Source organism: Acomys minous (assembly GCF_964271855.1).
Source record: "Acomys minous genome assembly, chromosome: 8".
In the NCBI taxonomy this organism is placed as follows: Eukaryota; Metazoa; Chordata; class Mammalia; order Rodentia; family Muridae; genus Acomys; species Acomys minous.
In genome coordinates, this window is record NC_140489.1 from 120,077,105 (window position 1) to 120,221,283 (window position 144,179).

Below are 144,179 nucleotides of genomic sequence, written 5' to 3' on the forward strand. Positions count from 1 at the left end.
GAAGGAAAAAAAAAGGTTAAAGGGACAGAAGAGTAAACCTTCTGGAATCCGTTTTTCAGGACGGGTCCTTAGGTGTCTCTGTCCCGTGAGCTGGTCCGGTCCCTTCCTCTCTCCGCACGCCCTGCTCGCCTTCACCTGTTGTTTTTTTCTTTTCCCCACCTTCCCAGTCCCAAGCAAAGGGCGGTCTCCTTCTCCCTTCGAGGGCCAATTAGGAAAACAATAGCCACGGTGTGGTACCCAGGTCGGCTTCCTGAATTCCAAGCCCAGGAAGGCTCCAAACAAGGTCACAAGGTATTCATGGCTTGCCCCAAGGGTAAAGCCTGCTAAGACTGCTTCCACCTGTGACAAAGCTTAATCTTTCCCACAGCGTAGACTCAGCAAGAACTGCCCAAACTGACAGGCACAACTCAAGGATTTGGAGGCAATAAGCTTGAAATTGTAGGGTATAAACATTGTTCCTTTGCTCTTAATTTATTGTAGCTGGGCATGGTAGCACACATCTTTATTTCTAGCCCTTGGGAGGCAGAGGCAGACAGATCTCTCTGAGATTAAGGTCAGCCTGGTCTGCAGAATGAGTTCCAGGTCAGCCAAGGGTACATAGAACAACACTTCTTCAAACAAACAACCTCAATAAATGTGTTTTATTTATTTTGTGTGCATGTATGTGTGTGTGTGACTGAAAGACAGACACAAAAAGAGTGGGGAGGGGAGGGGCGGAAGAGAAGATAGAGAATTCAAATTTAACTGTGTCTCTGAGGGTCATGCCACAAGCCTGCTTCCTTACCCCGACTTTGACCTCACATGTTTGCCTCTGGGACTAGCGAGATATAGGTGTGGGGCCCACTTCAGTAGGATGAAGTCCCAGGAGCCCAAGCTAAAAGCGGAACTGCAGAACGAGCTGTCTCTGGGTTCACAGCCTGGCGAAGGCTGACCCCTGGTGGCCACACTGTGCCTTGCAGCTGCAGCCAGCTTGACCCAACTTGGTTCGCGCAGACCCATCCGGGTGCTTAGGTCTGGTGTGACTTGGAACTGTCTGTTGGTTTGTTTGTCTGCTTGTTTCTTGAGACTAGGTTTCTCTGTGTAGTCGTGGAAACCTCCGACTTGAAACTCAGATGAAGATGATCTTGAACTAATCCTCTTCCTGCCTCTGCCTCCCAGTGCTGGGACTACACTCCTCCGTGCCCTGCAGCAGTCTTCACAAAGCGCACACAGACCTGGGGAAGAATGAAGGGATGACAGGTGTGAACCGGTGGCAGGAGACTGAGGGATCCAGCATGCCTGTGTATTCTTCCGTGTTTATATGACAGCCTTGCTCTTTAGGCATGGGGCGTGGGGCCTGTCACACGAGGCGGGGGGGGGGGGGGGGGGGGGTAGATAGGGGCGTGGTGCGGAGGACTCTAGAAGCAACCTTCCTGGGTGTATGGCTCGGTTGGGAGAGGGGAACTCTATTTTCTTTTGCCTGAATCAGGAGAGGAAAGAGGGAGAAAATGTGCTCCCAGACTGCTTCAGCTGAAGCAAAGCCACGTGCAACTAGACACACACGATGCTCCCATCAGAGTGCCTCACCTGGGCATGGTATGGCCATCTTCATGTGTGAAAGTAACCTATACATGTCACACAGCCTGACAGTACACTTCTCAGGACGCATTCACTGAGCATGCTCAGAAATACCCACCGATGCTATAAAGTAGTATACTTCATTCTGAGCCCCAACAGTGGCAATCATGACGCCCCTTCCAAGTCCTGTTTTGGGGGGCTGTTGAGGAGACACCTGGACATGAAAGGTGCTACAGAGCCACAGCTTATCTGTCACCACAGGCCTGAAGAGACTTACCTGCTGGCTCTTTCCTCAGAACTACGGAGGCCAGTCAATTGGGAGATGTGGGTGACTTTACAGGTCTCCCCACCATTCTCTGGTCCAGGTAACTGTTAGATCACAGAGCCACAGGCCAAGGCAGTGTGCGTCTGTGGTGGGAGTGTCACCTGAACCAACGAGTTCAAGACCAGACTAGGCACCATAACAGAATTCCATCTTTAAAATGGGCACAGGACTCAGCAAAGAGAGTTTGTTGGCAGAAGATCTTTGTCAGAGAACTCTGGCGGATCTTCAGCAGACTATAACATGAGCTGCCTGTAATCCAGTTCCGGGGACAGACCTCGCTCCCCTCTGATGCGCCAGGAGCCTGGCGCTCACATCTCTGTCAGCATCCTGGTCCTCTGTGATCCTAGAGTTGTCCATTCAGCTCTTCCTGAGACACTGCAGTGACTCGCTACTGACAGATCCAAACTCTTTCAAATGCCTCCTGCAAACCATTTCCAGAAGTCCACAAACCACATGCTAGGCCAGACTCAGTGGCACACACCTTTAATCCCAGTACTCAGGAGGCAGAGGCAGGTGGACCTCTGTGAGTTTGAGGACAGCCTGGTCTACACAGTAAGTTCCTGAACAGCCAGGGCTCCCCAGGAGGAAAAAAACCTGTCTCAAGTAAAAATAAATATAATAATAGTAATAAATAATAATAATAATAATAATAAATAATTTTATAGTTGGAGGGTCACTACAACATGAGGAACTGCATGAAAAGACCATGGTGTTAGGAAGGTTGAGAACCACTGCTTTAGAGGAACAGAACTGAAAAAAATAAATCTATATATAGAGAAAGGGGATTTATTAGAATGACTTACAGGCTGAGGTCTAGCTACCAACAGAAGGTCCAAGAATAATCTTGTAGTTGTTCAGTCTATGAAGCTGGATGTCTCAGCTGGTCTCAGCACACACTGGAATTCTGAGTAAGTGGGCTTTAACATCTCATAGCAAGAGCAAGCAAACAGAGGCAGCCAGCTCCTTTCTTCCATGTCCTGTATAGGCTGCCAGCCTAGATTAAAGGTGGATCTTCCCACCTTAAAATTCCAGGTCAGAAGTGGGTCTTCCCACTTCAGATGATTTCTTAGGAAAACAAATCCCAGGCTGGGCATGGTGGTGCACACTTATAATCCCAACACTCAGGAGGCAGAGGCAGGCAGATCACTGTGAGTTCAAGGCCAGCCTGGTCTACAAAGTGAGTCCAGGACAGCCAAGGCAACACAGAAAAAGCCCTGTCTCAAAAAACAAAAATTAAAACAAAACAAACAAGCAAACAAAACAGAAAGAAGGAAAAGAAAACAAATCCCAGGCTGGAGAGATGGTTCAGAAGTTAAGGGACCGCTCCTACAGAGGTCCTGAATTCACTTCCCAGCAACCATATGGAGGCTCACAACCAACGATAATGTGATCTGATGCCCTCTTCTGGCCTGCAGGTGTACATGCAGCCACAGCACTGTCTACATAATAAATAAATAAATCTTAAAAAAAAAAAATGAAAATGAAAACGAAAACAAATCCCTCTCAGGTGCGCCCAACTACAACTCCAGATGCAGTTATATTGACAATCAAGAACGGCCACCATGGTGGATGTGCTCAGCTGGTAGTCCTGGGTGAGGGAACCTCTGGAGAGGTTTAAGAAGAGGCAGGGCTTAGCCTAGTGACTGCTTTGGTTTGGTTTTTTTGAGACACACAGAGTGGATCCCCTGCTTCCGGTTCCTGACTGACCCTAGGTCTGTTGATGTCGAAGCGTCTCTGAACCAGGTCTGGACTCTCACCCCACAGGGATCGCTGTCTGGAAGATCCATATTAGAGAGGTAGACAGGAGATGAGAACAGAGGTGAGAGTCCTTTGCGCACACATCAGAGTCTGACTCTAGGGGATTCAGGGTCACGGAGCCAGGGCAGGAACAGTAAAGGAGAACGGTCAGAGGAGAACTGTTTGTGTCTTTTCAGAGAATAGATAGATATTTTCCAGAAACACGTTGCTGCCTCTCGGTAGAGGTCTGAAGGAAAATGGCCCCCATAGACTCATAGGGCGTGGCATCATGGGAGGTGTGGCCTTGTTGGAGGAAGTGTGTCACTGAGGGGTGGGCTTTGAGATTTCAGATGCTCTAGCCATGCCTAGTGGTTCACTGTCCCTGTAGACTCAGCCACCTTCTCCAGCACTGTGTCTGCCCATATACCACCGTGCTTCCTGCCATGATGATAACAGGCTAAATTTGTGAATTGTAAACCACCTCCAATTAAATGTCTTCCCTCGTAAGAGTTGCCATGGTCATGGTGTCTCTTCCTCTCCTGGTGTTCCTGACCACCAAGGCTTTAGGTTTGAAGGAAAGAGAGACTAGACACAGCGGGGCCAAGTTAAACCTGAGCAACACTTCTGGACCAAGTGTTCCCCAAATGTTCTGCATTTGTGCTTAGGAGAAGCTGACCCAAGGGTGAAGGCGATGAAGAGGATGGGCAGGGCTAGAACTCAGATCGCCAGGCTTAGCAGCAGGCACCTTAGCCCAAGGAGCCATCTGATTGACCCCAGGAGAAACAGATTGTTATTGACATGTACTCAAGGATTGACTGTGTTGGGTGGGGTGTCTAGAAGGCAAGCTGTTAGAATTTGGGGTTTGTGTTTGTTTGTTTTTGTCTTTTTGAGACAAAGAGACAAAGTCTTTCTAGGTAGCCCTGGCTGTCCTGGAACTCACTGTGAGACCAAGCTGCCCTCAAGCAAAGAGGTCTGCTTGCCTCTGACTCTCAAGTGCCGGGATTAAAGATGTGCACCACCATGCCTAACTAAAATGTGGGGTTTAGGCCAGGCGTGGTGCACAAAATAGCATCTTAATAGGAGAAAAAGAGAGGGAGAAAAGGCTCCCGGGAAGAACACACATGAAAGGTTGTGCAGGTGGAGTGGTCTATGGTTTTATTTGTCTGTCTGTCTGCCTGTCTGTTTGATTCTCAAGACAGGGCTTATCTGTGTAGCCCTGGCTGTCCTGGACTCACTTTGTAGACCAGGTTGGACTCGAACTCACAGCGATCTGCCTGCCTCTGCCTCCTGAGTGCTGGGATTAAAGGTGGAAAGGGCATGGAGAAGAACCCCAGTGGGAAGTGGGACAAGAAGGGGCTGGGGGCTGCCCTTAGCCTCCGCATGCAAAGCAGGTACACGTCACCTGCCAGGGGAAGGGGAGTTAGGGAAGTGGCTCGCGGCATACAGAAACCACGTCCAGGTTCCTGAGGAATGCTGAAAGCATCTCCCAGCACTCCTGTAGTCCAGTGTGGCCTGAGCCAAGACTGCCGTTTCTGGACATACACACTGCCTTTTGGAATTTGGGGAACGGGAGATTCCCTTGGGCCTGACTGTCAGTACTGACTCTTTTCTCTCCTCTCCTCTTTCTTTCCTCTTTTTTTTTTTTTTTTAAATTTTTGAGACAGGTTCCCACTGTGTACCCTGGCTGGCCTAGAGCTCAGAGATCCATCTGCCTCTGCCTGTGCCTCCCAAGAGCTAGAGTTAAAACGTGTGTCACCCCACCTCACTGTCAAGCTACCGTACAGATCTTTTCATTTTCTTTCTTTTTACACACACACACACACACACACACACACACACACAGAGAGAGAGAGAGAGAGAGAGAGAGAGAGAGAGAGAGAGAGAGAGGGAAGTACAACACGCATGCGGGTATAGGAAGACAATCTTTAGAAGTCGGTTCTCTCTGCTTCCACCAGGATTTGAACTCTGAATGTCAGGCTTGGCAGCAGGCACCCTTACATGCTGAGCTATCTTGCTGGCCCCCATCATCCCATTTTATCTGACGGGTCCTAACTGTAGGGCCGAGTTACAAGCTTGGGAAACAACTTAAAATCTGATTAATGTTAAAGCTCTGAAAAAAATTTTTTTTCTTTTTCTTTTTTTTTTTTTTTTTTTTTTTTGGTTTTTTGAGACAAGGTTTCTCTGTGTAGCCTTGGCTGTCCTGGACTCACTTTGTAGACCAGGCTGGCCTCGAACTTACAGCGATCCGCCTGCCTCTGCCTTGCAAGTGCTGGGATTAAAGGTGTGCGCCACCACCGCCCAGCTGAAAAGTCTTTTTTTTTAAATATTTTTTATGTGCATTGGTGTTTTGCCTGCATGTATGTCTGTATCAAAGTGTCAGATATTAGAGTTACAGACAATTGTGAGCTGCCATGTGGGTGCTGGGGATTGAGCCCAGGTTCTCTGGAAGAGCAGCCAACGAATGCTCTTAACCACTGGGTCATCTCTCCAGCCCCCATGAACAGTCTTAATATAATAGTACCTTAAATGATTTATCATCATTGGAGTTTCACATCCTCTAACCTTTATAATCTGTATCTATCAATATCAAAATACTTTTCCAGACTACCAAATGTGTGTGTGTGTGTGTGTGTGTGTGTGTGCACGTGCAGGCATACGCATGCCTCAGATCTTACATGAATTGTATTATTTACCATGAGACAGGTGGTTGATTGCTGGGAGCGGTTAAGGAAGTTTTTTTTTAAAGGAATAGTAAATAAAAAGTTACTTCTTTTATTAGTCTAGTCCTCAAATACATCAGAGACCAGAGAAGGATAAATTACAGTAGGACATATTATCCAAATGGCCTACGTATCAAATAAAATGACAGAGGCTTACTGATTACCCAGACAGCCATGCATTAGGCTCCAGAGGTGTCTATAGCTTTGTTGGGGGCACAGATCCCAGAGCAGTATCAGTCTTCAGCTGTCAGGACAGGTATCTGAGAGACCTTTCTGTGAAGGAGGAATATGGGAGAGATACATCTCACCTTGTTTTAGGCATCATGGAATAATTAACTCTCCCAGTGTCCTCTTTGTCCATAACTCATGCTGGGCCCTAGCAGCAGGCGAAACATTAGGCCAGTGTGCCCAGTGGTTAGCATACCATATTGCAGGTGGAGTCATCAGGGGCCTTGCTGCTGCTGGAGGCCTTGGGGTCACTGCCAGGGTCTCTGACATAGTAAGCTTTTTTCTTTTTCTTTTTTTTTTTTTAAATATTTATTTATTTATTTATTTATTATGTATACAGTGCTCTGGCTGCATGTATACCTGCAGGCCAGAAGAGGGCATCAGATTGCATTGTAGATGGTTGTGAGCCACCATATGGTTGCTGGGAATTGAACTCAGGACCTCTGGAAGAGCAGGCAGTGCTCTTAACCTCTGGGCCATCTCTCCAGCCCCAGCTTTTTTCATTAAACATTTACATGCCACATTCTACAGATTCTCTGACAGCTTTGAGGACCATAATCTATCAAATATAGCTGAGCTAACCCAACTGCGTTTGTATTTAGTCACCTATCCTAGGCTTAACCATGAAACCACAAAATAATAGACTAGGTAAAGCGTAATCTTGTAATTAGCTGCATCAGTTCCTAGCATGACTTTATCATCAATCAGCTCCCAAGTAAGCACAATAAAGGACCTGATCATCTATAAGGTGGCTGGCCATCAGCTTGTATTTCCTCAGCAGTCTGTAATAATTTAGTTATTTACTTTTACTTAACTTTGAAAACAAATATAGGAAGCCAAGTAAATCCCATCCTGGCAATCAATCATGATCATGCGTGCAGTCATGAATATTCCAAAGAATACAGTCATTCACAAGGCAGTAGACAGTCAACCTGCACACCCCAGTCAGATTAACAGCTCATAAGATGACAGCTGTTGACCGGAAGCTCCTTCAGCATCAAGATCCCTAAATACAGAGACTATGAACCTCCTTGACCCCCACATGGCACGTCACCATAGAACATAACAGTTCCCTGTATGACCTGGTTTATATAAAAAATTAAAAAAAAACTCTTCTAATAAATGTTAGTAAAAACAAGGAGGCCAAATATATACATCCTTAAATCTGTCTCCTTTAGCCTGAATAGACCCATGAGCCAGTAGTTTTTAATATACACATCTCTGTTGTAGTTGTAGTGACATTTGCAAGCTATACAGGGTACACAAGGTTAATGTCTAAGACTGTTGTCCTGTCAAGCTTCTGTATGCTTCATTGACTTCGAGGGAACACAAAGCAGCCAGAAGGCCGCAATGCCCTAGGAAGTGCCTTGGTTTTACGGGAACTGAATGGCACATAGCTCCCCAGGAGACATGGACTCTAATCTGAAAAATCTACAACACATTTCTCAAGACAAAGACCAGACCAATTCCATGACTCCCTTTTTATTTTTAATTTCAGGGTATGCAAGTCATCTTCAAAACACACATGGAAGCTGGGCATGGTGGCACACGCCTTTAATCCCAGCACTAGGAGGCAGACGCAGGCGCATCCTTGTGAATTTGATGCCAGCCTGGTTTACAAAATGTGTCCAGGACAACCTGGGCTCTATTACACAGAGAAATTTGTTTTCAAAAACCAAACACAACAACAACAACAACAACAACAACAACAACAACAACAACAAAACAAAAACAAAAAGCAAGAGCACTGTCTGGTCTTCCAGAGGTCCTGACTTCAATTGCTAGCAATCACATGGTGGCTCACAACCATCTATAATGTTGTAGCCTAATGTCCTCTTCTCCATGCAGGTGTATATGCAGGCAGGATACTGTATACATAATAAATAAATAAACCTTAAAAAAAAAGACAAAACACACACGGAGTAGCAAATTATTCTTAAGGCTGTTATGCTTATCAGTATAGACAATAACATTTCTTTTTTTTTTTTTTTTTTTTTTTTTTTAGTTTTTCGAGACAGGGTTTCTCTGTGTATCCTTGGCTGTCCTAGACTCCCTTTGTAGACCAGGCTGGCCTTGAACTCACAGTGATCTGCCTGCCTCTGCCTCCCAAGTGCTGGGATTAATTTCTTTTCTTTTCTTCTTTCTTTCTTTCTTTCTTTCTTTCTTTTTTTTTTGTTTTTTGTTTTTTTTTGTTTGTTTTTTGATTTTTGTTTTTCTTTTTTGAGACAGGGTTTCTCTGTGTAGTCCTGGCTGTCCTAGGGTTCAGCCTATTGTCACACCTCTGCCTCTAAGGGTTGGCAATAAAGGCAAGTGCCGCCACCACCTGCCTACCTTTCGCTTTTAATTAGTTTAATTTTATTATTTATTTATTTTGCCATAGAGTCTCACCACATAACCCTGGCTGGTTTCAAGATCAGGTTGGCCTCTGTCATGTCCAAAGCACCCATGGGCAACAAGCCCTTTGGGTAAACAGGACTGTCATTGGGTGAACTGTTGGGTCTGGGGTCATGCAAATGAAACACTAAAGACACTCGTAAGGGGACAAAAGAGAGAAAAAAAAACCTTAATTTTAAGGCAGAAGAAAAACTGATACTAACATCCAGGACACAGTTCAATATAAGAACCCTCAAACTATGAAGACCAGCCTCTGCCAGAGTTAGTTTATACAGGCAAAAACCACAGTTAGCACATGCAAATGGTTGCCAAGGGAACAGGGTGGTCAGCTGGGTGGGTGGCTATGACTCTAACTTTTTTTTTTACTTTTTAGACAAAACAAGTTTTGCTGACCCCCATCTATTTTGATTGGTCCTGGCCAGCTTGGTGGTGGACAGCTACTTGTGTGGCTGGGGATTTTTTTGCTGACCATCAAAGCCATAAGATATGCTACTCTTAGCCGGGCGTGGTGGCGCACACCTTTAATCCCAGCACTCGGGAGGCAGAGGCAGGCGGATCGCTGTGAGTTCGAGGCCAGCCTGGTCTACAAAGGGAGTCCAGGACAGCCAAGACTACACAGAGAAACCCTGTCTCAAAAAAAAAATATGCTACTCTTAAGCATGACTTGTGGTTGAAGTGACCTGGTACAGGGACTTTTACCCAGAGCTCTATGCATAAACATTTTTCCTTAGAATGTAAACATTAGTCATTTGGGTCTTAGCTTGACTTCATCCTGGGAGTTCTTTCTGGAGCAGATTGGTGATCTGTGGTGATCACAAAGGGGTCTAGTCACTCATTTTTAACAAATGGAATTTGACTGCTGCTCATGTGGTCCTGTTAACAAGGGCCCTTCATGAACAAATCTAAGGCTTTTATTTATTAGAAATGCGGAAATGTGCCAGGAGTAGTGGCACATGCCTTTAATCCCAGCACTCGGGAGGCAGAGGCAGGCAGATCTCTGTGAGTTCGAGGCCAGCCTGGTCTACAAAGTGAGTCCAGGACAGCCTAGGCTACACAGAGAAATGTTGTCTCAAAAAACCAAAAAAGAAAAAAAAGAAAAAAAGAAAGAAATGTGGATCTTTTAAGGTGGTTTCTCTTCACCAAGAACCTCCTCCCTTAACCTTCCTCCAATCATCAGCTACCTCAAGCAATGGCAGCTAGCTTGATCACTCGGAACTGCCTGTGTCTGCTCAGATTCCCTGTTGAAGGGTGCTGCTGCTGAAAGGTTGCAGCCTCCTTGACTGGAAAGGTCTCTGAGTTTAGAGCAAGATGGAGGATCCAGTCCCCCAGCGAGGCTTCTACTCTCTGCCTGTCCTTATTTGGAGGACATCCCTGAGTAGCTGCCTGGCCTACCATAGGTGGAAATAGTTTCTGACACAGCTTGCTGCAGAATGCTCCCCCTGCCCATGTGATAACCAGGTAGTATGCTCCTGGGCAGATAAATAGGACTGTGCTACTTAAAAATGAAGTACACTGTGAGCTCCTATCCTGGCTGCTTCCCTTTTCCTACATATTCCCCTTGTTAGGATTCTGCTTCAGTCGGCCTACCTGTGACGTCACTGCTTACCTGCCATGGGGGCGTGGCTCTGCCCTGGGCCATATAAAAGACACACTCCACATGGGGCTCTATTTCTTTACTTCTCTACCTCTCTACCCGCCTCTTACTTTATCTCTCTCTTTTCTCTCTCTCTCTGGGGTACCCCTTCTTCCTTTCCTTCTTCCCCCACGTTCATTTAATAACATCTGCCTAGTACCTTGTATCCTAACGTCCGCCTTAATCTTTAATTTTTATATATAACACCCCTCACGTCTGGAATAAGGTTGCTCTGCCTTTCTGCAGCGGGTCCCAGGGCTCGCACTCACCTTTGCTCCTCCTGCTTTTGCGGTAGCCAACAGCTCCCCCAATCCCAGGGGAGCAGAGACCCTCAATTCCCCACCTTGCTGTCACAGCAAATCTGCTTACTCTTCTCTCTGCCCCAAGAGAATGGCCTTGGCAGTTTGATTACAAGAAAATTGTTTTCTCCCTGCAGAGTAGCCTGGTTTGGTAGTTTCTCTGCACCACTGATTAGAGTCTTGAACTCACAGAGATCCATTTGCCTCCCACGTGCTGGCATCAAGGGTGTGGCCTACCATACTAAGTTTCTTTAGTTTTGTTGTAATCAGCTTAAACCTTCCTTTCTTTCTTTCTTTTTCTTTTCTTTTCTTTTTTTTTTTTTTTTTTGAGACAAGGTCTCTCTGTGTAGCCTTGGCTGTCCTGGAGTCACTTTGTAGACCAGGCTGGCCTCGAACTCACAGCGATCCACCTGCCTCTGCCTCCCAAGTGCTGGGATTACAGGCGTGCGCCACCACACCCGGCTTCTTTCTTTTTTATTTATTTATTTTTAATTTTATGTCCATTTGTGTTTTGCCTGCATGTACGTCGTCTCGAAGTTACGGACAGTTGTGAGCTGCCACGTGGTTGCTGGGACTTGAACTCAGTACCTCTGGAAGAGCTGTCAGTGCTCTTATCCACTGAGCCATCTCTCCAGGCCCCAGCTTAAACTTTTCACAGAACAACGGCCCCTCCACTAAGACCTACTTTAGTTTCTAGCATTGCTGTGGCTCCTCTAACGCCAGCTATCCCTCGTAGCATACCAGAAGCCATTTTGCCTCTAAGTCTCCATTTTGATCATAAGGTAACATTAAGTTCAGGTTCTTGGGCTCCACCGGCCTGGGAGCTTGAATAGCCTTTTACTTAAAATTCAATATTGCTGACTGTTCTGCTTGAATTAATGATTTATGTTCTACTTAAACCAAACCACAATTCCTGGCTATGTTCCTTTCTCCCAGAATGGTGGGAGACTGGAAAGTCTCCAAGCCTGTATCCCAGCCAATCAGCTTAAAATGCTTTGTCTAGCCACCTGGGTACTCAGAACAATATCAAAATGATGTAAAGCTGGCCTCCCCCTTGCTTCCCACCTGCTTCCCTGGGTATGATTTTTCTTACAAAAACCCTGCCTTAGAAGCAGACCAATGACATGGGTTAAGACTGTAGCCCTGACTGGTCAGTTCTTGTTTGGCATTCAAATAAACTGAGTCTGGCGTTATGCCCAAATGTAATCGCAAGGAAGTCTATTACAAACTCAAGCTTGGGCCACACCTCCCATGCACTGACACGGCAGATGCATGGAAGTGGCCCTGAGAGGGGTTTTAATTGGTTTTAGACAAAGAAATGGGTTTCACAGTATATGATCAGACAGAAAAACTGCAGGGAATTACAAGCCTTGGCATTTCATGCTTGGGGAATAGTTGCAGGGGCAAGTTGACCTATAGAAAAGGTTGAAGCAGTCATGCCAGACCTCAAGCGGCTAAGAATGTATCTGGGGGGAGGGGGTCGTTAGGAATTTTGGCCTGGCTTCTCCTAATTGGGTCAACTTGACCAGCAGAGAGTATATTTGGCCTCCTGGGTGCCTTCTCAAGGTGAGCTGATTGTGTTGCTAAGGGAATTTTTTCTGTTTAGACTACTTCGTGGTTTTTCCTGGAATCTGGGTTCAACCCTTGGCCAGGTTTAACACAAAACGGAGTTTGTCTGGTCCTTACAGTGTTTGAGTGGTCTGTGTGTGGTTACTCCTGAACTAGTCTAAGAATCTTCATTTTATTTTTTTCACACACACACACACACACACACACACACACACAGAGAGAGAGAGAGAGAGAGAGAGAGACAGAGAGAGAGACAGAGAGAGAGACAGAGAGAGAGACAGAGAGAGAGACAGAGAAGGGAGGGGAGGGGAGGGGAAGGGAGGGGAGGAGGCCAGAGAGTAACTTGCAGGAATCCTTCACAGTGTGGATTCCAGGGCTAGAATTCTGGTCAACATGCTTGGCTCCAAGCACCGTTACACGCTTAGCTATCTTTCTAGACTAACAGAGCAAATCTTACTACTCTTTTACCACAGTGAAGGAAGGTATTGCCAGTTGGGGTCTGGTTCCATACTTAGAGCTGGATTAAGGGACCACAAGATCATTAGTGGTGGTCTTTAATCCCAACACTTTGGAGGCAGAGGTAGGTAGGTGAGTTCAAGGCCAGCCTGGTCTACAAAAGGAGTTCCAGGACAGTCAGGGCTACACAGAGAGACCCTGTGTGTGGAACACAGATCATTAGTCTCCCAATTTCTTTTCTTTTCTTTTTCTTTCTTTCTTTCTTATTTTTTTTCTTTTTTGGCAGTTCCTCTGTGTAAGAACTCTGGCAGTATTGGAACTTATTTTGTAGATTAGGCTGGCCTTGAACTCAGAGACCCACCAGTCTCTGCTTCTTGAGTGCAGAGACTAAAGGCATTTTCTTTCTTGAATTTGAATTGCTTTAATTTCCTAAAAGTCTTGTAACCAACCTGGCAGGAAGATATTCTGAGGAGGGGACATTTAAATCCCTTCCCATTGGTTATCTGGCAATTGAAACAATGGACCCCAAGGAATTGAGGTTTCTCCAGGAATTTCTTGGTGGGGAGGGGGAAAGCAAAGCCCAGAGTTAGCCATAGGAAGAGCTTGTTCCCTGGAAAGAGATTGCACACATTTCTGAAACTTGTGGAATCATCTTGCAGGACAGACTGGAGCAGAGACAATGAAATGCTCAAGTCACCAAATCTCTCCAGATTACCAGAGACCAACCAGATGCAATGTACGCAGGGTTTTTTAGTGATCTTGCTCTGGAGCGAGGACTGTCCGTTCCCCAGAGGCTGAGGAAGGTGGGCGGCCTTGATTCCTTCTAATACAAGGTTTTATTTTTTTGTTTTTTTGAGACAAGGGTTTCTCTGTGTAGGCTTGGCTGTCCTAGACTTGCTTTGTAGATCACGCCGGCCTCGAACTCACAGTGATTTGCCTGCCTCTGCCTCCGGAGTGCTGGGATTAAAGGTGTGTGCCACCATGCCCGGCTTAATACAAGGTTTTTAAAGGCAGGATCCGCAAGCAGGACTTTCTCAGCCTTACACATAACTGGGTAAGGGGCATAGAGGAAGCTGGCTTTAACTGATAAGGTACAGGATAGAGGCGCTTTGAGTCATGCTGCAGGGGGACTCTAAATTTTTCATCTGCTGTAGCTGTTACACTGCGGGTCTCCCACACAATTGAGTAAGGGGAAGCTGGCCCTAATCTGATAAGGTGAGCCCTCATCTAGCTCCTAGGGAAGTTGACTTCCAGCTGATTAAGCATAGAGCAGGAAGCCAGGCGTGGTGGCGCACGCCTTTAATCCCCGCATTTGGGAGGCAGAGGCAGGGCAGATCACTGTGAGTTCGAGGCCAGCCTGATCTACAAAGTGAGCCTAGGACAGCCAAGGCTACACAGAGAAACCCTGTCTCTAAAAACCAAAAATAGGGCAGGGAGGGGCTTCTACTCAGGGAAGCTAGCCCTTGTCCAGTTCCCACAACAATAGTGGGCCAAACTACTCTTTGCCAAAAGGGGAGGCTCTCTGAACGTCTTTTTCTTCCTAATGTGGCCAATTGAATACATCTTTCTCTTTTATCCAGTTATTGCGGATGGGTGGGAAGAGTCTAACTTGTTAGGGTTGCTAGGGGCCGGGTTTAGGCGCTAAAGATTACTTTAACAATCTGTTTCTAAAACCCAAAAAATTTATGCACACCTGTGCCAAAGGACTGTGGACCTCAACTGTCTACTTCATAGATTATGAGGTGTAAACTAGTTGAGGCAATGATGAGTCAGGGATGTTTTGGGGCTAGGTGGTTTGAAATACAAACTAGCAAGGGTTTCGCAGCTGGCATTCACAAGTGCCACTCTGCACACCGCTCGGCGAAAACACCGTGCCAGTGAACCGGTAACAGTCAATTTCTCAGCTCTTTTCGGTCCAACCGCAGGACCGACCGCAGCGCAGGTGTTTCCGGGGCAGGCTCCATGCGGCCTCCCGAAGGGTGCGCCGAGCCGCTCCAGCGACCGCGCAACCCTAGACGACCGCGCTTGCCACTTCCGCCCCAGACCCGGGAACTTCCCAAGGGAGCCACCGCAAAATCAACTGCTTTCCGGCCCGAGCGCTTCTAGGCCGGCAGCCCAGGCTGGGGGCGGGGCCTGCTCCGCCCCGCCCACCGACGCCAGGGCACGTCGGAGGCGGGGCTCCGCCCACCGCGCAGGCTGAGACGCCTGTCGATTGGCCACCGGGCCACGGGTTGGACGCGCCTCCCCCCGACTTTCCCGCCAGCTGCGGCCGCGCGGCGGATGCGGTGCCTGTAGGTGCTCGGAGCGACTGAGCGGTCAGGCCCTACTCCCTTCATCATGTCGCGACAAAGCACCCTGTACAGCTTCTTCTCCAAGTCCCCGGTGGTCGGTGACACCAACAAGGCCGCGGCCGGGGCCTCACGCGAAGGCGCCGCCGCTGCCTCCGGAGCCTCCGCTTCCCGCGGCGGGGCCGCGGCCTGGAGCGAGGCTGATGAGCCCGAGTCCCGGCCCGCGGCGGTGTCCGCCCCGTCACCGGAGGCGAAGAATCTCAACGGAGAGTCGCGGAAGTCGGCTCCGCCGGCCGAACCCGCCAGGTAGCCGTCCGGGGGCTGAGGCGGCGCGCCGGGTGGCCGGAGGGAGGGGAGGCCGATTAGAGTCAGGCCGGCGGCGGGAGGAGGGGCGGCCTGCCCGGGACTTTCGCGGGAACATTCCCGCCTTGGCGGTAGAGTGGGTCGGGAGGCTCTGGCGCCAAGACGCCCTCCCCCTCATTGGCCGGGGCGGGGAGCTCCGCGGGCGGGGGTGTGTCCCTGGATGGCTGGGGCCGGAGGGGGCGGGGCGGGGGAGCGGAGCTCATCCGGGTAGCGAGCCTACTGGGGGAGACTCCAGGAAACTATAGCGTTGCAGGTGGAAGTTTGTTTTTCTGCTGAAAAGGTGTTCCGGTTTGGAAGGATGCGGTTTTTTTTTAATACACTAAGAGGGAAGGGTGCGGAAGGTTTTTCGGAGTTCGTGGATCTTCGAATTGTTGGCAGGAAAGTTTGCTGGGGAAGCCAGCCTGAGTTGTTCTCGCGCTTTCTGAATTGTCCTTTGTAAGGGGCAAGTAGAGACATTTTGAAAAGCTCGCTTTTACCGTTTTAAACACGTAATGTGATGGTGGCCGTTTAAGCCAGTGAGGACCTAATAGAGACTTAAAAAATAAAATAAAATTCAGATCAAATCGCTAGCTAAGGTTTCTTCGCAGCGATTTCTGATGATGCTCTGTGTTAAGGTGTCCTGCAGGAAATGTTGGGTGTTTCAAAATCTAACTACAGTTGTAGAGGCAGCGTGTGTGGTGGTGGTAGGGCGGGTTTTTGTGGTGCTGGGCTTATAGAGCCTAGGCCCTTACATGCTCTGTGCCTCTGAGCTTTCACGTCCAGCCCGCAATTGTATATTTAAATATCAGACAGGGCCACTTAAGTACTCTAGGGTTGGAGGTTATAACTGAGAGTGCTTGCTTGGTGTGTTCAAGGCCTGCTAGAGAATTATTAGTAGGCACTGCTTGTAGGGAAATAAAGCTAGCATGTGGTGAGAAATGCACTCACTTGGATGTGAGTTGATTTTGTGGTATCCAAAATAAAGGCATGCACTTCCTCTACTGTAAGGTACTTTATGTCTTTTAATGTATCCTGAGTAAAAACTAACCCAAAGACAGTTCAAGAGAGTGCAAGTAGAACACGTGGGTGAGTTTGTGTGCATTAAAGTCAGGAGAAGGTGTGGCTCAAGGTAGGCGGTTTTGTTTTTGTTTTTTGTTTTCAGTTCTGTAAACCAACTAACAGAGCAGAGTGGGGCTAGCCAAGTTTGAATGCGGTCTGGTTCAGGAAGAGACTCTGCAAACTGGATAGATGAAGGGTGGGGGCAGAGGACAACTTCCAGGAAAGGGGCCAGTCACTAGACTGATGGGTCCAAATGTCTCTTGGGGGTGTGGGATGGAAGTTTAAGACACTGAGAGCATGCAGGGCGCGGTGGCTCACGCCTTTAATCCCAGCACTCTGATCGCTGTGAGTTTGAGGCCAGCCTGGTCTACAAAGCAAGTCCAGAACAGCCAAGACTAACAGAGAGACCTTGTCTCAAGACAACAACAAAACAAACAAAAACCCCTGAGCATTATAATGCTTGCTGTTAAGATTTACTTTTGTGCTGAAATGTTAGTAGTTTGCTTGTTTACTGGTTCTTTTTCACTTAATGTGCAATGCAAATGGGCTATTCCATTCTGTGTTTCCCTTTTACTCAGCCCAGGGCAGCTATTTTGTCTTGAGACAGAAACTCATTGTGTAGCCCTGACTGTCCCAGAACTCCCTATATAGACTAGGCTGATTTTGTTTTTCGTTTGAGCAGTTGGTTTTGAAGACAGGGTTTTCCTGTGTAACAGCCCTGGCTGTCCTGGACTCACTTTGTAGACTGGTCTGGTTTCTACACAGGGGCCAGAACTCACAAGATCCACCTGCCTCTGTCTCCCTGGTCCTGGTACTAAAGGCATGTACCACCACACCCCACTTACCAGGCTGATTTTTAGTTTTAGTTTTTAGAGACAGTTTCTCTATATAGCCTTGGGTGTCCTGGACTCACTTTGTAGACCAGGCTGGCCTTGGTGTCTGCCTCTGCCTCCTGAGTCCTGGGATTAAAGGTGTGCACCACCACACCCAGCCAGGCTGATTGTGAACTTGAGATGAGGTCCAGTTGCCGTGCCTAGCTCAGGGTATCTTCCCCCCCCCCAGGTTTGTTTGTTTTTGTCAGGGTTTCTCTGTGTAGCCTTGGCTGTCCTTGAACTCACTCTGCAGACCAGGCTGGCCTGGAACTTACAGAGGTCCACGTGCCTCTGCCGTGCTGGGATTAAAGGCATGTACTGTCTGGACCTGCCAGACACTCAATGGGTGACCCTAGAAATGGAGGGGAAGGGGGCCAAGGGGGGCATGAGAAATGTAGACAAGACAGGTTTCTGATCAAGTCTCATTTATTGAAAATCCTCACAGCTTTTATGGGGTTACTGGGTTAGGGGTATGTGTGTAAGCGAGGTCGCTATGGATACCCAATTGTAAAATGCTCCAGCAGTTGCCTACTTTTACAGCTGTTCTAATCACAGAAAGGTGAAAAGTTCCAGAAAGAGGTAAGTTGTAAAAGGTCTGTTTACTCTCGGAGCTGCTGATCCTGGAACAGGGTGGCCTGGGGGCAGCTGGCCTTTATCTGATCTTACCAGTAGTTTTACTGGAAAAGGTAGTTTATAGCCAGAATGGGGCAGCTCTTACTATGAGCTCTGGTGTCTTAGAATGACACAATGTACCACCCCCCTTGGCTTCAGGGTATCTTTTAATGAACAGAAGTTAAAATAGTGTCAACTTTGTTTATCTTTTTTCCTCATTTCTCTTAAATTTTTAAAAAATTATCTTACTAAAATATATCATTTCCGGCTGGAGAGATAGCTCAGTGCTTTTCCAAAGGACTTGGGTTCAATTCCCAGCACCCACATGGCAACTCAGAACTATCTGTATCTCCAGTTCCAGGGGATATGATACCCTCACACAGAAAAATATGCAAGCAAATACCAGTGCATATAAAATAAATAAAATCAAACCCCAATGGACACTTGTAGGCAGGCACAGTTAATTTGCAGGTGTCAAAAAATCTTACCTCCAATCACAATTTCTAGATTATAACTTTTAATTTAAAACATTTAAAATTCATGCTTTATGTGTGTTTGGGTATGTGCACATAAGTGTAGGTGCCAGTGGAGGCCAGAGGCATTAGATACTCTGAAACTGGAGTTGACAGGTCGTTGTGACTGCCCAGTGTGGATGCTGTGAATAGCCATGTGCTCTAAACTGTGGAGCCATCTCCAGCTCCCTCTTTTTCCTTCTTTAGGCTAAAAAAATAAATAAAAACACAGAAAAGAATTGAAATCATTGTGGACTCTTGCATTTGCAGACCTCCTAACGTGTGCATGTTTTTGGTATATTTCTTGGTTTTTGACACAGGGTCACCATATGTAGAACAGGCTATCCTTGAACTTGGCTAACCTTCTCCATTAGCCTCCTGAGTGCTGCCTCTGCCTCCCAAGTGCTGGGATTAAAGGTGTGTGCCACCATGCCAGGCTTATCAGATTCTTTTAAAAAAGTAAGTGTCATTTCTCCTCCTCCTCCTCCTCCTCCTCCTCCTCCTCCTCCTCCTCCTCCTCCTCCTCCTTTCCCCCCTCTTCTCCCCCCCTTCATTTGAGACAAGGTTTTCTGTGTAACAGCTCTAGTTGTCTCGGACTACTTTGTAGACCAGGCTGGCCTTGAACTCACAGCGATCTGCCTGCCTCTGCCTTCCAGAATCCTGGGACTACAGGTGTGTGCCACTATGCCTGGCTGTGGTGTCTCTCCTGAGTGGATCATTCACTTGTTTATTATTTATACAGTGGTCTGCTTGCATGTATGCCTACATACCAGAAGAGGGCATCAGATGGTTGTGAGCCATCATGTGGCTGCCGGGACTGGAACGCAGAACCTCTGGAAAAGTAGTCAGTGCTCTTAACCTCTGAACCATCTCTCCAGCCCGATCATTTCACTTTTTAAAAACTTCTTGTTTGTTTTGAAACGAGGTTTCTCTGTGTAGCCTTGATTGTCCTGGACACTTTGTAGACCAGGCTGGCCTCAAACTCACAATCCGCTTACCTCTTCCTCCTTGAGTGCTGGATCATTTAATGTTTACATTATCTTGAGCATGGTGACACACGTACTTGGGCAGGTGGATCTCTGAGGTGGAGGCTCGTTTATCTAGGATAGCTAGTACTTCATATTGAGATTATCAAAAAAGTCAAGTTTGTGTTTGTGGTGGTTGTGTCGGCATGTATACCTGAGCACAGCAGGTGTGCCTGGTACCTCTGGAGGGTAGAAGGGTCACAGATGGTCATGAGCTGCTATGGGTGTTGAGATTTGAAGCTGGATCTTCTGGAAGAATATTAGAAAACTTGTGTAATGGATGACAATCTTGAGCCTCTGATTCCACTCTTCTGGATATTAGGGTTTCAAGTGTTTGTCATGGTGCTTGATGTGTGTGCATCCTTCTGCCTACCTACCTACCTACCTATTTGGAATTTTTGAGACAGGGTTTCTCTTTGTAGCCCTGGCTGTCCTGGAATTAGCTCTGTAGACCAGGCTGGCCTTGAACTCACAGAAACCCACCTGCCTCTGGCTTCCCAGTGTTGAGATTAAAGTTGTATATCAGTGCCTGGCAATTTATTTAAAAATTAAAAAGTAGAGTGGGGCGTGGTGGCACATACCTTTAATCCCAGCAGTAGGGAGGCAGCGACTGGCAGATCTCTGCAAGTTCTAGGTGAGCCTGGTCTACAAGGTGAGGCCAGGACTACAAAAGAAACCCTGTTAAAACAAACAAACAAACAAAAGTAATGGAGTCCAGTATTCCAGCATTCAGTGTTGGCATCAGGAAGAGCCAGGGTCTGTTACTGAGAGAGGGCATAGGATCATTTTGGGTCACTTATTTCCCCCTTTCCTTCTGTTTGGTTATTAAGGACACAATTCAGGAACAAGTAAATACAGAGACATGTGTTTTGCTTACATATATGCATATGTACCCACGGGTATACCAGTGCCTGAGGGAGGCTGGAGGAGGGCCTCAGAGCCTCTGGGACTAGAGTTTCAGACATTGTTAGCTTCCACGTGGGTGCAGGGAATCGGGCCTGGCTCCTGTGGAAGATCTGCCAGTGCACTTAACTTCCGAGTCCTTTCTCTAGCCTCATTATTTCTGTATTTTAAAAAATTACCTGTTAGAGTGTGTTGGTGTGTATGCATGCCATAGTGGGTTGTGGAAGTCAGAGGACAACTCAGGGAGGTTGGTTCTTCCACTGACTGTCCTTGAGATAGAACTCAGGCCATCAAAGCTTGGTGGCAAGTGAGTCGGAGCCATCTCCTAGGCCCTATTGTGACTCTTTTTTGTTTTTGTTTGTTTGTTTGTTTTGTTTTTGAGATAGGGTTTCTATGTGTAGCCCTGGATGTCCTAGAACTCATTTTGTAGGCCACCATCTCTGGCTCCCAAGCACTGGGATTAAAAACATGTACCACCATACCTGGATGTCTTGACTCTTCTTATAAAAGAAATTACACTATTTATGTGGGGCATGGGAGATCAGTATGGCTGTGTAAATGGCACAGGGTGTTCAGGACAGCTTGTGAGAGGCACCTTTACTTTAACTTCCTTCTTTTGTTCTTTTTTTTCTTGATCAAGTCTCTATGTGGCCCAGGCTGGCCTTGAACTCACAGATGTACCTCTGTCTCCTAAGTGCTGGAATTGAAGGTGTGCACCATCAGCATATAGAGGGACTAGCGAGATTGCGTGTTAAAGTGCTTGCCTTGCAGATATGAGGAAGCCACCTACCTAAAAAATAAGCTGGATGTGTCAGTAGATATCCTTGTCATGGTGCAGTCAGATCCCCGGGACTGTGAGGCTAGCCAGCAAGCCAGCAGGCCTAACCCATTTGGCAAGCTCTAGGCCAGGGAGCGATTCTGTCTCAAGACAAAGACGGCTGGTCACTATATCCTTGTTCATGTATAACTTGCACACCTGCACTCACACACAAAGCTAAGTTTTAGTATTGTTAGAAAAATCTGAGACTGGCAAGATGGCTCATCAGGTAAAGTGGCTGCTGTCGAATTTGATAACCTGATTTTGAACCCTGAGACCTATATGGTAGATTTGTCCTCTGCTTTTATATGCATACCATACCTCTTATGTATGTGTACACACACACACACACACACACACACACACACACACACACACACACACACACACACACACACACACCCTGACACTTGGATGTCTGTTTATTGTTCCAATTTTGGAAAATGCACAGTTATAAATACCAGCTAGGTTTAACCTTATTGGCATCTTTCTCCCCTACTGCAGAAAAAACCCAAAACAAAACAAAAACTGTCTTGGACATTCTCCACAGTAGAGTGGAGAGTGGGATATGACTTTCTCACATACTCTGGTGCCTCACATTTGACCATGTCACCTGGAGAGGGAGACCTGGTGGCACTCAGAGGAAGGACAGCAGGTTACCAAGAAGAGACTTGATACCCTATGAGCATATACAGGGGGAGGTAATCCCCCTCAGGAACAGTCATAGGGGAGGGGAATAAGGGTAAAATGGGAGGGAGGGAAGAATGGGAGGATACAAGGGATGGGATAACCATGGAGATGTAACAAGAATAAATTAATAAAAAAAACTGTCTTGGCTGATACACAAATTAAACCCTGAAAATTGTGCTCCACATGGGGAAATACATCTATTGAAATTTAATAGTAGAAATAAAGGAGTGTGGCTTAGAAAGTTTGTGTCCTCTTCTCCCTTAAAGATTTAGAAACTTATGTGGTGGTACACACCTTTAATCCCAGCCTTGAGGGACAGAGGCAGGCAGCTCTCCTATTTATGCCATCTATGTGTCCTGAATGGGTTCTAGGACAGCCAGGACTACACAGAGAACCCCTTTCTCTAAAAAACAAAGCAAAAATGGATTTAGAGAACTTAGAACTCTCTTTCCAGATGTGATATAGGCTTTGTGGTTAAGTGACTAACTTGCCTAAGTGAACAGAAGGCCTGATATGATTGAAGGTCAGCCTCTACTTGACCCTTGACCCGGTCTGTTAGAGTTGAGGGCTAGGCCTATGCCTGAGGCCCTGATGTATGGGGAAGGAACTTAAAGTTCCTTGTCTAAAACCAGATACATGCTTGGGGAGCCTGTAATGCCTGGGCACAGAGCTTTGGGGGAAGCTTCAGGACCCTGGGCACACCCTACCTGTTATCCCCATCTCAGATGCCTAGGGCTCTGGTGTTCAGTCTCAAAGCAAAGTGGGTGCACTTAAGATAAGCTGTATTCCCTTTGTACAACATTGCTAGATTAGATTCCTGATGACTTTGTCCCATTTTTCCCCTTCCAAACTATATATTAGATCGTTTGTGCAGTACCTCCTGACCCCATTTTTTTTATCCCCCCCCCCCCATTACCACAGGGTTTCTCTGTGTAGCCTTGATTGTCCTGGACTCCCTTTGTAGACCAGGCTGGCCTCAAACTCACAGTGATCTGCCTGCCTCTGCCTCTGCTGGGATTAAAGGTGTGTGTGCACCACCACAGCCTGGCTATCTTTATTTTTTTTAATTCCCCTGGTTTTTCTTCTCAGGAATGTGTCACTGAAGAAAGACTTGTCAGCCCAGCCCAACCCAGGTCAGGTTAGGAAAAAATGATCTGGCTGTTAAATTGTGCAGGCACACCTTCTTAATGCTGACCTTTGTAGTGGGCCTGAGGTGATCACCATAAACTTGTACGGGTCACTGTAGACAGAAGTTGAGAGCTGGTCCTTAGGAAGATAAGGAGACAGTGACTGATGACACTCATGGTCTCTTACCATTGTAGTCTAAAAGTGTGGTCATTCCCCCCTTTGAGTACCCATGGCAGGCAAGTGCTGTACCATTGGAACTATGACCCCAAGCCAGTGTGTGCTTGCGCTAGAGACAGGTCTTGCAGTGTGGTCCAGGATGGCCTTAGAGTCACTGAATTCAGCCAGGTGGTGATGGCACACACCTTTAGTCCCAGAAATACCAGCCCTACTTGGGAGGCAGAGCAAGTGGATCTCTGAATTCAAGGCCAGCTTGGTCTACAGAGTGAGTTCCAGGATAGCCAAGGCTACACAGAGAAACCCTGTCAAAACAAAAACAAAATAAAACAAATCATTGAGTTCCTCCTCCTGCTTTTGTGCTGGGGTCACAGGCGTGTGTTATCATGCTGGATGCTGACACTATAGTGCTTTGTGAGTAGGTCCAAGTCTGAGTCAACTGAAAACTCCAGAAATGTCTAAAGTACTCTTGGTACAGTAATGTGCTTACTTTAGTATTTTAAGGTGCTGGGGAAACTTCTGAGTGGGCTAGAGAGTATTGCTCTTGTTGTTTAATGTACTTGGGCAGGAGTGGTTTGGCCTTCCTATCATGGATGGGGGCTGCTGTACAGTCTGTTGGTTGTGAGTTCTTCTTATTTTCTCTGTCTCTTCCTTTCCTTGGAGACAACCCACAAGAGCCAAATCAAGTTTCTGAAGAATGAACCTTTGGGGCAAAATTCCATAGGCATGTGTATATATAGGCAACTGTTTCTCAAGCGTTAGACACTTGTTGACAAAACTAAGGGGAGACAGCTTTTGAAATGCCGAGAGAACATAGAGCTTAGCGGGAACAATTCCAGGCTAAACTTAGTGAATTATTAAATATTATAATTAGCAAGATAATAATCCTCATGACTTCGGGTCTTGTGGATTACTTCTTTCTGATACGCACTGAGTTACAGTATAGGTATGATTGTGAGTCTGTTTTGTGACTGACAGGATACTGTCTGAATTTGCCATGATTGTAAGACTGAGAAACAGTTCTTCATCAAATACCAGTTTATTGTTTGTCTTAATTGTTAAGTAAGCATTGTATTAGCTTGCTTATGTTATAAAAATTCCTTGAGCCTCCGAAGGAGTGTTAAAACTTGTCTGTGGGGAATTGCCTTTGAAGTAAGGTAGCCAAATAGTAACCAAAGTATTTCTTTCTTTTTGCAACAGTTCTTGTGACTTCTCACCAGGTGATTTGGTTTGGGCTAAGATGGAAGGTTACCCCTGGTGGCCTTGTCTGGTTTATAACCATCCTTTTGAGGGAACATTCATCCGGAAGAAAGGGAAATCAGCTCGTGTTCATGTGCAGTTTTTTGATGACAGTCCAACAAGGGGCTGGGTTAACAAAAGGATGTTAAAGCCATATACAGGTAAGAGGTGATGGTAGGGGCTGCTGATTCTTCATTATACTGTGAAAGTGTGTGTGTGTGTGTGTGTGTGTGTGTGTGTGTGTGTGTGTGTGTGTGCGCGCGCGCGCGCGCACAAGCGAGTTTCCTTAGCATATTGCAGGAATAGCAGTTGTAAGATTTCTGACATGATAAAGAGACAGGATGCAGCTGGTATTAGCTACCCTGTTTCGTATGGAACTTTGATTTTTGTCCTTTGAGTTATAGCAACTAAGCCCTTCAAAGAAAATTTGTCTCTTGATTGAGAGTTAGCTAAATAAACTGTGAAAATGAGACATGAGAAGTGTAACAGTTACGTTAGCTCTGTTCTGAAGGGACTGTGTGGATAGTGTAAGCAGGACAAGTAGCGTGAGTCAGAGACAGTCTCTGTGACAGATGAGAATACTCTGGTACTTTAGCTCTGTTTTGGTTTTTTGAGACAGCGTTTCTCTGTAGCCTCAGCTGTCCTGGAACTAACTCACTTTGTGGACCACGCTGGCCTTGAACTCCTCAATCCCCCTTCCTCTGCCTCCCGAGTGCCTGTGCCACCACTGCCCAGCTGACTGTCAGTTCTCTTTTAGCTGGAATTACAGTCCTGATAGCAGGTTAGGCCCCAACCACAACTCTTCCTTAAAAAAAGAAAAGAAGAAAAGAAATAATGCATGTTTTAATACATTATCCAAGAGAAGGGAGGGGAGAGGGAGGGGTCTCTTGTTCACATGCTGCCTTATGTAAGTGCTTATGGGGAGTGTGGGGTGTGGGGTGTAATAAAGCTACACTGGTCACATTGGGAAGCCACCTTCCAATTGATAATGCCTGTTGCAGGCTGTAGCTTTTGCTCTTTAGAGAAATGGTAAGTTGTACCTTCGGTTTGTCTTAGATGTTCCACAAAAGTGTCAGTTCCACTGAGGAAGTTTAGTAGTCCTGTTACTGTGTATGTACAGAAAGAAGGCGATACAGTACTTTGGGCCTGTTCAGTTTAGACATTTGGCTTCCTTGTCCAGACATGGTTAGATTGGGGCAGAAGAACAGATCAGAGACACTTGCATTTCTAGTTAATGTCTCTTAGGAAAGGTGCCCGCCCCCCTGTCCCCCTAGTGGTGGCGCACACCTGTAATCCCAGCACTCTGGAGGCAGAGGCAGGTGTATCGTGTGAGATCAAGGCCAACCTGGTCTACAAAGCAAGTCCAGGACAGCCAAGGCTATACAGAGAAACCCTGTCCAAAAGGAAAAAAAGAAAATGATTAAAAACAAGTATTAGGGATTGAACCCAAGGCCATATACGTGATAGGTATAATTTTAAAAGTAAAAGGAAGAGTTTTATTTTAAATCAGGGGGCTTTGAATGTTGCATTTTGGTGTTATTCAGAGGGGAAATATTTGTAATGGTAGGCCCTGTTAACGAAGCTCTGGTTTGGTTTTGTTTTCTGAGCTAGGGTTTCATGTAGCCCAGGGCAGGCTCCGTCTCCTTGTAGTTGAGTATGCTTTGAGCTTCTGACTCTTTCTCTGTCTCCCAAGTGTTCCCATCCCTGCTGTACAGTGTGGGGGCTGAAGCCCAGGGCCGTGTACACTCAGCAAGCATGCTCACAAGTTGAGTTACAGTCTCAGCCTGGTTGGTTGGTTGATTATTTATTTATTTAAATAAATAAATCTGGTGTATCTTTCAGACAAATTTAGAAAGAGTCCCTAAACCACACTTGTATCTGCTTTACTTTGAGGCTTTTTATATCTTGGCCCATGAGTCCGAGACATTACAAGAGAGACTAAAGTAAATGGTCTTGGGTGACTAAACAGGGCAAATTCAAACAAGTAAAATTGGTGATTACTCCCAGCACTGGGAGGCAGAGGCAGGCAGATCTCTTGAGTTTGGGACCAGCCTGGTCCTCAGACTGAGTCCAGGGCATCCAGAGATATCTTGGGGGGAAATTGGTGATTCCAGTTTCATTGCTAGCTTTTCCCCTGAAAAATTCTTTCTATAAGCCTTTTGTCTATGTATATGAAAAAGTGGGACATTAAAAATTATTTATAACTGATTGTAACTTCTTGTTCATGTTGTACATTGGCGAACTACCCAGCCACCATGTTCTTAATTATAAGTATGTTTCTAGGTTCAAAGTCAAAGGAAGCCCAAAAGGGAGGTCATTTCTACAGCTCAAAGTCTGAAATACACAGAGCAATGCAACGTGCAGATGAAGCCTTAAATAAAGACAAGGTTAAGAGGCTTGAGTTGGCAGTGTGTGATGAGCCTTCAGAGCCTGAAGAGGAGGACGAGACAGAGGTCAGGCATTCAGTTCTCTTAAAGGGCGGGAAATGTGTATGTGATAAAAGATAATAAAAAACTCTGTGTAGGGAGGATATCTATCTCCTAAGTGTTGGATGTACAGGTGTATGTCAGCATTCCTGGCTTAGGAATTGCTGAGCATCAAACCCAGGGCGTTGTCCATGTCAGTCAGCTGAGCCACACCTCTGCCCATAGCACTCTAGTAGTCTTTATGCCTCAGCTGCCCACGTGCTGCGGTTCAAGGGCCAAGCATTTCTGGGTTATAATTTCTGGGTTTGACAGACTTGGTGTCAGAGGTTGAATTTAGGGCTGTTTTCCTTTTTCTTTTCTTTTTGGTTTGTTTTTCAAGACAGGGTTTCTCTGTGTAGCCTTGGCTGTCCTGGACTTCTTTTGTAGAGCAGGTTGGCCTCGAACTCACAGTGACCTGCCTGCCTCTGCCTCCCGAGTGCTGTGGGATTACAGATGTGATCTGCTTGCTGCCTGCCCCACTGTTTTCTTTTCACAAAAACCTTTCTTTGTCTGGCAGGTACACCAGGTTTATGTATCAGATAAGAGTGAAGAGGATGATCAAAATGCCAGTGAAGAAGCACAGCCTGAGATGCAGAGGGCTAGGCGAAGCAGCCGGCAGATAAAAAAGCGCAGGGTCATCTCAGATTCTGAGAGTGACATTGGTGGCTCTGATGTGGAATTCAAGCCAGACACTAAGCAAGAAGGAAGCAGTGATGAAGTGAGCAGTGGAGCAGGAGACAGTGATAGTGAAGGCCTGGGCGCCTTTGCCAAAGGCGCTCCCAAACGGAAGAGAGCGATGGCTGCTCACGCTGCACTTAAAAGGAAAAGTTCAAAGAAGGAAACAGCCACAGCCAAACGAACAACTCGTATTTTGTCAGAAACCAAGAGTACCTTGAGTGCATTCTCAGCCCCTCAGAGTTCTGAATCCCAAACCCATGTCAGTGGAGGAGGTGATGACAATAGTGGGCCCACTACTTGGTATCATGAAACATTAGAATGGCTTAAGCCAGAAAAGAGAAGAGATGAGCACAGGAGACGGCCTGATCACCCTGATTTTAATCCCTCCACCCTGTACGTGCCTGAAGATTTCCTTAATTCTTGTACTCCAGGGATGAGAAAGTGGTGGCAGATCAAGTCTCAGAACTTTGACCTTGTCATCTTTTATAAGGTGGGGAAGTTTTATGAATTGTATCATATGGATGCTATCATTGGAGTAAATGAGCTGGGGCTGATATTCATGAAGGGCAACTGGGCCCATTCTGGTTTTCCAGAAATTGCATTTGGCCGGTTTTCAGACTCCTTGGTGCAGAAGGGCTATAAAGTAGCACGAGTGGAACAGACTGAGACTCCAGAAATGATGGAGGCACGATGCCGAAAGATGGCACACGTATCTAAGTTTGACAGAGTGGTGAGAAGAGAAATTTGTAGGATCATTACCAAGGGCACACAGACCTATGGTGTGCTGGATGGTGACCCTTCTGAAAACTACAGTAGGTATCTTCTTAGCCTCAAAGAGAAAGAGGAAGACTCTTCTGGTCACACTCGGGTATATGGTGTGTGCTTTGTTGACACTTCACTGGGCAAGTTTTTCATGGGCCAGTTTTCAGATGACCGCCATTGTTCCAGATTTAGGACTCTAGTGGCACACTATCCTCCCGTACAGATTTTGTTTGAGAAAGGAAATCTCTCAACAGAAACCAAAACAGTTCTGAAGAGCTCATTGTCTTCTTGTCTTCAGGAAGGTCTGATACCAGGCTCCCAGTTTTGGGATGCCACTAAGACTTTAAGAACACTCCTCGAAGGAGGGTATTTTGCTGGAAAGCTCAATGAAGACAGTGGTGTAGTGCTGCCCCAGGTGCTCAAAGGTATGACCTCGGAGTCAGATTCTCTTGGGCTAACCCCAGGGGAGGAGAGTGAGTTGGCTCTCTCGGCTCTAGGTGCTTGTGTCTTTTACCTCAAAAAATGCCTGATTGATCAGGAGCTTCTGTCGATGGCTAATTTTGAAGAATATTTTCCTTTGGATTCTGACATGATCAGTACAGTAAGACCTGGTGCTGTCTTTACTAAAGCCAATCAGCGAATGGTGCTAGATGCAGTGACGTTAAACAACCTGGAGATTTTCCTGAATGGGACAAATGGTTCTACTGAAGGGACTCTGATAGAGAGACTGGATACCTGCCATACCCCCTTTGGCAAGCGGCTCCTCAAACAGTGGCTGTGTGCCCCGCTCTGTAGCCCTTCTGCCATCAGTGATCGTTTGGATGCTGTAGAAGACCTGATGGCTGTGCCTGACAAAATCACTGAAGTTGCAGACCTCCTAAAGAAGCTCCCTGATCTTGAGAGGCTGCTGAGCAAGATTCATAATGTTGGGTCTCCCCTCAAGAGCCAGAACCACCCAGATAGCAGGGCTATCATGTATGAAGAAACCACATATAGTAAAAAAAAGATCATCGATTTTCTGTCTGCTCTAGAAGGATTCAAAGTAATATGTAAAATTATAGAGCTTATGGAGGATGTCGCCGGTGATTTTAAGTCTAAAGCCCTTAAGCAGGTTGTTACTCTACAGACTAAAAGTCCTGAGGGCCGATTTCCTGATCTGACCTCAGAGCTGAATCGATGGGATACAGCCTTTGACCATGAGAGGGCTCGAAGGACTGGACTCATTACTCCAAAAGCCGGCTTTGACTCAGACTATGACCAAGCACTTGCTGACATAAGAGAGAACGAGCAGAGCCTCTTGGAGTACTTAGAGAAACAGCGCAGTCGGATTGGCTGTAGGACCATAGTCTACTGGGGAATTGGTAGGAACCGTTACCAGTTGGAGATTCCAGAGAATTTTGCTACCCGTAATCTACCTGAAGAATATGAGTTGAAATCTACTAAAAAGGGCTGTAAACGATACTGGACCAAAACAATTGAGAAGAAATTGTCAGATCTTATAAATGCTGAAGAACGAAGGGACATGTCTCTGAAGGACTGCATGCGGCGGCTGTTCTATAACTTTGATAAAAATTACAAGGACTGGCAGTCTGCTGTAGAGTGCATTGCAGTGTTAGGTAAGGCTTTAACAACCCTGTTCCCCAGGCTTTGATTGATACAAGTTTGTGTCCTAGCTAAATATCTCTAAACCTAAGCATGTTTAACATGGGCATGTGTGTTGACATGTATGCAAGCATGCTTGTTTTGCATCAAACTGACTACAAACGACTTAAGTAGTTGAAACTTGGATTTTAGCTATTAATAGCGTCATGACATAATTTTTCCTTCAGTGTTGGACTAGTTGAAGTGTACTGAGCGAAGATTTATTTATTTGATCATTATTATTTGGGGGGGGGGGGTTCGAGACAGGGTTTCTGTGTAGCCTTGGCTGTCCTGGCTGGCCTCGAACTCACAGTGATCTGCCTGACCCTGCCTCCCGAGTGCTGGGATTAAAGGTGTTGGGTACCACGCCCGGCCAGAGGGAAGATTTATTTTCAAGTTTCTTTTTATTGGCACTAGTTCTGTTTATTGGCACTAGTCATTTTCTGTTTTGTTTGAGTCCAAGCTGACCTCAAGTGCTAGGGCTACTTAGGTGAGTGGCCACTGATCCCCAGCTTTTGCCATGCTGGGGATCAAAGCTAGAGCTCTGCATGCTGGGCACACACTGCCACTGAGCCATTTTCTTGAGCTCAAATTGTTTTTGTAATTGAGGATTTCTAAAAATACAGAGATAAGAGTATGAGCTTGGCTTTTTTCTTTGTGGTTCTTTTTGTATTTCTTTGAATCAAATTTGCATGGAAATAATTTTGGAAGGAGGGGACTAGGGATGAATCTAGGCTTTATATGAGCTATGACTCTAGTCCTATATTGTCTTTACCTTGGTTAGTGTACTTTACAATCAAATTATAAGTATCAGGGCTAGTGTGTTCTGAGCCATTTGGGCATCAGTTTTTCAAAATATGGAAGCCAAAATTTGCCCTAGGTCTCTCCCCACCTTATTTTTGCTGGTGTGGGGGATTGAACTTAGTGCTTTAAGCAAGTGCCCTTACCACCAAGCTGTAGCTCTGACTACACTGAGAGCTGTAACAAACTCTCATCTGAACACAATTATCAAATGGATTAGGGCAGTAAATCCTTCCTCAGCACATGGATTCTAAATTGGTCCATTCATCTGCCTTCCCATGTAAAATTCTATCACCTCCGACACACATAGGAACACATGTAAGTCGCCATCTCCTCCCCCCCCCCCCCCCCCATATGAGAACTACTTTGAGGAACTGTTACAGTGAAGACATGGAAACCACCTAGACCAGTAATGTGTTTTCAGTGACAGCATTTTGTTATTCTGGGACAGGATCTTACAGTGTGGCCTTGGTTGGCTTAAGAGTTCAGAGTGATGCTTGCCTTGGCTTTTTCCAAGTGCTGGGATTAAAGGTGTGCACTACTATACCTGGCACTGACAGCATTTAGGGTAAAATAGAACACAAAAGATTTTTTTAAAGGTATCATGCTACTCAGTAAAGGCAGTGTGTTCTATTGTGTGTGTTGGGGAGGGGGGCTTGGGCATACAACAGTTCCTGTGCAGGTGTCGATCTTCAGGATTGAGTTTGGGTCATTTGGCCTGCCTAAACCATTATGCTATTTTTTTTAAAGGACATTTGAAGCTGGCACATGTAGTTTACCCAACAAGAAATTAACAAAATGAAGAAGCCTTACTTTTATCTTCTCTTAACAGATGTCTTACTGTGCCTGGCTACTTACAGTCAAGGAGGAGATGGTCCTATGTGTCGCCCAGTAATTCTGCTACCAGGAGAAAACACACACCCTTTCTTAGAGCTTAAAGGGTCACGACATCCCTGCATTACAAAGACTTTTTTCGGAGATGATTTTATTCCTAATGATATTCTAATAGGCTGTGAGGAAGAAGCAGAGGAAAATGGCAAAGCCTATTGTGTGCTTGTTACTGGACCAAATATGGGGGGGAAATCTACACTCATAAGACAGGTAATTTATCCTTCATGTTCTATTAGTTAGAAAATAATTATATAAGACCAGGGGCAACAACTATATAATCCAGTCCATTTTCTAGGTAGCACAGAGTCACCTAAGGGAAGCAAAGGGAAAATCCTGGTATAATTAAAGTAGTTTTGTTTCATCCACCAGATGATGGTTCAGAACACGTGATTAGCATGTGTGAGGCCCTGGCTTTGAATTATGTCCAACAAAGGAGGGAGGGGAGGCTTTGGTTGATGAGGGTTCATGACTGTAGAGAGTATATAAAGTAACACTGACTTACTTTGGTGCTAGGAATTGAACCCAGGGCCTCATTTAAAAAAAAAAAAAAAGATTTATTTCTGCATGAATACCTGCATGCTAGAAGTGGGCATCAGATCCCAGTTATAGATGTTTGAGCCACCATGTGGTTGCTGGGGATCGATCGAACTCAGGACCTCTGGAAGAGTACTCTTTACTGCAGAGGTACATACCTCCAGCCACATTGTCCTCCTGCTAAAAGTAAAGACTGATTTGTGCTCCCTTATATATGTGGTCCTTATGTATGGCCTCTAGTTAATACTGGAACAGCGGTTAGAGAAAACAAAGCACCCGTTTTGACATACCAACTACAGAGCTAAAATTTGCTCTTAAATTTTCAAAAGGCTGTGGAAGAACAGTCCAGTTCCTGCAGATACTTTAGTTTTTGCTAACAGAATTGGCTGTGTTGTATATTTTTTTATCCTAAAAAAATCAGAAGTGGAAGAATGTGACAAGTATAGGGGTTATCCCAAGACAAGTTTGCTGGATCCAGGATTGGTTCTAGGCATTAGTAGTTTTAAGGAGCTTCCTGTTGGTCCTGCCCTTTAGATAGAATTGGGACTAGTAAAGTGAAAGGCCAGAGGCTTTGTTTGGTTGCTGGGCTTTACTTATGTGGAATACCAGATTCCTATGTAAGGACTCTTGAGTCCAATGTGTGTTGTGTATAGGCTCTTTTAATACCAATCATAATCCCTTTCCTCCCACCTTCACAGGCTGGTCTATTAGCTGTAATGGCCCAGATGGGTTGTTATGTGCCTGCTGAAATGTGTAGGCTCACACCAGTTGATAGAGTGTTTACTAGACTTGGTGCCTCAGATAGAATAATGTCAGGTGAGTTGTTCTTTTTCCTCCACACCTAAGGCTTTTACAATTCAGTCGGCAGGGATAGATGTCTGCCTCTTATTTTAAACTTGGTGTTAAGTAAAACTCAAACTTCTGAAAAATATCACAACATACAAATTTACCTCTTGCTTGTCATAGTCAAACAAACTGCTGTTAACACAGTTCTAATTCCCTTTTTAGGTGAAAGTACATTTTTTGTTGAGTTGAGCGAAACTGCTAGCATACTCAGGCACGCAACCGCACATTCTTTGGTGCTTGTGGATGAATTAGGTAAGACACAGTCTCTGAATGCCACGATCGCAAGGCTGTGAAGAGAATGCCGTTGGGATGGAAGACCCATTTCCATAGATTGCATGTTCCCTCTCTGGCCTGTATGCTAGGCTGCATGGTGTGCTGCTGAGGTGCATTCTCTAGCTCCCTGCTCCCTCTACAGGCTCATCAGTGCAGAGCACATGCATTGCTGTTCCATAGGGCAGGAGTTGAGGCCCAGCACCACAGCAGGCAGCTCACAATGGCCCATTTATTCCAATTCTGGGGTTATCTGGCTTCTTTGAACACCTCTATGCACATAAAAAACTAAAATAGTTTTGCTTGCATGTGTATCTGCACTATGAGGATCTTCCCTTTTTTCTCCTGAGACAGGGTTTTCTTACATTCTTGGCTGTCCTGGACTTTGGAGAACAGGTTGGCTCCGAATTCACTGAGATCTGCCTACCTCTATCTCATTGGTGTGCACCCTTCTTTTCTTTGGTTGTCTCCCTGGCTGTCCTCAGACTCAAAGATCTGCCTGCCTCTGCCTCCCAGTGCTGCTGAGCATCTCCCCACCCCCACCTCTGAGAGCTTTAGCTTTTCTTTTTTTTTTAACCTCTGTTGGTTTTGTAGCATTACTGAGTTTCTGATGGAGCACCCGTTGCTGTGGAGGGTAGGTGCTCCCTCTTGCAACTGTGCCTAGAGTGAACTCACGCATTCACTATCTGGGGAGCCCCTGGCACGTGACAGCTCTTAATGAACTGTACATTTCACTTTCACAGGAAGAGGTACTGCAACTTTTGATGGGACAGCGATAGCAAATGCAGTTGTGAAAGAACTTGCTGAAACCATAAAGTGTCGAACACTGTTTTCTACACACTATCATTCCTTAGTAGAAGACTATTCTAAAAATGTTTGTGTGCGCCTAGGACATATGGTATGTGGAGTCAATTGGGCATTTTTATATTGGCAGCAACTAAGTAGAACTGTGCTTAAAAACTATTTCTCTTTCCTTAAGGCATGCATGGTAGAAAATGAATGTGATGATCCCAGCCAGGAGACGATTACCTTCCTCTATAAATTCATTAAGGGAGCTTGTCCTAAGAGCTATGGCTTTAATGCAGCAAGGCTTGCTAACCTCCCAGAGGAGGTTATTCAAAAGGGACACAGAAAAGCAAGAGAATTTGAGAAGATGAATCAGTCACTAAGACTATTTCGGTAATTATATCTGGATAAAGAGTATAAATTTCTCTATAGTTGACTTTTTAAATAGAGCTGGAAGGTTGACAAAGTGAAGTAACCTATTTTTTTTTTCTTTTCTTTTTAAAGGGAAGTTTGTCTGGCTAGTGAAAGGTCAACTATAGACACTGAAGCTGTCCATAGGTTGCTGACTTTGATTAACGAACTGTAGACTACATTGGAAACTGAGTTGACTTTTGACAAAGGTGGTAAATTCAGACAACATTATGATCTAATAAACTTTATTTTTTAAAAATGACCATTTTTTCCATTTTCTTTCTAGGAAATTAAACCCTTTTAATTCTTATCTACCTTCTACATAATGGTTATTGAGTACTCCACAATATATTAAGTCTAGATGTTATGGTACATGCATACACTTTCAGGCTGTTTATACCCACTGTCACCAATACACATAAATGGGGGAGGGAGCTATGAAACTGTATAGGGCCGTATATATACTGGTCTCAGCTTAATGTAGGAAATTGCTTTAATTTCCAGCTGTTTTGTCTAAACTGTTCAAATAAAAACTATGAACAGAGTTCAAATACAGGACTGTTTTGAAGAGACTTTCTAAAGTGTACTTTAAAACATAGTAGTTTTTACCTTTCACAAAACTGAGATACAAGAATACTTTTGTTTTACAGTGCATCCCTTCCTAGGAAGTCTCATTAAAACACTCACTTTTTTCTAGGGGTGATTTTTGAATGCTGCACAGGAAAGGGAAGGAAATAATAATCTTAACTTTTCTTAAAGGATACCAGAAACATTGCTGGATATAATTTAAGATTAGTGTTTTTCTCTTTCATAGAAAGAACGTACATACTGGGACATGAGTACAGTTACAGCAAGTCTAGGTGTGCTAACAAAACAGGGCACATTCAAGTACAATAAGATTTGCTTGAAATTAAAAACAAACTACATGAGATTAAAGCATTAAAATCATACTCTCAATCTGAATACATGTTAAAAAAATCAATGCAGAAGTGCTAGCTCACATTTTTTACCATATTACAAAAGCAATTGGTACCCATGTCCATAAAGGCAGCAACAAAGCTGCTTGTCTATTGAAGATTACTACTGCAAATCAGACTGCATTCAATGCTAGTTGTAAAAACACCAGCTTTTTCACAAGTTGGTATCTGTACAAAATTGCAGCTTATTTCTTCACTTCTGTCCCTTCAAAAGTCTTTACACAGTAATGCTAAAATACCCAGCTTTGAGATCCTGAGTCAACATATTGCCACTTTCTTTTTGGTGGCTTGAGCTTCATAGTGTCAACTGACCTTGTGTATCCATTTTTTTTTTCCAGTACAGTCTCTTTCTGTAGCATGGGCAAGTATTTTTTAAATCTTCCAAAAGGTGTTTAAGTTACGATGTTAGAATGGCAGGACTTTTTCTTTAGGGAAGGAATTCAGTTGTGCTGCAATGTATTAGATTCTATAGGTGGAGCAGAGTCATATAATGTGTCTGTATCGTGTGTAGGCTCACCAGCTAATGTACAAGGGTTGGACAGTGTTCCAGCACCACAGTCACAAAAAAACCTAAAGCAAAATGAAAATCCAAAAATTAGCAAAGCGAAAGGAAGTAAGTGGGTAACACAGCAACAAGTGCACTACGTACCTATCGTGTCTAATAAATTCTACATCGTGTCCCTGATGGCACTTCTTAATGCAGTTCACACATATGGCGTTTCGGTCTGTGGTGTTACAAGTATGACATCTAGGAAGCAAAACCTTGTATTATTGAACTTGTCAGGAATCCAGAACATAGCATTTTATTACTTTATGGCCTTTAGCTCAGTTTTTGTGGCTGGCAACCGTCAGACAGTGAAGTGTGATTGTTACGTTACTTTTTAAAAAATATAAAAACAGGCCAAGTGGCCAACGCCCTTAGTCCCAGCATTTGGAAATAAGAGAGCAGGTTCCAGGACTCCACAGGGAGGCTTTGTCTCAAGAGTAGATAGCGCCTATTATCTTGGGAAGGATCAATTCAAGGGTCTGCAGTACAACTTAGTAAATACTTGTGCGCTTTACATGATATCAGTTTACAGTAGTGCATTTCCCCCTGGGTTTAGTCTTTGATTCTAGAGCTCAGTGCAAACAGAACCAAAACATGTTAAGCAATGACCTTTTAAAGAGAATCACTAACTTCCACTATTGAAGGGGATTTAGAAATGTACCTGTAGAAGTCGTGCATGGGATAGCTGGTGTAACTTGATATTTTATATAAACACTGTCCTCTACTAACAGCCTTTTCTATGGCATCTTGATTGTTCATTATTTTGTTATCTGTAAAAACAAAGTTATTTTTAACAGCTAGTCAAGGATACAATTATATGTAAGAATAGAAATAGGCTTTCCTGGTATAAAATATTCAAACTCTTAGATCAAGTTTAATCAGGAGGCAGAGGCAGGCATATCTGAGCTGAGGGGCCTAGAGAGTTCCAGGACAGCCAGGGCTATTACATAGAGAACCCCCCCCCCCAAAAAAAAACAAACCCCCAAGCTTAAGTCAAACTAACTGGCCATTTAAAATTGCTGCTAACTTGGAAAGTGATAGAAGGAATTAACAGTGGTTTCTAATTATAATTTTTAGAATAAACACACGCATACATACCTTTCATTGTCACATTAACACCAGATGCTAAAAACAAACCTCCAAATCGGTTGTTAAAAATCTGATTGCCTTCTAGTGTTGCAGTTGCATGATTTGTAATTTCAATACCTGAAGTGAAATTTACAAACAAGTAGATGCATTGTCATTATGCCATTCTTAAAAGAATCCCCAAGTTGAAAACAATGTCAGCTGGTACTTTTATTATACTAGTTTGCTTCCTATCTAAACAAAAGGCAAGAAATTTAATCACCAACAAGAACATTCATTTTCACTGACAGTGAAACAGTCCAACAGGACAAATAAACTGGAGGGATACTGTTAAAAGACTTACTGAAGAATGCAACAGATGAAAGCGTATAAAGGGGACAGAGCCCAGGGATACACTACACTTTCCATATTAAAAAGAAAAGCTGCTTTTAAGTAAAGAAAATACCAATTTGAGGACTCAAATTTATCTGTATTCCCAATCAGACTACAATAGAAGAGTCCAGAATTTCAAATAGTTCTCTTCTAATAACCAAATAAAATATATCCCGGAAAACCTTTATAATTACAGGCTGTAAAACAAGCCACATATAAAGAAAATACAAACCTGCAGCAAATCCATCAAATATTCTGTTTTTTCTTAAGACTGGATGACTATTGGTGCTGATAAGAACACCTGCTTGAGCGTTCCTGAAAATATCATTTTCTTCAAGGAGACCTATAATTAAAATATATTACAGCTGATACACACTGCACACATCATCGAGAGAGGGTATCATCATGTAGCCCAGCTGGCCTCCTGAGAGCTGATAACCTTCACAGTTACATACTACCGTGCCTCGTGCACACAGCAATTGTGCTAGCCTCATTGTGTTAGCCTTTTTTTCAGTTCAATAGAAAGCTTTACTGATTTGCAGACTTCTCATATTTCTTATTTCTACCTCCTTTCGTATGATACTCTTACATTCTTTTTGCTCATAAAACTAGTTTCTGAGTGTTTAAAGCCAGCTTGCATTCTCGTTTACTTGCCCTGTCTGACTACGTTACTGTACATTTGTGAACCTAGTACCTTTGCTTTATGTATGTCCTGCACTTTGTTACTGTCATTTTCACTGTGAGATTTTTTTTCATACCTTATACCACTTGTGAAAGTGTGCCAAGGAACCAAGACATATTAAATCCTTCCAACACTTCTATATAAGTACCTTCAAGGTAAGGTACACTAATTAGTAACAGCTACTTTACAGACAATGTGCTTTTAGGTGCTGACGTGGTTAAAGTTCTGGCTGCTTTTCTGGGGGACTTGGGTTTGATTCCCAGCACCACACGGTGGCTCACAACCACTTTTAACTCTTAGTTTCAGGAGTTCCAAAAGCTCTCTTCTGGCCTCTGTAGGTAACAGGCAGGCAAAGTCGTACATAGACTTTACATAATAGTTTTTGTTTTTGTTTTAAAGCCCCACTACCTGTTTTATAGTAAACCCAATAAATGTTATACATGGGCGTTTCTCTGTTTCAGTAGACATTTAAGTGCTGGTATTTCTGGGCATTGTTCTCGCATCCTTCTTCCTGCATGATAAATACCAATATACCTCCCCCTGGCGGGACTGCCTTGCCAGGCCACAAGCAACTTGATGAGCTGGGGTGGATAGGAAGAGGGAGTTTCTCCCTTTTCTGAGGAGCAGGGGAGGTGGGTGGGTGGGTCTGTGAGGTAAGGTGGGATGGGCTACGGCCGGGATGTAGAAAAAAAAAATTGTGGGTGTATATAACTGAGCACCAGCCTCAAACACATTCTCACTGTGCAGTGTGTGCAAGCCAACGAGACCGGAACAGGACATTAAGATTCCCTGGGACTGGAGTTAGGACTGTGAGCTACCATATAGATGGCAGAACTTGAACCCAGGTCCTCTGCAAGAACAGATAGTACTCTTAACCACTGAGCCATATCTCCTGCCCCATTCCCACCCTTTTAAGACTTTTAGCCCTTGCCTTGTAATCCATAATTTCTTGCTTGTCTTATACCGAGTCCCTGCTTCTACCCAGCTTGCCTGCATGTCTTCCTCACATTTTTGGGATATGGGGACTAAATTCAGGTCTTCAGGTCTGCACATGCGTCCACACTGACCCATCTCCTAGCCCTCTAATGTGATTAAGATAGCTAAAATCTCTGGCTGCATAGAGAAAACCTTACTCAGCTTTCACTTTTGTTTACTTCCTGCACCTTCTAAACCACTTTCAGTTTCCTTCAGATTCTGTTAACAATGTGCTACTCCATTTAATTGTAAATTTTATGGATGTCATAGTATATTTACAATCTTTAGCTATCTCTACCACAGTGATTGGTATAGAGATGTTCAATCACGCATTACAAAAATAAGTAAAAGCCAAACAATTACACTTGGAAAGTCCTACATGAGTTGAGTATTTGAGAAATAGCTCATTATTTTACTATAGGAACCTTTGCTCAACACTCTGCTGTAGGAAATTAATTTGAGTATTGGTGTATTTCATGTTGGGTAATATAGTCTTGGGTTGATGACATTGGAGGAACTGTACTTTCCGCTCAGCACTGTCTCCCAATCTATTTATGAACAGTTTACCCGCAGAAGGTAATTACTGCAGGACTCAAGGCAAACTGGGTTGGCTTGGTTAGTTTAGTTCTCCAACATTTACAAAATCAACACTTGTTTGCCATAGAGTTGCATGTTATCTAACATACTCATTAATTTGTCATATCTTTTGTAACTTGACTTTAACATTTATTAGAACAATAAAAGGCCTAGAGTGAGGATGTGCAACTCTACCTTCAAAAAAGCTTTCATGAACCTGGCCGAGCAGAGGTGGTTACAAACAATGGAAACACTACCAATAGTCCTTTGTCTAATAATAGGCACTACTTTCCTAAACCATCTGAGGATGTGATAAAGAGAAAGATTCATTTATTTCTAACACTTCAGTCGGAGTCACTCATCATTAAAGATAGAAAAGAACAAGAGAAAACTGGGTTTTTCACTAGTGCAGAATTAACAATACCTCGACCCCCATTAAATATACAGATGCCACCATCTCTTCCATCATGGATTTTATTTCTTCTTAGTGTAGGATTACTATCTGTTTTAATCCAGACTCCAGCCATTGCATTGTCAAATATTTCATTGTCTTCTATACAGCCTAGACCTATAAATGTAAAATTTAGGTACATTATTTAGAGGCATAATCCTAAAGTTTATTAACACAGAAAAAAAATGATGTAACCCATCTGGTTAAACATACCAGAATTATAAACTAGAATTCCACCATTCTGTCCTCCCCAAATTTTGTTGCGTCTAATTTTGGGGTTGCTTCCAGTCCTATGGGTAAGAAAGAAAGAAATACCATTTCAATCACTCCAATCTGCATGTCTCATCTTTTATAACTATGACAAGCCAAAATATAACCATGGCAAGAATCACACAGGGCCAGTGAGATGGCCCAGCACTTGACAGCATGGCTGATGACCTCAGCTCACATGGCAGAAGGAGAATTGGGCTGAAAGTTGTTCTCTGAACTTGACATCTGTACCTTTGCACACATACTTGCTCACATGCATATACAAACAAAAATTCTTTATAGATTAGCTACTAGTTAAAAGTTTGATTAATTCTGTTTTTCCCACACTTTGCATCACTTTGCTCTAGATTATGACTATATAGAGCCTCGAGCTAAGTTAAATGGAGGTTCTATGACTTTACATCTCTCCTCGTACAGGAAGTAAAAGGCTGAATTTATAATCATTAAGACTCTTAGGATTCCTGGCCCAGGGTATGGTGAGTGGTATATGCCTTTAACCCCAGAATTTGGGAGGCAGATCTCTGTGGGTTTGAAACCAGTGTGGTCTACATAGAGACCTTGTCTCAACAAAAATATCAAACCCCCACATTAAGACATAGAATTCCATAAACGTATTAAACATTACATGTAAAAAGCGTTCGTGCTGGACATGGTGTTACCCATACTTAATCCCAGCACTAGAACTGTGGAGACAGACGTAGCAGGACCTGAGTTCCAGGCCAGCCTGGTCTACATAGTGAGTTAAAGGGTTTGTTTAGTATCTAGATAGCATAAAAACAGAAGCTTCCATTCTACGGAATACCGACGGCGTGCCAGGCATAGGGATAAGCGCAGGTGTGGACTGCACAAGCATTAAGTCATAACTCTTGACCAAGGAAAATTAAAAGTACAAAGAGAACATGACCACAGAGAACAGAATGACTGCCGTTAAATAAGCAATTCTTACAGTCTACACAATCCCAGGTTCTTCCCAAAAGAAAACCAAGGAGACAGTTACCTTATCTGAACCCCTGAATACATGTGATTGTAGATGTCATTATCTTCTAGAACGCCGTGTCCGTTGTCATAAAAATAAACACCAACCTAAATTCGAAGGGAAAGAAATGAGCAACTCTTTTTCAGCTGATCCTTTTTAAAGCATTACTGACCCAAAGAAGACCATGTAAGTACTCTTGCCTGCTTGCCACTGTGTATCCGGTTTCTTCTCAGCACTGGCGTGCTGCCAGTTGTCACCCAGACTCCAGCCAGAGTGTTGCTGTAAACTTCATTCTCTTCTATTACGCCTTGTCCCTTTTCATGCTGAACAGAAGTTAAACTGGTTATAGTATGCGCTGACTATAGGAGAGTCTTCTGTGTGCGCCTCCCTGAAACAGCTCTGCTAAGAGCTGTAGTCTTCGCCTTTTTCAGTTAGGGGAGGAAATTATGACAACTTTGAAAATTTTTTCTAGTGCTGGTAACAACTGAGGACACATGGATGTTAGGAACATGCTTGACTACTAAGCAGTATCATCCAACATTCTTTACTCCACTGATTAAAAAAAAAAACAACAACAAACAACTTATTTATTGTGTAGCTGTGTAGATGTGTCGTGTGAACGTGCGCATGCCACGGCAGTGTGCTGGCCAGAGAACAGCTCTGTGGAGTCACTTCTCCTTCCACTGTCACCTGCTGCAGGGTGCTCAAAAGTACTCAGCGACTTAAGTCATTCATGTATTCAAAGGAAGACTAGGACTAGTATTTATTGTCTACTATTAAAGAAACAAATTTGTAATTCAGAAGTTGAATATAATCTTCTCAACCTGAATCCCTCACGTTTTTCTGTTTTCATTTGAGTCACTGTACTCTTCCCACTTTGGCTTTTTAAGTCCCACTCAGTGTCCTTCCTGTCTCTTGGCTCCGAAGCACAGGGATCACAGCTGCAGCCGCCGCCCCTGCGGGAGTGGGCTCTAGAGCGCAGGCACAAGCGCTGTACTAACGAGGCAAGCGCACTGCCGGTAGAGATACCATGCGGCCCCTGCTCTAAGCTTGTGACTCCCCACCCCAGCTCCATGCTGCGGTGACAGGCCTCCATACCTAGCTGTCCCTACCGTTTTTTAAAAAAAAAAAACAGTTGGGAATTGAACAGCTATTTTAATGTAAGGCTTGAGCATAGAAGCTAAGACAGGTGCTTAGAAAGATGTTCCCAAAAGCATGCGTGTACTCTTCCGGATAAGTCACTTTTGTAGTTTTCTTCTTCCTTCCCACTTGTATTGAGGCAGGACTTCATGTTGTCCAAACCCTGGCCTGGCTTAGGTGGTGGTGGGCATGCGACCCCTGACATGCAGTCCCTAGCCCTGGCCTTGATTTTTATGCAAGAGTGTACATATTTACAGACGTTAACTTACCACATAAATTCCACCATGCTGTCCATCGTGAATTTTGTTATGTCGAACAATGGGACAACTGTTTGTCCTAATCTGAATTCCTGCTAATGCGTTGCCTATTTAAAAATAAAATTTACAATGTTAATGTTTAGAGCCTTGGTAGTACAAAGTAAAAAATTTCCCATCAGGCAATAGTAATAATTTATGTACTAGATACTAGAGTTTTAGTGATCATTACCAGACAAAGCTAAGAGGACTAAAATATGAGCAGATGCAGAAGTGTGGCAGGCAGATTCCTATCTGAGATGAAGCCACACTGTCAAGTACTCTATTTGTTCTACTGTGACTCTGAGTCGGTATTTTAGCCTTTCCATGCCTGTCTTCTGATTAACAACTAGAGACATTTATTAATGTCCATCTCATAGAAGTGATGTGAATACCATGGATCTGACACATCAGTTTGCTGAATTAAAGCTTTAGTGAGGAGTGCTTCGCTTCTCTACTGAGCTCAAAGCAGACCGAACGTCAACCCACATAGTTTATTGTTAGATATTTAGTGATGTAAGAAAATCATACACAGTCCGTAAGATGAGGCTCTTCTTTCTGTTTTCCGGTGACATTTGGCCTAGTGCACTGAGTGACTGCTCAAGTTATCAGAGAATAATTTTTGGAACTTTATTTTTAAAAGATGTTATTGTTTTGTTTTGTGTGTTGAGTATTTTGTTCTCATGGATGTCTGGATCATGGACACCTTGGAGCTGGAGTCACAGATGGTGGCAGGCGCTGGGACTTGAACCTAGGTCCTCTCAAGAACAAGTGTTCTTAACCACTAAGCCATCTCTCCAGCCCCTTTATTGAGACTTTAATGAACATCAAGAAGTCGGGTTGTTCTTACTGCGGGGGCCTGCTGAAGAGCAAGAGCCATGGATCCATACTATGCCCTGGCCGTGGGCCTCTACAAGGCCACCGAGGGAGAAAGCCTATGAGAGAGTCAAGGCACAGCTGGCTCCATGGCACCTCACCAAACACACCAAGCTTATGTAAGACACGACCCGGGAGTTATGTGACTTCCTTTCCTAGTGTACTATGGAGCTGCTCAAGGTCTCCAAGGACAAGCAGGTGTTCAAGTTCGTCAAGAAGAAAGGCGGGAGCACAACTGAGGGAGCAGGGGGCTGAACAACGTCCAGGGAGCCATGAGCAAAGTAGAGGCCACGGACTGAGCCTGTCTCATCCGCCCCCACCTTCACTTAGTAAATCTGTATGTGTCGGAGGTATATGTGCACACGCGTGCACGCACACATACACACACACTCACAACTAATGTGTTTTATACAACAAAATCATATGCTTACCATAAATGTCATTTCCTTCAATAAGGCCTCGTCCATCACCGAAGATGTAAACCCCTCCTTGATTTCCATTAAATATAGAATTCCCCCTATAACATGAAATGAGTTTTGAAAAATCATAAACTTAACGAAGCGTGCATGAAAATCACATGAACACATGTACCTGCTATCACACCAAGCTCCAAAAGAGCATCTCAAACCTACCCTGAAACACTCAAAACAGTTTTTTAAAAGCTGTCTTAGAAATACATGATGAATATTAGCAATATGTTTTCATAAAGCCAATTTAACAATTAAAAATATAGGTCCAGGTGTGGTGGCACACGCCTTTAATCCCAGCACTCGGGAGGCAGAGGCAGGCAGATCACGGCCTGGTGTACAAGGTGAGTCAAGCACAGCCAAGGCTACACAGAGAACCTCTGTTTAAAAAAACCCAGAAACAAATGAAAACAACAACAAAAAAGGCAATTAAAAATAAGTCAGCTGAGTATGGCAGTACATGCCTTTAATTCCAGCACTCAGGATGGACCTTTGAGTTCAAGGCCTGTGTGGTACATAAAGAATTCAACAAAAACCCAAAAACCAAGCCAGGCGTGGTAGCACACATCTTTAATTCCAGCACTCAGGGAGGAAGAGGCAGGGGGATCGCTGTGAGTTTGAGGCCAGCCTGGTCTACAAAGCAAGTCCAGGACAGCCAAGGCTATGCGGAGAAACCCTGTCTTGAAAAACAAAACAAGGGCTGGATAGATGGCTCAGTGGTTAAGAGCACAGGTTGTTTTTCCAAAGGTCATGAGTTCAATTCCCAGCAACCACATGGTGACTCACAACCATCTATAATGTGATCTGGTCCCCTCTTCTGGCCTGCTGGCATACATGCAGGCAGGACATTGTATAAATAACAAATAAATAAAATAAGAAAAAAAGAAAGAAAAACAAAGCAAAAACAAAAAAACGCCCCCCCAATCAAGGCCAGTCTAATACAGGGAGACTAGGGACCCCACTAAAAAACAAAACAATGACCTATATTTTCAATTGCTCACAAAACAATGGTACAAACAACAGAAAAAAATGAAATAATTATATTCATTTAGATATAGTCAGAAAAACCCATTTTACAGCAACCAGATGCTCATAAAATTATATAATTGTGAAAGCGTGTCTGTTTTTTAAAATTATTTTTTCAAATTTTATGTGCGTTCTGCTTGCATGTCTGTCAGTCTGTGTGGGGGTGTTCGATCCCTCAGAATTGGAGTTACAGAGTGTGAGCTGCCATGTGGGTGCTGGGAATAGAACCTGGGTCCTGTGGAAGAACAGCCAGTGCGCTTAACTGCTGAGCAATCTCTGCAGCCCCACGCATGAAAAAATATTTTAAGAGTTAAAGTTTAGTAGCTCAACTTTTCTTGGAAGAAAAAAACAAAACAAAACCCCACAAAACCGTGTATCTGTAATTATGAAAATACCTTATTGTTGGGTCACTATTTGAGGTAATCCATACGCCTGCAAAGTTGTTTGCATAGATTTTATTCTCTATAAATTGTCCTCTTCCTTTTTCATGGACATATATTCCTCCAGTCTGCCCGTGGTGAATCTCACATCGAACCACCGTGGGATTGGCATAGGCTTTTACTTCAAAGCCTGCTATCCTGTTTCTGTGTATGTTGCAACTTTCAAAGTATCCCTGAAAAGAGTTAAAATCTGTATGTAAAGGCTACTTTCTAAATAGAAATGAAACAAAAGGAAAATATACATTAAAGTTCAAATAAAATACAGAAACGATACACATTTCTTTTGAGACAGACTTTCTCTGTGTAGCCTTGGCTGTCCTGGAACTCATTCTGTAAACCAGGCTAGCCTGGGAACTCAGAGCTCTGCCTGCCTCTGCCTTTGCTGGGATTAAAAGTATGTGCCACCGCCCCCAACAAATTTTCTAATTATGGTAGATGCATTCAAAGGTAGGAAAGAAAAACATAAAGATTTATTCAATGAATAATTACTTAATATGTATTAATCCTTTACCAAAAGACTGAAGTCATTAATACAAACAAACAAACCACTTATACACATCAGTTAAAATTTACAAATTGGTTGGAGGGTGGGGAAAATAAAATGTCTATTATATGCATAAATGCATAAAAGAGATATAGTTCCAATAAATCAATTTCTAAAAGATGGTCTACAGTTGGGCACTGTGGGCGGAACACACAGCCCTGGCTGTTTTACATGCTGATGCAGGAAGGTTACACTGTCCCAGCAGTTCCAGCTGGCCTGTATCAGAGAGGCCTCATCTCAAAACCAGTATTAAATGAACAAAACATTACAACCACTGCATCTGGTGGCCTGTGACCAGCACTTGGGAGGCAGAGGCAGGAGGATAGAGTTCAAGGCTAGCCTTGGCTACATGTTTGAAATCAGCCTGGGTTATATGAGATTCTATCTTGAAAAACAAAAAAACAAAACAAAAAGAACCAATCCAAGGTTCATTCATCCCAACACAAGGAACTAGCCACATTTGCTTTAAAATATAGTATAAAAAACTACATCTATTTTGTTAAGATATAATTACGGTATCAATTTTAAAAAAGCCAAAGTATGACGGTGCATGCTTACATTCCAGGCCTCAGGAGAATGAGGCACGGGATCTTAAGGGCAGCCTATGCTACACAATAGAGCCCTCCCTTTAAATAAAGGAAACTGGAGGGGCAGGGAAAGACTATTTTCATTGAAATCAATGTCCATAACCCAAATTATAGTTTACAGAACATCTGCCAAGTGTGCTGTGCTCTGAATAAGAGGACACTAAACTAATCTTACTACGGAGTGCCCTTGGAGTATAGTTTAAGTAACAAACGTTATTAAGCTGAGGAGAAGATCTTCTGTAAGTTATAAAGATGGTTTGTCTTTCTCAAGACTTAGGTAGGGTAGGGCTGGAGAGATGGCTCAGCAGCTCTTCTAGAGGACCCAGGTTTGATTCCCACAAGGTGACTCACAACTGTCATAGGTTCTAACACCCTCTCTTCAGGGCTCCATGGGACTACACACACGTGGTACAGACACACACGCAGGCAGAACCCACACACATAAGAGGGAAGGGCAAAAAGGACATGGCGATGAGCTGCTGTACTGTTCACAGGTGCAGTGTTTCAGGGGTGCCCTGAAATACCCAACCCACAACATCAAAACAACACACCTCTTCCCCAACCAGGCCCCCAAATATTTGGAACCTTAAGCCAGTCTCTGGAAGGTGATTAGGAGTACATAGGACCACCAAGGGAGCCTTCCATGATTGAATACAGGCTATCTTGTAGGAAGCAAAGAGACCAGAGTAAAACATTCATCTTTTTGCCCATATTATGTCCAGGTCACTTTGGATTTTTGCTCACAGGAAGGCTGTTATCAAATACAGCAACTTCATCCTAGATCAGAACCATGAGTCAAAATGAGCTTCCTCTACAGCAGCCTGTGATGACTATGTTACCAGAGACAGAAAACAGGCTAATACAAACAGCACAAATGGGCAAATAAGGCAGGGAGGTAAGCAATACTCTTACCAGTTTGTTTGTTTTGCCTGTTTTATTCATATTTTTTATATACATTTTTTATGTAGCCCTGGATACTCTGGAACTTATTTTGTAAATCACGCTGGCTTTGAACTTGGAGATGGGCTGTCTATACTAGCTTCCTGAGTGCTGGGATTAAAGGTATGCACCACCACTATTCCAGGTCCTACAGTAATAGTTAACAGAAACGATTTAGGCTTAAAGCATAAATCAGAAGTAGAAAACTAAGAAATGATTCTTTCGGGGTTAAAAATTACACCTCGGGACTTAAGCATACTTCAGCTATAGTGCGGCCATTCAGCATGTTTGTGCCCCAGCACTTTCACCACCCTAACGTAAACTATGGCTGAAACCTCAGCACTTGGAAAGAGAAGGGGGAAAAATCAGGCATCTAAGGTCATCTTTTGCTACATAGTGAGTTTGAGGCCAATCTAGGATACACGAGACCTTATTTCAAACAAACTGTTCTCTGTCTGTCTGTCTCCCCCCCCACACACACACAGTGTAGCACACTTGTCCACATACATACACACACACACATACATACATACATACACACACACACATACATACATACACACACACTCTCACACATACATACATACATACATACACACACACATACACACACACACACATATACATACATACATACACACACACACTCTCACACATACATACATACATACATACACACACACACTCTCACACATACATACATACATACACACACACTCTCACACATACATACATACACACATACATACATACATACATACATACACACACTCTCACACATACATACATACACACATATACATACATACATACATACATACATACATACATACATACATACCCTCTCACACATACACAGATAATTAAGTTTAGGCTTCCAGTTTAAAGTTATAAGAACTAAGAGTTGATGGAGGAGAGCCAAATTTCAATACAAGAAACAGGATCAACCTCTCATTGGTTAAGTTCTGAAATTTGGAATAAACACTTAAAAATCCATTAACAAATTCACATCTCTAGTTTAATCATTATTTTACAAAAATCAACATTCTTCAAATTGGGCATGGCTATGTACACTTTGTAATCTCATCTCTGTGTGTTCAAAGCCAGCCTGGTCTATACTGAGCCAAGGCTACGAGAGTGAAACTCTCAAAAAAAATTAGAAGAAACAAACAAGTTAATATTCTTCAATGTACTAAATATAAACTAAATATAAAACAAAGGGAGGAAAAATCAAACTGTAAACACTGACAATAAATTTGAAGACACAAAGGAACAATTCTTATTCTATTTTTTAATTGCTGTGTGTGTGTGTGTGTGTAAATACAGGAATCTTTAAGAAACTCATCTTTTCTTTGAAATAGGGCCCTTCACTGGGACCTGAGTCTGTCTAATCTGGCTGGCCAGAAACCCCAGAGAACCCTCTTGTCTCTTCTTCCTCAGGACTGAGATTGCCTAGTGTGGGCCACCTGCTTTGTTTAAAAAAAAAAGGGGGGGGGGCCAGAGACTGGGGGTTGAATCATCCTCTAGTTTTCATGCTTGCATGGAAAGCACATATTTTACCAAGTGAGCCATTTTAAGAGTTAATAGTGATGCCAGGTATGGTGGCATAGGCCTTTAATCCTAGCACTGTGGAAGCAGAGGCAGATGAATCCCTGTAAGTTCCAGGGCAGCCTGGTCTACAAAGTGAGTTCCAGGACAGCCAAGGCTACACAGAGAAACCCTGTTTTGAAAAAACAAAAAAAAGTAAGAGCAACACTGTGGTTTTGTGAGAGGAACAAAAGGTCTCCCTTTTTGACGCTGGTGAAAAACCCAGGGCTTTATGTGTTCTGCCACTAAGCCATAATCTTGGCCCCAGAATACCGGCTTTTGAAAGATAAATGCTAAAATACTTATAAAATAATGTTATCTGAATCATACCAATCCCAGTTAATTTTCAATTTAGCTTTAAAACAATCCAGAATATAAAGAAAGGAACACAGCATAAACATAGAAACAGTGAGAAGCAAAACTGGCTTTGAGTTATTTGTGGGCACGTCAGGACTCATGACATTATTCCCACCTCTGTGTATACTAGAACTATTTCATTAAAAAAATTTAAAAATTAAAATGAAGTAACGGAATCATACAAAACAATGGAAGTGAAGGGAATGCAGATTTGAGAAAGTCACACAACACTTAAAGGAACACACTACCACACAGCGAGCCAAGCTCCTAAAGAAAACACATGAACAGAAAACTGGAAAACAGTAAAATCAACATATGGATATGGACAAAAGCAAACCAACACCATAAAGTAAAGAAAGCAAAAGTTATCAGACACACTTGATGCTAAAAGGAGAAAATGTCACCAAATTGAGAGAAATATAACCCAATTGTACACTCAGCTGAATGAAAAAGTAACTGTCAGTCATTTTAAAGTGGCAAAAACTCAAGCTCCAAATCCATCAGTTCTTCTAAGAATGAAGAAGAAAGGGGGGAAAAAACAAGAGGAGGGGGAGAGCCAGGGACATATCAAAAAGAACCAAAACATAAAATTCAGGAATAGTCAGTGGGCATAAGGGGAATATGATAAATAAAATGTACACACAGATTAGCAGTCATGAATGTTCTCAACATTTACAGAAGAATCTATACGGCTGGAGAAACTGCCCATCCACGAAGGGCACCAGCTGCTCAGCTTCCAATGCTATTACAGTAGTTCATAACCATCTGTAATCCAGTTCCAGATGAGGCCCTCTTCTGGCCTCTGTGGGTACTGCACACATGTGGTGCACATACATGCAGGGAAAACACCTATATACATTAAAAAGTAAAAAAGGCTAGGAATGCTGGTGCAAGACTTTAAACCCAGTTTTGCTCAGGAGGCAGAAGCAGGTCAATCTCTGTGACTTTAAGGGCCAGCCTGGTCTACACAGTAATTTCTAAGCCAGCCAGGGCTATATAATGAGACACTATCTCAAAAAACCAAAACAGACAAAATTCCCCAGAAGATTTACGAGTGATGGGGTGAAGGTAGTTGAAACATATCTTTATTTCCCGCCTTTTTGGGGAGGGGGGTTTCAAGATAGGCTTTCTTTGTTTAGACTTGGCGCCTTGGACTCACTTTGTAGACTGACTAAGCTCACAGAAACCTGCCTGCCTCGGCCCGTTGGGATTTAAGGTGTGCGCCACCACACCTAGCTATCTTTCTTTGCCTCTGTTTGTTTTTGTTCTTTTGAGACAGGGTTTCTCTGTGTAGCTTTTGTTTTTAAATAGGAAGCTCAAACACACAACTAACAAACTTTGAAGTTGTAGCAACTTTTCTTCCTATTTTCTTTTAAACCATTTTTTTAAAAAACCCAAAAGTAGAAAATCATTTGGGTATATGTGTCATGTTACATAAGCACATGCATGTACACGAGTAAGCAAGCATGTATTTGTGCACAACTCTGTAGGCTAGGGTAAATACAGGTGTTTTCTTCAATTGGATTCAACTTAAAAAAAAAAGATGTGTTTTTAATTATATGTATCAGCGAGGGGGCATGTACACTCGAGTACAGGTGCTCTTAGAGGCCAGAAGCATTGGGTCTCTCTGGAGCTGAGTTACAGGGAGTTATGAGCTGCTACAGAGGTGCTGGGAACCTAACTGTGAGAGCAGTATACACCCCTAGCCTCTGGCCTGTCTCTCTAGCCTCTCCCATTTCATTTTTGAGGCCTGGAACTCACCCACTTGGCTAAATTAGCTGGTCATGAGCTTCTGGTATCCTCCTATCTCTGGATCCCTAATGCTGGGATCACAGGCAGTGAATGCAGTACCCAGTGTTTTAGATGTGTTTTGGGGTTCCACACCTGTGCAGCATGCACTTTACATATGGAACCATCTCCCCAACCCTTACCCTCTTGTGATTCATTTTAGGAATATCAGAATTAAAATTCTAGGACTGTAATATACACAAAAAAAGATAACTTGAAAAACTGAACAATGAATGCCCTTAAAGATAAAAGATAGAAAAGCAGGTAAGTTTAAAAGTTTATTATGATGTTTTTTGAAGTTAAATAAAAAAGGTGAACTTTAGAAAGGGCCCCGAGGGAAGGACATGACCACACATGAACTGCCAACACAAGCCGGCGGCCACAGCTGGCTGCAGCAGCAGTGGAGGAGCACAGCTCTGAAGGGTTCTCGAAGACTGTCACAGTACTAAAACAACTCCAAAAGACATGACAGGCCAGACATACACTCTTTTCTCTCACAAATCTTAATTCTTTAGAAATCCTATTAACTCCCTATTAAACCATGAACACTGGGTAGTTTTAAAAATGTTGTTACTTGAAAACTCAAATACGTGAGCAAGCACACCAAAGCCTGGCCTAAGGGAATGCAATAAGAGCCATTACTAAGGTGAGCTTTAGTAACGAACCATCAGCATAGACACTTCGCAAGTGAGGAGCTTGTACTCTGGCTAACGTTACCTTTGTACCTCTGATCATTTGTAAATGAGACAGAAGTACTCACAAATGTGACACTGTCTACAGAAAACACAGGCAAAACTATCAGCATACCGTTTCTACAGAATGACGAGTGCTAGCTCAGGCCTGTTACCAATAAGTATCCCCAACAGATAGCACCGCGCCTCAGTGCCCCTGGTCTGATCATCTAGACACCCTCTCTCAGGTGTCAGCACAAGAGCCGCACTATTCAATAAAACCTCTCTGTGTCTCTGTCTCTCTCGGTCATGGAGTTGCTACGCAGCCCAGGCTGGCCTTACATTTGTGATTCTACTATTTCGTTTTCCCAAGTACTAACATCGTATTTCACGTCTGTTTCTTATATACAGACCTCAGCCACAGCCTGAATTTTAGGTGGATTAGTTTTCTCAGATTATAGTGGTGACATGACACTGGCTAAGACAATCTAGGAATTTAGCTTCTGGCCTAAACTCTTTAGGTCTAGTCAGCATTTGAAAAAAACTCATCATGGTTTAATTCATCTGGGATCTGTTTCAGGTATAAACAAAGACAAATTTTTTTTTCTCAGGCTGGAGAGATGGCTCAGCGGTTAAGAGCACTGGCTGCTCTTCCAGAGGTCCTGAGTTCAGTTCCCAACAACCACATGGTGGCTCACAACATCTATAATGAGATCTGGTGCCCTCTTCTAGCATGCAGGCATCCATGCAGATAGAACACTCATATAAATCTTTTTTAAAAAATTTTTCTCTCTGCCACGGATAATATGTATATATGAGCCCACTGCTCTTAGGCAGTTTTATTAGGAAGCAAGAGCAGTCAGACTGTATCACAATCCTATCTGTCATCACTTTTCTCCAATTTCTCTGACGCCTATAACAAAATGTTGGCAATGCTTTATGAGAACCTGGAAATCACCTACAGGAAAACCAGACACTAAGTCAAAAGAACATCAAAATGAGTGTCTACAAACACTATTTTTGCTGTTGTTGTTGCCTATCAAAACAGAGTCTTACTGTGTAGGCCTGACATGCTTAGGACTATGTGCTGTGTGGCCCAGGCTGGTCTCAAGCTTGTGGTTACCCTTTTGTGTCCAGTGTGCTGAGATTACAGCAAGTGCCACTTCATCAATCTGTTGTTAACATTATTTTGGAATAATGAGCTTAGAGAACTCTAGAAAAGTATATAAAATAAATAGTGAAATTTATATGCTCTGTAATTTCTGCCTATTTTAGAACTGATATCGGATTATACTGCCTATTTTAGAACTGATATCGGATTATACTGTCTTTGAATTTATGCACGTTAAAAGACAGTTTGGTGTTTTTTGTTTAATTTTTTCCCCCTTGCGTGCTCTAACATATCCAAGGTTGGCCTTGACGTCAGATGGCCCTGACTCTACCTTGCACGGTTAGGATTATAGGATATTGACACACAGTCATAAAACATTTTTAGGAGAAATAAAATAGGAACCAAATTAATAATAAGAGGCTGGGTAGAACACCCCAGGTCACAGGTTAACCTCTAACACTGTCTCCACCAAAAAAACAAAAACAAGAAAACAAAACACAAAAAGCCCTACACAATTGGGACTGTTATTCCCAAAGTATAAACACTACAAGATAAGCCATATAAACACTCCACATACTCACTATGGTGCTGACTAAAAATGATTTTCTTTGGCCTCATTTTTGGAAAACCTTATTGTACCTGATGTCAAAAGAGAAATTTACACACACACACACACACACACACACACACACACACACACACACACACACACACACACACACACCTACCTCTCCTTCAACAAAAAAGCCCATAAGTTTCCGTATGATTTTTACACACATTCAGACTTGAGAACTAACTACTGGATTAGACTTCTGGATTAGACTTCAAACTTGAGAACTAACTACTGGATTAGACTTCAAAGATCACATAGTTTTCAATGAATTCTACCATAAACATATTTTTCTAGATATGATGTTTTGGTATGTGAACTTACAGAATGAATATTGCATGACTTAAAAATATAATGATATTCTTCAATTCAGAGAATCTGATATAAAATAACGCTTAAGGGTGAGATGTTGACTGGCAGAGCCAGCTCTTATCTTAACAAGCCTTACCATGCCGTGATCAAATGTGAACACACCAACATCACGTCCATGGTGAATGTGGTTCCGTCTAATAATTGGATTTCCATGATTTTTAACCCAAATCCCAGCTAATGCATTATTAGAAATTTCATTATCTTCATATATTCCCTATAAAAATGAGAAACATTAGTGCAGTTTCAAAAAAATTAATAAAGAAAATGAGTCAAAAAAAAAAAAGAGAGAGATCCAAATTAAATCAATACCTGTGCATGATCTGTTATATAAAGTCCAACATTTTCACAGTCACTGATGTTACAATGCTTGATAGTGGGACACGCTCCTTGACCACTTACACATACTGCAGAACCAACTATAAGAAAAATGATTTATACATTAAAAATCCTGTTGAGGAGCAACACATTGGCTTCATGTTATACGACACATAAAGAAAGTGCAAACCTGTGCATGTACTTCGGATGATACAGTGATCAATAACAGGGCTACAGTTCACTGTGATCTCTAAGCAGTGGTGTGCATTGTGATGCTGAGCAGACTTGTCATCAGGGTTGAACTGAAAAGCAGACAATTTATTTGTAATAACAGCTACTGAATTACCCAATTCAAAAAGTACTTCAAAATCAAAGATCTCTTACTCTTATTGTCATATATCCAACATAAGCATCTTCAGAACCCTCCATAAAGACGAAAGTTGAATCTCTAGTGTTTTCAATAATAACTTTGTCTGCAACTTTCCCAGGTGCTGTAGAAAAGACATTTTAAGCATATCACTATTCCATCAGTGAGGAAGGACCACACGCTCAGCCCACCCACTGCAAAAGGCCTCAGTCTAGGCTAAACTGCAGTTCTCCCCATGCCGCCTCCCACGTGGCATGGTGACAGCCTGTATTGTCACGTCCAGCTGAGAGGGGCTTAAAAACTATCAGTTGTATTGGACCAGAGAAACGGCTTAGTGGTTAAGAGAACTTCCTGCTCCTCAAGAGGACCCAGCGACTCAGTTCCAGGGATCTGGCCCTCTCTTCTGGACTACACACACACACACACACACACACACACACACACACACACACCATGCCCATACATAAACACACATATATGAATAAATAAATAAAGAAGACATCAATATTAAGCAGCAGGACTAACTTTTAGTTAAGTTTCATTAGTATTTATGACAATCTATTGAGGTTACTGTTTAATAACACTACACCCATACTCATGTATACTAGTATTTCTAACAAGATTCAACTATACCTAGTATTATTATCAAGTACAGTAACATATTAAGAAATAAACAGTCACCAACAGCTGAAGCTGGTGACAGAAAAAGCTGCCGGGGGTGGGGTAGGAATCAGGGCAAGACTTTTTAAATTTAGACTAATTTTCAATAGGTCCTCAATTTTTAAATTTACAAGTTTAAGGTTAAAAGAAGCAAAACACTACATCACTCTCAATTCCTGCCCTCCTATTTATGATGGAGAGGGGGGAGAGGGGAGCAGAGAGACAGTAAATGCAAATTTCATTAGTAAATAATGTTACTAGTTACCCTTAAAGTTGTCTACTAACTATATTATAAAAAAAAAAAAATTAAAGAGGGTGTCAAATCTTGAACTGACTCATCAGTATTTCTTAAGGAACTCGACTAATTTAAAAAGCATTTAAAAGTTATCATTTATTTCTTTAAAAACACAGCAACAGGGGCTAGAGAAAGAGAGATGGCTTAATGGTTAAGAGCCCATGCAGGGGACCTGGGTTCCAGTCCCAGCGCTAACATGGTGCCTCACAACCACTTCTATCTCCAGTTCCAGAGGATCTTTCACCCTCTTCTGACCGCTGCAGGCACGAGGCATGCAACTGGTACATGTATATGCAGACACACAGGAGCACATGAAATAAACAAATCCAAAAAACAAGAGCACCACAGCATGAAAACCGTAAGCCATAGTGCTGTGCAGAAGGCTTGTAGACTAAGTGGATACAAGGCTCGAGATTTGAGCCCCAGCAACACAAAAACAAACCAACATGCTTGTTTTCAAGGGAAAAATAACTATTTTTCTCTTTAAATGAGTAACTGACGGCAAATGGAGGAACCAGGGATAACAAAATTCACATACATCTGTAACTCTAACCTTTTCTGCTTTTGTTTTCCTCACACAGAAAAAGTGTTCAAAAAATTTCCACTGCTGTGCTTTCTGATCAGAGTCCAATTGGATTTTAAGTCACTAGCACTAAAAATAGCCCCAATATGTAAATGAGATAATACGAATAAAATGCTAAAATTCTAACAATATGAGTTTCAAAATACCTGCACCAATCATAGTGATTGGAGATTCAATGTATATCCATTCATCAGTGTATATTCCAGAATGAACAAAGATAAGCCCATCAAAATGTGCTTCCTGTACTCCACCAAGGGCATCTTCTATAGTATCATAATACTAGGAAAAAAACAAAACAAAAGTGTCAGTACTGAACAGTCACTGTCATACAGAACAGAAAGGTTACTACCTAAAGTCATAAAAATACAAATGGCAAGATTAGGTGTAGCCATAATCGTACAGAACAAACATCACATAATAATGAAAAGGGAGAAAAGGGGATGTCAGTGAAATGTTTTATTTGAAAATGTTATAACAAAACCCATATGCCAATTAAAAAATAAAAGCAAACTTACCAACATATTTTCTCTTCCTTTGTATCTTGCAGGGTTACTATAGAAATGCTCAGCAAATCCCGGCTTTACGTGTGCTCCTTTATACTATGATGTCAAAAAACAAGACAGAACGTTGTCTACCGTCATACAAACACTGTACCGCAGTGTAACATTTATTAACTATAAAGCAGTTCACAACTGCCCCAACTAATTTTCAGTCATCTAGCACATGAAGAGAATCTACTCACTCCTCCCAGTAAGACAGGCTGGCCTCAATTTCCCCACTAACTACTCTCACTTTGGCTGCGTAATGCTTTCACACGGGGGCTGCCCCATGAAGTGGAGGGCGGTCAGCAGGACCTGTGGTTGCTGCCACACTTGGTACTCAAAGTAAGCGCCCTCTTCTGCTTTGGCAAACAGAAAGTGTCGCAGGACTGCCAAATGTTCCCTGACATTTGAGAAAGCAAATTTGCCCCTAGCTGAGAACCAATCAAAATTGATGGACTATAAGAAAATTAAATTATAAAGGGGATGGTGTGTCTTTGGTTTTGTTTCTGCTTTTCAAGGCAGAGTTTCTCTGGGTAGCTTGGCTGTCCTAAATGTGCTTTATAGGCCAGGCTGGCCTTGAACTCTGAGACCTGCCTGTCTCTGCTTCCCTGAGTGCTTGGATTACAGAGGTGCTCACTGTGCTGGCGTATGTCTTTAATGCCAGCACAAGCGGAGGGAGAGAAAGTTTGTTCTTTGAGAGGTTTGTTTGTTTAAACTAATTTTTAAAGATTTATTTATTACATATACAGTGTTCTGCCTGTATACCAGAAGAGGGCACCAGATCTCATTATAGATGGTTGTGAGCCACCATGTGATTGCTGGGAATTGAACTCAGGACCTCTGGAAGAGCAGATGGTGGTCTTAACTGCTGAGCCATCTGCCCAGCCCAATCTTTGAGAGTTTTAAGATAGCCAGGAATACATAGTGAGACCTAATCTAAAAAAAGAGACATAAGCTATAGGTGGAAAATTTAAATTCCTAAAACCTACAAGCTTATGTACAAATTTAAAAAGATCCATTGGAGTCTGAACTGTTCAAGGTGCTAATGCTCCCTGGCTACTGACACTGTCTTTCCCTTGAGACAGTCCTACCATGTTCCAGGGGCTGGCCTTCAACTTGTGATCTTCCTGAACCCTGAGTGCTGGGATTCCAGGTGTATGGCACTTTGTCCAGTTTATAATCTATTCTTGGATTATAACCTGTTTAACTAAAAGCTTTAAATTATGTCTAGTTGTGTGTGGGCCTATATGTGTTAGTGCAGTTGGACAAAGGCCAGAAGAGGAAGGGCACTGGGTCCCCTGGAGCTGGAGTTACAGGAAGCTGAGGCTGCCCACCTGAGTGCTGTGAGCCAGACTTAGGTCCTTTAGAAGAGTAATACATGCTCTTCACCACCAAACCACCTCTCTAGCTCTGGATGTATTCATTTTTATTTTTTATAAAGAAATGTATTTAGAAATACATAAATCTGTATTTTCTGTATTGCATACCAACTGCTGGAAACTCTCTTTCCATGGATTTGGATGTTCATATTCTTCTGGATTAATCTGGTAAAATTTACCAGGTTCAGGATGCATCATAGGGCGGGTATACTCAAATACTTCCATATATAATCGTTTCCTGAGGGGGGAAGAGAAGAATTAAAGATTTCCGTATAAAATATCATCTAGATTAATAAAATATTAAGTTATCTGAACGACAGCCAAATTAAATACCAAAATACAGAAATTAATTAACCATTATTTCCTTGGAAGGTACTGATGGTACAGGGTCGTCTGTGTTGTCCAGGTTGGCTCCAAACTCCTGGGCCCAAGACAGCCTTGCCCTTCTGAGTAGCTGGGACCACAGAGACGCACAACTGTGCAGACAAAGTACCTTCTTTTTCTCCCTTGCAGACAGAGTCTCATCATGCAGTCATGGCTGTCCTAGAACTCATCCTGTAGACTAGGCTAGCCTTGAAATAACAAAGATCCACCTGCCACTGCGACAACCCAACTTTTTGTGTAAAAGTTACTGTTAGCAGAGACAGCTCAGTCTTTTAACTGGACATTGCACAGTGTGCCTACCTCTTTCTTTGTAGAAAGCCTTGTTTGCATGTGTATTTATTTACATGAGTTTTGTATGTGCCCATATGTGTACAGAAGCAGCCACGTGGTGCTGGAAACCCAACCAAGCCTCTGTGCGAGCAGTGACTGCCTGCCCCTTCTAGCCTCCCCTCGGGTTATCTTCAATTCCCCTACTTACTAACTACATGCTGTTATGAAAAACTGCAAAGAGTGAAAACATTTTCATAAGCAGAATGACTGGGCCAAAGGGAATATGCATGTACAGCATATATATTCACTGAGCTACTAGATTTAAGGTCTTATTTTAAAATTAACTTGAATGATTTTTTTTTCCTTTTGTTTTGTTTTTATTTTGAGGCAGGGCCTCACTATGTAGCCCAGGACGGCCTCGAGGCTCTGCCTGCCCCTGCGGGAACTGGATTAAAGGTGTGCACTACCATACCCAACCAGCTCAGCTTGTAAACGTGAAGCAGGGCTCCCTGGAGCAGCCTGCGCCAGCACCTGGTGTCTTACTTCAGCTGGTGGTTCTCTGAGAGCCCACACCCATGCACCTGTGTGCGCCGCTGTCTTCTGAGCACCTTCTTCATCCTGACACTTAAGTCTGTACTGAAATAGCTCTGTTAAACCCCAACTCTGCTTTAAAAAAAAAAAAAAGGTAAAAATGAAATGAGTTGCTGGGCATGGTGGCACATGCCTTTGATCTTAGCACTGCGGAGGCAGAGACAGGCAGACTGCAGATCGCTCTGAGTTCCAGGCCAGCCTGGTCTACAAAGAGAGTTCCAGGACAACCAAGGCTACATAGAGAAACCCAGTCTTGAAGGAAACAAACAAAGAAAGGACACGTGGTGGGTGTGGTGGTGCACACCAGCAGCCAGGCTGGGGCAGGAGAAGCCGGAGTTCAACATCCCTAGCTGCAGTCACTCTGAGGCCAGCTTACGCTACACAAGATTCAGTCTGCAACACTTCACCTAACTCCAGAAATAAAACATTTCCTCCAAAACCACTCAGTTGTTATGAACTTGTAAATAGCAGAAATAACATCATTTACTGGTTTATAAGTATTTCTTGGATTGACAAGTCCTTTATATTTATGATAATCAGGTAACAGAATTTATACATATTTTAATTTTCTTTTAATTATTTAATTGTAACTAGAAATTCACACTTCAACTTCCCTACCTGGCATTTTAGAAACCACATACCATATTTCAAGATAACAAGGAGCGACTTTTTACTCACCACAAAATTGGATCATTAGCAAGTTCACTGAAGCGTTTACACACACAAGCAGCTCTACAAAGATCCTGTTCCAGCAAATAAGAGAAGATTTTTAAAACTACTTCATCTGGCAGTTTTTCCTGAAGATACTGTTCAGCAGGTGCTGCTAAAAGAGATTATCAAACAGAACGTAAACAATTGATTTATCAAGCAGTGACTTCCTCCTCACTAAAGAAATTATTTTGTCTAACAAATAGCTTGTGCTTTTAATGACAATTTTTTTCCTTTTATCTTACATATGTACACACAGACACACAGACACACAGACACACAGACACACGCTGGTCTTGAACTCACTCTATAACCTAGGCAGGCACTTATCTTTTCAGCCCTGACCCCTGCACACCCCTTTAGTCTCTGAGGTAGCTGAAGTTATGCTGTACCACTTTGCCTGGCTGTTAAAAAAAAAAAAAGTTTGTATAAAAATAACAAAGGGGCTAGAGGGATGGCTCAGCATCGAAGGGTCTGCACTGCTCTTGCAGAGGACCCATGTATGGTTTTCAGCACCCATAACCTGACGCTCATAACCTCTTGTAAATCCAGCTCCAGAAAATTCGAGGCCCTCTTCTGACTTATTTAGACATTTATCATCATCATCATCATCATCATCATCATCATCATCATCATCACCACCACCACGACCACAGGTTTGTATGTAGCCCTGGCTGTCCTGGAACTCTCTAGACCAAGATGACCTTAGCTCAGAGATCTACTTGCCTCTGCTTCCTGAATGTTGGGGTTAAAGCATGTACTAGCAATGTCTGGGCTCAAATATAAACTTTTAAAACTCATTTTGCTTTTCTTCTTAGATTCCCATTCAAAATACCTGATAGATCTTGTGACTTTCCGGACACTCTTGCACGCTTTGCTCGATGACCAAAGTTTTCTGTAGTTGAAGTTGAGGCACCCTGCAAAACCAAAACGAAAACTTATCAGTCAAGTATTTCTACTGTCTGTAATAATTTTCAAAAACTGTGGCCCCCTCTCCCCCAAATTCTTTCATTATAAAAACAGTTACAAATAACTAACCTCCATACTGCTCTTCGTAGGGCACGCTGTTCTTTTTGGCAAAAGAGTTTTTCTACGAAGTTGGTATGGACTATTTTGTGCACCAGGACCTGATTCTTCTGCGACCATATCTGCAGGAACATCATCTGCAAAAGATAAAAAGAAAAGTGGTATCCATCTGTTTAATAAAAATCTCAAATTTGACAAGAGAAAGGAGCAACAGAATTTTTGTATGGAATTCCAGCCAATTGGATGGCTATCTGACAGATGCTAGGTATGTTATACAGCTCGTTAGACATTTTAAAAAGGAAAAAAATTGAAGAGATGTCTAGCTAAGGAGAGGAGGAAGACCGAGGAGAGTGAGGCAGGGGACCAGACCAGCAAGGGGTGCTACTGCAAAACAAAGTGGGGGCATCACCTATGAAGAGGGGCAGTTGAGTTCTGTGTAGGAGGCCCCAACTAGGCTGACATGGGTATCCACAGAGGGTGTTCTGATACACTGTACTAAAGGCTAAGAGCATGGAAAAAAAAAATCGGCAACAGGGAGGGGAAAGGGTGCCGCTTAGGCAGAACAGGAAGAGTCTCAAACAGCTGAGGTGATGGCAGAGATGGATTACATGGAAGACAGAGTAAATGACGGCCAAAGAAGTGAACACACAGCATAATGGAATAGCTGCAAATATAAAAACAGAAAGCATAGGCAAGCTCTTTGATGTTGAGGCTGGAATTAAGGGTAGCACACGCCTTCAATCCCAGCAGAGGCAGGCGAGATTGGTTTGAGTTCGAGGCCAGCCTAGTCTACATATTAAGTCCAGGACAGCCGAGGCTACAGAGAAACCTTGTGTCGAAAAACGGAAAAAATTAAAAAGGTCTAAGGTGTGAACTAATGATTTTCAACCACAGGTACAGAAATACAGATGTAAATATCTAGATGTTCAGGGAAAATGTGCGTATTATCCTCCGCTCTTCCCATAGCTGCTAACATAAAGCTTCCCAAAGTAACAAACATGACTAGCAGCTGAGTCTTGCTTCCAAACAGCATCTTCTGTAAAAGGAAATTTTCATAGCTGTTGGAGAAATGGGAGATCCCAGGGCTAGGGCAGGAAAGTACAAAATAAGCCTAAAATATCTTGTGGCAGAAATAAAGTACTTAAAAAAAAAAAGGTGAAAATGAGCTTGAAAAGACAAAATGGTGCTCAAGCATCAAAATAACCAAAACAAAGGTATAATCCATAAATACACTAAAAACTGTGACAAGTAAGGTACTTAAAGTTATCTATCCACAGATGAAGAGACAGAGTAAATGCCAACTATAGTAAGAGCTCAAAGTTAACACTAGAAAGACAAACTGAAACTGCACCTCCTGACAGTACACAATAGAATTTCTATGACGTTCCGGATGAAGATGGACAATGTGAATCCAATTATGAAGCATTAAACGAAACTGTTGGAGCACACAAATTGTCCTGTAGGATTTGAAGAGCGAGGGCAACTAAGTGCAACCTGTGGTTCCTGTGAAAACAACACTTAGCCACCCTACCCCAGTCAGTGAAACATGGAGACCTGGAGTGGAAGATGGTGTGTTAGCTGACCTCGTGGTTCTTTAGGACACAGTCTTGTTTGTAGGGCGCGCGCGCGCGCGCGCGCACACACACACACACACACACACACACACACACACACACACTCAGGTGCTAGGGTGTAAACAGGCGACTGGGGGCCTCTGTGCTGCTAATTCTCTTAGTTTGGATTTTTAAAAATTCTTGAAAACTTCAATAGTATAAATTCTTTTTTTAAAAAAAAGATTTATTTTATTATGCATACAGTGCTCCGCCTGTACAGAACTTGTGTGCCTGGAGGGCAGAAGGAGGCATCAGATCACATTCTAGATGGCTGTGAGCCACCGTGTGGCTGCTGGGAACTGAACTCAGGACCTCCGGAAGAGCAGTCAGTGCTCTTAACCACTGAGCCCTCTCTCCAGCCCCAGCATAAATTCTTGAAACATAAATACCATCAGGCAAAACAACAACAATGGTGTGTGTGTGTGTGGGGGGGGTGACTATAATACATTACAAAGGGGCAACCTGCTCACAACTCAGCATTTCATCAACAGGCTAGCTGTGGTATACATAACAAAAGATGTGGACACAAAGTTCCAAATTAAGGAAATACAGATAAAAACGACATTGAGATAATTTTTATCTACCACGTTATCCAAGATCCAAAAGATTACTTACAAACTAGTATCACTAAAGAGAGGAAAGAATGCCTGGCTGTAATCCCAGCACGTGAGGGGCAGAGGCACAGGCAGGACGATCTCTGAGGTCAAGGCCAGCCTAGTCTATGATTCCAGGACAGACAGAGCTACACAGAGGAAGAAAGAAGGAAGAAAAAAACAGGCTTTTCATTGCTTTTTGAAAGGCTATGTGGCAAGCTGTTATTTAGCTGTCCCATTTCTGACAACTGTTCCTTCAGCCATCCTCACACATGTGGCAAAGGATTACTTTGTACCAAGACGTTCATGACAGGAGCCATCCTACTTCAGGACAACCACCAAAATCAGCTATTGTGTGACTGTTACAAAATGTAAAGCAATTCTGTACAGTGATGAAGAACTACTTCCAATACAGGTTAGTGTACAAACCAGACCTGGGAATTAAAGCTTAGTAAGTAAGAATGCCCCAAACCGTGAAACACAGACAAAACAATTACAAAACAATCAAACAAATGAACCCTGTACATATATCTACATATGGGATTTGTTTAGGGGACATACAAACTCTGCATAGGATAGGGAGTCAACGTGAAGAGGCTCTTATTGGCTAAGGATAAAGTAGGACTGGAGACTGGAGAGATGGCTCAATGGCTGCTCTTCCAGATGACGCAGGTTCAATTTCTAGCACCTACACAATGGTCCACAACTCTAGCTCCAGGTGATGACACGTTCTTCCGATCTCCTCAGGCACTATGCATGCGGTGTACAGATGTACATGCAGACAAACTACTCAAACTCATAAAATGAAAAGTTTTTTCTTCCAGGCTTAAATGAAACTATCAGATAACCAATAGACAGGAAACAGCTCCCTATAGACACAAGCTCCAGAAGAAAATAATAAAACTTCAGATCACTGCTTTGCAATTGCTTAATGAATTAATAGACGTAGCCACTGAATAGCAAGCATCCCCAGTGTAACTAAAAGAGAAATCAGAAAACTTTATCTTTCCTCAAGAAAGAACAGCCGCCTGAGCTGGGCGGTGGTGGCGCATGCCTTTAATCCCAGCACTTGGGAGGCAGAGGCAGGTGCTGGATCTCTGTGAGTTCGAGGCCAGCCTGGTCTACAAAGCGAGTCCAGGACAGCCAAGGCTACACATGGAAACCCTGTCTCGAAGAAAAAAAACAAAACAAAACAACAACAACAAAAAGAATAGACGCCTGAGGCACAACAGCAAAATTAGCTTAAAGTTTAGCTGTTATTTCATTTAAACATTGCTCTTAGCTGGGTGTCAGGGCACATGCTTATTGGCCCAACATGCAGAAGGCTAAGGCTGGGAGATCAAGAATGTGAAGCTCCTCTGGGAGACATAATCAGAAGCTTTGACATCTAGGTTCTGCACTACAGTCAGAGAATACAACCCAGGTGACATACTTCGGTATTTGTAGAGTCATCCTTTGTGCTTTAACACAAGGTTATTTTTACAAATGTTTATCTGTCTAAAAAGAACATGTACAGTCTTTTGTATTTTAAACTTGAGTGCATTAGGCAAGAACTCTATTTAGTTTCTTACTGAGAGTTTCTACTGCTGCAATGAAACACTATGACCAAAAATCAAGTTGAGGAGGAAAAGGCCTGTTTGGCTTACACTTTTACATCGTTGAAGGAAGTCAGGACAGGAACCTGGAGGCAGGAGCTGAGGCAGAGGCCTTGGAGGAGTGTTGCTTACTGGCCTGCTTAGCCTGCCTTCTTACAGAATCATACTGTATTTCCTTCCTTAACTTTAGAAATACGTGTCTTTTATTTTTTCCTTACTGTACGTGTGCCTGCGGACTAGCTTTCAGAGTTGTCCCTTCCCCCGTTATTCCTGCAGCTGACTCCTGTCAGGCTTGTGCACAGAGTCCTTTATTTACCCACGAGCATCTCTCCTAATTACTTCATAAGCATTATACATTATTTTTAAGATTGTTCTACAACTCAGTTTTTTTGCCTGAGTGTTTGACTAGCCGCTACTTTTTCTAGTCACTATTCACAATTAGGGACATTTTCAATTTCTATCTAAGCCACATATCTGGCTCTGTCGAAGCTGTTTTGAGAAGTCCCAATGTCATTTTTGTTGTTGTTATTGTTGTTAATACATCTTAAGTGTATGAGTGTTTTGCTTCCATAAATGTGTGCCGAGTGCATGTCTGGTGTCTGTCAAGTCAGAAGTAGGCTTTGAATGCCATGGAGCTGGAGATGGCTGTGAGCTTGGAACTGAACCCAGGTCCTCTTCAACAGGAACAAGTATTCCTAACCACTAAGCCATCTCTTCAGCCCTCAACGCCACACTTCTTGTCCCCATGTGCATATTAAATCTCTACCTGAGACTCATGCCATAGATAAGTAGGACCACGAAAGCCCCTTGCTTTATCTCCTTCTCACTGACTTGATTTCTCTCATTTCTAGCATCCCTGACTTTTTTCTTCCTTAGGGTTTTAGCTACAATTCTGTTATTTCATTCTGCTACATTTGTAGTATATGCACACACTGGAATGGTATTTTTGTCAGCTTAATTTAACCATGCTGACAGTATTTTTGGTTTTTTTAAAACAGGGTTTCTCTGTGTAGCTTTGGCTGTCCTAGACCAGACTGGCCTCGAACTCACAGCAATCCTCATGCCTCTGCCTCCTTGAGCGCTGGGATTAAAGGCGTATACCACCATGCTCAGTGACAGTAACTTTCTAAACACTCAAAACTACAGTATCAAATTTGTTACTCTATATAAACTCCCTCCTTCTTCCACCTGCTCATGATGCAGACACCCACCGTCTACTATCAGCACAGCAAGAATTAAAGACCCACGAGAAGCACAGGAGAGGTTTTCCAGCCACCAATGCTCGCTCTGTTTTGTCTTTGAAGAAGTGAGCATGCACCGCACATTCCTGACTGCAGTGGTGTGACTAAGATGACCACCATAGGCTCATTCATACACTGGGCTGTCCAGTCAGCAGGGAGAGGACCTCTTTGATAGGATTAGGAGGAGTAGGAGGTGGATCTTGTTGGAGGAAGTGTGTCACTCTCCGCTGCTTCTCCAGCCCACACCTTCCTGCTGCCATGCTCCCCTCCATGCTGATCATGGGTTACACCTCTGTAGCTACAAGCAAGCCCCAATCATACGCTTTCTTTCATAAGAATGCCTTGGTCATGGAGTCTCTTCACAGTAACAGAACAGTCACTAAGGCAGTTGCCTTAAGTGGTGTTACCTTTGCTATGTGATATTTTTAACAGAATTATAGCCCTGAGGGAAAGGCCTCCTTTTATATTCTTCTTGACAGTTTCAGTTCAGTGCCTAATAAAGACTTAGTAAACACTGACTCCTCCCTGTAGAGAATTGCTTAATTCCTATAACTGACGAGAAGTATGATGATCTTTACTCAAGAAACAAAAAGAGAGAAACTGACTTAACCTTTCCTACCTCCAAATTTATAATTTTTTCAAACACTATTTTTTTGTTCCTTCCTAAAATTATAGAGAAATATACCCCAAAATAGATTTGGCATGCAAATAATAAAAATATGAATTATATAAATAAGGAAAACAATACATAAAGCCAAGAACCCATGGTAGCTGCCAAATACAGATTGACTAACTCAATTAGGGCTTTACTATGTAACCAAAACACACACACACACACACACACACACACACACACACACACACAGTCTCAACAGCAAGAATAGCAACAAGTTAATATGCAATTTAACAGAAAGCTATATATACATTTATATAATACATGCATACAAATGTAATCAAAATTTATTTCTAGACTTTACTTCAAATACTATACATATATATACTGCAATTTTCACTATGCACTGGAAGCACTGGGTAAGGAAGGCCTTAAGAAAATAAACAGGTTTTTTAATTTAAAAGAAAATATTTAAAGAAGAAAATATTTAAAGACTTTGTCTTTAAGTAGCAATGAAAATGCATTAGGATACAAAGGACAATCTGGCATTGATCCAGCCTGAGGCTAGAATACCTTAGTTTTATACATATTTGTAACCATTTCAAAGGTTTGCAGAACACAGTTTATGGAAACTTACAGAAATTATCCCCACCACGTACCAAGACTCTATTCCACATTACTTACCAGAGACACAAATCAGACTGGAAACAGTCACGTCTGTGCTAGTAACAACTGTGTGTTTAGAAACAGCTCCAAGTCTTACAGTGCAAAGGACTACTACTTGACAACTGTTTCTAACACAGTTAGGAACCACCACAGCCTCTTTCCAAATAAAAATATTCAAGAATAAAAAGAAATAAAGAGAACACTTATCTTAAATATTCTTTAACTTAATTTTTAAAACCCAAAACAGAGGTATTTTAAGATAGAGAATCCAAAAGTAAGCATTTTAAATTTGCTTTTAAAAAGATTTGACCTACTATACCATGTGCAATCAGTTATACTTATGTTGCAATTTTTCAAAATTTAACCACTCAGTAAGTACAATGTACATACCACCCTGCAGTGATGTATTTATATAAACAGGTACACATGTCTGCTGAATTTTAACAATCACCCAGCTGCAGAGAATAACTTAATCCTTCAACAACAACAACAAAGATAAACATACACACTTTGGCTACTCTGTAACAACTTCGAGAAGCCTAATCTTTGACATTATTACTATCAAAAGCCCAATTACTGAAGATATTTACAACTTTTTTCTAAACTGCCTAGCATGGCTAACAAGTATTTGCCAAATGGGTGAAGAGTAAATGAATGGCTGTGTCACGCACGGTGCAGAGCAGTCGGCCATAGTGCATTCACCTCCCAAGAACTCAAGCCGCACAGGCACAGGCACGCCCTCAATCCCAGCTCTCAGGAAGCAGAGCCAGTGTGGTCTTACAAAATAAGCTGCTACTTCTTTTTTAAAAGGAGTAATTTTGTTAATCTGAATATACAGTACAGAGTGAGTGGAGGGTCAGAAAGCATAGGCTGGCCTCACTATTTATACATAGCACAGTGTTGGTGTTTTATGTTTGATGTGTCATCCAATTCATGAGAAAACTGCATTATAGTAAGAAATAGAATATTTCTGCTTAACTTGAAAAATAAAATCTCTCTTTTGCTTTCTGAAACAGGGTTTTTCTCTGAGATTAAAGGCATAAGCCACCACATCAAGCAACATGTGTAAGTTTTATTTATTTCCAAGTTCAATCCAAGATTAACTAGTTAACAAGTGAATTAAAAAGCAGTTTTTTTATCTGTGTAGAAAGTGATGAGAACAGAGTAGCAAATTTATCATCAGAATGACCATTGCCCCAAACCAACACTTAACAGTTAACTTTAGACTAAACTAGGATTTGCAGAAATCTATTAAATGCTGATCACCTTCTCCTGTAACCTTCACTGTAAATAAATTCTAAAAATTCCACCACAGGGCCGATTGCTGCAGGAGAATAAGGCACGTAATAAACAACTAAGAGCACACGGCAAGGGCTGTAACAAGGCACATGTGAGTTATCACCAAAGTATAAATGGGAGCATAAATGCACACAGCTTAGAAAAAAAGTTTAGCCCGTTCCTAATTTTATTTTCACATGAAATTTAGAAGCTTCTAAAAATGTGTTCTTACTGGTTTACACTTACTGGAGAAAGAATAACTAAGACCAGGAAATCATGAGGCGCAAGCTGGGAATCCGGATATTTTACTTCTTTTAATAGTATCAAAGGTATATATGTCACGGGGTCTGTTTGAAATGTACTTACCTACTGAGGCCAAAAAGGGTGGTGGGTTTCCTAACACTGGCGGTACAGGTGACTATGAAGGATGCGGTTGCTAGGTGCAGACCTCACATCCTCTGCACAAGCAGCAAATGCTCCTGGCCACTGAGCCATGTGTCCAGCTCTTACTTTATTCTTGCAAGGGTTGAATAGTTCACTGCAGGCTGGAGACCGCTCGGCGGTTAAGAGTGCTTGCTCTTGCAGTGGACCCAAATGCGCTTCCCAGAACCCACATGGCAGCTCCCTGGCATCTCTAACTCCACTTCCTCCTTTTGGCCTCCTCAGGACCAGGCGCAAGCTTATACGCAAGCTCTGCTCAGTTGTCACTTAAGACAACTGTGTTATTGTAAGAAGGAAAGGAGATGAGGAAAAGGCAGAATCGGTTCTTTTTCCATAGTATTATAGTTACCTATAACCACAGTACAATGTCTAGTAATGTTTCTAAATGAAACAAAACAAAAACCCACCTAACAAGACAATCACCATAGCGCAGGCCTGGAATCTTCTGCACTTGGATAAGGCAGGAGGACAGTAAATTTGTGACCAGCTATGCTTTTATAGCTTAAATTACTAACTAAGGCACTATATGTTAGATACAAACTGTTTGTATTAAATATCATTAAATACAGTTAGTGCCACTAGTATTTGAGGCTTGTAGAAAAATACAATGCAATGGGCACACATCCTTCTTTTTGTTTTTTGTTGTTATTGGGTTTTTGTTTTTATTTATTTATTTAGGTTTTTTTTTGGTTTTTCTTGTTTTTTTGTTTTTGTTTTTGTTTTTGTTTTTCAAGACAAGGGTTTTGCTGTGTAGTCCTGGCTGTCCTAAATTTACTTTGTAGACCAGGCTGGCCTTGAACTTACAAAGATCCTCCTGCCTCTGCCTCCCAAGTGTTGCGATAACAGGTGTGCAACACTGCACCTGAGTTTTAAGAATTATATTCAAAACTGGGCCTGGGGTGCATTCCTTTAGTCTCAGAACTTGGAGAAGAGGCAGAGAGTAGCTCCTTAGATCTTGCACTTAGTAAAAGAAAGTCAATCCTTACAGTAATACAGTGCAATGTAAAAAGATAGACGTTTTAAGATTAGCCTTCGTTTAGAATTTGGTATTAGCCCTATCTGTTCAGAAAGTCGTGTGTGTGTGTGTGCACACATGTATACATACTTATAGAGCACATATGGTAATGGTCTTACGACCCTTTTTAGAATTATTTTCAAAAACATTTTGATAGTGCCTCTCATTGACTTTGGAGCTCGTTGGCTGGACAGGAAGCCCCTGGGGTCTCCCTGTCTCTGCCTCCCCAATACTGGAGTTACAGATACATGCTGCTGGGCCTGGCTGATTTCCATGGATACTGAAGATCTAAGCACAGGTCTTCATGCTTACACAGTGAGGTGCTTTAACAACTGAGGCATCTCTCCAGGCCTCAGCTCCTCATTTTTAAACTTGAACTTCCTTTAACTAATTTTCAGTTCATCCACAAAATGGAGGTAAGTAAGCAGGCCAGCGAGTTGGCTCAGTAGGTAAAGTGCTTACTGCTGACAACCCACACTTAATGTACAAAGCCCATGGCCCAAGAACTAACTGAAGGGTGTTGTGCCCTCTTGCACACACCTGTCCATGCACACGCATGCACACACTAATATTAAAATTTTTAAAAATGGAGATGTGTCATGGTTATCTACCTTAGTAACTATTCTGCTAATAATTGCTAACTATGTACCTAATAAAGACAACATCTCAATATTAGCTATTTTCATAATGAGATGGGACACTGAAAGTTATAAGAATGCATACAAATTTATTTCAAATCCCAAGTAAAAAAATATGTTTTTTTTTTGATTATTAAACCATCTAATATTTGAAAAATCCTACGGGGCAGAAATAATGACTATGAAATACATAGCATGATAGGTCTCAAAGAGCAAAAATTTAGAGTTAAACGCTTAACTGACAAGGGCTGAGGGACTACAGGTAAAAACAAACACTGTCTCCTTTAACTACCAGTAGTCTGTTTTGTAAAGCTGTAGAGCCAACAATGTAAGACATGTGATAAAGCTGTAAAAAGGGCAACAATGTTGCCAGTTATTGGTTTTTTTCTTCTAATTGTAAAAGTACAAATATAACAAAGAACAACCATCATTGTGATGTCAAAACAATGTCAGTCATAAAGGAAGTCAGGCTCTACATTAAACTATCAACACAAGAGAAGGTAGAAAAAAGATATTTTAGACATACAGACTTACTTCAGCAGTACAGAGGCGTAGATACAGAAACGATGACAGTATCCATCAAGTAATGTAGTTGCCTTAAAGAAGCAAGGGAGGAGAGACGCTCCAAAATAAAGAGCAGCCGCTCTACCTTTGGAGGGGACTCAGACAATTTCTTTCAAGAGTAATAGATAATAGGGTAAAAGCCACACACGGTATTTTAGAAACAGTCTAGTAGGACTGAAGTAATGACTTAGAGGTCAAAAGCAGGAGCTGCTCGCTGCTCTTCCGGGTCTCTGGGTTCAATTTTCAGCACTCATGAAGCAGTTCCTAAATGCTTGTAATTCTGGTCCTTATGCCTTTTCCTGGGCTCCAGGCACACAAGCAGTGCAAAGACATACATGCAGGCAAACACCCATCACAGAGAAATAAATTCAACAACAGAGCATCATCATAACTAGGAAGAGTCTTTGGAGTGCCCAAGAGATACTACTGGAGAAGAAAATACACCTCTGGTACATACTCAGCATTACACAGGTATTAAATACATCCGTATTCGTAATAAGGTGAACACAAGTGTATTTTCAACATCTCTATCAATGCACACACAAATCACTGAAAAACTTGAACAGCTGCACACATTACCAACATAGACATCCTTAAACCTTGATAATGCAATTTCAGAACTTAATACAGAGGTAGTATCTCAACCATTGACAAAAATATAGCTTACAATAACCAGTGCTATGGTACGGAGAATGTCTAGAGTTTACAAGAGTACAAAAAAAAATTTTTTTTAATTAAGATTTTTTTCAATCAATTTTATTTTATTTTGGGGTATTTCAATTTATAAAGATAATAAAATATATACAGGGATGCCTATATATCTTCAACCCATTTCACTTATTCCTAACATCTACAAAATAGTTGTCACACCTAATGAAAAATGCTGAAATAATTAAATACAAGGTAGTCATTATTTTGATTTAATCCATTTTCATTATTGTCTTTTTCCTCTCAGCAGACGAATCACAGATGTGTCTTTAGTTGGGAATCGTAAGCTTTGGGGTAGTTGAAATGTTTCCCAATCATCTCTGGTCCTTCACAGGGTCACGATGCTTTCAAATAGTACTTGCCTTGTATTCCTGAAGAGGAGTACTAGTCAGATACAGCACAGGCCATCCAAGCCTGCACCTACATGCTGTTTTCATACGGGTGGGTAGATAGACTGGTTGTGTGGTATTAGAGAAAGAAAGCCACAGAGGTGGCCTGCGTCTCATCACACTGCATCAGAGGGTTGTGCGTCAAGGGAAGATACTGCTAGCCTGCCCATTGTTTGTTAAACAATCTTGATGTGCATCACAGATCCCCCAGTCTTCAAGGCTGGGTTGACAGACATATACCACTATGCCCGACTTGTTCTTCTTGAATTTTTAAAAATTTCATTTTTACTTTATATGTTAACTTTATATTTTTATTTGCTTGCACGTATGTGCTATAATTATAATTGTTAATTAAGATCAAGGTGAGATAAAAATATATGCTAGAAAGTTGTGAGATTGCATTGAACTTTCATGTGCGTATACTTTGGGGAGTTTGTTATTTTTTCTTTTATTATTGTTTTTAATTTTACATATACATTTATATTATTACGCATATATACAATGAACTACATTATGCAAGAAGGACCACGAAACAATTAGCAATTATATAAATGTTACATTCACAGTGTTTTGCCTATTTGTATTTTGGCAACCTTGGAGAAAACATCTTTTATATCTTGGTGTGTCTAAAATTCTGAATGTAAATCAGTATATATCATATCTCATCTCTATCTACCTAAAAACATCTATCTAAACCTAAAAACATCTGAACTCCTAAACAACTAAGCTTAATTGTAAAACTAACCTATGTAGTTTTCAACCCCATCAGAGACTTGAGAAGGAGTAAAATTAATTATCTGAGTAAACAGGAAGTACAAGTTAGCAACTTCTAAAATGAGAAAGTAACAGAGATAGTTTGCTGCCTAGACAGTCACCCAAAACTCTCTATAACGTTGGAGCATCATCTTCAGCCTTCTGGCCCATTGTATCTGGCAGACATATTTGTGAAGCAGCAACTACTGAGGACTTGCCTACCCTGTCTTGGCAGATTAGCCATCTACTCTTGATTTCGTCCAAGCTTTTAGGCAGAATTCTGTCCGTGGCAGAAATGAGGACATCTTGCCCACTGGTTGGTTTGCCACATTTGAAGCCATCTCCATAAGGAGGTTCTTTGATGCTCATCATCATTGTCTTTGAGGTAGGATGGGTGTTGCCAGGATTTAACCCATCTTATTGTTAAAGGATCTTTAAAATCATAAAGATGTTTCTAAATGCCATATTCTGTAGGTCTCTGATGTTTTTGAAGACCGTATCTAACTATTTTACATTATCTATAGAATTATATCCATCTGTTAAACCTGCGGTGTATATGAAAATAGACTAGTAATTGACATGATCATGAGTTGATCAACTTGTATTATACTTGAATTGTATGGGTACAGTACCTCATATTAGAGTAGAAATATATTTAATGTGTGAAGAACAATCTTGATTTGAATTCTATACCAATGTATCAAATCAAACTTGTTTTGCATCAATATACAAAGTTCTGTATCAATGAATTAAAAATAACCTTGTTTGTGAATAACAATTAAGGCCTCGAATTGAGTAGACTCACTAATCTATTTTTCGTCCTGTCATCCCTATGTACTCCTATATTTCCCTTCTTTCTTTTCAACCCCTATCTCACTATCTAAGAAAGAAAGAGAAAAGAGAGAAATCCCCGAGTCCCATCTCATTTTTAATCTGTGAGTGAGACCAATAATAACGTATAACCAATTCCCAATGAAAATAAACATTCATATCCCAAGAAAGCAACCAAGCCCCCTTAAAGGAAATGGGGCATCGTTCTCTTAAGATTTCTTCCGGCTGATTTGGGACAAATAATACCTTTGTAGGGGCACAGATACAACTGGGGAAATGGTTAAACTAGGAATAACATTTGTGGTTCAGCTTCTAAATGTTAAGAAATTCCAGGCTTAATAGAAGTCCTGTGTGGGACAGTCTGAAATGCTGGACCAACTGGGATCAGAGGCTTTCCTGGAAGCTGTCCTGTTCTGATGAGGAACAGCAACTGAAGCACTAGGGGCTGGAACATGAAGGATGCAGAACATCAGTGTCCAGCATGTGGAGAGGAATGAATCCTGTCAGGTCTGATCCAGCATCAGTGTCTGGTTCTTTTGTTCTAAAAACATGTAATTTCTAACAAGCATTATACAGCCCTACATTATAAAAGTATGAGATATGTGTGATGCACAGAACAATTAAGGCTGGTTCTCTGCTCTTTGCATGAACAGAAAAAAAGGCATCTGTACATCTTCATTCATACCATGCGAAGAATGGCATCTAAAAATAAGGCACAGGATTCCATACCCAACAAAAAGCATTGTCTATGCATAGATTTTCAAGTCTCAGAGCTATTCCTATGTAGTGACATTAGCAATATAAGTTATCTGCTTGCTCTGCAGTTTGAATTCATGTAAATATAGACTAACTTAAGTTAGCAGTCTCTCTTTCATCTAGGTCTGTTTCATTTTGATCTTTTTCTTTTACATGTGTATTTTATTTGTTATAACCTATTCACACTACATCCTAACTGCCATCCCCTCCCTCCTCCCGAGTGCTGGGATCAAAGGCGTGCGCCACCACGCCTGGCTATAATATTTCCTTGTTTTTAATAGCTGAATAGTATTCCACTGTGTAAATGTACCAGAGTTTCTTCATCCATTCTTCGGCTGAGGGACATCTAGGTTGTTTCCAGATTCTGGTTATTACGAATAAGGATGCTATGAACATAGTTGAGCAAATGTCCTTGTACGGTGGAGCATCTTTTGGGTGTATGCCCAGGAGTGGTATGGCTGAGTCTTGAAGTAACCCTATTCCCAATTTTCTGAGAAAGCGCCAGACTGGTTTTCAAAGCTGGTGTACAAGTCTGCACTCCCACCAGCAATGGAGGAGTGTTCCCCTTTCTCCACATCCTTACCAGCATGTGCTATCACTTGAGTTTTTGATCTTAGCCATTCTGATGGGCGTAAGATGGAATCTCAGAATTGTTTTGATTTGCATTTCCCTGATGACTAGGGATGTTGAGCGTTTTTTTTTTTCAGTGTTTCTCAGCCATTTGATATTCCTCTGTTGAGAATTCTGTTTAGCTCTGTCTCCCATTTTTTTAATTGGGTTATTTGGTTTGGTGGTGTTTAATTTCTTGAGTTTGTACTAGGGAGGCAGAGGCAGGTGACCACTGGGAGTTCGAGGCCAGCCTGGTCCACAAAATGAGTCCAGGATAGCCAAGACGACACAGAGAAACCTTGTCTTGAAAAACAAAAACAAAACAAAACAAACAAATAATAATTTCTTGAGTTCTTTATATATTTTGGATGTTAGCCCTCTGTCGGATGTAGGATTGGTAAAGATTTCTTCCTAGTCTGTGGGCTGTCATTTTGTTCTGTTAACAGTGTTCTTTGCCTTACAGAAGCTTTTCAGTAACAACTTATTCATTGTTGCTCTTAGAGCATGAGCTACAGGGGTTCGGTTCTGTTCAGGAAGTTGTCTCCTGTGCCAGTGAGTTCAAGGCTCTTCCCCACTTTCTTTTCTAACAGATGTAGTGTGTCTAGTTTTATATTGAGGTCTTGAATCCATTTGTACTTTAGTTTTGTGCAGGATGCCAAATATAGGTCTATTTGCATTTTTCTACATGCAGCCATCCAGTTGAAGATGCTATCTTTTTTCCATTGTATGGATTTGGCTTCTTTGTCAAAAATTGTGTCCATAAGTATGTGGATTTATTTCTGGGTCTTCAATTCGATTCCACTGATCAACCAGCCTATTTCTACGCCAGTACCAGGCTGTGTTTATTACTGCTGCTCCATGGTACAGCTTGAGATCTGGGATGGAGAGTCCTCCAGAAACTCTTTTCTTGTACAGGATTGTTTTACCTATTCTGGGTTTTTGTTTTTTCCATATGAAGTTGAGAACTGATCTTTCAAGGTCTGTAAAGAACTGTGCAGGGATTTTGATGAGAATTGCTTTTGGTAAGATTGCCATTTTTACTATGTTGATTCTCCTGGTCTATGAGCGTGAGAGATCTCTCCATCTTTTGATTATCTTCTTCAATTTCCCTCTTTAGAGACTTTTAAGTTTTTTTCATACAAGTCTTTCACTTGCTTGGTTAGCCTTACACCAAGATACTTTATATAATTTGTGGCTATTGAGAAGGGTGTACTTTCCCTAATTTCTTTCTTAGTCCATTTGCAGGACAGTGTTTCAATGAAAAGACTGTAATCATTACACTAAAGACGGGATTTATAGCTATCAACCAAAAGGTTTCAGGGAATTAAAATTAAGTTGACTACCACACCAGAAGTCAACAGACAATATCTAACAGTGACACAGAAGTGACTGGAAAAACTCTGAATGGTCAAATTCATCTGCTTTACTCAAAAGCCACTACCACTTGAAGCCGGTTAGCTTATGTACAAGTCTTTCCAAGTCTACATACTTAAAAGTACATACAGATTTATTTTCTGAAGACTATAAAAGCAGAGCCTGAGAAAGGGCACAGCACTTAAGGGTGGGTACTGTTCTTACAGAGGACTGAAGTCCATCCCCAGCATCCACGCTCCGTCCCTCACACCCACCTGTGTTTCTAGCTGTGGAGGACCAGATGCTCTAGTCTGAGGGCACCTACTCACACACAGTCATGGAGAGGTCTGCTGAAAAAGACAGGCACACCTGGAAATTACTACGCAAAATGATCTTTTACATTCCCATACATACAGACTGCTACACTATACAAAGTACAAAGACAGAATATGTAAAACAATTAAAGACTATGAATATAAAATAAGATGCTGTATTAGTAGTGGAAATGACTTATATAAAAGAAGCTATACACAGGCATGTGCTATCACGGAAGAGTTGGGAGGCGATTAGGAGCTAAGGCCAAGGCTGGAGCTGGAAGCAGCCTGAGGTGAAGGGAAGCCCTGTCTCACGGGCTGGCGCTGGCTCACCGAAGGTGAGAGCACTTGCTGCTCTTGCAGATTTCCTGGGTTCAATTCCCAGAACCCACATGATGGTTCCCAGCCTCCCGCAACGCCAGTCCCAGGGCATCTCGTCTTATCTCTAAGGGCGTCAAACACGCGCATGGTGCACATACATACGTAAAATAAAATTAAGTCAATTTAAAATATTAAACAAAAAAGAAAAGCCTGTTTTGGGGCTGGGGAAAGGTGTTAAGAAGTAAAAGCAGTTTAGAATCGTGGGATGAGTGTTCATCTGAATGGACAGCTGTGGAACTTGACAGCTAAGAAGCAAACCTACAAAAGAGGAAAATCTAGGTATTCGGAGACAAGAAGAAACATACAAACCATGAATAGGGGTGAACCTTTTCCTCTGGACTCTTTGTCATGGAGACTCCATAAGCAAAGGCTTCAGGAACTTAAAGGCACTGGTTGAATGTTCACTCAACCAGCAGAGGCAAGAGCACAAAAAAAAAATTGTAAGTCTGCAGTCTCTGCCAGGTGGGATACAGAAACCAAGGTATCTTTATTTTTAAAATTCAACTTTGTGCTTAAATGGGCAGAAATCAGAAATAGCATTTTAATCTACTTAAACCAGTTTTATCAGAGTAAATGGAACATCACATTAAGGAACAGCAGATGGCGCCAAAATGTCATCTGCTTTTTGGTTACTATCAATTAACACAATTAACTAAAACCAATGATAGTAAAATTGAGGAATATAAGTTAGAATAATACAAGTTTTCATTAATTCAATTAATGAATTAATTTCAATGTTTAAAGTTTTCATGTGGTATTGTAATTTTTTAAAAGATTAATTTATTATTATGTATACAGTGCTCTACCTGCACATACACCTGCAGGCCAGAAGAGGGCATCAGATCACGTTACAGATGGTTGTGAGCCACCATGTGGTTGCTGGGAACTGAACTCAGGACCTCTGGAAGACGAGTCAGAGCTCTTAACCTCTGAGCCATCTCTCCAGCCCCCTGGTACTGGGTTTTTAAGAGAGGGCCTCATTAGATAGTCTGCCTACCTCCTAACTGTTGGAGTTCTCTTTTTCTTGCTGTCATGCTGTCTATTTTCTTTCAGCTGTCCACCAACAGTAAAGAGTATCTCTCCTTTCTAATAAACCAACAAAGCAAAACATCTATATCTACTTTTAAAGTAAACAAACACTTAATGGGAGACTTTGTGCCCCCCCCCAAACAATAAAGTACATAGGGCTTAAAACTATGTTGAGTTGAACAGAAGTCTATATTGCTTATATTTCTTGGTGTTATGGGACTTCTGAGCACTTTCTTTCAAATAATTACAATATTTTTAGGGACAGCAAGAGGGCTTAGCAGCTAAAGTACTTGCTGGGTAAGCCTGGAAAACTCAGATCTGTTTGATCTCTATATGTAGACACACACACACACACACACACACACACTAACTCCTACCACTGTTGCAATTGATTAGCTCTTGCTGACCATACAACCAGGACATTAAAAATTGACTAGTTCATATTGTTGGCTAGTAAATGTAAATGACAATTATGAATATAAGATATCAATCCTTTAATTAAAACTTTTACCCAGGAATTCAACCAACAGTAACCAAACCTTTAGCCTTGGAATGAGCAAGATGGCCCAGTGGCTAAAACACTGCACAAGCCTAGAGATGCTTGGAGTCCACGTAAAGGCAGCAGGAGAGAACCCGCTTCAGGGAGCTGTTCTCTGACCTCCACTTGTGCCACGGCACCCCCGCTCGCCCCACACACACTTCAGAAAAGATAAAAAGATAGATAAACCCTAACCACACAGTCATTTTGCTCCGCTGGAAAATGACAGGTCCCCACCCCATTTTTAAGCCTGAGACTGGAAAGTACAGACCATCTCAAACTCGGTTGTACAAGAGTGGCCTTCAGACTGTAAAAACACTTGACCGGCCACTGCAATTGATTTCACAGACCCATCCCCCATGGCAGGGTAGGCAAGCCCAAGGCAATCTTACTCAGCATTTGTTTATATTTCGGTGTGGAGGGGTGGGGCTGCAAGATAGCAGTGCTCTTTCCTGTTCTCCTGCTGTGCTGCTCCAGCAGCTCCCTGAGGAAAACCAGAGTACCATGCAGACAAAGGGACAAGGGCAAAGCTACACCTGGGGAAAATCAGAAATAAAACTTGTTGTATGAGATTTAAAACACTCTGAGTCAGACTGAATTCTGAAAAAGTTCTACTGCTCATGATACAAAACAAGGACTAATAACGTGAACCCATGGAATTAAGGGAATTCAGCAAAGTGGACTAACGTGGAGAACTAAGAGGCAAGGGTGAAAACCGAAGGCTAACCTACAGGACAGAGAGTAACAACTCAAGTCCAGATCTCAAAACATACAGGTATAGCTCTTTCTTTGCATCCTTCTTTCAGAGCAATTATCCGAGTACCAGACATATTAATTAATAACTACGACAAATCTAAAGCAACTGTTCCAAATACTTAACATTAACATTAGTTTCAAATATAAGGTTTTGTACTTCATTCAATTGTGTGTTAATCTAGGAAATAAAATCCAAACCAAGCTCTTTAATTAGCTCAGTAAGAAGTAAGAGCTGCCCCAGCCACAGAGTAGCTAACTGAGGACCAGGCGGGCAGAGGCGGCCTGTAAGCCTGGTGACTTCAGTAGTCAGAGGCTGAGGTGGGAGAACGCATGGTCAAGGAAAGGCTGGCCACACAGGGAAACCCCATCTTAAAAAACAAAAGAAAATAAAACCCGCCCCACCCCACCCCACCCCGCATGAGCTAGTTATTAAATAAGAATTCTACTTACACCGACTTTTGGGGCAAGTCTGAAATAACTAGTCGACTAGTTTTATACAAGATTCTCCACTTCAAGGGCTAGCAGAGAGGAGGGCAAATAAAGTATACTTTAATTCCTAGTTAAATAACTCATTTACATGGGCCTGAAACAACCCAGTTACAGAATACTTCAATGCTTTCTATACTCAAATCATTAAAGGCACCAATTTAGTAGGATGCCCTAAACAAGAGTTAAAAGTGGCTTCTAACACAGGAAGGAAAAGTAAAAGACTTATTCAATGTTCCATGATTTTTATTAAATCTAATAGTTTGGAGTTGCAGCCAAAATTTTTTCAAACTATAGACTAATTTTGAAGATATACAGTATCCTCCACACAAAGGTAAATCTAAAACAAAATTTATGGCTTAGCTTGTTATTTAAACAACCAAAAAAAATGGCATATTTGCTGGAATCTTAAACTTATTCAATTAAAAGGTTAGCAATTTGATCATGTTTACAAAGGCATATGACTATAACTTCACTGATCTTCAGTTTGTAATACCAAACTAATTATAGTAAACAGAATCCATCCTTAAAAATATTCCTACTCATTAAATTGTATGTCAGGTACGATGGCATATGCCCATAATCCCAGCCCCTCAAGTGAATCATTAAAGTTTGAACCTACCAGGCCACCAGAGTGAGACCCTGTTTCAAAAATAAAATAAAAACCACAAAAAAATTAGCTGTGTTATTTACAAATAATAGTGGCTTCTGTCAAAAGATTAGGTAAATAACTACTTTATTCAGTAGGTCAATGGCAGACATATAAGTTAGGTATTTTAAGACATGAGTGTGGAAGATGAACATAAAAGAAGCAAGACTTTGGAATTTAATTCTGCTTTTCAGATCCTAATATGAATCCTCATGTTGTTTTAGTAATTACACTCTATTTGTTATTTGAATCAAGCACACTTGTTTTTACAAACTGTTTTTTTTTAAAAGAAAGTAACATTTGATGAGACATCTAAGTGAATAAAAAGCATGTACTTTATAACCTACTTTTTCTTAACTATAAATGAACACAGCTTTCATTGTGCATATGAACCACAGTACCTAGCAATAAGAAAGTTGAAACAAAACATGGTTGCATGAGTGTGGCAGAAACGGCCATGGTCCCATCTGTGACCGACAGACCTCAAACAGTGCAGGTCAGAGCACCTCTGTGACAGACCTGCATCTGCTCAACTGGTCATCCTGCTAGGTTCTGGCCAAGAGAATATAAAAAGTGTTCTGTATAAAAGAAAGAATGCACACTTCCTCACAGTCTCCTGCGAGACGCAAAGCTAGAACATGCATAGAAAATTTCTAACATAAAATTAATGTTTAAGAGAGTGGACTGGCTCAGTGCTTAAGAGCACTCTGTCTGCTCTTCCAAAGGACCCAGGTTCAATTCCCAGCACCCATATGGCAGCTCATAGCTGTCTGTAATTCTAGTCCCAAGGGATCGGACACCCTCATATCAATGCACATAAAATAAAAATTATTTTAAAATGTGGACAAAGGCTTGAATAAAATTACTTTCTAATAAAGAGAGAGTAGACTAATGAAACAGGAACCTAGGTCCCTTACATCACGATGGTGCTTTCATACCAACTGTGGATGGTCATTCTTCTCTAAACTCTTCGTCCTAGAGGGAAACCTCCTACATCCCCCGCCTTCTGTATGTCTGGTGCATGCCTGTGTGTGCAGGTATACATGCCTCTTTATTACACACAGAGGCCCGAGGGTCAGTGTTGGATGTCTTTCTCTATGTTCTCCAGCTTTATTTTTCAAGGTTTTTTTTTCCCACGATGCATGTGTATGGGGGAGGGGGAGTGCAGGGGGGTGGGGATGCCTGTGAAGGCCAGCAGAGAGGGCATTGGATCCCCCTGGAGCTGGCGATACAGCCAACCCTGAAAACCAAACTTCAGCTTTCTGAAAGAGCAGCAAGCACTCTTAACTGATGAGCTATCTCTGCAGCTCTATCTGTTTTATATTTTGTGACACGATCTCTAACTGAACCTGGAGGTCATCAATAGACTGGCTGGCCAGCAAGCCCCTGGGATCCACCTGTCTCTGTCCCTCCCCCAGGCGCTACACCAGGCTCTCTATGCGCCAGGCTCTCTATGCGCCAGGCTCTCTATAGGCCAGGCTCTCTATACGCCAGGCTCTCTATAGGCCAGGCTCTCTATAGGCCAGGCTCTCTATAGGCCAGGCTCTCTATAGGCCAGGCTCTCTATAGGCCAGGCTCTCTATAGGCCAGGCTCTCTATAGGCCAGGCTCTCTAGGACTCAGCACTCATACAGCACTCTCCTAAGTCTATTAACCTTTTCAAAATTTGTTATTGGGGGGCTTCGGGGGTGTCCTTAACAGTCTGACAGACTTTTTTTGTTTTTGTTTTTTTTGTTTTTTTTGGTTTTTTGAGACAGGGTTTCTCTGTGTAGCCTTGGCTGTCCTGGACTCACTTTGTAGAACAGGCTGGCCTCGAACGCAAAGCAATCCACCTGCCTCTGCCTCCCGAGTGCTGGGATTAAAGGCGTGTGCCACCACGCCTGGCTTGACAGACTTAATTTTAAAGACAGTTATTTGTATCATTTTAATTTATGTGTAGAGGTGTATGTGTGGGGGATGTTATGTTCATGTCCATGTAGATTCTTGCAGAGCTCAGAAATCATTTCTCCTTTCGCTAACATCACAGGCAGTTAGCCCCCTGGGGTGGTGCTGGGAGCCGCTCAGTCCTCTGCAAAAGCAGCACAGCGATGAGCTGCCCATCCCAAATCCAACGCTGATAGTTACACAGAGCCAAAGAATTCACTGTGTTCATATAAAAATCTTCAACAGGCCTAAGATATTGGTGAAAACATGGCTATTGCAACCAACACAATTTGTTCATAATAGGGTTTACTTAGAAAATATGATCTGCAAATAATAATGAAAAAGAAATATGATCTGCACTTTATCTGTAACTTCCCTGGGCTTCACTCTGACCCTGTAAAATTGCAAAAAAAAAAAACAAACAAACAACAAAAAAAAAAAAAACAAAAAAAACCAAAACCAACCCAAAACCCAAAAACCAAACAAACAAATAAAACACCAAACAAGCAAACAAAACCTACTTATTGGAATTATTTGTGATGATGCAACATAAAAGGAGAGAAAAGAAGAGGCAAAAGGAAAGCATACATTAGAAAAGAAAAAAAGAGGCAAAAAGTATTAACTGAGAAATGGAAATCAAAATGTTCATTTTAAAAGCTAAGAACAGGACCTGCAGAGATAGGTTAAGGAGAACTTACTGCTCTTGCAAGCACCCAAGTTTGATTCCCAGACTCACGGGGCAGCTTATGACTACCTGTAACTCCACTTCCAGGGGATCTGACACTCTCTGGCCTCTGTGGGTGATGGACACACATATATGCAAGCACACGCCTTAATTCTGCTAATGGCTAGTTGAAGGGGCAAACAAGAGAGCTCTCAAAGTCTCATATTGAAAAGTAAATGATTATATGGGGACTGAGAAACACATGTTTATTCATAGATCTTTGGTCAGGAATGCGTATATGGGCCATTGACAGTGGCCCAGAACGTGGCAGATGAAGGGCAAGATTGTCATGATTGTGCCCAGGAAGGCCCTAGGGTACAAGCAGCTTAGATGAAGGGTCTCATGATGATCCTCATTCCTGCCACCACTCCCGCCTCCCGCCTCCAGGCCTGCACATGTGACCTCAGGGGAATTCTCTTTTATCAGAGGAGAAGTAGGCTCACTTTACAGGATGTTTCTAAATAATATAAAGGAATCACTTCCAGGTAGGTAGACGAGAGCACTGCAGCTACACCCTGGACCACCACTAACAAGGAATACATCCATATGCACAACTACACACCAACCCAAGACCTGTGCTCAATGACTGGATGCTCAGGAACTAGCAGATTTGCAACTCAAAGTTGGGGATGAAGAAATCACAGGAAAGGGGTATATAAACCTCAAGATACTTGTTTTAACATGTAAATAAAAATGTCCACCAAAGATGGCATTATCAGAGAAGAATTTTAATAAATATTCAAGTGCTGGCCTTCCCTGTTAGTGATCATGGACTCATGAACGAAGCTCCCGTAGGCAAGTAGCAAGGACGGAGGTTCTGCCTGGGCTTACAGGGGAGAAGGAAGGCCTGTCAGCAGTGGAGACCAACATCCGACACAGCACTGTTCACCAGGGTGGAATGCTGATGTCTCTGAAGTTGGATGTCACTGGAGCACTTCCGGAATGGAGAGCAGTGCATGTGCCATAGACACAACCCAGCAAATGCTTGTGAGATACACTAAATATATCATCCTAAACCAGCTTGGCTACATAGAATAATAGTCTTCTGCAGCTGGAGAGAAGGCTCAGTGGTTAAGAGCACTGGCTATTCTCTATCCAGAGGACCTGGATTCAATTCCCAGCACCCACATGGCAGCTCACAACTGTCTGTAGCTCCAACTACAGGGGATCTGGCACATTCACAGACATACCTGCAGGCAAAACACCAATAACATAAAATAAAAATAAATAAATCTTTAAAAAAAAAAACCCAAAAACAGTCCTTTGGACACTGTCAGGCTGATACTTTGTGCGGGTGGGGAAATGACCTACAAGCGACTCTTACTCTCTGAGTTAGTGTGTAACGTGTCTACTGCTTCTTCAGGCAGCCGGATGCACAGGCCTAAGAATCAAGAGGGAGAAACACGAGTGGGATGGCTTTTGCCGTCAGTGACTCACTAATAAAATTTTTGCTTTCTGTCACTGTGAGCACATACTCTTCTGGCCTGGAGATCTCGGCTCCAAAGCAGTGAGTCAGAAAACAAAAGTAATTCCACTGAAAAGCAAGTTACATTACACAGTGTTCCGCCTGGCAGCACTGAGCATCTGCGCATCTGAATAAAACAGTGATGTAGTTGTTAAGCTGCCTGAGTGTTTTATCTGGATTACTAAGAGGAAACTGCTCTGCGACTAGTAACTCTGCAAGGGAAAACAAAAGCATGTCTGAAATATAGGAGATTCTCCTGTCATATCATAGTATCACTGCTCTTTTTTAAATTTAATTAATTTATTCAGATTACAACTCAATTGTTACCCCATCACTTGTATTCTCCCGTTCATTCGTCCCTCCGTCCCTCCCTTCCTCCCTCTCAGTATCACTGTTTATGTAAAGAAAACTACAAGCCAGTTAATCAGGACCTTCAGGAATCAGGAAGAATTACAACTATCTGAGGTGCTGCTAAAGGCAAAGAGGCAGCAAGAGGAAAATGTTATAAACAACAGCTATAATCACCTAAGTAGTTACAGAAACAAGGAACTATTTCCCCTTCGGTGTACATGTGGAATGTGGACATGTGGAATGGTCTTTTGGGGACAGTGGTGAGTAGACAACTCAAGACACGCACAATAAACACACTGTACTTCACTGAGCTATAACTTTACTCTCTTTATCTTCTTTTTTTTTTTTTCTTTTAAGACAGGGTCTCCTATGTAGCTCTGGCTGTTCAGGAATTCTGCGATCCAGCTGCTTCTGTCTCCCTAGTACTGTGATTAAAGGTATGCACCACCTCACCTGCACATCTAGACTCTTTTTTTTTTTAAAGATTTATTAATTATGTATACAGTGTTCTGCTTACATGTGCACCTGTGAAGAGGGCATTAGATGGTTGTAAGCCACCATGTGGGTGCTGGGATTTGAATTCAGGACCTCTGGAATAGCAGCTAGTGCTCTTAACCTCTGAACCATCTCTTCTGCCCCTTTAAACTTTCTGGCTTTGGGGGGGGGGCAGGTATTTGAGACAGGGTTTCTCTGTGTGGCTTTGGCTGTCCTGGACTTGCTTTGTAGACCAGGCCTTGACCTTACACAGACCCACCTGTCTCTGCTTCCCCTTGAGATTAAAGGTGTGGGCCACCACGCCCAGTTCCATCTGGACTCTTTTGAAAAAAGAAGTCACAATTTATGTGTGTGAGGGTTATCTCTAGTGAGATTATGGCCAAGTACAGCGGCGCACACCTTTAACAGCAGCACTTGGGAGGCAAAGGCAGGCACGTCTGAGTCCAGGACAGCCAGGGCTGTTACACAGAGAAACCTTATCTTGGAAAACTAACAACCGTATGGGGATAAGATGCGTTTCAGCGTGTGACTTGGAAGGATACAGTCCACGATGGCAGGGAAGCCATGGTGAAACAGCTCTGTGGCAGAAAGAGTGTGTGAAGGACGCTGGCATCGCGCCTTTGATAGAAGCTAGGTCAGAACTAGGGCTAAACACTCAGACAGGCCCGGCCCCTTCCAAGACAGGAGCACAGGCCGAGCACCAGCACTCAAGACACACAGCCTCTCCAGGAATTTCAGACTCAAAGCATTACTTCTCACAGAAAGTATGCCATGTTGACACATAAGCCCATTGCTACCGTTTCTAAAAGACTATTTTTGTTTTTACGTTTCTATTTTTGTCTTTGTGCGTATGCACATGTATATGGAGGTCAGGGGACAATCTGCAACAATCACTTCTCTCCTACCATATGGCACCGAGGGACAGAACCTGTCAGCAGGTGGCAACACGTGCCACTACCCACTGAGCCACCTTGCTTATACTTGTTTTATGTTGTATTAACAGCTATAACCCAACTTTAACGTGACTAGGGGTATCTTGATAATTTTGAAGTAAAGAAGCTTGATATTACTACAACAAAGTAATATTATCAGGGTCATAATCAAGTCTCAGTACAAACACTGACAAGTTTCTCACTTTATCTCTAGACGTTACTGGAAGGAAGCCGTGGGGGTGCTGCACATGGAATCCATGGCTGTCTACGACAGGCAATGCTCTGATGTGAGATGCACCCTCAGCTCTCACTGTCACTAGACAGGTCAGCTCGCTTCCTTTAATGTCATGCTGAAGACAAATCTAGAAACCTAGTCTTCAAACAGGCCAAGGTTAAGGTACTAGGGTTTTCAGCTTTCCATACACAGACGTCCCACTTAAAATCATCCCACTTAAATCATCCTAGGTGTGAAGACCCTCACCTGTATCTTTCCATAATCTTCCCCAGCTCTGCCTTGACAGCAGAAATAGACACATGCCTAACTGCGCAGGCACAGGACGGGAGCCAGAGGCCTCGCTGGTTTTATAAGAGTCTTAACTGTCACCGCTCTAGGTGCTCTCCTGCTACAGACACAGACTTCAAAGGAACTCGTGCCTCTAAACTGTCTCCCTGGGATTCTCTGACATGATTTGACTCGTTCCTCGTAGCTTCCATTCCTATGAGCGTACATTCAATTTCACTGGGCACACGAAACTTATTACCACCTTACCTTTTGGTTTCCAAAATGACTTTTTTTTTGGGGGGGGGGGATATTTTCCCTTTCAGTTTTTGAGTTCAAATGTTTACAAAATTATCTTGGTAAGACGTTGCAGTAGGAAACAGATATATACCCCTGGAACTGGGATTACAGAGGGCTGTGAATCATGCGGCGCCGGGAACGGAACCCAGGTCCTCTGCGAGAGCAGCTACTACTCTTAAACACTGAGCCAGCTTTCCAGCTACAACTTGTAACTTCTATTTTTTTTAAAAAGGACCCTTATCAGAACTTTCAAATACATGTTGCCAATCCATTAATTGCGATTGATTATACTTCTTCCGCGCTCCAACTATTCTTTTGAACGTCCCACTGCCCCTTTCCGGCCCCAGCACATCATTTCCTGCTGACCCATGTGTAATGGACCTCCCTCACTTTATAAAGAGAAAGTACAAAACGAATCCTCGCCCCCTTATCTTTTCTGAGATGAGGTCTCAACTCTGTAGCCCAAACTGGCCTCAAACTCAGCCTAGCTGCCTGGCCCCGCTGGAGACTGAGATTAAAGGCACATGTCACCATTGCTCAGCTATAAGAAAATTTAGTAGTCAGAATTTAAACATAATAAATCTCTTGTACCAAGTAAAAAGTGAGAGGACACTGATGGTACCTTTTCTCTTAAAAGATGGCTGAGATTTATGTAGCAAATATTTTGGAATGACTAACTAGGTATAATTATTTCATTTTATCATTAGAAACATGTTGTGTGGTCTGGGTGTTGGTGGTACAAGCCGTTACTTCCAGAATTTAATTCCAGATCTCCGAGTCCACAGCCAACTTGGTTCACAGTGAGACTGTTTCACCCCCCTCATCCCCCCGTGTGCAAAAAAATTAAAATTAATAAAAGAATTATAAAAAAGAGGAGGAGGAGAGCACACTCATGCCCTCTGATGAGTTCTCTTGAGAAAATTCATATAGGACATGATAATACTAAGCCTCATTAGCCAGGCATAATAGTGCACACTTTTTTAAAAAATTTTTTTAATTTTCTGACTTTACATCCCCACTGTAGCCCCTTCCTCCTTGCTTCCTGGTCCCACCCCTCCTCTCTCTCATCCCCCTCCAGCTTCCCCTAGTCCTCAGAAACGGGGAGCCCTCCCCCCATCTGACCTCAGCCTATCAAGTCTCATCTAGACTGCCTGCATCCTCTTCCAGTGTGGCCTGGCAAGGCGTCCCCACCATGGGGAAGTGACCAATGTGTGGGGACCAGAGTCCATGTCCCATATTATGGGACCCACGAGGGATCTAGGTCCTCACCATGCATGGTCCTTGGTTGGTACATCAGTCTCTGTAGCACCCCCCTCCTCTGACCGGATTTCTTGGCCCCACTGGTCTCCTTGTGGAGCTCCTGTCCCCTCCAAGTTCTTCTATTCCCCAACTCTTCCATGAGACTCCCTGTGCTCCACCCAGATGTTTGGCTGTGAGTCTGAGCATCTGCTTGAATCTCTTGCTGGGCGGGGTCTTTCAGAGGACCTCTATGGTAGGTTCCATACTCTTCCTTCTCTCCAACTGCTTCCAGTGTCTATTCTATTTGCCCTTCTGAATGAGAATTAAGCATCTTCCCTAGGGTCCTCCTTGTTATTTATCTTCTTTAGGTCTGTGTACTGTAGCATGGTTATCCTGTATTATGTGACTAATATCTCCTTATAAGTGAACATATACCATGCGTGTCTTTCTGGGTCTGGAATAGTGCATACTTTTAATCCCAACACTCTGGAGGCAAAGGCAGGCAGAACTATAAGTTCAAGGCCAGTCTGGTCTACAGAGCGAGTTCTAGGACACCCAAGGCTACACAGAGAAACCCTGTCTCAAAAAGCAAAATAAAATGAAATAACATTTCATAGCCTGAGAAGTGGGGTGGGAACACTGGAGCTCCTAGGGAAGGAGAAGCTGAGGTTCCTGGGGTGTCTCAGGGAATATTGGATGCGCCTAGGATCAACACGCATTGCTTATACATATGGAAATTTAAAAAATTAAAGCCTGAATGATGTGTAGGAGAGCATTATGGGATGAGACAGAGGGTATGGATTTGATTACAACATATTAATCAAATTATGTTATGATATATATATTTTATATATATATAAATTTAAATACATTAAAAGAATAGGCAAAAAATTACTAGCTAAAAACGCCTAAAATGTACTATACATTTGTATGAAAATTTCTAACAGTAAATGTTTTAAAAACCATAATTCTGAGCCGGGCAGTGGTGGTGCACACCTTTAATCCCAGATCTGAGGAGGCAGAGGCAGGCAGATTTTTGTGACTTCGAGGCCAGCCTAGTCTACAAAACAAGTTCCGGACAGCCAGGACTACACAGAGAAACCTGGTCTCTAAAAAAACCAAAACAAAACAAATGAACAAAAAAAGCAGAATTCTAGACTCAATGGACTTTACTATTATCTACTTCAGAGTCTAGAGTCCACCCAATAAAGTCTGCTAAGGAGGACGCAGGTCAGGTGGATGCTCACCTACCGAAACATGATGCCCTGGTGTGACCCCACCACCACGTACACTGGGCATGGTGGGGCACACCTGTAATCTCAGAACAAGAAAGGAGAGAGGAGGATGACCTGGGTTCTCAAGTGCATCTTTCACCTCACAGTAAGGGGAGGTCAGTCTGCGCAGTATTTGATACCTCATGTAGAAACCAGAAGAGCTTTCCACAATGAAAATCTTCCTTATCTGTGCAGCCTAACGCTGCAGCCCCAGTCACAAGCAAGGAACTGATCCAGCCCCTCTACATAACCACCGCAAATGCAGTCGCCACCATGGCTGAGGAATACAACTTTAACTTACTAATTTTAGTAGACTTAAATATAAAGTAACACATGACAAATGGCTACCAAAAACTCAGGTCTAGACTTCTATTTCTTTTTGCTGCATTCTATTGATTTGGGATGCCCCTCAAATTCTTTTGTAGCTTTGGAAGAAAGATACAATGCTTGAGCAATGAAAAATTAAAATTATTGCTTCACTACCAGATTTTCTTTTTAGAAAATTATAATCATTCTGTTTCTTTATATTGGTCATTTCCTAGCATAGTATGAATAATGACCAAGTTTCTGTAATTAAATACCAAGGTCTTTCAACATATAGGAAAAGTAAAATCACTAGAAACTACAGTAGACCTTGGTTTTTATAAATGGTTTCCCCTTTTGGAGACAGGCTTAGTATGTAACGTCTGCCTCCAGGGACTGGGACTATAAATCAAAGATGCTTATATGGGACTGTGAGATTAAAAACTAGAAATGTTTAAAAAATAAAATTATGTAATTTATGGTTCTTTTGGCCAAGAAAATATCGATGTCCATGATTTCTATTCTTTTTTTGTGGACATTATTTTTAAAAAAGTAGTAGCAACACATGTGTACTTAAAGAGGACATCATTATTCCATTTATACATAAGAAAATGGAGCACAGAAAGGTGACGCAACTAGTATCACACAATTAGTAAGGGACAGGACAGGGAAACACCCCCCCCCTTTTTTTAATGCCTAGGCTGGCCTTGAACTGGTGATTCTCCTGTCTGTCTCTGAGTGTCAGTGTATTCAGGCAGCCTGGGTGTAGCGCCACAGAGAATGTCTGTAAGAAGGCCTAAAGATGGTTAGTATGTCATAGTTACAAGTACAGTCAGTATATTTGTAAACAAGGAAAACAGCATTCTTACGCTAGACACAATGACTCATGCCTATACCTCTAGCATTCAGGAGGCGGGGTCAGGAGTATTACAAGCTTGAAATTAGCCTGGGCAACAAAGCAAGACCCTGTCTCACAACAAAACGAACCAGCATTTTTAACATAATAAACTCCTCTGTCTTCCATGATTATTGCTGTCTGAAACTCTGGTTCTATTTTTGAAAATAAGGTAGGAGTGTGTGTGTGTCCAACAGTCAACTGGACTCACCGATATAGTTTAACAATTTTTTGCTCATCGTTGTTTGCTTAATTTCTTTCCATCTGGTTTACTATTCTGCAGAAATACATCTTTGTAAGTACCAAATTCTTGTTTTGTGTTCCTCCTTATTTTGGGCCTCATACTGATAGCTAATAGTTTAAGGGGGGGGAGGGTGTAGACGTCAAGGTAAACAATTACATCCTTTCTATATTTCAGAAAGAGTATCCTATTATCTTCTGAAAGTTAAGATAATGTCTACTTTAACTATCATCTGGCTGTAGTTACTTTTTGTTTTCAATTTCATTATTTGAGCATCTAAAAGTAAAATTTGGATTTTTAAGATAATGTCTACTTTAACTATCATCTGGCTGTAGTTACTTTTTGTTTTCAATTTCATTATTTGAGCATCTAAAAGTAAAATTTGGATTTTATTCTATTAGGTAACCAATTGTTCCACAATCTGCAATTTCAATTTGAACTCAGCCAAATCAAAACTTCACTTCTGTGAGAAAAACTTTTTAACAACATTTACACATCAGTGTTTTGCCTGCATGTGTATGTGGGGTCCATGTAGATGGCCTGGTACCTGCGGAGGCCAGAAGAGGGTATCAAACTCCTGAAGTTATAGAAAGTTGTAGAAACAGAACCTGGGCTCTCTGCAAGACCAGCAGGTACTCTTAACCACTGAACCGCATCTCCAGTGCTCTGAAAAAAGAAATGTTTAAGCATCATTTCATTGGATACTGTTTCTCTGCTAATCTTCAAAAATATCTGGACACAGGACTTCTATAAGAATCTATTACTTTTTCTTGCTTCACTTGATGAATTTCTTAACATACACAAACACTTCAAACTTTCTTATTTGTACTTCCTAGACTTGAAGGAGTCTATTATTGGCCAACTCCTTCACAAAAGAAAACAGATTAGAAACACTGTATCATGACTCATTTAAGATATACCCCAGTACAGAAAAGTATTTTCTTTTTCTCTTTTAGTAAAGGTGGCAATTTCTTCTTAAGGTTGGTGTTTCCTGTGTACTTTTTAAGCGGTTTGCAAATTAACTGCAACAAAGTTCCTGAGGGATGGCAGGTGCATTTACCCCGTTCTAGCAATTTTTTTATTTGCTGCCTCCTCTAACCCAAACTTCCCAGAAATGAGGTCTTAGAATTACTATGACAACTCCCCCTTGAGACTCAGGCGCCACATTATGGGCAGGTTAGTCCCCCTGATATCCACAAGGACACCCTCTCTTAAATTCCTCCTTGACTCTACACTAGTTTCTTGGGTGGCAAACACAAATTTTGTACCTTCCCAAGTGTGTTGTGTGTGTGCGCACGCGCACGTCTTTTGTTTCCATCATTTAGGAAAATGCCACCAGGGATATCTTATTTCCAAGCCATATTTTAGTACATTCCTCTACTTACTGAGCACATGCCTAGCTAATACATTGGCTCTTGTTTTTTTAAGCCAAAAAATAATGGTTTACACCTTTGATTTGTTCTTTCCGTTTTGAGCAAGTAAGTTTCTTAGAACTATCACCCACTGATAGAACACTCTGGGGTGCTTCTAACCTTCTATTACTACAAACCATGCTACAAAATAACCTGGTTATATATGTCGTGTGGCAGGTTTGGCAAGTAAGATAAGCTTTAGCAAAGTTTATCTGCTGGGTCAAATATTAAATACATTTTTACTGGTAGGTATTGCTCAAATGACTTCCACAGGGGCTACTGCAATTTATATTCTCACAGGAATGTATTACAGCCTCACTATACCAAGATGCTCAGCAATATTTGTCTTTTTTATGGGCGGCTTGTTTCACTCAACGTAACATCTTCAAGGTTTATTCATGTGTGTCACATGCTTTTTAAAGGCTGTATATTCCATAATGTACACACCACTTCCACCATAAAACCTTTAAGTTTCTAACAAGTAAACTGTAACACTGCAACTAAATTTTCCCTTTCTGTGAATGAGGCTGGCAACTTCTCATATACTTAAAACCCACTCTGATTTAATTTTCTAAGAACTACCTATTTGAATTATTACCCACTGTCTGGAGAGATGCTGTGCTGGGAAGACAAGGATATGATTTACTTATGTCTTATTTACTCTTAATTCCAAGTTTTAGGATGCAAATATGTATTTGCTACCAATCCATACATACTCAACACCCAACAATAACCATTCTGTTTTCTATGACTATAACTATTTGAGATGCCTAGTAAAATGCAACCATACACCAGTTGCACACATTAAGCAAGCATTCTACAACAGAGGTAAATAAATCCCAGCCCAATAGTTGTTTTATGTTTTATGCTTTTTTTTTTTTTTTAATTTGGAGATAATGCCTTGTTACGTAACCCAGCCTATCCTGGAACTCACAGCAAACCTCAAGTTGTAGCATCTCACTATACCATGGTGTTCAAAAGCATCTACATTTTTATGAGTGGCTTTCTTCCTAATTCAAGCTTTATTCACATGCTTCTTTTTGTTTTTATTTTTTGGTTTTTCGAGACAGGGTTTCTCTGTGTAGCCTTGGCTGTCCTGGACTCCCCTTTATAGACCACCAGGCTGGCCTTGAATTCACAGAGATCTGCCTCTGCCTCTAGTGCTGGGATTACAGGCTTGCGCTACCGAGCTCAGCATGCATCACATGCTTCTTAAAGGCTGAAAGGTAAATATCCCACAATACACACACCACATTTTCCTTATCCATTCAGACATTTATTTGATTTGAGTTTTTATTCTTTTGATAGAAGATTCTTACCCACTCTGGCCTTGCAGTTTCTCAATCCTCCTGCTTTTGCCTCTCAAGTTCTGAGACTGCAGTATCTGCTTAAGAAACAGTGCTTGTTTTAAACTTTATTATTGCATGTACAAACACATGATAGGGTGGGGAACACGTGAGGACATTGACAACTGTGGGATCTGTTTTCTCCTTCCACCTTATTCAGGATCTGGGAATCCAACTCAGGTCACGAGGTCTGTATAGCAAGCACCTTTACACGCTAAGCCTCTCATCAGCTCCAGAGTGCTTCTTAATGCAGTAAACCCCATCAAATACTTTATTACCTCTTAATTGAGTCAGCTTGTTTGCTGGCCCTGGGAATATCACCCAGAGTCTTGTGCACACTAAAGAGGCACTCTCCACCAAGTTACATCACTAACCCAAATAATTTAAATGCTTCCTCTATACTAAGATTACCAAAAGTCATCTTTCATGTTTTTTTAACTTTTAAAATGTATTTTATGCACGAGTACTTAGTTTGCATGATTCCAGGTTTTTAATACTTTCGTATTCAACGATCTATGTAGATTGTGATAGAAACAAAAACACTCAGTCCATTTTTTTCTTAAACATTTTGGAAATAGCATTTTTATAATTTAAAATTTACAAAAGTTCCTCACTGAGAACTGCTATCTTTGATGTTACCGTGCCATTCCAAAAACAAACAAAAATAGTATTTTTTCTCATTTGTTCATGGCCTGTTTTGTGTCAAACAAGGACACATGATGTTCATGCACCAAAATTGCCTAATGACACATTTTTTAGAAAATGTCCTAGTGAGGTGACTCAGAACTGTAAAGGGAACTTTCAGAACAAAAATATAAACTTTAATACTGAAAGAACCAAAAACTCATTAAAATCTAGTAAAAGAAAATTTACATGTAAGTGTACACAGAACAAAACATAACAGTCTTAAGATCAAACATGCCTCATTAAGAAATGGGAAAAGGCCGGGCGTGGTGGCGCACGCCTTTAATCTCAGCGCTCAGGAGGCAGAGGCAGGTGGATCGCTGTGAGTTTGAGGCCAGCCTGGTCTACAGAGTGAGTCCAGGACAGCCAAGGCTACAGAGAACCCTAGTCTCAAAAACCAAACACCAAAACCAGAACCCCCCCGCCCACAAAACGAAGGAAGGAAAGAAGAGAGGGAGGGAGGGAGGGAAAGGAGAGGAGGAGAGAGGGGAAGGAAGGAAGGAACGGACTGACGGGGCTGATCGGAGGCCAGCTCATCGGTAGAACACTTGCCTGGCACACTGGAATTCAGTCCCCTAGCTGAAAAACTCAAACAGAATGAGTAATGGGCTTAAGTTACCATCAGAGAAATAATCTGAGGCTATTTTCTCCAGGTAAAACTAGTTCTGTCCATACATTATGGAAATCGCAGCTAGTCATGCGCAGTACAACCAGGTCACAATCTTGTATGGCACAGGATTAACCATATAATCTCCACAATTCACCTAAATTTCTCCATTCACCAGTGACTTCACAAGAGCAACCTTAAAAATAGAACGTTCCTCATTCCTCCACTGGCTTAACAACAGCATTTAATCATGTTAACTTTAATGTTTCTTTTGTATGTTTATTCTTCACTGACAGAATTTATCACTTGATTTGTGATCTTATCTTTTTTTGGGGGGTGGGGGGGTTCGAGACAAGGTTTCTCTGTGTAGCCCTGGCTGACCTAGACTTGCTTTGTAGACCAGGTTGGCCTTGAACTCACAATGATCTACCTGACTCTGCCTCCCACGTGTTGGGATTAAAGGTATGTGCCACCACACCTGGCTGATCTTATCCTTTTAGTTATTAGTTACTCTGATGAGGCAATGAGAATATTCCGCATTCTTTCTCTGTAATCTAGGCAGGCGTTGAACCTGTGATCCTCTTGCAGCAGACTCCAGAGGAGCGGGGACTACAGCCCCTGCTTTACCACTTTTATCACTTCTGAAGTACCGAGTTACATACCATCAGCGTGTGAGGCACCTTCGGGATGCTATGGCCACAGGTAACACTTTGTGCCATCCTGGCCTCTGTGTTTCTCAGTCCTTAGGAGCAGATCTGCAGCCAAGGCCTCCCAGCACAGCGTCCCTCCAGATGTGTGTCGGTTACGTTAGTCTTGCACTTTTGCAGAATGGGTCGTACAAACAGCGCTCTCTGAGCTCCACGTGTCACTTCAAGAACGTCTCTTTAGCTCCTGCCCTACTCCTGTATGTAAACGTGGCTCTGCTATTCAGTGCTACAGAAGGCCAGCCTGATTTCAACACCCTTATCAATTACTTGGGCAGACTGTGGGGATGTCGCTGTCTACCTGACATAAGATGATCAGTTTTTTTCTGGGCACAGACAGCCTTTCATGTATACATTTCAGTCAGTTCGAGTCTCTTATCAATCATCCTGTTGTACGGTCTTCGTTTTATCTGCAGAGACTCCAATTCTAAGTACTTGATCTACTCCAGTTTCTACCGCTTTTATTTTCTACCTGTTTTGTTTTGCTTTTTGAGACAGGGTTGCGCGCAGCCCAAGATGGCCTCAAATCCTGCTCTCAAGTGCTGGGATTACAGGGAGCACTACTCCACACAGCTTCTGATCACCTATTACGACTGTAAACATCTCTTTTACTATACTATTTTGTCTCACAGCCAAGGCTGTCTTGGAATTCACTTTACAGCCCAGACTGGCCTCAAATTTACAGCCTTCCTTCTTTATAACCTAACAGAGATTACAGACATGCTGAGATTATGAGCAGGGGCATCATCCATCTCTCCCTCCTTCTATCAACTCTCCCTCTCTCCCGACTGAGATATGGTATTAACTTAAACACACTATGAAACTGAGGATGCTGCTGAACGCATGATCCTCCTGCCTCTACCCCGCAACTGCTGGAGAGACAGGCAAGCCTGGCTTCTCTTTTCTTATCTGTTTATCTCTTTACTGCTTTTCTCAACTCTATTCCTCTTTCTAATTTCATGCGAACTTCTGGATTTCCGCCTTCTCAATTTGTTTTTTACGATTTCTCAATTTATATTCCATCTCCTGTTAGTTTAGCATCTTTTTCCTGAGTTCCTGTATCCCTAATTCTTGATGAACTTTTGTAGAACCCGTCACAACTTTTTCCAACTCAAAAACAAACCAGGCACAGCTGTGGTGCCTACATTCCTAGCTCTCGTGAGGCAAAGGCCAGAGGACCACTGCAGGTTTGAGGACAGCCTGGCTTACGTAACGAGTTCCATGATATCCATGGATTGCAGTGAGGGCTCTGTTTCAGAACTCAAATAGGGTAGGGGTGGAGGGGGAGAGAAAACAGACATGGTGGCTTACACATCTAATTCCAGCTTGAGAGGCCAAGGCATGAGCAGCACCGTAAATTCTAGGCTAACGTGGACTATAAAGTGAGACCTTCAATCAAACACACCCCCCACCTCACCCCCACCCCCACAGGAACAGTTTTCTAATGTGCTTTGGTAAATTTTTGCTACGATTATTTTGGGTTTTGTTTTGTTTTGTTTTTTAAACAACTGGTTCCTAGTGATTGGGCAGGACAGGCAGCAGGGGTCACAGTGCAAAGCTCTTCCAATGCCAGAGAATAGATAGCTCGCTCTTTCTTTTTTTTTCTTTTTTTTTTTTTTTTTGGGCTTTTCAAGACAGTGTTTCTCTGTGTAGCCTTGGCTGTCCTGGACCATGCCAGGCTTAGATAGCTGTTTCTAAACATGTGGCTGCCGATGCTTCTGTATTGCTCTACTTCCTCTTCCTTGTTAAATCAAACAAGATACTCTGACACTCTCTTGTTACAAGTAACTTCAAGGCAAGCCCTCCCCTTCAGGTGAATACGCTTATTTCTGTGCTTCCCAGCTGCTTCTGATAGGCTTTCATAATCACAATCTTTCATTTCACTGAGAATGATGGTTAAGATTTTTTTCTTATTCTTTCTTTTTTATAATTTCTAGAGAATAAAGACATAGGTAAAGGCAGCTGCTATTTGTTCCAAAAGACTGTTAACTCTCTGAATGTTTCGTTTGTCAATGCTGTAATTCACAGCACCATTCCTTAGGTTTCTTTTCCCTCTATGGCACAACTTTAAAACGCAGGAAAAGTAATGATAACTCCCCTGCCTACTAGTGACTAGGTAAACTTCAGTGTACATGTGAAATGTTGTGCACCTATTAAGAACTATTTTCAAAGAAATGTACATATGCATACATATATTTCTAGTGGGAAAATAAATATAAGTAAACATTACAATATAATGTCTAGTAAACACAATGTTTACCTTTCTATGTTTTAGCTATTTACTTACTTTCACCAAACGAAAGCATAGTTTTCTTTAGCTTGTTAAATTGTTGCTATTTTTCAACTTTTAAAAAATCCTTAATTAAAAAAAATTGTAAGCTCGTTATTTATTTATTACTTATTACTTTCTCTTCCTTTCAGAAAAAGGCAGGTTATTGTAGCACAATCAGTGTTTATGTAACAAAAAGGCTGTTTCTTAAATACTGTAATGTCTGTTTTATGAGAGATAATCGTTACTGGTACAGTAAAATATAGCAATTAAAACTTCATCCAGGCTGTTTAATCAGAAAGACATGGTTTCTAGTCTCTTAACATTTCCTAAACTTCTCTTTTGTCATATGTAAATTATATAAATTATCTGTCTGATGAGGGATATTAAGACAAAAGGGCATTTAAGTGCTTCCATAGAACAGTGACAGATTAATGATGTTTTTTTATTATTGCTGTAAATTATATATGATTATTAGAAAAATTCTACATTGTTTCCCATGTGTGAAGTTAAATAACTGGAAAATACATAAATGCTTCCAAAAATCTTGTCACGCTTAAAATAAATTACAGTTTCTATTGTATATTACAAGTCTATTCATTGATATTATACACATTTTTATTAATTTATTCAGATTACATTTCAATAGTTATCCCTTCACTTGTATCCTCCTGCTCCTCCCTTCCTCCCTCTTTCATCCTATTTCTCTTCCCTAGGTTTGTGACAGAAGGGGACATCCTCGCCCACCATATGGTCACAGCCTATCAGGTCTCATCTTGGTAGCCTGCTTATCTTTCTCTGAGTGCCACCAGGCCTCTCCAGCAAGGGGAAGTGGTCAAATATGGGGCACCAGCGTCCATGTCAGAGGTAGTGCCCACTCTGCACATAACTGTGGAGAATGCGCTGTCCATTGGCTAGTTCAGAGTAGGGGTTCAGTGATTACTGCATGTATTGTCCTTGGTTGGTGCAGTAGTTTAAGTAGATGCCCCTGGGTCCAGATCCGCCCGTCATGATGTTCTTCTTGTAGGTTTCTAGGACCTTTAGGGTCCTTCTATTTCCCCATTCTCCCATACTTCTCTCACCTAGAGTCTCAATAGGAGGTCCTCGCTTCTACCCCAATCTCCTGGTAAGTGAAAACTTTCATGGGATATCCCTTTTGGGCTAGTGTCTAATTATAAGTGAGTCTTTCTGAGTCTGCATTAACTCACTCAGTATGATCATTTCTAGTTCCATCCATTTGTCTGCAAATTTCAGGAATTCCTTGTTTTTAATAGCTGAGTAGTATTCCATAGTGTAAATGTACCACAGTTTCTTTATCTATTCTTCTACTGAGGGACCATTTAGGCTGTTTCCAGGTTCTGGCTATTAGGAATAAGGCTGCTATGAACATGGTTGAGCATATGTTCTTGTTGTGTGGTGAAGCAGATATTATACACTTTTAAACTAGGGAAATATGCTCCAGTTAAGTAGTTAGCAAATTGTCAACAGCATTACTGTTAGAAATCTTTATCTGAAATGCTTGGGATAAGAGATTGGTTCCCTCAACCCTCAAGGTTTTGTTTTTTTGTTTTTGTTTTTTGTTTTTTAGACAAGGTCTCAAACTAGCTAGCACCAAATTCACTAGAGGCAGCCACTGGTCTTGAGAGGATTCTGAACACCACCTCTACCTACCAAGTTCTGGGATAGCAAGCACGCACCCCTACAATCAGCAAGCGCTCTGACTTCCATCTGCCTGGATTACCAACTCAACACTGCTAATCCAAAACCCAGAATTCTAAGTATTCAGAAATCTGAAAATCTTAAGTACCAACATAAGCTAACTCAAAGTTTGAGTTCAGAGCATTTGGACTTTAGAAGGTATATTCAAGACAGTGAACAAAATGGTCTTACTATACAAAACACTGTAGAATATTTACTGATAACTCATCACTTACTGTGAATGGGTCTTACAGTAACAGTGGGACAGTTAAGTTCCTCAGGTTGTAGCTCCTGAAGAAGGCATTGCAAGCCAGGCATAGTGGCATACAACTTTAACCCAGCACTCAGAAGGCAGGAGGAATCTCTGTGAGTTCAGGGCCAGCCTGGTCTACAAAGAGAGTCTAGGACAGCCAAGGTTACATAGAGAAACCCTGTCTCGAAAAACCAAATAAACAAATAATAAGGGCTTGTTTCAAAAAAAACCAACCAACCAAATAAACATTACTTGCCAGAAGTGTGGCTTACAGCCCTAGCAATGCACTGGGAAGCAGAGGCAGAAGGATCGCCCCACACCAGTACCAAGCCAAACTGATCCAATTGAAAACAAATGCATTTATTTTATCCACTTTTCCTGAGCATCTCTGGAAATCATTTCAACCCCAGGCCTAGTTGTTCCTTAAGTATTTCATGTACTCATTCATTATTTTATCTTTTACATTAATGAGAATATAAATCGCACAATAAACAAATCTGGCAATTTTTTTTTTTTTTACAAAACTTTAAAATGCAAACCCTTCCAAACTCATCCAAACATAGTCATTAAATGTGTACCTTTGGTATATCAGCCATACCTCAAGAAAACCAGAAAAATGAAGCGCAGGCCAGGCGCACTCAGGATACAAAGGCAGGTGGATTACTGTGAGTTTGAGGCAGCCTGGTCTATAAAGCAAGTCCAGGACAGCCAAGGCTATATAGAGAAACCCTGGGGGGTATGGGTTGCATAAAATAATTATCCTTTTGACCCAATGACCTAATTTTATTAATCTATTTCCTGAAATTGTGACACAAACATAGAAAGATAATGGTATTAGGTTAACTGCTATAATTTAATAATGGCTAAAATTAAAAATGTAAGCATCAATTAATAGAAAAATATTCTAGGGTCTGGAGAGATGGCTCATCAGTGAAGAGCAGTGACTCCTCTTCCAGAGGTCCCAGGGTTCAATTCCCAGTACCCACATCACAGCTTACAAGTGCCTGTAATTCCAAGATCTGACACCCTTACACAGACATACATGTAGCAAAACACCAAAGCACATAAAATAAAGATAAATAAATTATTTTTAAAAAGAAAAATATTCAGAGCTGGAGAGACGGATCAGAGGTTAAGAACACTGCCTGTTCTTCCAAAGGTCCTCAGTTCAATTCCCAGGTGGCTCACAACCATCTGTAATGAGATCTGGTGCCCTCTTCTGGCCTGTAGGTATATACACAGGCAGAACACTATAAATAAATAAATAAATAAATTAATTAATTAATTAATTCTCTAATTGTGTAAATACATATACTATGTATTCAGCAACTGTAAAAAACCATGAGTGATGAATATGGAAGAATACTCAAGGCATCTTAACCAAAAATACAAAACTTAAACCACAAACTAATTGCTATATATGTATGGCTTCTTTTTAATTAAAAACAAAAGTGATCATATACATTCAAATAAAAAAGTGAAGTCCTCTTGAGTGCTGAGAGTAGAGGCATGCACTACTGCACCCAACTGAGACTACTTTTATTTTTATTACTTTTTTTTTTTTCTTTTTGAGACAGGATTTTATGTATTCCAGGGTGCTCTTGAATTCAGTATGTAGCTGAGGATGACTTTGAGCTTTCCCAGGTGTTAAGGGTGAAGCCCTAAGGCTGCTTTATGTGATGCTGGACAGCAAACCCAGGGCTAAGCAGGTTCGAGGCACCTGTAACAGCTACTTACCCAGCCCAAGACATTAAAAAACAAACAAACAAAAAAACAAACAAACAAAAAAACAAAAAAGACCCTGCAGTCTTATTGCTGTGATGTCATGCATGTGCTTGTTTGCCTAGTTCAAGCTCTCATTCCCGCTCTAGCTTTTACAACAGCCTATATCTGCTATACTTAGTTCTCTTTAGCTACTTAGTCTCAACTTTTTTGCTTGTACACATCAAAGCACATCTGTCCTAAAAACAACAAACTGGAACTGGGAAGATGGCACAGAGGTTAAGAGCACTGGCTACTCTTCCAGAGGGCCAGGGTTCAATTCCCAGCATCCACATGGCAGCTCACAATGGTCTGCAACACCTGTTCCAGGGGGATCTGACATCTTTATACAGACATACATGCAGGTAGAACACTAATATATATAAAATAAAAACAATTGTGTGCACTCGGGAGGCAGAGGCAGATGGATCACTGTGAGTTCAAGGCCAGCCTCATCTACAAAGTAAGTCTAGGACAGCCAAGGCTACACAGAGAAACCCTGTCTCAAGAAAACAAAAACAAAAAACAAAAAGAAAGTTACTGTGGTTATAAATACTAAAACGGCTCATAAATTAAACAAGTACTTAAAACTACACTGAAAAAATACCAACTTTCTAATTTAAAAATTATGTTGATTACATCATTAACCAAATAGTGTGACTTTATATCATAATATAAGGTATGATAGATAGTGCACACCTTTAATCTCAGCACTGGGGAAGCAGAGGCAGGAGGATCTTTGCCAACCTGGTCTTCATAAGGAGTTCAAGGACAGACCCCACTTACATTGAGAGAGCCTGTCTCAAAAAAAAAAAAAACAAACCAAGGCAAACGTTCTAAATGACAACTTTCTAATTAGTTCCTTTTATTTGGTCAAGACCACGTAAGGTTAGTTTTGCTGTTGGTGTCCTGACCCAACTGAGGATTCACAGACCTCCAAGAAGCTTTGTTTGTTCATACTATCACTCCCCGCCCCCCCTTTTTCCAGACAGGGTTTCTCTGTGTAGTCTTGGCTATACTGGACTTACTTTGTAGACCAGGCTAGCCTCAAACTCACAGCGATCCATCTGTCTCTGCCTCCCAAGTGCTGAGACTAAAGGAGTGCGCCACTACACCTGGCATTCAGGTTAACTCTCCATAGACTCTCCATTTTCTGGCAAGCCTTTCCAAGACTCTTTGATTTTAGGAAACTATTTGTGATACATCATATTAATGAAATTAGACAGTAGTTATCTTCCTGTGACAGGCCTACTTTGCTTAACAATGTCCTCATAGCACATCCAACGTCACTGCATATTGTAAAATATCCTTGGTTTTAAAGGTTGAGTAACATTCCAATGTGTGTGTGCGTGTTTGTGTGTGTACACATTGTTTATCCATTCATTCATCAATAAAAGGTAGGTTGTTAAAACAGGTGTGGTGGCGCCCGTCTTTAATCCCAGCACTCAGGAGGCAGAGGCAGGTGGATCTCTGTGAGTTCCGAGGCCAGCCTGGTCTACAAAGTGAGTCCAGGACAGCCAAGGAGCCTTACTTACTTCGGATAGTTACTACTATGACCATTAAAGTCAGCATTAAGCCGTCAGCTTAAGGGTCAGGAGCCTTATCAATTGAGCTACCCAAGCAGCCAAGTCGGAGAAGGCTGCTGCAGAGAAGGATGCAGCAGGCAAGAAAGAGAAGCAGCCTGTGTCAAGTAGCCTGCAGGAAAGACGGCTGCCTGAAACCTACCGCACGCACAAGGAAAAAAGCCTGCTGGATAAACTATTAAAATGTGTTTCATTCCATAGAGCAAATAGAGACAAGCCTGTGTGAATAAAAACCTAATCAAAGATTAAAAAAAAAAAAAGATGCAGCTGTCTGTGGCTGAGAACACGGCGGCTCAGTTTTTAAAGGGCCTTCCTGCTCTGCAAAGGACTCTCAGTTTATCTCCCAATAGGAGGTTTTTAAAACTCTGCTGGGTCAACAACTGCAAGCAGAATTTCTGAGCAATACACTAGCTCTACTTTTTAGAAGCCTCCAGCTTGTTTTCTGCAGGAACTCTATTATTTTACATCCTGAGAACGGTCATTACAAAGACTCTGATCGTCTACCCACCGAACACTTCTGGTTTTTAGAGAGCAGCTGCTAAGGGCTGCATACAGGACCTTGCACAGGCTTAGCAAGTACTCTACCACTGAGCTGCATTTCTAGCCTTGTCTTACTTTATTTTTTAAGGTGTATATGTGTAACTTTGCATGAGTTTATGTGCGCATGCATGCAGGAGTCCCCAGAGACCACAAGAAAGGATCAGATATCATGGAATTGGAGTGGCAGTCTGTCCGTAGCCACATGGCTGACAGGAAAGCTAGGATGGGTCCTTTGCAAGAACAGAAAGCTCTCATCACTGAACCACCTCTCCAGCCCCATCTTTTTGCTGCTGCTGTTTTAAATAGTAAGTACTTTTAAGAAAAGACTTATTTATTCATTATGTATATATACAGTGCTCTAGCTGCAGTGTACACCTACACTCAAGAAGAGAGCATCAGATGTCATTACAGATGGTTGTGAGCTACCATGTGGTTGCTGGGAACTGAACTCAGGACCTCTGGAAGAGCAGACAGTGCTCTTAACTGCTGAGTCACCTTTCTAGCTCTATCAGGGAGGTGAGATAACATCTTAAGTTTTTACCTGAATTTCCTTAATGGAAGAGACATCAATTTCCCCTCACACATTTGCTTGCTAACTTCTGTCTTCTCTGGAAAAATCTCTCAAGTCCTTTGCCCATTTTTAATAAAGTTATTAGTTTTTCTATCAATTTGTAGTAATACTTTATGTGTTTTGGAAACTAATGCCTATAAATGGTAAGCAAATATTTTCTCCCATTCCATAGGCTGTTTTTTCAGTCTCTGCTGTGCAGAAGTTTTAAAATCTGATGTAGTCACATCGGGTGTGGGGGCTCACGCATTTAATCCCAGCATTTGTGAGGCAGAGGCAGGCGGATTGCTGTGAGTTTGAGGCCAGCCTGGCCTATAAAGTGAGTCCAGGATGGCAAGGCTACACAGAGAGACCCTGTCTCAAAAAACAGAAACAAACAAAAAAATCTGATGTAGTCCTACACGTCCCAGCTTAGTTTTCCAGCTCTCAGAGATTTCAGATTAAGTTTTGAAATCAACAACTCGGAAAGAGAGTAGGTTCCCATTGAAATCAGAAAGCTCCATAAAGGCACCCTGGGAGCTAACTACTATTTCATATATAAGAAACCTTCAAGTGTTGTTTTATCTCTACAATTGAGATATTTGGATTCTTGTAACAGACAATTTAATTTACACCCATTTTCCTACCTGTAATTCCTAGATAACGGCAATATATATGTACATGTATGTATGTATGTGTGTGTGTGTATATATATATATATATATATACATATATATATATATATATATATATATATATATATATATATATATGCCTAACATTTAATTGTTAGGTTACAGAAATGTTTACGGTATGGCATAAAGGGCAGTCCTAACAGCAGGGGTCCTAACAACCCACGCACAGAACTGGAGACACACACTTCTGTAAATCTCTACACCTTGAAAATGTAGGCGTATCTGATTTAAGCAGAAAAGTTATGGGTTGGCATAAACAATAAATTACTGTTCTAAGCCATGTAACATTAATTTCTACTCGGTAGAAAAAAAAGATACAAGTAAAAAATGAGTGAAAAGCAGGGCACGGTAGCATACACCCTTAACTCAAGCATTTGGGAACAGAAGCAGTTTCTCTGAATTCCTGGCCAGCCAGGGATACACAGGAAGTCCCTGTCTCCCGCCACACCACCCTCCCCAAAACGTCAGTGAAGGCTATATCTGTATTTACAATCCATCTTGACCCTCTATTTTATATTTTTAAAGATTTATTTATTTATTATGCATACAGTGTTCTGCCTGCATGTACGCCTGCACATCAGAAGAGGGCACCAGCCAGGAGTGGTGGTGCACGCCTTTAATCCCAGCATTCAGGTGGCAGAGGCAGCAGGCGGATTGCTGTGAGTTCAAGGCCAGCCTGGTCTACAAAAGAGAGTCCAGGATAGGCAAGACTGTTGCTACACAGAGAAACCTTCTCTGAGGAAAAACAAACAAACAAACAAAACAAAACAAAAAACCAAGAAGAAGGAGGAGGAGGAGGAGGAACCAGATCTCATTATAGATGGCTGTGAGCCATCATGTAGTTGCTGGGAATTGAATGCAAGGCCTTTGGAAGAGCAGCTAGTGCTCTTAACCTCTGAGCCATCTCTCCAGCCCCTACCCCGCCCCCTATATTTTATTTTAAAGTCAGCTTCTTAACTCACCCCTAAGTTACATAAGGCAAGAATTATGTCTACATAATATGACTAATAAATTCGAACTGACTTATACTAGTAATTCAAAAACTACACAAAATTGTAAGAGGTCTCAGAAGTCATGCTACTCAAAAAGCCCCTATATTGTTTTTAAATTTATCTGTATTACCTGTAGGCCCGGCTAGCAATCAATTAAGACACAGACACTTGTTATATTTTAAAATAGCCTTGGTTAACCCGGGGCAGGGCAGATATCAATCCTCTAAACTACTTTTCATAGTAGGGCCTCAGGCATGGGACCCCTGTCTCAAGCCCATGTACTTGCTCATGTTCTTCATCTGAGCTGGACTCTCCATCCAGGCCGTCGGCCATGTGCTTGTCCTCCAGCTAACCCATGGCAGCCTTTCTCTCTTCACTTCAGGTCTCTCTCCTTCTTCCTCATGGCAGTCCTCCTCCTTCCCAGAATTCCTTCCTCTCCTAGCCCTACCTATTTCCTGCCCAGGCCAGGTGGGATGGCTTTTTATTAAGCAAAAGGTCAGTCACAGAGACAATAAGCAGTAATTAGCATCAAAATACATCAGACCATCACCCCAACACCCATAATTTAGAAATCCTTCTCAGCAGAGTGTGATCACTCATGCCTGTAATCCCAGAATTCCAGAGGCTGAAACTGGCAGAAATATGAGACCAGCCTGGGCTACAAATGAGACCATCACCACCACCACCCCATCTCAAAAATAAATTAGTAAATAGATAAAATCACTTTGGGAACTGGGCAGTGGTGGTGCACAACCCAGGAGGCAGAGGCAGGCAGATCTCTGTGAGTTCAAGGTCAGCTTGGTCTACAAAGTGAGTCCAGGACTACAAGAAAAACCCTGTCTCTAAAAAAATATAATAAAATAAAATAATACAAAAAAAAAAATCACTCTAGGAAGGGGGATGCTCCTTATTCCCAAACTTTTAGGCAATATTTACAAAACACAGCTCAGTAAAAAATAAAACAGAGCAGATGGTAAGGAAAGGAAGATAGTAATCTTCTCTAACCTGCTTTTGCGGACAGGAAAATAACCTCTGCCTAGACTGGCAAAAACTAAGAGTGGACTTAAAATAATGAACTCCTCCTCCTCCGGATCTAAGGCTCCCATTGTCCAATTCAAACTACAGTTCCTTAATTTGAAAAGAGCCTCACCTGTCATTCTCAGGGGACCTAGATCCTAGGGGATACAAACTTAGAAGTCATTTTAGCACCAAGCTTTTACTTGAAAATTTACTAAAGATGCTGACTTTCAACTTTTTCTATATGTCTGGAATGATAAGATCAAGGACTAGAAAGAGAGCAAAATAGGTCCCAAGTTCTGTCAAAATTTACAAGTCTCATTAGCATGTTTAGACAGTTGTTGATGTGCATGGGTCTTTTGACTGCATGCATGTCTTTGCATACCATGCATGTCTATGTCCAGAGGCCACAGTAGGTGTTTCAATGTCCTAGAATTGGAGTTAGAGATGGTTGTGCCGGGAATCAAACTCAGGTCCCCTGGAAGAACAGCCCCAAGTTTTTACAAGTCGTATATGCTGCCTATGAGACAATAAAGAGCAATTAAGGATGAGCAGAAAACCAGAGACCAGGAAAAGTGTTTCTCTGCTAGGTGTGCTGGAGCACGCCTTCAATCCCAGCACTAGGAAGCAGACACATCTCTAGGAGTTCCAACCAGTGTTAGCTACATAGGGGAACTCCAGACCACCGGGGCCACTTAAGAAGGCCCAATTTAAAAAGAAAAAAATTATAGTCTGGAGTGGTGGCGCACGCCTTTAATTCCAGCACTCGGGAGGCAGAGGCAGGCGGATTGCTGTGAGTTCAAGGCCAGCCTGATCTACAAAGCCAGCCAACGCTAACACAGAGAGACCCTGTCTCAAAAATATGTGTGTGTGTGTGTGTGTGTGTGTGTGTGTCTGTGTGTGTTTGTGTGTGTGTGTGTGGTCTCACTAAATAGTCCAAATTAGTCTAGAACTCAATTTTTTCTGTTCCCAGACTGGTCTTGAACTCATAATCAATCCTCCTGCCTCCTTATGTGGTGCCTGTCCAGCCATTAAAAAGAGTAAGTTTAAAGGAAGTTAGAAACAGGTTTTAAACTTAAATGTAGAAACAAAAATACTTAGGATCACTTCAGCAACATTAGTTCTTGGAGTCTGAAATATTTTTAAATCCCTAAATATAAAAAGATGTCCATCTTGAAACCAGTTAAAGTGTAATTTATACAACATTAAGTATATTTATTTTCATGGGTAACAATTTTCGGGAGGGGGAATGGAGACAATACTGGAAACTGAACTCAAGACGAATGAGATATATCTCCAATTCTCTTTTCAAAGTTTTATTTTTAGACAGAAACTCCCTAAGTTGCCCAGGCTGACCTTAAAATTTTAATCTGTCTGTCTTGGCCTTCTGAGTGGATATGGTTTCAGGCACTGACAGGTAAACTTTGAAGTACTGAAAATATACTTCTTAAGGGCTAGAAAGTTAGCTTAGTGGATTAGTACTTGTTACACAAGCATGCAGGTCTGAGTGCCAACCCCAGAGCCCACACAAGAGGTGGACAGACAGACAGCCTGAACATCTGCAACTCCAGCATTCCCACAGGTGAAGGTGAGGCCCAGTCAATCCCAGAGGCTTGCAGGGCAGCTAGTTCGTACAAATGGGAAAAACAACAAGAAAGGCAGAGGGTGAGGGCCAACACCAAGAATGTCCTCTGACCTCCACACATATTCACACACAAAAGTCCACACATGGGGGCGGGGGACTTAGAAAGTCGGGACAGTGGCACACGTATGTTAAATCCCAGCTACTTAAATAAGATTGCTTGAGCCCAAGAGTCCATGGCCAAACCAGGTTTCATAGTGACCCCTGACCCTTAAGGGGGAGGAGGTTGGTGGGTGTAGGGGGAAACAAATGTTTATAGTAATCATGTCTGTGGCATAACCCAACTATTTTAATACCAGCGTGGCTATCTGCAAAAATAAAAACAGAGGACATGGCATCTCTTCCCCTATTTTGGGTGATTGTTAGCCCCAGACTGAAATGTCAAAGTAATAGTGACATAATCATGAGAAGCCAGGCTCACATGTCTTCAAATTGTCCTAGCTTCCATTTCTTGTACATTTCTTTGGGGAAATACAACAATATATGTTGATATAAACTCAAAAGGATTGTGGACATGTGTGTACTAAATCATACATATAATAGTGTTCACTGACATCTAAACATAAAAATTATTTCTATGTCTGTCTTGTCTCTAGGTTCAACTGCAGAATGGATAAGCTGTAGCTTTTTTTTTTTTCTTCAAGACAAGGTTTCTCTGTATAGCCTTGGCTGTCCTGGACTCACTTTGTAGACCAGGCTGGCCTCGAACTCACATTGGTCTGCCTGCCTCTGCCTCAGGAGTGCTGGGATTAAAGGCATGTGCCACCACGCTCTGCCTAAACTGTAACATACTTAAGCAATATAAGAGTGTATAAAAATGAACAAGTTAATGCTACAAGCCACTAACATGGATAGATGAAGTGTACAGGGGGTGATTTTCTTTCTTTCTTCTTCTTCTTCTTCTTTTTTTTTTTTTTTTTTTTTTTTTTTTTGGTATTTCAAGACAGGGTTTCTCTGTGTAGCCTTGGCTGGCCAATGTTAAAAACACGTGCAACTAATCCAAGAGTTGGAAGCAGTAACAGAAAGGCCTTAAAGTGAACTTCTAGGATGCTAGCAATGTTTATTTCTTGACCTAGGTGTGGTCATGCAGCTCTTAAAGCACATTTTGCCAGAAGGCATCAAACTGGACACTTTGTTCACTCAGCGTACTTTGATTACAAGCCTGATTCCTAAAAGTTAACAAAAAAGTCATTTCTGTAATGTATACATGTATGTGTGTGTGTGTGTGTGTGTGTGTGAGAGAGAGAGAGAGAGAGAGAGAGAGAGAGAGAGAGAGAAAGAAATACTCTATGATCCAAATGTCCTTTACCATTCCATTGACTAATCCATATGTGCTAATCCTCAAACCAAATCAGAGAGGGGAACCTTAAGAGAGCTGACGTCAGAAGTACATTAGGAAAAGCTGTGCGCACAATGTGCTGCTTGCAAAAGACTTTTTTTCCATTCTCCCTTCCCCCGAATCACTGAATTTTCACTTTCTGCTTCAACCTGGACCTAAAATATTAAAAACCCAGCACTGGAGATTCTAACCCGGATTACTGCTCAATTACTCGGAACTGAAGCCAGGCCTCTGGAGAAGCAGCCAGCGTTCTGAACTGCTGAGCCATCATCTCTCCAGCTCTAGACTATAGATTCTTAAGAACATGCCCCTAGCTGGGCATGGTGGCCATGCCTATAATCCCAGCACTCGGAGGCAGAGGCAGAAGGATTTGTAAATTCCAGGCCATCCTGGTCTACAAAATGAGTCCAGAACAGCCAAGGCTACACAGAGAAACCCTGCCTCGAAAACAAAACAAAACAAAACCAACCAACCAACAAACAAAAAATAAGAAAGAAAAAGAAAAGAAAATTTCCTAAACACCAGGCAAGATTCTTCTAAACTCAAGTAGAGCTGGCAAACTAGCAAAGACTAATCTAATTCAAATCAGATGGTTATATTAAGATACTACAGAAGTAACGCCAAAGGGTTGAACCCACATTGGTGGCCAGTTAATTCCAGACCAAAGAAAAACCTTCAACATAGATTCTTCCACAATCTAGCTCGGACATCTGGAAAATAGTGGTGTTCAATCAGGAAAGAGTGAAACTAAGATTAACATTGTTATTGAAAAACAACTTAATGCACAAGTTCTTGCCTCTAATTCTACTCCTCCTAGTTTTCCTCTTGAAAAAAAGGCGCACTCGGGAGGCAGAGGCAGGCGGATCGTTGTGAGTTCAAGGCCAGCCTGGTCTACAAAGCATGTCTAGGACAGCCAAGGCTACACAGAGAAATCCTGCCTCAAAATACAAAACAAAATTTAAAAAAGAAAAGAAAGAAACTGAGAGGTAAGCAAAAATAATACTGAACCTACACTCACTTTAACATACCTCATTTAGGGTGTTTTAAAATAAACACACACAATTAGTGTCCCCTTGAAACTTATTTTTGGTATCTACCAAGAGCCAAGTAAATTATGTGAAGGAAGTTAGTTGATTTCATTTCTTTGTTCTCTAAGATTAAGTTTACGCACATCTATTATATTAACCAAATATTAAAACAACAACAACAACCTTCTGTTAAGGAAAGCATACTCGGTTTACAGGCCAATGACCATGAGCTAAAATGGCTTAACATCCTTTACTCTTAAGTTATGAGTAATTCAGAGGAAATCTACCCTTCTTTGTACTATAATTGCTAGTGTTGCCATCTACATGGTAAGGAAAAAAACCCAAAGCCAGTATCAGAGCAGAGCCTTCCCAACAAGCCCACAAGTGACACAGAACTAGAACCACATTATTTGGAAAACATGAAGCCACGTGACTCATTAATGATAACAAACTAATGTACCCATCTCCAAAAAATAAAAAAAGATCTGCTTGGATAACATGATAGAAGCATCCACCTGAACATGTTCTGGCACCTCTCTTTATGAGGATCAGTGACGTAAGTCAATTTAGAAATTGCTTTTTTGCTACTTCTTATGCATAGAAACTGTGATCCTTGTTTGTTCTGTAGAAAAATGAGTGAAATGTACTTTCCAGAGGTGATGAGTGGTTAACTCAGGTAGTATTAAGAAAGTGGCTGCCATAGATTAGTACACAGCACAAAAGTAATGCTTACTGATCAATACAATACCTATTTATTGTTCCAACTTAAAAACAACAAACAACAAAACAAAACACACAAAAAAGACAAAAACAAAAACCAAACCAGGTCCTGGAGAGATGATTCAGTGGTTAAGAGCACTTACTGCTCTCCCTGAGGACTCAAGTTCAATCCCCAGCACTCATATCAGGAGGGGGACAATTGGATGGTAATTTAGCCACCTCCAAGGGACCCAAAGCCTCTGGGCTCGTGAGCACATGCAGTCATGTGCCCACACCTACATGCAGGGGGTGGAGAGACGGCTCAGCAACTAAGAACAGGTCCTGTTCTTGCAGAGGACGCAGGTTCAACTCCCAGCACCCAAATGGCCCACAACCATCTGAAACTTCAGTTCCAGGAGACTGAATGCCTTCTACTGACCTTCATGAGCACCAAGCATGCAGGCACTGCACACGGAGGCAAAACACTCAAATCTATTTTCTTTAAATAAAACAAAACAAACAACAAAAAAACAGAACAGCTTTAAGAAAAAAAAATTCAGTGTTGCTCTGCTCATCCCAAGTCATCTAGATCAAAACTTCTGGCTCCTGCAAAGTCTTTCATGTCTCGTGGACACTTACTGTAACCTTGAAATACTCACAAGCTGGTTATTTTCCTTCCTTTTTTAAATTTTTTTTTTTTAATTAAAGACAAGGCCTCACCATAACCCTGAGACCAGCCTGCCTCTGCCTTTGCCCCCTGAGCATTAAAAATATATGTTACTATTCCAGGTGTTAAGTAAGGTATTTCCAGCATTAGGAAAAAAATTAAGTCCCCAAATGGCTAACCTACATAACAAGTTCCATGTTAGCCAGAGCTACATAGTAGAGACTCTGTCTCAAAAACAAAACAACACAACTGTTTAGACAGAAAACTGTGCCATGTGTAAGCCTTTTCTTTCTTAGTATTCCCATAAGGCAGTGTGAGCAGTTGCCCAGCACTTGCATTATTATGAATAATCCAGAGATTACTATGGCAGGATATGGACAATCTATATGCAGATTCTGTACTATGCCAACTTGTAGGAGCACTTTAGGACCCAGATTTTGGTATTGGGGGGGTCCTAGAAGTAGTGCCCTCCCATAGGACACTGCAGGATGAGCCCTGACCGCTGCAAAATCTGAGGTACGGAAGGCAGACCCTCACTAAGACAGCACCTGCTAGTGGTTCCTGCCTTTCCTAATAGGAGAGGGAGGGAGGGAGGGAGAATGAAGTAAGTCTTTTTAAAAAACCTACTTGTTAGAATATCAATAGCACACCTGCAATTTATTTTCCTTATATTTCTAGAAAAAAAGTTTATAAGAATAAAAAGGCTGGATTCTTTGGAACAGGTTGCAAAAGCTAAGTCCTTTTAGAATTTTAGAACAGCCATGCATATATAGGCAAAGGAAGTGCTAGACCTATCCTGTCTTGTTTACTGTTCTAAGAGTCAGGAAACGGAAACAACTCTAAAGCTATCAACTGATGAAGAAGTGAGTGATATACACATACGCACGCACATCTGTCAGGCAGAAAGTAGGAGGAGCCAGGCACAGAAAGACCAATGGGTATGTGGAATTTCCAAAGCTGATCTCATTGATGCCGGGAGCAGAATTAATAATACCAGATGTTGAGGAAAACAGGAGTGAAGGTAGGATGAGGAACGGTGGGTCAGCATACTGTTACAGCTTTAAAAAAAAAGAGAACTAAGCACTGATGTTCTATTATAGTAGAGCGGCTGTACTACGAATCTCAAAAAAGTTAGAAAAGCCGGACGTGGTGGCGCACGCCTTTAATCCCAGTACTTGGGAGGCAGAGGCAGGTTGGTTGCTGTGAGTTCAAGGCCAGCCTGGTCTACAAAGTGAGTCTAGGACATCCAAGGCTACACAGAGAAACCCTTTCTCGAAAAACAAAAAAAACAAAAACAAAGTTAGAAGAAAGGATTCTGCATGTTTTCAATAAAGAAGTTATAGTCATTCAAGGAGAGACATGCTTATATGATGCCTATCCTGATTTGAACTTCACACAAAATAGCCATGTACTAACACGGAGTGCCCATACATATGTGAATTAAAAGTATAAGATATAGCCAGGTATGGCAGCGCACACCTTTAATCCCGGCACTCAGCGGGCAGCAGCAGGTGGATCTCTGTGAGTAAAAGGCCAGCCTGGTCTACAGAGTGAGTTCCAGGCCAGTCAGGGTTACAAAATGAGACCCTCTCTCTAAATGAGCAAATAAAATATATGAAAAAAACAAAATCAAACCCCAAATGTTTTCCCATATCATTAAATCATGGAATATATTATCCAACTATGACTACATGGAACACATATTTTCTTTTAGTTTTTAGTAGTATGCGAAACCACAAACTAAAAACTTTCAGAGTAAAACAAAAAGCCTCCTTATAGTTCTAAACAGTAGACCATCGCAGGCTGCATGCTAACCTCGCAACAAGTCGGTTGGCTCCCTCTCCCTCTCCCAGTGCAGCCTAGTACAAATCCTCCTGGTAAGCGGCACAGAGGCCTGCAGGGATTCCCACCCAAGCTTCGACTGCACTCCAAACACTGTTCATTACAAACAAGAGAAAATGTGTATATGTGTACAAAATAAATACACATATTTATAGATATATAGTCAATATCATTGCCAATTTTTTATTCTTGTGGGTAAAGAAGCCAACTAAAAAACAATCTGGAGGAATTTTTGTTTGAAAAATAAGTCTTTAACTGTATTAAAATTTATCTTCATATTAAATAAATTAATTTCATATACAGTTGAACTAATTTCTCTAAAAACTGTGATTTTCACTTTGATTTACCACTTGACAGTTGTCTGAACCACTATTATATAACTCTAACAAAGACTCGTGTAAGAATAACATATTCATCAAGACGTAAAAAATAATCACAATCACAATAGCGTTAGATCATTAATTCCCTTATAAAAATCATTTAAAATTTCATTATTCATGTATTTAATGTGTGTATGTGTGGTGTACGGGAAAGTCAGAAAAATCACCTAAGGGAGTTGGTCTTCTCCTTCCATCATGTGGTCTCGGGGATAGAGCACTCAGAGACAGACCATCAGCTTGGTGACAACTGCTTTTACCCGCTGAACCAGCTTGCTTATAAGATTATTAATTACAGTACATATCTAAACAAGTATTAATAATAGATTTTTCTCAGGCTAAAAATACTCTGTATATCCCCTAAAACGTGGGTGAAAGGGGGGGGGGGAGAGACAGAAAGATACAAGCGAGGGGAATAACAACCAGGATATAATCTGAATAAATTATTATTTTTTAAATTTTTAAATAAAAACTACTTTTAGGTGACTGATCAATGTATGAAATGTACATTTTAAAATGCAATAAAAATGCTAATCTAAGTTTTTCCCCCACAAGCCTAGCAAAATCTTCCTCATTTTTGTCTTAATTCATCTTAATGTTTTATTTATTGTGAGGCCATTTATTTGCCCTCTGGAAAGACTCACACTATTATTCTCCCCCAAGGCTTATCAGCAAGTTCGTATCCCCTCTGTGCCAATACCGAGCCTCCAGAACAGCTCCTGCTAGCTACTACACGGCAACAACCCTAGAGTGCACTTCACTTACCATTTGGTTAAGTACGGAATGAAACCATGCTTCAAGAACATCTTTGTCAGCTTTTGAACAAAAAACAACAACAAAAAAAAACTGACAGTCTGGCACGTGACCATCAATGACCAAGATGCCGGCGGAAATAGACTTTGGTAATAAATAATTTAGAATAAATGTAGAAAATGCCCAGGGTCTACTTCAAGTAGATTGGAAATTGTAACAATTGGTGAGACAGAAATACAGAAAAAAAAAAAAACCATTTAAAAACACACACACATACAATGGGAGTGGGTTGAGTTTGGCTGACAACTTTCAGTGATCTGCTATTAACATATCAGGACATCTTTAAAAGCCTTACTACCAGAATAGAATCCTTAACCTTAATCACCAAACATTTCAATTTTGCTTGTTTTCCCTAGTGTTAGTTCTAGAATACCTAGAACAAACACCAAACAAGTCTGGTACATACAAATGAAAGGCAACATGAGAACATAATTTTTTAAAATTTGTCAAAAATTGGTAAACATGTATCAAAGAATCATTAAAACATTTTTACCAACCATGTTGCAAAAGACCTCTAGCTGGCTTGAAACATCTCCTTCTCGGAAATAACATACAGCAAACTGCTTTCTCAAAGACTATTCTAACAGTGACTAACGCAAACCTTTCAAACCGTTTTTTCAAACTAACAATTTCCTCCATCCGATAAATATTTTGCTCAAATACAATGAAACAGTTAAGGAAAGAATGTACAATTTTTAAAAACACATTTAAACGCAGCCTCCTTAATCAAAGGAGGTGTGACAACCAGCGCAGCGCATGTAAAATTAACCTTAATCCGCCAACCAAAACACGCAAAATGTCTCCTAACAATTCTCCTCCTTAAAACAACCATACACAAAATACCGTGCTGACTTACATCCCACTGCTCATTAATTAAGAGACTAGTTATGTTTGGAGATCAAGGTGCAACGCTCTCATCTCACAAACCTCCCCACGTAACCACATCATCCAAGCAAAACCAAACATTATTTTTGCTCAAGCTAGAATCCAAGCCCGGGGAGCCTCAGCCCTTAGACAATGGTGGTTACCAGACAGCGCAGCACAGTTGGGTCCAAATGACACATTTCACTAGGCCTTGGTCACAACACACACGCGCGCGCGCGCACGCGTCTACATACAGATACACACACGATCCCAAGGGGCCCGTTCTACGGCAGGGGTGCTCAAACCCACCAGGAGATATAGGGGAGCACCGTGGCGTAGTGGGGAGGGGAAGAGAGGGGACGACACAGCGGAAGGGTAACTGCACTGCACACGAGGGAGGGGGCTGGAAATGGCCGATGGTTTTTCTATTTATTTATTTAAAGGTATTGATTTAACGGGTCCTTCTCCCCCCGGGTTCTGTAACTAAAGGCAAACTGCGCAGCAAACACCGTGGGATTGGGAGAGGAGCCGCTGCTCCCCTTGCCCCGTGACCTGGAGCGGGGGTACACACAAGTTCCCTAGCCAGCGCCACGGACCACTCGGGGCCCCCTCTCCCCCTCCTCCAGGGTAAGGGGCAGCCCACAGAGAAGGGGAAAACAAGTTCCCCCGCCAGCCTCACCGCCCCACGCTGCCAGCAAGCAGTCCCCCCACCTACCACGAGAAAGGGGGGAGCCCAGACCGAGCCAGGCGGCAGAAAGGGGGGGAAATCCCACCCTCTGCCCGCTCCCGGCCGCCAACAGCCTCCCGTGGGGTGGGTGAGCCAGCCGGGAAGCCCCAAGGAGGGGTGGGGACGGAGGGTGCCGGCCCCGAAACCAAACAAAGCGCGGCCTGAGCCGCAGCCCGGGCGAATCGCGCAGCCGCGGCTTTTCCTGCCGGCCAGGCCGGGCCAGGCCCGACCCAGGCGAACACTGCGGCACGGTGGGACCCGCCTCCGCTCGGCCGCCGTCTCCCACCCCGGGCGCGCCGCCGCCCCCGCCCGCCCGCCCCGGCCTCCCGGCCCCGAGCGCGGCCTTACCCCTCTCGCCGGCGTTGTTCCGCTCCTGAGGCGGCGGCGGAGGCGGCGGTGGTGGCGGCGGGGGCTGCTGCTGCGGTGGCGGCGGCGGCTGCTGCTGCTGTTGCTGGGGCGGCTGCGGCGGCTGCTGCTGCTGCTGTTGTTGCTGGGGCGGCTGCGGCGGCGGCTGCTGCGGGGGCTGCTGCTGCTGTTGCTGCACCGGGCGCGGCCGCGACACTCGCCTGGGTCTCCGGTTGGCGGCTCGGACGGAGTTCATTTGCCGGGCTGAGGTGGCGGCGTTGGCGGAGGGACACACACACTCACGCGCGCACGCACCGCGAGCTCCGGGACCGGGGAAGGGGGTGGGGAGCGGGGAGGAGCGGGGCGGCCGGGGCCGGGGGGCCGGGGGCCCGGGCCGGGCGTGAGCCCCCGGGGCCGCGGGGAGGCCGGGACACGGCCGGAGCTGGAGCGAGGCCGGCCGGCCAGGCCAGGCGCACGGGCAAGGCCGAGGCCGCCGGGCGGGGCGGCCGCGAGGGACGCAGACGGAAAGACGGGCCGGGCGAGAGAAAGAAAGAAAGGGCGTCCGTCCGCCTGGGGAGCCCGAGGCGAAGCGCGGCGGCGGCGGCGGCGGCGGGCGAGCAGACGAGCCGGGCCCGCCGACTCCCGAGCGGCGTCTCCGGCGGCGGGGGCAGTGGGCGGGCGATCTCGGAGAGGGCGAGCGGGGCGGGAGCGCGCGGGGGGCGCCCGGCTCCTCCGTTCCTCTTCCTCCCCCCCACACCCCCTGAAAGAGCGCCCTGCGAGGAATTTTCTCTTTCTTCGGCCTCTTCTCTCTCCTCCGCCCCCCCTCTTCCCAGCGAAGGGGAAATGAGTGTAAAGGGAGGAGATAGGGGCAAAAAGAGGCGTCGTCGTTCCTCCTCCTTAAAGGAACCTTTCCTCCTTAGCCCCAGCGCCGCCGCCGCCGCGGCTGCTGCTCCGTGGCAGAAGGAGCCATTGACACCGCCGGAGCCTCCGCTCCAGCCCAGTCGGTCCCTCCCCGCCGTGGGGCTGGCCGGGGGGCGCGGGGGAGGGCCGCGGGGTGGCGGGGGAGGGGCGGTGGGCGGGGACGGAGGGGCGGGGATTCTGGACGGGCCTGACCAACGGGAAGCAGCCGTGCAGCCTCGGAGCCAATGGGGCCTCCTCTCTTATCGCGGAGTCCCTTCCTCCAACGCCCTGCTTCCTCTCTCGGGTTTCCTCCTTCCCCTCGCGGAGGAGGAGGAGGAAAGAGGAAAGGGGGAGTGTGGCAGGGCGGGTGATAATGGGGAGGTATCAGGGCATATAATGGAGCTGGGGGTAGGCGAAGGAGCGCCAGTACGTAGCGAAAATTCTAGGAGAGGAGGTGCTCGGATGAAAGGGCGGGGGCTGCTGATGTAATTGGGAGAAGTGATTAATCCTGCTTTTTGGCGTTTCGGCCTCCCTCCGCCCCAACCTTCACCTGGTTTTCTTAAACAGAAAGTGGAGAGAGGGAGTCAGTCTTTGGTAACTCGGAATTTCTGTGCTCGGTAGGTTAAAACTCTCAGCTGTAGGGAGCGCTACAGGCTCCGTGCCCTTTAGTCCGGCTGAGGGTATTCGCGAACCTTAAGAGATCTGCTTTGACTGAGCTTAAAGCTTGAGACTTTGGAGTCCGTGCCAGCTTTTGTCACCCAAACCCTCAGAATTTCGGGAAAGTGGTGTATATAATCTTCTGGAAGAAATAAAATGTGTGGATGTTGTGATTGACTTTTCTTTCTTTCTTTCTTTAGTAGGTCCCACTAAGTCAAAAAAGATAAACTCCCAAGAGGAATTATCTTCTGTGTTTGTATCTGGTCCCTTAGCATAGTCTCTCCCCAAGGAAAATGTGTTTCTGTCCCCTGGCTGCCGTTGTGATGACTGAAATGTACTCTCACTCTTTACATTATGGCCTAGCTGCTAGTTTACCTCTGGATTCCCTTATTTTTGAGCTTTCAGTGATTTCCCACGTGAAATTCATCGATTGCTTTCTAGGCTTAAGATTGATCAGGCATCGCAAAACTTGAGAGAGAGAGAGAGAGAGAGAGAGAGAGAGAGAGAGAGAGAGAGAAGCCTAAGGAAAGTCAAGCCTGGATTGTGCTGTGTGAGTCCCAGATGTCTTATGTGACTCTAGGCAAATCGCCTTTCTGAATGTGAAACATCCCTCCTGCTATTTAAATAAAACTTTATCTTATGATACACATTTGCTGTTTTTCTTTTTTCTTTTTTTTAAATGTGATTTTTTGAGATACTCTCTTTTTGGTCAGGAAAGTGGAGAGTCGGCTAATCTTTTCAAAACCTATATGTGAATACAGCTGTTAGAAAAACATTTTGAAGCCAAGTGGTGGTAGCACACGCCTTTAATCCCAGCGCTTGGGAGGCAGAGGCAGCTAGACCTCTGTGAGTTCGAGGCCAGCCTGGGCTACAAAGCACGTTCCAGGACAGCTACAGCTACACAGAGAAACTTTGTCTCGAAAAACATTTTGAGGGGCTAGAAAGATGGCTCATCCCTTAAGATACAGGTTCAATTCCCAGCAACCACATAATAGCTCACAACCATCTGTAACTCCAATTCCAGGGCATCTGTCACCCTCTTCTGGCCTCTGAAAAAAACAGTCTCACAGTTGGTGCACAAACATACATACAGGCAAACACCCATACATATACACTTTTTTTTTTTTAGGGAGGGTGTTGAAACACATTTTCTCTGTGTAACAGCTTTGACTGTCCTGGAACTCACTCTGTAGACCAGGCTGGCCTCGAACTCACAGATATCTGCTTGCCTCTGCCTGCCAAGTACCGGGATTAAAGGCTTGTGCCACCACTGCCCAGCAGCTTTTTTTTTTTTTAACCCCAGTTTGAGTCATACATAAGCAGCTTATGCTATATTCTCAGACTTCTGAGGGCTGAGGCAGAAGAATGGCAAGTTCTAGGTCATCCTGGACTGCCTAACAAGATCCATCTTTAAGTAAACACATAAATAAATAATATTTAAAATGTTATGGCTGTTAAACTAGGTAAACATAAATAAACATTTGCATTTGGCTTTAAACATTAAGGGAAGAGTTTTAAAAATATGGAAAAATAGCTTATTATGATTGCCCATGTTGTGCTGGCACATGTGTGCGAAGGCATGGGTCTGGACATCCTTCAGGGAAGAGTTGGTTGTCTCCTACCATGTGGGTTCTAAGGACCAAACTCATCTCTATTTTCTGCAAATTTTAGCCTCAGGCCCACACAGCTCAATCTTCTACATAAATATTATCTTTCAGATTTTGTCTCATAATTTGTTGATGCCAAAGTATGTTTAGGGGTAAGGAGTTTACACAAAGTTATAGAAGATGTTTTTTGCATGTCCTAGACTTCTGAATCAACCACAACATTTGTCTGGCCAATGAGGGCAGCATGGCTTGTTTCTAACATAGCATTTCTTGTTCTCCTATGGCAATTTCCCAATACATAAAAATAAGTGTTTTAAGAAAAGAAACACTCCTCCCTTCCAGGGTCTCACTATGTGGTCTTGGATGACCTGGACTTCACTGTGTAGACCAGGCTGGTCTTGAACTCACAAGGATCCTTCTACTTCTCTGTCTACCAAATACTAAAGGCACGTGCCACCTCTGCCAGCCCAGGATCACCCTTTTCTTATACACACGGTGACTGAGGGATGGAGAGGTTTGCACGGCAGGAGGACAGGACGTCTAGGCCGCAAACGCCATCCCTTGTGTTGTTCTCTAGTATGACCTCTCCCAGGAGTACCAACCCCAAAGGCAAAAAACTGGTTGCTTCTATCATTTTCGAGATACTATGCAATTTCCTTTCATTGTAACTCATTTTGAGGGGTTTGTCACCTTCCTCCTTTCCCCTCCCCCATGCTGCTACAATGTCTTTCTACTAAACTCAAGTGCCCATGTGGGCCCGTTTGTCCTCAGAGTGGCACTTTGCCTTCCCACTGAAATGCATCATCCTTTCTGGGGTTCCTGAATCCCCCCCCAGGCAGGCCTTGATGAGGCAGGGTCCTTGCTTTGCCCTGACTGGGCCACCACCAGCCAGGGATGCATTGTCCTCCTTTGTGCCATGTTGTACATGCTTTGAGGCTGAAAGCAGCACTCAGAGAGGCCTTGGCCTTTCGCAAGCATGCCCAGAAAAGCAACCCTTTATCTCAGGCCCCTTGAGCCTCTGTATGTATGTGAAGCTGTCAGCTCCCTACCTCCAACTTTTCTTTCCACCATGAAAGGGCCTGGAAAGTAAATCAGCTCTGCCCCGTCTTCTTTCCCTGGGCTACAAAGGATGGATTTCTTTTCTTTTGGAAACATCCCTTATGTACTACATTTTCTTTTCTTCCTTTTTTTTTTTTTTTTTTTTTTTTTTAGGTACGATCTATGTTGCGGTTCAGTCTAGCCTTGAACTTACGTCCTTTCTGCCCCAAGCTCCGCAGTACCGAGAGCACAGGCTCCTCTTCACGATGGCATTTGCTCTGCTCCGTTTCTTAAATGATGTGATGAAGTATGAAGGAGAAACTAGTTTAACAATAATAGATCTTTTGGGAGATATTTTTTTTTAAATATCCTATTCCCATGTCGCTGGTTTAGACATATTTTTAGTTTATTTCATGGAATTAAGCCTTAGAGTCTTATTTGTACAACAGTGTTCAAAAACATCTTAAAAGTGTGGAACTCGGAGCTTTTGTGGTGGGCTTTGGAGACCATTTAATCTCATTTCTACATTTGACAGACTGCAAAACTGAAGTCCGGAGACAAGAGATGACGGCAGTACATCCCAGTAACTACTGAAGCAACAAAGCCTTGCCTGCCAGTCCAACACCGTCTCCATCCAGCCACAAGGACTGCAAACATTCAATGCGTCTGGTAACAACAGAAAGATTCCAGATGGTTTTTCATCCCTCACCAGACCTGCCTATATTAGCAAGTGATTCTGACAGCTGTCACAGAAAGTGTAAACCAGCTGGGTGTAATCCCAACACTCAAGAAGCTGAGGTGGAGGAAGCTGTGAGTTCAAGACCATTGGAAGATACAACAGTCTGGGCTACAGAGAGACTCTGGTTTGTGTCTGTGTGTGGCAGGGGGTGGGTGTGGGCAGGTGTGCTGTGCCCCAGTGTGTGTGCACACAAAAGGCCTGAGGACAACCTCAGGTGTCTCTACCATTGCTGTGCCACTCCTTTGAGGCAGGGTCTCTCACTGCACTTGCAGCTAGGCTGAATGGCCAGGCCAGCGCAAGTGCTTTGACTGCTGTGCTTGCCTTCCATAGCCCTGGGATTACATCTGGGCACAGGAAGTGAACCCAGCCATTTAAGTGGGCACCGGGCTTGAAACTCAGCTTCTCACCTTATTCAACAAACACTTAGCTACTGAGCCAAATCCCTGGGGTGGGGTAGGGGGTGGGGGGGAGGGGGGAGTTGGTTGGTTGGTTGGTTGGTGGGGTTTTGTTCTGTTTTGTTTTCCAGAAGAAGTTGCCGGACGATGGAAAACAGAGGAAAATGTAAAGGGGGTTTTCATTTGGGGTAGCAGTCTTCAAGAATTACCTCAGTCACAATATAATTTCAGAGGACCGAATTCCCTCAGGGTTTGCGCTGTCTTCAAGAACATTTGTGTTTGTTTTTCTCAACTAATTACTAGTGCTTAAGAGGTTAGTGTACTTAAAATTATTTGCTTATGAAACCTATCACAAGACAAGTGTAGAAAATAAGCTCTTTAATCATTCTAATACCTGGCAGGTGATATTTATTATAATTTTAAAAATTATAATTTCTGCCATTTCTAAGACTCAGCTTTCCTCTCCCTGTCAGCTCCCGTCTAGTCCCAGGCTGTCAGCACTCAGTCAGTTACATAAGCCGCCTCAAAGCCTCTCACTCCTTTTATGTCACTTAAGAAATTAGTTTGATCTGAATATAGTTCCCCTACAGGAATAACCAGCTCTGTTTAAAATATCCGTGTTAGCGTATGAATGACTTATCTCACCAAGCTGCAAAAAAGTCATTCTTTCGTACACGCTCCGATAATACTTTATCTGGTAGTGAAAATTAACTCAAAACCAAAGATTTCACTGCATGTCTGCGAGGGAAAGCCTGGTAACCACAGTCCAGCGGGGTCCCGAGAGGTCATCCTCAGAGAACTGCGGTGTAACTTTAATACCTTCCCCATAGAACAATACAGGCGGCGTGGCAGAAGAAGTTAATGATGCTCAAGACTTAGGGGTGCACTGTGGTCGATAATTACACACCTCTAGATTTTGCTTTTAAAAAAGGGAGAGCCGAGTTTCTAAATGCTGAGACGACTCGACCTAAAAACTTGAGTTTGCTGTTTCACAGAAGGCATTGGGAGGTGACAGAAGCGTGGGTCCCTGTGAGGGAGAAGGCCACAGGAAGTGCAGTTACCGGCTGGATGGCCCTGGGCAAACTCCAGGTGTGAGGAGGTGATGATAATTAAAACCCTGTCTATAAAATGCTTACGCCAGGGCCTCCTGCACAGGAGAGGCCCAGTCCACAGTTACCCATCCTTGTCATTGCTGCTGGTGAGTTTACGTCACACGTTATCTGATGAGTGAATGTTAAGATTACATGTACACTGGGGCTCGTGGGGGCAGAAAGGGGGAGCGGGTAGGCGCCGTGTAAGGAAATGTGCCTAAAAATGAATGTTATGAGAATTTTTTTTAAGGTACAAGAAAAACACAAAAGAAAGAGGCAGGGCGACTATGGACGTGAACCAGACATGAGTTGAAACTGATGGGAGCAGACTCCTAAGAATGGTTTCTCCGCTCAAGCGATGTCTGCACTTTGGTTCTTATAGATGAAGGATGAATTGCTGAGGACAAGCGGAAACAGAAGGTCAAGAAGCAAATAGGGCTATAGAGGGGGTTTGGGGGGGGCGAGTAGCAGTTGAAGGTTTATTAGTATTAGAGGAAGAGTTGGACCCATTTAGTAGTGGGTTAAAATGTCAATACTCATCTTTTATTTCTTTTTTGTTTTTGTTTTTGTTTTGTTTTGTTTTTACGAGACAGGGTTTCTCTGTGTAGCCTTGGCTGTCTTAGCCTCCCTTTGTAGACCAGGCTGGCCTTGAACTCACAGTGATCTGCCTGCCTCTGCCTCCCGAGTGCTGGGATTAAAGACGTGCGCCACTACCGCCCGGCTGTCAATTCTCATTTTCGCAAGGGGATGCATGCTTTTAATCCCGGCAGCACTCATGAGGCAGAGACACAAGGATCTCTTGTGATTTGAAAGCCCGGTGAGCCTCAGCTACATAGAAAGACCCTGGCTCAGAAAGCAAGCCAACAAACAAATGATTAAGCCCCATTGAGAATAGTTAATGACAGAGAACTAGGAGAAAGAAGGGGGCAGCGGAGAATGTGTGTGGTGGACAAGTTAGTGAAGAGCAGGCGGTTCCAACAACTAAAGAGACAAGCACGTGGCACAGGGCGTGTTAGCCGCCACCGTGATTCTGGCCTTTTGAAGCAAATAACCAGCTTCAGAATCAGGAATATGTGCAGCGACGCTGCAGGAAAGGGGGCCTTGGAAACAAAGCTCATGCAGAGCTCTAGGAAAGGAAACAGTGGTGGTAGCTATGCTGTGAAGTTTTTAAAAGTCTCAAGTTCTTTCCGGAAGTGGACAAGTCCCAGAAAAATCAGCTTGAAACGCTGTGAGGACGGGTTGTAGAGTTGACTGCTGCAAACGTGGAGCGCTGGATTCGCACAGGGGAGAAGTCACGTCATTGCGCAAAAATCAGGAACACAGTCAACGCTGTGCTTCCCGGCTGGAAACGGCAGGTTGGGAGGGGAAGAGGACACAAGCATTCGCAACGCAGAGAGGATTCTAAGAGAAGGAAGGGCAGGCAGAAAATGCACTAGACACTGAAGTGTTAACACAGAGACCCCCACAACCACAGCGAAGTGGCCTCGTGCCAACTCTTGATCTCTGGCAAAGGAGAGAGGATTGTTCTCTGCCCACAGGCTGGCTCCTGATCTTCAGGTGGAGTGAAATGGAAGAAGAGATGTGTCCTTAGAAGAAAAACAAAGGATTATTTTAAAATTGTTGTCACGTGTTTTGTCACAGCAATGAAAAGTAGCTACTACAGTATCAGGAGTGGGGTGGCTAAGGAGCTAAACCTGACTGTTGCTCTTAGGCTTTTGCGACTGTTTTGAGGAAGGAATGTGAAGCACTTGCAGCCGTGGTCTAGGCAGGTGGAGAAGGAAGATACTGTATTAAAAGTGTTTTGATTCGAATGTGAAATGGTTTCAACACTTGCTTTCCAGCTGGAGGTGCCATTTTAGAAGGTGACTGGACCTTTAAAAGGGGTGGGTGGGTCAGTAGGTGTGGGCCTTGAAGATGTATAGCCCGACTTACTGCCTGTCTGCTGGCTTCTTTCTGAGTGCCCAGCAGTGTGACCAGCTGCCTCATGGCTCACCCACCATGAGGGAGGAGCCAAAGAAAGCCCTTCCTTACTCACTGGGTAAATAAACCAGACTTAAGGTCAGGCCCCACAGCCAGCAGGAGACAGCCAATTCAAAAGGAACCCAGCGATATTTTGGGGGGAACTTTCCGTCTCAAAATGCTCCATCTGAGCATTTTTTACTTCACTGGCCTTTGGCTTACACATTATGATTTCCAGTTTTTGTGTTTTTATGGTTTTTCTGTGTGTTTCGTGTCTGTAGATACTTCTTACACGTGTTTGCTTATTTGTTTTCTAAAGAGAGAGAGAAAGAAGGCACGGAGTCAGAAGGGTGGGGCAGCCAGGAGGAGAGGAGGATGTGGAAACTAGAGTTAAAATATAATAAAACAAACAAATAAGCAAACAAACAAATAACTCTTCTGTACACTGTTTTTTGGAGGTGAGATGGGGGTTGGGACAGCATCTTACTGTGAAACTGTACCCGGCTTGGAGCTCACTATGTACTCACAGATACCTGCCTGGTTCATAGATAGGCGCCTGCTTCTGCCTCCTAACTCCTGAGATTAAAGCATGCACCATCACAACAGGTTTGCTTTTCTTCTCTGGGTGTGCACGCCTTTAAGCCCAGCACTCAGGAGGCAGAAGAAGGTGGATCTCTGTGAGTTTGAGGCCAGCCTGGTCTACAAAGCGAGTCCAGGATAGCCAACGCTACACAGAGAAACCCTGTCTCAAAAAAGCAAAATAAATAAATAAATAAGAGTATTTTGTTATACTTTTGTTCATGTGTGAATACACGGTATGGGTGCCTGGGGAGGCACTGCTGAGGAATTGAACCCAGAATGTTGTGCATGCTGGGCAAGCATCCTACCACTGAGTCTCAGCTTCTCTTAAATTCTGTCTGTCAGGCATTTTGCCACAGTGATGAGAAAAGGCATTAATATAGAGAGGTAGTTCCAGGAGGCCAAAGTTATGGGGATAAAGCATGGATTTTAAGCCTTTGCCACTGTTTTAAGGGCGGCGTATAGAAGGGTTTGGAGCTATGGCCTATGGAGGTCCTAGAAGGCAGTGCTTACTGGGCCATTCAGGTGGAACCGGAAGACAGACTGCCAAGAGAAATGGAAGAGCAGAGACCAGTTCATGAGGTTTCAGAGGGGTCTAAAGACTGTACTGGGACCTGGGTTAGAGACCATCACATTACATTCTGACAAAGAGCCTTTCTGTGCTCTGCCCATGCTCTGAACTTGTGAGTGAGGATGGATTAAAAAGTAACAGACTAGAGCCAGGTAGGTGATGCACACCTTCAATCAGAGCACCCAGGAGGCAGAGGCAGGGAGATCTCTGTGTGTTTGAGGCCAGTCTGGTCTACAGAGTGAGTTCTAGGACTTTCAGGGCTACACAGAGAAGCCCTGCCTCAAAGCAACAACAAAAAGTAATGGACTAATTTGTATAGCAGAGAAAAAAAAAATCAGTGCAGGACAGCAATCAGCATTCAGGCTGTGTCCTGGTTCTTGGTCCCTGCTCCTATCCAGGTATATTCAGAAAAATATAGAGAAGAAAGGTAAGAAAACTGTGCAGGGCTGGAGAGATGGCTCAGTGGTTAGGAGCACTGTCTGATCTTCCCAAGGAGGTACTGAGTTCGATTCCCAGCAACTCCATGGTGGCTTACAACTGTCTGTACTGGGATCTGATGCCCTCTTTTGGCATGCGGGTGTACATGCAGATAGAGCACTTACACACACACACACACACACACACATTATATAGATACATATGTGTATGTATATATATATTTAAATTCCATATTTAAAAGAAGAAAATTGTACAGTCTGGCTAGGAAAGGAGAGCAAGAAGATTGAAAATTGCAGACAGGCACTCATGAGACAGACAGTGCTGCGGGTGAGGCCTTTGCTGCCAAGCCTGGTAACCTGAATTCAATCTCCAGAGCCCACGTGATAAAAGGAAGAAGTGACTGCTGGAAGTTGTCCTCTGACGTCCACCCATGGACCATCCCATGCAGGTACGTCTGTGTGTCTGAGAGTTTCTATTACTGAGATAAAACACCATAACCAGGGCCTGAAAGGTTGGCTCAGTGGTTAAGAGCACTGGCTGTTTTTCCAGAGGACCTGGGTTCAAAGCCCAGCACCCACCTGACAGCTCACAATTATCTGCAACTTCAGTTCCAGGGACTCTGACACCCTCACACGGGTGCAGGGAAAACACCAATGCACATTAAAATATATGATATAAAAATAAAAGCCCCATCCATGACCAAAAGCAATTTGGGAAAGAAAGGGTCTATTTTAGCTTATACTTTCACATCATAGCGAATTATCAAGGGAAGTAAAGGTTAGGAGCTCAAGACAGAAATCTGAAGACAGGAATTGATTGATGCTGAGGCCGTGGAGGGTGCTGCTTACTGGTCAGCTCCTCGTAGCTTGCTCAGCCTGCTTTCTTTTCTTTCTTTCTTTTTTTTAAAAAAGATTTATTTATTTATTACTTATATAATATCCTGCCTGCATGTCTGCCAGCAGGCCAGAAGAGGGCGCCAGATCTCATTGTAGATGATTCTGAGCCACCATGTGGTTGCTGGGAATTGAACTCAGGACCTCTGGAAAAGCAGACAGTGTTCTTAACCTCTGAGCCATCTCTCCAGCCCCTTAGCCTGCTTTCTTATACCATCTAAGACCAGCAGCCCAGGGATGGCCCCACCCAAAGTGGCCTGGGCCCTTCCACATCAATCATTAATCAAGACAGTAATCCATAGACTTGTGTAGGATGCATAGGCGTAATGTATGTATTGTGCACTGTGTAAGATTCAAATGCTGATTTCTGTACCCCCACATCTGGTCTTGGAATCCTTGTTCTGAGAAGCTCCTGTCTCAATGTTATGTAAACATGGTTCCACAGCTGTTGCCTGATAAGTCTTCTTTCTCCTTTTCCCCCTAGAGACAGGGTTGGTTTTTTTGTTTTTTGTTTTTGTTTTTGTTTTTTTTTGTTTTTTTTTGTTTTGTTTTTTTTGTTTGTTTGTTTTTTTGTATAGCCTCAGCTGTCCTGAACACGACTTATAGACCAGGCTGGCCTCGAACTCACAGATATACGCCTGCCTCTGCCTCCCCAAGTGCTGGGATTACAGGTGTGCACCACCACTGCCCAGCTCCCTGATATGTCAACAAAACAGTTTAATAAGCCAATGACTGAGCATGGGAGAGAATAGGGCTGGACTTCTTGCCAGCCAGTGGACAAGGAGAGAGAGAGAGAGAGAGAGAGAGAGAGAGACAGACAGACAGACAGACAGACAGACAGACAGACAGACAGACAGACAGACAAGCATACTGACAGACAGAGAGACAGAGAGGAAATGGGGATTCAGCCACCAGCAGAAGCCCAGAAGACATGAGGAGAGAGTAGCTGGAGCAGAGAAAACCATAAAATGCAGGTAAAATGGGGATTTTATTAAGGAGAGAGCCACACTAACTTAGAGAGTTAATATAGACTTATACTGCTTAGTTGTTGTGCTGTAAGACATGTTAAATAAATATAATAGTTCAGTCTCAATTATTTGGGTGCTAGCCAGGGTAAGAGAGAAACTTTGCAACACACACACACATACACACACACACACACACACACACACACACACACACACACACAAAGCCAGCACTAACAGACTTGCATACACAGCAGTCTTTTTGTTGTTGTTGTTTTGTTTTTTGAGGCAGGGTTTCTCCGTGTAGCCTTGGCTGTCCTGGACTCACTTTGTAGACCAGTCTGGCTTCAAACTCATAGTAATCCACCTGCCTCTGCCTCCGGAGTGCTGGGGTTAAAGGCGTGCACCACCACCGCCTGACAAATAATTAAATTAAAAAAAAAAAACTTTGTAGGAACTTAAAAATTGGAACAAATACATTTATGTTATGTGATGGCTTAAGCCTATGGTGGGGGGAGGCAGTGAAATGTACACCCCCACCCCTATCTCTCACCCCCCCCACCCCCATGTGTCTAAACATTTGTTTCTCAAATGGCGGTGTTATTTTGGAAGGTTATGGAACCTCAAGATGTAGGAAATGGACGAATGGGGTTGAGCTCTGGGGTTTTATAACCCTGTCCCTCTTCCTGTCCACTTTCTGTTTCTTGGCTGCAGATGGCAGTGTGACCAATGTGACCTCACGCTGCCACCATCTAATGTGCCTCTGCTGGATGTTCGGCTGTATTCCTTTTGTCTTAGTCAGGGTTTCTATTGCTGCGATGAAACACCAGGTCCAAAAGCAACTTGGGGAGGAAAAGGTTTATTTGGTTTATCCTTCTATATTGTAGTCCATCGTTGAAGGAAGTCAGGGCAGGAACTCTGATGGCACAGGAATCCTGAGTCAGGAGCTGATGCAGAGGCCATGGAGGGGTGCAGTGAGTGTATAGGCTTGCTCTGCAAGCCTTGCTCAACCTGCTTTCTTATAGAACCCTGGTCTACCAGCCTAGGGGTGGTACCACCCACACTGGGCTGGGCCCCTCCCCCATCAATCACTAATTAAGAAAATGCCCTACAGGCTTGCCTACAGCTCGATCTTACTGAGGCTCCATCCTCTCCGATGACGCTACGATGTGTTCAAGTTGACGTAAAAGTAGCCGGCACACCCTTCTCGAGGTGAGTCAGAATAAGCCCGTCCTCAAAGTTGCTTCTGTTGGGCAGTCTGCCACAGTGAGAAAAGTAACTAATAAAGGAAGTTACCTGGGTCTTGACTGAAAACACAGCCTCACAGTTAACCCCATGATGGGAAATGCAAACAGAATGTGGAATCACAAATAACAGCTGGACCACTGTGGCATTCTGCTAAGGGGGAAAGATGTGTCTTTCTTGTCTGTCCCATCTTAGTCCCTTTCCCCATAGGCTGCTAAGGGTGTCCATCGTCTATCATGGGAACGTCACCAGGCTCCTACATGGGTGCTAGAACAGCATCTTGCTTTATTGGAAAGAGTATTTCTACGTCTACACCTATGAGACAGGAGACGTGGGTAGGTTATGTTAATTGTGAAAGTAATGAAAACGCTGCATCTGTTATGATGGAAGAAGACTTAATGGCCCCGGCAAGGCCGCACACCCACAGGCATTGGAGGGTGAGCCATCTGACGAGACTGGAAAAGCAAGCAAGGAAAGGAGAGTTAGCTTCGCGCCTTTAGCGTTCAGCTTACAATAGGAAGACTAATTCATCGAGCATTGAGTTTTCCAGGGAATTTACTAATGGGAAAGGCTGTTACATTGTTCGATTCTTAGCCAGTTTTTTTGTTTGTTTGTTTGTTTGTTTGTTTTATTTGGACTTTTGAAAGTATTTTTCTCCACCGGCCAATTTTGGACGCTATGATTAGGTGTAATTTCAAATGGAAAATAGACCCAGAAAATGAAGATTTGTCCCAGGGTGCGGTACAGCCTTGAAGTTAAGTTGATTAATGACCTGTTGGAGTCTACAATGATGCATTATAGAGTCTTTTCAGAGGGATGGCTTAAACTGCATATATCTTTGGTCCTGGGAAGTAACAGTGAGAACCCATAGCAGTCATCAAGAGGGCCGTTAATCTCTCTTAGTTGGACAGTCCTCTGTGACAGGGATTTAGTCAAACCCAGTTGTGAAAAATAATGGTGACCAGAGAGAGGTGGGTGTGAACTCTCAGGATTTCTGCCAAAGCACTGGGGACATTCATGCAAGTGTCAGTCCCTCCTCCGCGCTCACACTAGATCTTCCAAATGGAAAAAGGGGACTGGTCTGGTAGGCTACATATGTTCCGTTGCCGTGATAAAGACAGTATGGCCAAAAGCAACTTGGGGGAGGAAAGGCTTTACTTGGCTTCCACACCCGATCACTGCCCATCACTGAGGGAAGTCAGGGCAGGGACTCAAGGCAGGAAGTGAAGCAGAGGCCACGGGAGAGTGATGCCCACTGGCCTTTTCCCGTGGCATGCTCAGTTCGCTTTCTTACACAACCCAGGACCGCCTGTGTAGGGTGGCGCCGCCCACAGTCGGCTGGCCTCCTCCCCCACGAGAAAACACCGTACAGACTTTCCTACAGTCAATCAGATGTAGGAACCTTCTCAGTTAAGGTCCTCCTTGCCCAGAATATTCTAGCATCTATCAAGTTGACAAATGCCACCAGCACATGTGGTCAGAGACACTGGGGACAATTTCCTGGAGGGCAGGACTAGGATAAAGAGCTGGGGACTCTGACTGAAAGATTCAGTTTAAATTCCGCACTTGTCAGCTAGCACCAAGAAAACAGCCCTGGGTTTCTCTGGGATGGAATCGGATGTGGCCGCTCCCTCCAGGAAGTCAGATGGGAGAAAAGGTGGTGGCAGGGTTCTGGGTTTGGAATTTTACTACATATTTCAAACACTTTTCATGGGTGGGGAGGTGGCTCATTTTCTGTCGTCTTTTTTGCATTTATTTTACTTATTAATAACTCTGTGTGTGTGTGTGTGTGTGTGTGTGTGTGTGTGTGTGTGTGTGTAAGGAGGAAGTGTGTCACTGTGGGGTAGCTGAGCCCAGCATCTCTCTCTCTTTCTGCCTATGCACCAGGGATGCAGCCCTCGCCTCCTGCTCCACTGCCTGCCTTCCTACACCCCACCCACCATGATAATGGGCTAAAACCTCCAAAACCGTAATCAAGTCCCCAGTTCAGTGCTTTCTTTCATAAGAGTTGCCTCTGTCTTGGTATCTGTTGTCAGACCCTGGCTGAGTGTTTTCCTGGCTCCATCCACCTGTGTTTAGGGACAGGGTCTTATGTAGCCCAGACTGACCTCGAACTCCTGACTCTTCTGCCTCCATTCCCAAATGCTGGGATTGCAAGTGTGTACCGCACCTGGTTATTTTCTGCATTCGACACGTCTTACGAAGAGGTTGTCCAGATCACAAACTCCCCAAAGAAAAAAATCAAGAAAGACAGAAACTTTAAAAATGTTAGAACATGGCCGGGTGTGGTGACACACACATTTAATCCCAGCACTTGGGAGGCAGAGGCAGGCGGATCGCTGTGAGTTCAAGGCCAGCCTGGTCTACAGAGTGAGTCTAGAACAGCCAAGGCTACACAGAGAAACTGTCTCAAAAGCAAACAAGCAAACAAACAAACAAAAACGAAAATGTTAGAGCAGAGCCAGGCAACATCAGCATGCCCCTAGGATTTGTCACAAGCGCTCATTTTCAAGTCCGCTGCGTCCTCAGGGTAGTATGTGAGCATCCCTAGAGCCAGGTCAGAAGCCGGCTATCACCAGCTGAACAGCTCCACCAAAATGATGCCTTTTATTCTATAATAAGCTTTAAACTTTAATTTTTATTTATATATTTTATGTGTGGGGTGTTTTGCCTGCATGTATGTCTACGTAACACATGTGTGCCAGGCACCTACGGAGGCCAGAAGAGGGTGTTGGATCCCCTGGAACTGGAGTTACAAATGCCTGTGGGTGCTGGGAATTGAACTCTGGTCCTCTGCAGGAGCAGCCGGTGCTCTCAACCACTGACTCATTTCTCCAGTCCCCTATAAAAAGCTCTACCCACATCCTTTCTCAGGTATCAGTTTGCGTGTGTGGTGTGTATGGTAATGGGGCTTGAGGGGAAAGCAATATTTGAGAGCTGGGTGTGGTGGTGCACCCCTTTAATCCCAGCACTCGGGAAGCAGAGGCAGGTGGATCGCTGTGAGTTTGAGGCCGGTCTACAAAGTGAGTCTAGGACGGCCAGGGCTACACAGAGAAACCCTGTCTCAACAAACCAAAAAAAGAAAATGTTAGAACATTTTATGACATGAAAACTAGCCAAACATACATGCATGTATGTGTTTTTTGAAAGATTTATTTATTAATTTTGTGTATATGAATGTACACCTGCAGGCCAGCAGAGGGTATCAGATCCCATTATAGATGGTTATGAGCCACCACGTGGTTGCTGGTAATTGAACTCAGGTCTTCTGGAAGAGCAGACAGTGCTCATAACCACTGAGCGATCTCTCCGCCCCGCCCCTGCCCCCCCACCCCACCCCACATGTATGTGTCTTATCTGCATGTGTGTTTGTGCATCATGGGCTTGCCTGAGACCTTCAGATGTCAGAAGAGGGTATCGGGTACCTCAGAACCTGAATTGCAAGCCACGTGGGCGCTGCTGACCAAACCTGAGACCGCCAGTGCTCTTACCCGCGAGTCATTTCCCCAGCCCTCAAAAGTACATTTTGAGTGAGGTTTTGCAGCTGTGAGTGGTCTCCCTGCTTGGTGAGTGACTATTATCATTCCAGTGATAGAAAAAGTGTGACGCGAAAGACTTTCCAAAGCAGTGGCAATATTACCATATTCAGTGAGTGCAATCAATTCTCTGTTTTGATTATATATAGAGCTGTATGCTTCATCTCAACAGAAAATGAGGTTCTCTCTGTCCTCAGCTATTTCAAGGCAATTGGGCTGAAGGGGTGCCCAAGCACGTCTTTCCCCAGGCCTCCCTCCCACATGCCTTGAGCCAACCTTGTCTGTCACTCTACTTGGTTTGACTGGCTATTCATTGTAGCCCAGCTCTTGTCTTCCAAGGCTCCTCTTGAAAACTCAGAATATTGCAAGGAGGGGTCAGGGCAGAGAGAAGGATGAGGGCAGAATTGGAAAAAGGCAGCGATCTATACCACAACCATCAGGGAGTCTCAGTCCACACCGGTAGCACCCCTCCAGCCCCAATTTCAAGGCGGCCTCGGACACCAGAAACTTGTGGAAACGGACAATTGGGAGCTGACCTTTTGTACGGGAGGAAACCCCTTCAAGCTACTACTTACGTAGGATCGCAAAGGAAAGGAGTCAGACTTCTAAAAACAAACAGATGGAGAGATTAAACACCTCCCTGTGTTCTAATAGCCCGAGTTAAAACCCTTAGTTAAAAAGTAAACAGAGATACTCATCAAGGTGGACAGCTTTTAGCAGAGAGGCTTGTGATTTGGGAGCTGGGAGTCGGGCACAGCCCGGAAACCATCTTGTCCTAACAAGAGGCAGCCAGAGCTCATCAGTCATTACAAACCTCATTTACAGGGCCGAGCCTCATCCCAACATGTGCTTCTCTCCTGATAGAGATCAACTTTCCTATGTGATGTATGTTTAATGAATGCCTGACATGAAATTGACGGTATCTTTGTATTAAGATATAGTTTATTATTAGTCTTTAGGCGAGATCCTCTGGAGAAGTAGGTAGGGCGAGGTAGCTCTCCAACAAGCCAGAGTAGGCTGAACAGCACAGCCAGATGTTCATGGTGTCTGGACTAAAGGGCTTCCTGTCCTAGGACTGACAAGCATCTCTTGACTCCAACCTTTTGCGTTTTCGCTTTGATATCTTACAGTTGGATCACTTTTTTGTTTATTGGCTTTTGCTTTTGCTTAGTTTTGTTTTTTGAGGCAGGGTTTCTCTGTGTAGCCATGGCTGCCTTGGGACTTGCTGTATATAGAGCAAGCTATCCTTGACCTCAGGGAGCTCTGCCTCTCTCTGCCTCCCAAGTGCTGGGACTAACGGTGTATGTCACCACTGCATGGCCAGGTCACATTATAGATGGCTGTGGGCCACCATGTGGCTGCTGGGAATTGAACTCAGGACCTCTGGAAGAGCAGTTAGTGCTCTTAACCTCTGAGCCATCTCTCCAGCCCCAGTATCTTGTTTCCTATTTGTGATATCTCTTCCCTGTGTTGTTTTTATTTCCTCAGCTGAAGGGTCGAGGAGAAATCTGTCCCCAAGCCTTTCTAGCTCTTTCTGAACTCTCATTAGCCGGTTCAACTCAGCTGCTCTTGCCCCAACACTTCTCCAAGATGATTAAATCAAACTGGCTTCCCTTGGTTTCTGACTGAATTGCTCTGCCTGGCCTCAAACTACTTCTGGCAATATGCCTTAATCTTCTGGCTCCTTCTCATTCTCTGGTTCCTCTGGCGTCACCTGTGCCTAGCTTGTTCTCTCTGCAACCTCTCTCTGTGAAACTGCCCCAGTGAAAAAAATCCGGGCACAGTGATGCACACCTGTAATTCAAGCACTCAGGGAGGCAGAGGCAGATGGATCTCTTTGAGTTTGAGGCCAGCCTGGTCTACAAAGTGAGTCCAGGACAGTCAGGGCTACATAGAGAAACCCTGTCTCAAAACAAAACGAAACAAAACAAAACAAAACAACAAAAAACAACAAAACCAAACCAAAACAAAAACCAAACAACAACAACATCAACAACAAAACCCTCAATTAAAAAATTCTCTTTTCTCTCTCTATGCTGCTCTTAACTAGCCTTGCTTTCCTGTCTGTTCTCATGAGAGTTGGGCATGTCCTGTTTATCTCTGACTCTTTCTGTCAAATCTTTCTCTGACTCATCCCTTTGTTTGCCTCTCAGTTAGCATAACTTTCAAACATGGCTGCTTCCTTCTATAAACCTTACCTTCATTGTTTGAGTGTGTCTGTATTCTAACCAGACCATACTGAGATGCAGAGTGTGTCTACATTCCAGCTGGATCACATAGTCTAGAAGGTCTTTGGATGGGATTTCTTGCCAGAGCAACCATGTTGCTGGATTAAAATTCCTCTCCACTTGACTCTAAGCTCCTGGTCTATATGGTATGGACACTGAGCTGGCAGCTTTAGGCATGAGTGTTTCTTTGTGATACAAATTACTTAGGCAAAGCTGGGAATGGTGACGCAGGACTCAGGAGATGCCTGATGCCTCTTAATGGGAGGTAGGAGACAGAACAGCACATACAGACGGAAGTGCTTTTCAGCCCAAGGGCTTCAGAGTTCACCTAGGACACAGTTGGAAAGGAAGTCTACAGAGACGTGTGGGAGAGGTTTTGCATCAGTTTTATCTGCTGAGACTTAGCTTTTTTAATTAATTAATTAATTTATTCATTCATATTACATCTCAATGGTTATCCCATCCCTTGTATCAACCCATTCCTCCCTCCCTCCCACTTTCCCCCTACTCCCATCCGCTATGACTGTGACTGAGGGGGACTTCCTCCCCCTGTATATGCTCATAGGGTATCAAGTCTCCTCTTGGTAGCCTGCTATCCTTCCCTTCTCTGCTGAGACTTTGAAAGTAGTGAGAACGGAATCAAAACTGCCAAGATCTTAGAATGCCTGGTCACCATCTCTGCCATCCATCTCCTAATGCGGTTCCTGTCCACAGCCTGCAAAGACGCTCAGTTTTTATGCTTGGTTTTGGCTATTTGGTTTTTCGAGACAGGGTTTCTCTTCGTGGACCACGCTAGCCTTGAACTCACAGAGATCAGCTTGCCTCTGCCTCCCAAGTGCTGGAATTCCAGGCATGTGACACCACGCCCAGCCAGTGTTTATGTTTTTTAAAGATGTGTATTTTTATTTTTGAAACTTAAATATAATTGCATTGTTTTTCCCCTTTACTTTCTTCCCTTCAGCCTTTCCTATGTACCCATACCACATTGCTCTCTCTCAGGTTTATAGCCTTTATTCATACACACACATGCACACACGCACGCGCACACACACACACACTATATCTATCTATCATTTATCTAATACACATATATGATATACATCTATACATATATTATATATGTAACCTGCTCAGTCTGTTTACAGCTACCTGTATGTATACGGTTTCAGTGTTGTTGTTTTTTTTTATATTGATAACCAGTTTGGGGCTCTTCCCTGAGGAGCACTGCTTCTCCCACTCCCAGTGCTCCCCAGGAGCCCGGACTTGCTTGAGGCCCCATGAGTCTCCCCTCTCATCTTAGCGCGTCTTTAGGTGCCATTCTTGTCTAATCCTTGTGTCGGCAGCCTTGGAGAGAGAGGCTCACACTTTCTGTGCTGCTTATTCTTCACAGACTAAGGATACAACGATTACATAAAAACACGTCCATTACAATAGTCCAGGCTCATAAGTGCCCCTTATTGGCATTTACAGAGTGCAGGAGACCATCTGCACTGAGTACCAGGTGCCCAGCACACTTATCGTAAAACCTCACTGCTGGTTACAAAGAGCTCTATGACCTTTATTTGGAGAATGTGCTTTCCGTTTAATTTACTTTCCACTCTGAAGCAGAAATTTATACATTCCAGGAAAGGAGTCAATTATTAGGTAAACACAGAAACACCCAATGACTATATCCTCTGGGATTTAGTTTTAAAATTGTTTGCATTTCTGAACACATAGAATTCAAAATATTAAAAATATTTTTAGGTTTATATATTCGATGTATAAGAATATTTTGCCTGCAAATATGTACGTGTACCACACACATGCCGCATGCCCTTAGAAGTGAGAGAGCACCTGGGCGTGGTGGCGCACGCCTTTAATCCCAGCACTTGGGAGGCAGCGGCAGGTGTATCGCTGTGAGTTCGAGGCCAGCCTGGTCTACAAAGTGAGTCCTGCTCCAGGTTAACTAAGGCTACTTTAAAATACAACAAGTGTCTGTGTCTTGATTGATTGCTAGTGGGTTCTACTGTCGTAATAATAATTATAGGCCTGATAATAAACATTATTAGACTTTATTGGTGAATTAACAACAACAACTGGTGCTTGACGTGGGGCAATTATTAAGCAATACTGATAATTTAATCACAACACAAGCCTACACAGAGAAACCCTGTCTTGAGAAACCAAAAAAAGAAAAAGAGGGGCTGGAGCGATAGCTCAGAGGTTAAGGCCACTGACTGCTCCTCCAGAGGTCCTGAGTTCAGTTCCCAGCAACCACATGGTGGCTCACAACCATCTATAATGAGATCTGATGCCCTCTTCTGGCATACAGGTGTACATGCAGGCAGAGCACTGTATATGTAATAAATAAATCCCCAAAAAAACAAAAGAGAAAGAAATAAAAATAAAAACAAAACAAAACAAAACAACAACAGTTTCTGGCCATTATTGTTGTTGTTATTGTTATTATTGCCAGCAACATGGCTCAGTCCGTAAAAGAGCTTCACTGATGTTCAGTTTCTGGGACCTGCATAATGGAAGGTGAGAACTAACTCCTGAAAGTTGTCCTCTGAGCTCTGCATGTACTCTGTGGCATATGTGTGAGTATATATGGACTCACATAACACACACACACACACACACACACACACACACACACACACACACACACACAAACACAGAGGTGAGTCGGCACAGACAAACACACTAAATGACCCTCATCTTTCATTTGTTTCCCCCTCATATTTCTCACAATTTACTGCTTCTAGAATTTTAATCCTTTTTCCTTCCTTCTTTCCTCCCTCCCTCCTATCTTTGTTCTTCCTCTTTCCTTTCTTTCATTTTTCTTTCATTTTTTTGGTTTTTCAAGACAGGGTTTCTCTGTGTAGCCTTGGCTGTCCTGGACTCACTTTGTAGACCAGGCTGGCCTCGTACTCACAGCGATCCGCCTGCCTCTGCCTCCCGAGTGCTGGGATTAAAGGCGTGTACCACCACCGCCCGGCCTTTCTTTCATTTTTCAAAACAAGGTTTCTCTGTGTATCTTGGCTGTCCTGGAACTCACTCTGTAGACCAGGCTGGCCTCTATGGCGGACATCCACCTGCCTCTGCCTCCCAAGTGCTGGGATTAATGGTCTGCTCTGCCACCGCCACCTCTGCCTCTGCCGCGGCCACCACTGCTGCCGCCGCGGCCACCACCACAGAGCCCTTTTTTCTTGTCATGTGACAACTTACCAGTCTTCCTTCAATGGTGTGTGTAATACTCAGGTTCTAACCACCTGTTGTCTTCCTTTCTTTCCTGGAATCTCCTGTGCTCATAAAAATACAAACTGGTGCCAGAGAGATGGCTCAGTAATCAAGAGCACAGGCTGCTGGTCAAGAGGACCTGGGTGTGATTCCTAGCACCCATGTGGCAGATTGGGACCATCTGTAATTCCATCCCAGGGGATTTGTCATCCCCTACACATAAAAAGAAAAAAAAAGAAAAGAAATAGAAAGAGATTACTGTCAAATGAAACATTTTTTTGCCTTTTCTCCTGTTAGCTTCTCTTTCCCCAGTGGAAGAACCTCTAAATGTGCAAGAAAAGAGTTTTCCTCCTTTATGCACATCTTAGATTTTTGGTTATGTTTTTATTATGGAAATTTTCAAACATTTATAAATATAGACACTAGAGTGTAAAGAACTTCCTGGACACAGCCGGACAGTGGTATCACATGCCTTTAATCCAACACTCAGGAGGCAGAGGTTGATGGAGCTCTGTGAGTTCAAGGCCAGCTTGGTCTTCAGCAGGAGTTCCAGGACAGCCAGGGCTGTTACACAGAGAAACGCTGTCCATAAAAAAAGAAAAAAGAAAAAAGAAAAAAGATCTGAGTTCAGGCTCCTAGCACATGTGTAAAGCTGGGCTTGGAGCCAGGTGTCCTTTGATCTCAGCACTTGGAAGGCAGAGGTAGGCAGATCTCTGTGAGTTCAAGGCACAGCCTGGTCTCCATAGTCCCAGGCTGCCCAAGGCTACATAGAGAGACCCTGTCTCAAAAAACAAACAAACAAACAAACAAAAAAACCAACCAAAAAACCCAAAACAATTGGGCACGGCAGCATGCTTCTGTAACCCCAGCGCTAGTGCTGTAGGGCACAGAGACTGGCATGTCCTAGAGGTTTGCTGCGTAGCCAGTCTAGCCAATCAGTGAGTCCAGGAGAGAGGTGGAGGAAGATATGTGACTTGACCACAAGGCTTTACATGCTTTACATGAGCATACATGGGCAAGCACACCCACACACACACACAGACACACACACACACACACACACACACACACTTAAATATTTTTAAAGGTCTTCGATGTACCCTTCATTAACCTCAATAACAACAAAGTGTTGATCAATCTTTTTTATTGGTATTCCCCAATTCTATCTAATTATTTTAAAGTAAATTCTAGATATCCCATAGTTCTATTCATGAGTTTATTAATATCCATGTTTGACAAAAAGGATACTACCTTAAAAACATGTTCATGTCAAATAATAATTCTTCAATATTAGATGTTAATTTAAAATTAACTTCTATGAATTGGAGGAATTTTATTCTGCTGAGGCAGTAGCAGTTGGCAATGTCAATGCAATTATCTCTAAATCAATACTTATACTTGAAAATGAGCCATAAATTTCACATATAATGCTCACACATTTTAGTGCAGTTGAAATAATGATAATTATCATAGAAAATATTATGAATATTTATCATATGAATTCTATTACTTTCATTGATATTTTTGCCCCCCTAAAGTAATAACTGTGCATGAAATATTGAATTTTTCTTTCAAAAAAATTTTTTTTCTTTTTGCTTTTCAAGACAGGTTTCTCTGTGTAGTTCTGCCTGTCCTTGACTCACTTTGTAGACCAAGCTGGCCTCAAACTCTCAGAGATCTGCCTGCCTCTGCCTCTTGAATGCTGGGATTAAAGGTGTGTACCACTATGCCCGCCTTCTTTCAAATCTCTGATGATAATATATCATAACAAAAACCAAAAAGAACAATATATGGTTCAGTTCATTCAAATCTCATTTGAAAGAGACCAGACTGCTTTCTAGAATATATAGGAAATAGAAATAGTTAACTATAGATGCAGATTTGCATATGAAATTCTTTTTTAATCATGCTATGTTTTTGTCTCCTTGTCCAATTTTCTTTCACTAGAATCTCATTTTGGTTGCATATTCTACCTTTGATGATGTTGTTGTTGTTGTTGTTTTTTCGAGACAGGGTTTCTCTGGGTATCCTTGGCTGACCTAGACTCGCTTTGTAGACCAGGCTGGCCTCGAACTCACAGCGATCCACCTGCCTCTGCCTCCCGAGTGCTGGGATTAAAGGCATGTGCCACCACTCCCGGCATCCACATTTGGATTTTCCTACAAGAGAAATGTTTTAAAATCTCAGACATTCCAAAGTATTTAGGAAGTAAAATACTCAAACTAATACCGGTGTCTTTTATAAAGTTTGCTGTTTTGCCTTGGTTTTGGGAGTGGCTGGCCTGCAGGTCTGATTTAGCCTCTGCAGAGCTGTGAGTACAGGCACACACTGCTGGCTCTAGCCTTTCCTAAGCATTTTCTAACGTCTGTGATAACAAGCAAAAGACCGAATGAGGCAACACAAGATCCAAGGTATCTTCTAGGGGCAGGAGAGACGGCTCAATGGTGAAGCTTGTGTGTTACTCTTCCAGATGACCGGAGTTTGGGTCCCAGTCAGGTGGCTCACAGTATAGTCTGTAACTCCAGGTGCAAAAGAGGCAGTTGCTTCTGGCCTCCAAGGACACCTACCCTCATGTGCACGTACAGAGGGACACATAATTAAAAACAACAAAAGTGAAAAAACCTAAAAGAGGGCTGGAGAGATGGCTCAGAGGTTAAGAGCACTGACTGCTCTTCCAGAGGTCCTGAGTTCAAGTCCCAGAAACCACATGGTGGCTCACAACCATCTACAATGTGATCTGATGCCCTCTTCTGGCCTGCAGGTGAAAATGCAGGCAGAGCACTGCATACGTAATAAATGAATAAATCTTTAAAAAAGAAAAAGAAAAAGAAAAACAACCCACAAATACACACACACACACACACACACACACACACACACACACACACACAGCTTGGAGCAAGGGCACTTCTTATGTACGAGTGCATTGCAGACAAATATAAGTATTTATATAATAATAAAAGTATTAATAATACCTTATAATTTGCATGTACCACATTTTTGAGCTGCTTCCATCCTTACAACTTCTTTTGATCTTCCTAATAACTGGGTATTCAACAGGACAATTAGAGACAAAAACAGAGGGTAAAGAGGTGAAGTGATTGATTTAAAATTATGCACTTAGCTAGCAAGAGACCAGGAGTCGCAACAGTGGAACCCACGGTTGTGCATCACGGTATCCCTTATATACCTTAGACAAAGTGACCTGACAGTTAGACAGGTTGCATCTTACCATTTGTCATCTCTTAAGACCCCTTGGATTTAGCACAGAAAATAAATATAAGGCAATGAATACAAACAAGCCACATTCTCCTTCATGTCTGTTCAGCCCGCATGGGCCCAGTATATTCATACTGACCAATGTTTCAGAAACTAGAGATTTATCTTCCTCGAGGCAAAGTTGCACTTGAGTAACACAGAATAAATCTTCCGGAAGGCGAGGACCGCATTCTCTAGCTCATCCCTGAGGTACTCAGCATGGCTTTGGAAAAGAGACAGGGTCTCCTCAGGGTCAGGTCTTTTGGGAGTGGTCATTCTTTAATTCAGTATATCTAGATAGTGCTTGAAGTACAAAACATGGCTGTGAAAAGACTGTGCCATTCCCTTTTAATTATGCAATCAGGGTTCCTGTGAGTTCCCTGCTCAGTTTGCCCAAGCCTGCTCTGATGTCACTGCTCTCCATTCACATCGGTCCCAGATCTCAAATGCT

At 42.9% G+C, this 144,179-nt stretch overlaps 2 protein-coding genes across 5 annotated transcripts; one reads left to right on the forward strand and one right to left on the reverse strand.

The window, feature by feature from the left end:
- Window positions 1–15,144: 15,144 nt before the first annotated feature.
- MSH6 (mutS homolog 6) lies at window positions 15,145–34,926 on the forward strand. The gene is made up of 10 exons (XM_084791909.1): window positions 15,145–15,512; window positions 24,541–24,740; window positions 26,863–27,032; window positions 27,562–30,100; window positions 31,759–32,027; window positions 33,050–33,167; window positions 33,360–33,449; window positions 34,211–34,365; window positions 34,447–34,646; window positions 34,758–34,926. Exons 1-10 carry the CDS (start codon window positions 15,256–15,258, stop codon window positions 34,837–34,839), a joined length of 4,080 nt encoding a protein of 1,359 aa, XP_084648035.1. The 5' UTR covers window positions 15,145–15,255; the 3' UTR covers window positions 34,840–34,926.
- A 518-nt stretch (window positions 34,927–35,444) lies between these two features.
- FBXO11 (F-box protein 11) lies at window positions 35,445–119,309 on the reverse strand. 4 transcript variants are annotated; one of them, XM_084791911.1, is made up of 23 exons: window positions 118,408–119,309; window positions 61,517–61,641; window positions 61,314–61,395; window positions 60,449–60,590; window positions 58,634–58,763; window positions 57,120–57,203; window positions 56,751–56,883; window positions 55,084–55,190; window positions 54,890–55,001; window positions 54,694–54,800; window positions 54,461–54,598; window positions 45,774–45,991; window positions 44,317–44,402; window positions 42,986–43,080; window positions 41,777–41,899; window positions 41,598–41,683; window positions 40,544–40,620; window positions 40,304–40,447; window positions 37,879–37,989; window positions 37,287–37,394; window positions 36,850–36,958; window positions 36,291–36,389; window positions 35,445–36,211 (listed from the first exon to the last, which is right to left on the reverse strand). In XM_084791911.1, exons 1-23 carry the CDS (start codon window positions 118,658–118,660, stop codon window positions 36,082–36,084), a joined length of 2,799 nt encoding a protein of 932 aa, XP_084648037.1. In that variant the 5' UTR covers window positions 118,661–119,309; the 3' UTR covers window positions 35,445–36,081. The 4 variants fall into 4 exon arrangements, with proteins under 4 accessions (XP_084648037.1, XP_084648036.1, XP_084648039.1 ...); XM_084791910.1 differs by having other exon boundaries at window positions 60,449–60,593; XM_084791913.1 differs by lacking the exon at window positions 118,408–119,309 and adding an exon at window positions 118,048–118,278 and having other exon boundaries at window positions 60,449–60,593.
- Window positions 119,310–144,179: the final 24,870 nt, after the last annotated feature.

Bases quoted from the DNA above. Each gene is read 5' to 3' on its own strand.
- MSH6 (XM_084791909.1), top strand. From the start codon at position 15,256: ATGTCGCGACAAAGCACCCTGTACAGCTTCTTCTCCAAGTCCCCGGTG. The intron at 32,028-33,049 runs GTAATTTATCCT...CCACCTTCACAG, and splicing joins AATCTACACTCATAAGACAG to GCTGGTCTATTAGCTGTAAT. The intron at 33,450-34,210 runs GTAAGACACAGT...TCACTTTCACAG, and splicing joins GGTGCTTGTGGATGAATTAG to GAAGAGGTACTGCAACTTTT.
- FBXO11 (XM_084791910.1), bottom strand. From the start codon at position 118,660: ATGAACTCCGTCCGAGCCGCCAACCGGAGACCCAGGCGAGTGTCGCGG. The intron at 44,403-45,773 runs GTATTTTCATAA...TTCATGTTATAG, and splicing joins AATAGTGACCCAACAATAAG to GGGGAATTCTATATTTAATG. The intron at 37,990-40,303 runs GTATTGTTAATT...TTTTAATTATAG, and splicing joins TATATTTAATGGGGGTCGAG to GTCTCCTTGAAGAAAATGAT.